Source organism: Eptatretus burgeri, chromosome 10 (genome assembly GCF_056783735.1).
Source record: "Eptatretus burgeri isolate ZD-2024b chromosome 10, Ebu_testis_v1, whole genome shotgun sequence".
Classification (NCBI taxonomy): Eukaryota; Metazoa; Chordata; class Myxini; order Myxiniformes; family Myxinidae; genus Eptatretus; species Eptatretus burgeri.
The window spans coordinates 46,279,250-46,406,134 of NC_140970.1; the positions used below are offsets into that span (position 1 = coordinate 46,279,250).

Sequence of the window (126,885 nt, forward strand, 5' to 3'; positions counted from 1 at the left end):
CTGACCTTTGACCCCTGACCGGTAACAAGAGTATGGGCGTCATTGTGTCATATTGCATATCACAAGATGAGGCGTTGAATTCTGAACATTTTGGCATTAGTTGCATGCAAATTGAATAAAAATTGACCGTGTTATCGTAAAAAGACGATTTTGACCTTTTCGTGACCTTGACCTTGACCTTTGACCCGAACGATCCCAAAATCTAATTGAATGCTTCCTGGCTAATAACCAATCATCCCACCAAATTTCATGCAATTCGGTTTAATACTTTTTGAGTTATACGAATCACAAGATTACAAATAAATAAATAAATAAATAAATACACGCCGACCAAAACATAACCTTTCGCAGAATGCGAAGGTAACAAAGTTATGCGTCAGAAGAATGTGGAGCGTGCCTGGAACAAGACCACCCGTAGGGTGCTTACATCATAAGGGGGGGGGGGACTAACCAGTCCTTTCGGACGGATTCTTTGCTGGTACAGTGCTCATAAATTCAAGAAAGCCACAAAATATTTTGGCCAATCAGCCTTGTTGGAGGATCTGCATTATATCACATAACTTGTAACAAGCATGTGGAGTTTTAAGCTTTTCAGTGACGTGGTCTCTGGGAATAATGCGACACAGTATGAGGCAGAAAAATCATTCCAACCCCAACAAGAACAAGGTTGGAATCATACTGGCTTGGAAGCCTAATCTTACTTCTTTATCGGCCCCAATTATTCCCGCATTCTTGTGGGATCGGCCGGGGAAAGTTTTTTTTGCACGTCTTTCGCAAACTTGCTCGGCAGGCCTGGCATTCGACTGAAGGCGATTTGGATGGGAATTTGTAATTCGTTAAGAGTGTCGGTGATAACTCATCTACTCTTTGCGAAAGAAACCATGCATTTAAACATTAACCAATGACCAGTGAGGAGGACAGACTTGTCTTCTGACTAAACGTCTTTCCGAGGGACAACGCACTGTGATGCAACGCCCTGCTTGCGGAGCACCAAAGCTTATAATTAGGTCAGGAATCAAACCCAGATGAGACAGCACAAATGTAACTGTGCTGTCACGACACCATACTATCATCGTCTCTTATGGAAGCCAAATGAGATGTGGCAAATGAAATAGTGCGAAGTCAAGTTTGAAGTTTGTGGTGGATATTGGAACCGTTTTAAGGTAGTTTTAGCAGTTTTGGTGTATTGAGTAAAATTAACACCTGATAATGTAAAACGTTATTTTTTAGCAGCGTCTCGCATGGCGAACGCTGCTCATAGAGAGCTCGGCGTTGTTCTTCTTCTTCTTGTGAAGACAAAACTTTAACCTCTAGGACTCGGCTCTTGTATAATACAAGATCCGGATCTCGTTACATACTAAGCACTTGTACACATCCTCGCATTGACGGTGCCTTTTGAGAGCGTCTATCATGAACTTTTAAATATATTCGGACATTTGCTTTAAAGTTTCGAAAAGTTCACGTTACTATTTAAAGATTATTCCATTTATCGTATTGTAGTTTCGTCAATACACGATATGTCGTAAATACATGAGAGATCGTAAATACGTAAATACATTATGACGGGTTTCGCTATTGGCTTAATCAAGGCACGTGACGAAATATCGGAAGTTGTTGTTTTTTTTGTTTTTTTTTTTTAGCCGACAAAACCTTTAGGATGCTGCTCTTGGACACATTTGTCCTCGTTTCTTTATGTTTAGCATAATTGTAAAGATTTCATGATGAAGAATCATGGCAAAGACACAAAGCAGTGAGAAAGTTATCCACAAATCTTTACCTCCAAAACAATCTTGATATTCGCTTTTATTTTTGCTGAATCCTTGGTGAGCACATCACTGCACCTGGAAAAAGAAAGACATGTTGAGATCAACACAACGAGCAAACGAACATCAGAGGCAGTGAAGAAAGTCAAACCCCGTATGGTGAAAGAAAAAGCTTCACCGCAAACTTTCGATTCGATTCACACAGCAAACTATCTGGAGTGCACCTCAATGATGAACCAATCTACCGGCGTTGTGGCAACGCCCTCAAACCAATATGTCCCATTCCCCTGCATGTTGCTCTCAAACCGTGGCTGTGAAGAGGAAGTTTAGGAATTTACTCTGTAAGTCGTTTCACTTTCTTGTCGATGAATCTCAGTGCCTCCTCATGGGTGAATTCGACGAAGAAGCCGTAACCCACTGCAACGAAGATCCTGCTGGCGTCTGGCCTGGCATACACACAAGGATGGACGGTTGGGTAAAGGATGGAGGACAATCCAGTTTATCATTTTATCAACTCAAAATTAATGTGTGTTATCAGAGCCTTCTTTGATCTGACGAAGTGCTAATTGTCGAAACGTCAGCCGTGCTCCAAAGAGCGTGCTCCAAACACGCTCTTCACCTCAGGTTGATAAAGTCCATTTACCTAATCTACCAATGCTGACACCAGCCTTCACAGACTGGTATTCCATTGTAACATAGGTAAATACTGACAGTGAAGAAGGAGGTGAGTATGTGAAATCAGAAAGAACCAACTTGGTTTTGCACCTTAACAAAAAGATAGAAAAAATAATAATACACCCAGGTCCTTGCTTTTCCATCAGGTCAGGTGAGATCTGTGACCTGCTACAGGTACCATGTAAACCTGTACTAACCTGTTCCATGGTCAGGTTGTCGGCGCCGAAACCATCTCCCCCACCAGGTTTTCTGGTGAGGATGGTGTTTAGATATGGACACCCAGCAGGATTAAAAACAAAACCTGTCAAAGGGCGGAGGAGCTCCTTGTGAGCCAACGGCCATCCATATCTCGTGCCCAACTGTGTCTGCGGACGTCCTCCTGCAGTTGGGTTACTTCTTATTAGGAGGTTGGTGGCAGGATTTGCACTCCGGCCACCGTAAAACCCTTCATTCCGCAAAACATAAAAACGCAAAAAAAATCTGAAAACCCACTCCGTGGGAGTACCTCCTATGCAGCTTCCTTTCGCAGGGCAGCTCACCGGATGACGGGATTGGGGCAAAGCCTTCGGGACCCCCAATCTTTGATGATAGGAGGGAAACTACGGGGTAACCTCCCTGGGTCAGATTGCGGGAGAGTGTGTCGGAGTGGTGCTGAGGTGTCGTCCACCAGACGGCGGTCTCCTTGGGTTAACCTGAGGCGGTCCCTTCGGGTGGGTGCCTGGAATGTCCTATCCCTAAGAGAGGATGATCACCTGTCTCTGTTATCATCTGAGCTCAAGCGTTTGGACATCGGGATTGCAGCTCTCTCTGAGGTTCGGAGACCGGATTGCGGCGAGATAATGGTGGGTGGTTACACCTACTATTGGTCTGGTCGCTCTGATGGTTACCATACCCAAGGAGTTGCTGTAGCTGTGTCCAATAAGCTAACCCCAATGATAATTGAGGTAACACCGGTCAACGAGCGTATTATGACATTAAGGATTCGTCACTCCTTAGGTGTCATTTCCCTGGTCTCTGTTTATGCTCCGACTGAGGCGAGTGATCTCACCGTAAAGGATGCATTCTACGCCACACTTGAGTCTGTGGTTAATCAGTAACCCAGACGAGATACACTTCTAGTCTTGGGGGATTTCAATGTATCGACTGGAACTGATATGGGGACCAACACACATCTCATAACCATCCCTGGGTCAGGAACTATGAACCAGAATAGCACTAAGTTCCTTGACTTTGCAAGAAGTCATGGGCTTCGGGTGGCTGGTTCATGGTTTCAGCGCCCACAAGCTCATCGCTGGACTTGGTATTCCAACATTGGTGAGTTGGCAAAGGAGATTGACCATATCCTCATTGACGGTCGCTGGAGGATGATCCAGAACTGCAGGGTCTACCGGAGTGCTCAGTTCCTCATACTGACCACAGGCTTGTTGTAGCAACTCTAAAGCTGCACCTTAAATCCTGGAGAATGGTACCATCCCAGCCGAGGCTGGATGTTGGCAAGCTCAGGGATGAGAGAGTCGCTGAGGAGTTTGCGAACAGGCTGAGTGGACACTTGGGGGGGTCTGGGTGCTTTGGGGGGTCCTGAAGAGTTGTGGAGTGCCTTCAAGACCACCGTCCTTGATATTGCCGGTGGATGTCTTGGAACCCACCGCAGGGCAAAGAAGAATTTTGTCTCTCAAAGGACACTGGATACCATTGACCAGAGTCGCAGGGCCAGGCTGAATGGCAGAGCTGAGCTGTTCAGGGAGCTGAGGCGTAAAACTGTACGTGTACTGAGGGTGGACAAGGAGGCCTATGTGCGAGGAATCTGTGAGGGGGTAGAGCATCACCTGTGGACAGGTGATTCTCGTCCCGCTTACAGGGGAATTCGCGCATTCCGTTCATCCAAGCCCATCCCTCGGAGCACTGCAGTTAGAGCAGAGAGTGGTAGGCTCTTGACAGAGGAGTCTGGAGTGAAGGCCCGCTGGGCCGGTTACTTTGAGCGGTTGTACCAGGCTGATCCCCCAGCTGTCGAGTTGGACGTCAAGGGTGTTACAATCCCTGTTGCTGACCCTCGAATCAACTGTGGTCCACCTTCGCTTGTGGAAACACGGGGCTGTGGTGAACCGGTTGAAATGGGGCAAAGCTCCAGGGATCTGTGGCATCCATGCTGAACTTCTCAAGGCTGGTGGAAATGCTGCACTCGTGTCGTTGCATGCAGTTTTGTGCTCTGCCTGGAACACAGGCATCATCCCAACTGACTGGAAGAGGGGCCTTGTTGTTCCTCTCTGGAAAGGGAAGGGTGATCGCCAAGACTGCAACAACTACCGAGGGGTGACGCTGCTCTCAGTACCGGGCAAGGTCTTTGCTCGGATAATTCTTGATAGCGTTCGCCACCATCTGCTTGAGCACCAGCGTCCAGAGCAGTCAGGCTTTACACCAAAGAGGTCAGCGATTGACCATATCCTTGCTCTTAGTGTCCTCACCGAACGCAGGCGAGAGTTTCGGCAGGGGCTGCTTGCAGCCTCTGTTGATCTCTGTAAAGCGTTCGATTCAGTGAATCGGGATGTCCTCTGGAGGATTCTTGGTCTTCGTGGGGTGCCACCAAAACTGATCGATCTGATGTCTGAACTCTACTCTGGTACTGAGAGTGCTGTGAATGTGGTGGTACCATCTCTGACTGATTTCCAGTTGTTACTGGAGTTCGTCAGGAGTGTGTACTGGCCCCCACACTTTTCAGCACTTGTATGAACTGGATTTTAGGGAGGATGTCGGAGAGATCAAGTTGCGATGCATCGTTTGGGAATGTCACGATCTCGGACCTTGATTTCGCAGATGATGCAGTCATCTTTGCGGAGACTTTAGACATCCTCTTGGGGGCCCTCAAGGTGCTGAATGAGGAGTCGGAGCCGCTGGGATTACGGGTTTCTTGGGTCAAAACTAAGATCCAGGCTTTCGGTGACATCTTGGATGCTGCTATCCTGTCTGTGTCTGTTTGTGGTGAGGATGTTGAGGTCGTGGAGAGATTCACTTTCCTTGGCAGTGATATTCATGTCTCTGCTGGCTGTGAGTCAGAGCTCAATAGACGTCTGGGTTGGGCCTGGGGAGTCATGGATTCACTGGATCATGGGGTGTGGGGCTGCCGGTACCTGTGCGGGAGGACGAAAGTCCGAGTCTTCAGGTCCTTGGTACTTCCAGTCTTGCTCTATGGATGCGAGACCTGGACTCTGACCAAGGATCTGAGACGGAGACTTAATTCCTTTGGTACCAGGTCTCTTCAGAGAATCCTTGGCTATCGCTGGTCGGATTTTGTGTCCAACGAGCGGTTTCTGAGAGAGACTCGGATGAGATTTGTTACCTGCATAGTCCGTGAGCGTCAGTTGCGGCTGTATGGACATGTGGCTCGTTTTCCTGACACTGATCCTGCTCACCAGATTCTCTCAGCGGGGGAGTCTCGTAAGTGGAGGAGGCCAGTGGGCCGACCACGTGCCTCGTGGTTGCAGTAGGTTGACCATCATCTCAAGGAGATGGGGATGGGCCTGGCATCTGCCTGGGGGATGGCCAGACGGAGGCCCCTGGAGTACCGGCGGAAAGTGGACGCAGCGACGCGCTGTTCTGGCACATGCTCCCATACCTGACCTGACCAGGTCCTTGCTTTCATATTACATGTGTACAAGCCCCTCGATGAACCAGCTTAGCCAAAGCTCATCACCATCATACCACTGCATTTGTTAATCTTTGATCCAAGCACTGCTACTGTCATGGCCAAAAATATTGACACCCTTGCACTTTTTTTTCAAATAATGCACCATTTCTTCCAGAATATTGTTGAAAGTAAAAATATTTTGGTGTCCACATATGTATTTATTTGGTTTACAGTGAAATAAAACGAAAAAAAAAAGCAGAAAAAAATTACTAAATTTTTGCTTATTCCACACACAAATCCTAAAATGGCCAGGACAATATTATTGGCACCTTTTAGAAATTGTTACAAAGAATTAGATTTCAAGCAGGTGATTCGCCTTTACTTTGGAATTGAACTCACCTGTGGTGAGTTGCAGGTGCCTGGAATATAAAAATCACTCATTCAACCAGTTTGAGCAGAGAAAAGGGGTCATTTGGCTGTTTTGAGTCAATGTGTGTACCACAATGAGCATGGAGAAAAGAATGAAAACCAGAGAATTGTCTGAGGAGGTCAGACACAAGATTGTAGCCAAGCAAGGGCAATCTCAAGGCTACAAGTCCATCTCGAGAGATCGTGATGTTCCAATGTCCACCATACGTAATGTTATCAGGAATTTTAAGGTCCATGGCACTGTAGCCAACCTCCCTGGACGTGGCCGCAAGAGAAAACTTGATGGAAGATTGCAGCGAAGGATTGTTCGAATGGTGGAGAAAGCACCTCGATCAACTGCCAAACAGATTCAAGCTGACCTTCAGACACAAGGTATGACAGTTTGAACTCGCACCATCCATTGCCAACTCAATGAAAGGGGTTCTAGAGTAGGAGACCCAGGAGGACCCCACTGCTGAGAGAGACACATCAGAAAGCCCGACTGGAGTTTGCCAAAACACACCTAAACAAGCTAACATCCTTCTGGAAGAATGTCCTGTGGACAGATGAGACCATATTAGAGCTAAATAGTAAAGCACATCATCTCTACGCTTACAGAAAAAAAAATGAAGCTTTCAAAGAAAAAGAATAACTTCCCTACAGTCAATCATGGTGGAGGTTCAGTGATGTTTTTGGGTTGCTGTGCTGCCTCTGGCACTGGGTGCCTTGAATGTGTGCATGGCATCATGAAATCAGGAGATTACCAAGGCATTTTAGAGCGCAACGTTCAACCCAGTGTCAGAAAGCTGGTTCTACGTCAAAGGTCATGGGTCTTGCAGCAGGACAATGACCCCAAACACTTCAAAAAGCACCCAGGAATGGTTCAAACCAAAACACTGGACTGTTCTAAAGTGGCCAGCAACGAGTCCAGATCTAAATCCCATTGAATACCTGTGGTGAGATCTGAAAACAGCAGTTGGGAGAAGGCACCCTTCAAATCTGGGAGAACTGGAGCAGTTTACTTACACAAGAAGAGTGAGCCAAACTGCTAGTAGAGAGGTGGAGGAAGCTCATTCATGGCTACAGGAAGTGCTTGACTGCAGATATTTTGTCCAAACCCTGTGCTACCAAATATTAAGTCGAGGGTGTCAATAATTTTATCAATGCCATTAATATTTATTTTCTGATTTAAAAGGATATATCAAGTTCCGAATCAAAAACAAAGGTTCTGTAATATTAACGATGAAATATTTAATTGTGGAGACCAAACACTTTCGTCAATTTCAACTTATTTTTGGAGAAAATTGTTAGTTATTTGAAAAAAAGTACAAGGGTGCCAATATTTTTGGCCACGACTGTACATACAACGGCTTTATTCGCTTCAGGAAAATGCTGCGACTGTATTTTGGGGTAGTGCAACAGATTCTTCTTCATTTTCACATCACGATAAGACAGTGTGGTTGCTTCATTTGAAGCAATGTTACAACAAACAGTGTTACATCCTGCTGCTGTGTGGACTATACTTCCCTTCTGATGGACCTCTGGTAGCTTGTTCCTGTTGCAGCATTTGATTGAACCGTGACAAGTCAATACTCAAATCCAAGTTCTATGTCCAGGTTATTCCAGTCAACTGATTTTTTCACATCTCTCTTCAGTCTTTCACACTTCTTTCAACTTTTTCACATTTCCCTTTATTTGTGATAATTCTTGCTTTTTCTTTTCACTCTTTTATCTATCTGTCTCCAGAGAAGTTAATTCCTACAAATTATTTTTGTGGAGTATAAAGTTGGGCATTGTGTTACCTCGTCGATGAACCTCAGTGTTCAACCACAGCAACTATAAAAGTCATGCAAGTCTTACTCAAGGAGACAAAGGTGAAACTTTTCTGTAGGTTCACGGTCATTCCATGAGGGTAGAGCAGATACGAGAGCAGCAGCTGAAACCCGTGTCCTATCCAGGTACCTCCTGATGACTCCAATGCAGTATTTGGTCTTTCATTTGATTTTAAACTTTAAAGTGACGAACCTTTCTCTGGCTGGAAAAATAAGGATAAATTGTAGTGGTGTTGCAAAATACCGTGGTGGTGTGTTTCTTTTGTCATCTTTCCAGAGATGGAAGCATTTTCTTTCATTACCTCCACCACCTAAGGTGGACCGAGGTTATGTTTTCACCCCTGTCTGTTTGTCTGTGAACAGGATATCTCAAAAAGTTACGCACAAATTCGGACGAAATTTGGTGGAGAGGTTGGGTGTGTGACAAGAGCAAATTTATTAGATTTTGTGAACATCTGAATGTGGATCCGGATCTGAGGAATTTTTGATTTTTAAGCGATTCTTCACCGTTGAAAGATAGGGCCAAAAGCAATATATGGCATGATATCTCAAAAAGTTGTGGACGGATTATGACAAAATGAGGTGGATGAGTTGGGTAGGTCACAAGAGCAAGCCAATTCGATTTTGGTTAAGGTCCGGATCCAGATCCAGGTGATCAATGGGATACAAAACATAAAGTGTTCAGCCTGGTGGAGGTATGTGCTCTACCGAATGGCGTTGTAGTTTTCTCAAGTGTTAAAACCAAGGTCTGAGTGAAGTTGCTACAATCTCCTCTCATCTGCTATGATGATGCAGTTGAGCAGTGCTCCATCGTGAAACAACGCATTATGCCAGGCCGACATTCCCTGAGTACTTGTCAATTTCCATACAGACATCAGCTAAGAAGTGGTCATAGTTGGGAAGGCTCATATCAGCGTCTCGCGTAGCGAACGCTGCTCATAGAGAGCTCGGCGTTGTTCTTCTTCTTCTTCTTCTTCTTCTTCTGAAGACAAAACCTTAATCTCTAGGACTCAGCTCTTGTATAAACAAGATCCGGATCTCCTTAAATACTGAGCACATGTACACATCCTCACATAGACGGTGCCTTTTGAGAGCGTCCATCATGAACTTTTAAATATATTCGGACATTTGCTTTAAAGTTTCGAAAAGTTCACGTTACTATTTAAAGATTATTCCATTTATCGTATTGTAATTTCGTAAATACACGATATATCGTAAATACATTATGACGCGTTTCGCTATTGGCTTAATCAAGGCACGTGACGAAATATCGGAAGTTGTTTTTTTTTTGTTTTTTTTTTATCCGACAAAACCTTTAGGACGCTGCTCGTGGACACATTTGTCCTTGTTTTTTAAAGCAGCAGCAGTAAGTAACCAACCAACTAACCAAAACGCAAACAACAGCGCATAAAAGGGGTAGAGGGAGCAACACCAGATAGGAGGCAGTGGGATATGGATAGGCCACCAACCTGGCTTCGATGTGGGAGCAACAGGCCCAGCTATTCCAAAGAAATTTCTTTCAAACTCATTTTCCAGACACAAGGATAAAACAACTCGAATGAGCACCGATTCCACAACCACTCTACATTCCACGTATTTGTAATAAAGGCAAGCAGATACAAAATCTCACGGAAGTTTTTCCTCATCCTGCATGCACTTCCTTGAGCCTAACATAGTTCTTTAAAATCCTTCACATTCTTATCAACATTGTGCAATCCCAGTTAAGTTATTCATTAAAACAAATAGTCCACATAATGAGTTCATTAATCATGAGGAGAGTCAACTGTGCTTACACTCTGGCCTCGACATAAAAATTGCATCCCAGGTCCACTTGCATCTTCATCTCTTTATCCGAGCTCGCTTCCTTCAATATATGCAAACACAAAAATGCATGTTAGACAAATGCAAGACAGCTATTTACCCATCGCAATCTTATAGTGTCACCAATACCTACCTCCTGAGTTTCCCGACACAATACCTTTTACTCCCTGCCACTCCCCATTGCATACTGTCTTACATCGATGCATTTTGTCAGCCTGTTCCCCTCTTTGCAGTGTCTGTCTATCTGTCAACCTTCCACAGTTGTTTAACCGTTCCATGAGTCTCGACTTATGTAGAGGGGGGAAAAAAGGCACATTCTCTCAAATAGATCTCCTACATCACCTCTAACCTTGCAACCACAGCAACTATAAAAGTCATGCAAATCTGACTCAAACAGACAAAAGGTGAAAATTTTCTATAGAAACAAAAAATGTCATATCAGAGCTAAATGGTAGAGGATGGAAGGAAGGTGAATGTACTGGCATTGTAATCAGGGATGGATCCATGAGGGGAATTCTGGGAAACAACAACATTTGCTACCTGCAGCCTTTCGATAATGTTCTGGAGTTGAAGATAATGAGACATTTGCTCGTACATCTCATCACGCTGATCCAGCACCTTCCTAGTCAGAAATGGGTTCGCGGTAATCATTGTACCAAATGTAATGTGCAGGAGCATTTAATCATTGACAATACATTAATATTAAACAAAACTGAAAGACATTGTGTCTTTGTAAATCACAGTAACCTTTGCTTGACTGCACCCACATTAAAACAGCCCAACAACACCAAGTATGTAAAAATCAATCATTATTATAGATCATTACAAAAGTACTACAATACTGTACAAAGCACGATGGTGAATTTCACTTTGGCAAGCACAAAGCGGAATGATTGTTACGTGTAGAACAAAAAAAAAACACACAAAAGTATGACTCATGCGATAACAAATGAGCGATGCACTGAAGGAGAATGATAGCAAAGAAATTACAAAATATGTGAGCAAAGGAAAAATTATTAGCGAAATAATAATTTTTGAAAATAGGACCACCTGTCCTGAAGCTCACCTGGATGAGGACCAACAGTCACTCAAACCCCCCTAGTCCTTGAATGTTTTAATGCCATGAACAAACTTTGGTACATCAAAGGTGAAGAATGTTGTGGTAAAGTTTCATCAAAATTCTGTGTGTAGTATTGTAGAACACAGCAAATATCTATTTTGCGGTCAACCCCACCCATTCCCCCCTCCCCAGTAGACCCCCTTGATGAGTGAAGATTTTTGGGCAGACGATAACCTTTGGTACATCATGGGTGATGAAGGTTGTGGTCAAGTTTCATCCAAATTGTGCCTGTAGTTTTGGAGAAGAGAGCCCGGACACGTCTGGAGACAAACATCATCCATCCATTGGGACCATACTCTGCGGTCCCTCTCTGACACAGTATACCAGCAAGCTGGCACTCATTTTGCCGACCTCAGAGGGATGGGCAGGCAGTCAACCCCAGCAGGTATTAATTCAACAGAGGGTGGGATTTGAACTCAGGATCCTAGGATCCCAAGACCACCACCCTAACCATGAAGCCAACACCAGGCAGACAAACACCGTCCAGACATAATCACCGCCAGGACACGTTCAGAGAGAGAGAGAGGGAGAGGGTTGCTCTATTATGTGGGGGTGCAGCGAGGATGGGACAGAGAGATGGGTGGGATGAGGGGAGTTGGCAAGGAGAAAATGTTATGCTTTCAAAACACACACGCACGCACGCACGCACACACACTAAAAGTGCTTGACCAACATTGGCAATTCTTCAGGAAACGGCATGTTGGAGTGTCAGTGTGATTACCGAATATACGCAATGTATACAACCAAAAAAACCTTGATTAGCTTTCACCTTTCGCCAAACATCACGTGACAGGTGGAAAAAAAATTGGCTCTGTAATTTAGAAAACGCATTCATAAGGCAAGTGACTCAAAAATCGGGTGTTATCAAAAATATTTTGCTTTGAACCTCACAAAATGAGAAATATTTAACCTTTGTAAATCATATACCTCCACCCTGTAGCAATTGCCGACAGTACATCCCGATCGGAACACGAACTGCAACGCTATCGATTGTTGGGCGCTCAACAAGTGGCTTAAGCACTCAAGCAAGCACTCTAATTAAATGGTTGAGAAGGAATAGCTGGTCAGGCTGTGGCTACATAACATATAGGATCCCTTCAACTTTAAAGCTGGTCTTCACTGCACCCACAGCAGTTAATGAAATAAAATGAATTTGTTCAAATAATGATTTTATCCACAAAAGAGTTGCTGTTTAATGTACAACAACCCTGGAGACATCGCAAAGTTTAATCGCCTATGAAATGAACATTGCAGATAATCCGCCACGTTGCCTGCTCGTCTCTATACATGCGTCACGTGGTACATCGGTTCGCAGTATACGCAAACATTATAACTATTTTAAAACGTCTGTTTTTCACCAGATTTGCTTTGATTCCCTGAAGAGCACCTTACGAAACCTCCGAAAATATACAGTGCATACACATCTGGCAGATGCTATGGGTAAGCAATCCCTCGAGGGGACAGGGTATGATGTGAAGCAGTGAATGCATTAAATCATATAGCTGGTTAATTTTCCTAAAATTTTTGTTCACGCAATACAATTCTGCAAACAGTAGAAAAAGATACGTTTAATGCGTCGGAAATTTCACATTTTCTTGTGTGCATAGGTAGGAGGGACTGATAAACGTCTACATAGGTAGAAGCCCTGCTTGCTTAAAGTAAATAGGTACATCGGCTTAGTTATGAGACTGGTTATTTCTTTAAATTATCAGATTTCACAACAGATTTTGACATTTATTTAATCCTGACGAAATCCGATCCTCAAAACCGAAATTAATATTTCGATGATATCCTGTAAATAGTCCGTGAGAGTAGATCGTGGAAAATCGGATCACATATTGTATGAAACGTGCTCCAAGCTCAAAATTTGAAAAACTAAAGCACTTACAAAAGCGATGTAAACAGAGATTCAGAGCTATGACGAACAGGCATTTGATAATATGAGAGAGGAAAGTGAAAAAAAAAACTTTATCGTGAGGAAATCGTTGTGGCCTGTTGTAAGTCAAGGCATGGTTTAGCAGGACAAAAAAAACATTGCAACTTCAGACCCCAGTGAGGTTACCTCGGATATGCCTTAAGACCCCATGGAGAGCGGTGACCACTAACCAAGGATGCGCCTGATATAGGATATAATTAAATAAGGCAACCAATCATCTTCAAAAGGCGTCTTTTAATTAACCCAAACACCCAATTTTGTTTTGCACTTCCTTGGAGTTTACTTTGTAGGCATGCAAAGTTTCAGGCTGCTAAGTTTCATGGTTTTGGAGTTATGGAGGACACACACACACACACACACACACACACACACACACACACACACACACACACACACACACACACACACACACACACACACACACACACATACACACACACACACACACACACACACACATGCACAGCAGCAGTACATGTTTTTGCTTCATATACATAACCCATGTTATCTTTATTTTCGGTGAACGATTGAGGCAGGAGTCTGTTGCCGATACGGTACATCGCCAAAATAAGGGATGTGTCAGAAGTTGCTCACTTTGAACGAGATAGCCCGTAGGATGTGTACTCTACTCTGGTATTAATAATCATAAAGATAATAACATCACCCCCAGCACCCCTCCCCTTCCCCTTGTTTGCTCCCGTAAGGATTGGGTCCTTCTCGTAATGCCAATAGACGTTGATCATTAATCAATGATATGTCTGTCTGCATGGTAAATTCATAAGCAGGTAACATATCACTCTGGATGTCTGAAATAATGTTGAGACATATATCATTTATATTAAAAAATGAGAGATCTTTCTGGCATTGATCGCAACAGCATAATCAACTGCCTTGTGTCATTAAGGTGCTGCAGACGAAGCCATGGAAGAAGAGAAAGCAGCAATGATTGAAGCAGAAGCAAGAGGAGTATAAATAAGGTAAGAAGCAACAAGCGAAACAGCAGCAAAAGCTGCCAAGGCTGTTGCTTCTATCAATGGTGCTGTTCGATGAAAGAAGCATCAGCAGTGTGAAAGGGAGGGAGAAGAGAGCAGAATCAGCAGCAGCAGTGGTGGTGGTGAGAGAAGCAGCAGCAGTGGCAAGGGAAGAAGCAGCATCAGGAGCAGTGAAAGAAGAGATAGCAGCAGGGAAGAAGCATCTTGAGGAGTAACAGCAGCAGCAGCAGCAACAGCGCCGGCAAATGGCAGCAACAGAATCAGCATCAGCAGCAGGATCAGAAGCAGAAGTGAAAGAAACAGTAGCTGCTGCAGCATCCATATGGAGCAGGCAAGTCAGGAAATCCTGACTCCACCATCCTGCTTGCTACATTTCCACATTGTACAAACAAGCATGATTTTATAAACTTGTATGATTAACTCGGTGGCATAATGGTTGGAGCGTTCATTCTTGAGTGTGGCAGGTCAGTGGTTCAAACCCCGGCTAAGTCATCGACCAAAGACTTTTAAAATGGTATGTGCTGCTTCCTTGCTTGATGCTCAGAATTATAAAAAGCCTGGTGTTGGCTTAACGGTCAAAGTGACGGCTTAAGATCTTAGGGTCTTGGGTTTGAGCCCTTGTCGTGCCTTTGAATTAACACCAAGTGGGTTGACTCAACCTGACATCCTTCTGAGGTCAGCAAAATGAGTCCCAGCTTACTGGAACCAAGGGGCACTGCATCAGCGGCACAGCTGCGCTTCCAGAAAACAGTGCAACAGCAGCCAAAGGTTGCATACGAAACAATAAACAAAGCATTTTTGTTAAAATGAGAGAGTACAGATAAACCATAAGTTGCCAACCATTGCTTCCAAGCACGTTTGATGGGCCGAAATGCCTCGTATGTTTTTACTTCCCGACATAATTGCAAGCGAACCTTTTCCTATTTATTGCTGTGGGAATGGTTTTGAGAAACAACTGTTCGACGATGAGCAGATACAAGAAAGACATAAAATTATAATCAATAAATAACTGCGATGGGTAGTTCACCATTTGAAATCGATCTGTGGTTTCATTTGATGCCGGTCCTTCAGGTGATGCCGATCCTTCATTCATTCGATGTCTGTAGGTCCTTCATTTGATGCTGGTCCTTCAGGTGATGCCGATCCTTCATTCATTCGATGTCTGTAGGTCCTTCATTTGATGCTGGTCCTTCAGGTGATGCCGATCCTTCATTCATTCGATGTCTGTAGGTCCTTCATTTGATGCTGGTCCTTCAGGTGATGCCGATCCTTCATTCATTCGATTTCTGTAGGTCCTTCATTTGATGCTGGTCCTTCATGTGATGCCGGTCCTTCATTCATTCGATGTCTGTAGGTCCTTCATTTGATGCTGGTCCTTCAGGTGATGCCGATCCTTCATTCATTCGATTTCTGTAGGTCCTTCATTTGATGCTGGTCCTTCATGTGATGCCGGTCCTTCATTCATTCGATGTCTGTAGGTCCTTCATTTGATGCTGGTCCTTCACCTGATGCCGATCCTTCATTCATTCGATGTCTATAGGTCCTTCATTTGATGCTGGTCCTTCATGTGATGCCGGTCCTTCATTCATTCGATGTCTGTAGGTCCTTCATTTGATGCCGGTCCTTCACGTGATGACGGTCCTTCACTCATTCGATGTCTGCAGGTCCTTCATGTGATGCCGGTCCTTCACGTGATGCCGGTCCTTCATTCATTCGATGTCTGTAGGTCCTTCATTTGATGCCGGTCCTTCACGTTCTGATGGTTCTTCACGTTATGGTGGTCCTTCACATGATGACGGTCCTTCATTCATTCAATGTCTGCAGGTCCTTCATTTGATGCCGGTCCTTCACGTGATGATGGTTCTTAATGTGGTGACAGTCCTTCACGTGATGACGGTCCTTCATTCATTCAATGTCTGCAGGTCCTTCATTTGATGCCGGTCCTTCACGTGGTGACAGTCCTTCACGTGATGACGGTCCTTCATTCATTCGATGTCTGCAGGTCCTTCATGTGATGCCAGTCCTTCACGTGATGACGGTCCTTCATTCATTCGATGTCTGTAGGTCCTTCATTTGATGCTGGTCCTTCACGTGATGCCGGTCCTTCACGTTATGGTGGTCCTTCACATGATGATGGTCCTTCATTCATTCAATGTCTACAGGTCCTTCATTTGATGCCGGTCCTTCACATGATTACGGTCCTTCACTCATTCGAGTCTGCAGGTCCTTCATTTGATGCCGGTCCTTCACGTGCTGACGGTCCTTCATTCATTCGGTCTGCAGGTCCTTCATTTGATGCCGGTCCTTGACGTGATGATGGTTCTTCATGTGGTGACGGTCCTTCGTTCATTCGATGTCTGCAGGTCCTTCATGTGATGCCACTCCTTCACGTGATGACGGTCCTTCACTCATTTGATGTCTGCCGGTCTTTCATGTGATGCCGGTCCTTCATTCATTCGATGTCTGCAGGTCCTTCATTTGATGCTGGTCCTTCACGTGATGCCGGTTCTTCATGTAATGGTGGTCCTTCACGTGATGACGGTCCTTGATTCATTCAATGTCTACAGGTCCTTCATTCATTCGATGTCTGTCGGTCCTTCATTTGATGCTGGTCCTTCACGTGATGCCAGTCCTTCACGTGATTCCGGTCCTTCACCTAATGCCGGTCCTTCATTCATTTGATGTCTGTCAGTCCTTCACGTGATGCCGGTCCTTCATGTGATGCCGGTCCTTCACGTGATGCCGGTCCTTCATTCATTCGATGTCTGTAGGTCCTTCATGTGATGCCGGTCCTTCACGTGATGATGGTTCTTAATGTGGTGACAGTCCTTCACGTGATGACGGTCCTTCATTCATTCGATGTCTGCAGGTCCTTCATTTGATGCCGGTCCTTCACGTGATGATGGTTCTTCATGTGGTGACAGTCCTTCACGTGATGACGGTCCTTCATTCATTCGATGTCTGCAGGTCCTTCATGTGATGCCGGTCCTTCACGTGATGATGGTTCTTAATGTGGTGACAGTCCTTCACGTGATGACGGTCCTTCATTCATTCGATGTCTGCAGGTCCTTCATTTGATGCCGGTCCTTCACGTGATGATGGTTCTTCATGTGGTGACAGTCCTTCACGTGATGACGGTCCTTCATTCATTCGATGTCTGCAGGTCCTTCATGTGATGCCGGTCCTTCACGTGATGATGGTTCTTAATGTGGTGACAGTCCTTCACGTGATGACGGTCCTTCATTCATTCGATGTCTGCAGGTCCTTCATTTGATGCCGGTCCTTCACGTGATGATGGTTCTTCATGTGGTGACAGTCCTTCACGTGATGACGGTCCTTCATTCATTCGATGTCTGCAGGTCCTTCATGTGATGCCGGTCCTTCACGTGATGATGGTTCTTAATGTGGTGACAGTCCTTCACGTGATGACGGTCCTTCATTCATTCGATGTCTGCAGGTCCTTCATTTGATGCCGGTCCTTCACGTGATGATGGTTCTTCATGTGGTGACAGTCCTTCACGTGATGACGGTCCTTCATTCATTCGATGTCTGCAGGTCCTTCATGTGATGCCGGTCCTTCACGTGATGATGGTTCTTAATGTGGTGACAGTCCTTCACGTGATGACGGTCCTTCATTCATTCGATGTCTGCAGGTCCTTCATTTGATGCCGGTCCTTCACGTGATGATGGTTCTTCATGTGGTGACAGTCCTTCACGTGATGACGGTCCTTCATTCATTCGATGTCTGCAGGTCCTTCATGTGATGCCGGTCCTTCACGTGATGATGGTTCTTAATGTGGTGACAGTCCTTCACGTGATGACGGTCCTTCATTCATTCGATGTCTGCAGGTCCTTCATTTGATGCCGGTCCTTCACGTGATGATGGTTCTTCATGTGGTGACAGTCCTTCACGTGATGACGGTCCTTCATTCATTCGATGTCTGCAGGTCCTTCATGTGATGCCGGTCCTTCACGTGATGATGGTTCTTAATGTGGTGACAGTCCTTCACGTGATGACGGTCCTTCATTCATTCGATGTCTGCAGGTCCTTCATTTGATGCCGGTCCTTCACGTGATGATGGTTCTTCATGTGGTGACAGTCCTTCACGTGATGACGGTCCTTCATTCATTCGATGTCTGCAGGTCCTTCATGTGATGCCGGTCCTTCACGTGATGATGGTTCTTAATGTGGTGACAGTCCTTCACGTGATGACGGTCCTTCATTCATTCGATGTCTGCAGGTCCTTCATTTGATGCCGGTCCTTCACGTGATGATGGTTCTTCATGTGGTGACAGTCCTTCACGTGATGACGGTCCTTCATTCATTCGATGTCTGCAGGTCCTTCATGTGATGCCGGTCCTTCACGTGATGATGGTTCTTAATGTGGTGACAGTCCTTCACGTGATGACGGTCCTTCATTCATTCGATGTCTGCAGGTCCTTCATTTGATGCCGGTCCTTCACGTGATGATGGTTCTTCATGTGGTGACAGTCCTTCACGTGATGACGGTCCTTCATTCATTCGATGTCTGCAGGTCCTTCATGTGATGCCAGTCCTTCACGTGATGATGGTCCTTCACTCATTCGATGTCTGTAGGTCCTTCATTTGATGCTGGTCCTTCAAGTGATGCCGGTCCTTCACGTTATGGTGGTCCTTCACATGATGACGGTCCTTCATGTGATTCCGGTCCTTCACGTGATGACGGTCCTTCACGTTATGGTGGTCCTTCACGTGATGACGGTCCTTCATGTGATTCCGGTCCTTCACGTGATGACGGTCCTTCACGTGATGCCGGTCCTTCATTCATTCGATGTCTGTAGGTCCTTCATTTGATGCTCGTCCTTCACGTGATGCCGGTTCTTCACGTTATGATGGTTCTTCATGTGATGGTGGTCCTTCACATGATGACGGTCCTTCATTCATTCGATGTCTGTAGGCCCTTCACGTGATGCCGGTCCTTCACGTGATGCCGGTCCTTCACGCGATTCCAGTCCTTCACCTAATGCCGGTCCTTCATTCATTCGATGTCCGTAGGTCTTTCACGTGATGACGGTCCTTCACCTGATGGCGGTCCTTCACATGATGTTGGTCCTTCACATGATGTTGGTCCTTCATTTGATGTCGGTCCTTCATTCATTCGATGTCTGTAGGTCCTTCATTTGATGTCGGTCCTTCATTCATTTGATGTCGGTCCTTCATTCGATGTAGGTCCACCGTACAGTACTTTGAAGAGTTTAGACTTTGGAATGGTTGGTGCTGCCGAAGAAGCTTCTTGGCAAGGGGTTATCCTGGGTGGTTTGCCATTGCCTTCCCAGAGTTTTGTCCGTGCTCTGTCCTTGTCAACGCTGAACGTTGAGCAAGGAAGCAGAATGCACCATTTTTTTATTTTTTAATCTTTGGCAAGACTCGACCCTGCTTTGAACCACCGACCTCCCACCCTCAGAGCGGACCCTCGAAGCACTACACCGCTGAGTCTGGTACCTGTCCAAAACCGTACTCTTTCTTCCAAACACCGTGAGACGTTTTACCTCCTCACCCCTACAACAACAAGCCCCTACAACAAGTCAGCCGTATCGAGGGGTAGGAATGGAACCCACACCGGTCAGGTAAACATAACGGGATTACCAAACACTTGCGGTGAAAACACTTACTGCAGGTCTTGTTTGAGCACATCGTTTGCGAAATGTTCGTAGCTTCGCACTTTGGCTTCCACCGATCCGGGAAAGGCCATAGCACGCAGCGGCGAATCACGTGGTCTGCTTCGTTTCGGGCACGTGAACACTTCCGGCTTTGGTGCGCTGCGCTCGCGCCGTGCTACTTTATGAGGCACGAGGACGCGGACCGCTCGCGCCGTGCTACTTTATGAGGCACGAGGACGCGGACCGCTCGCGCCGTGCTACTTCATGAGGCACGAGGACGCGGACCGCTCGCGCCGTGCTACTTTATGAGGCACGAGGACGCGGACCGCTCGCACCGTGCTACTTTATGAGGCACGAGGACGCGGACCGCTCGCACCGTGCTACTTCATGAGGCACGAGGACGCGGACCGCTCGCGCCGTGCTACTTCATGAGGCACGAGGACGCGGACCGCTCGCGCCGTGCTACTTCATGAGGCACGAGGACGCGGACCGCTCGTGCCGTGCTACTTTATGAGGCACGAGGACGCGGACCGCTCGCACCGTGCTACTTTATGAGGCACGAGGACGCGGACCGCTCGCGCCGTGCTACTTCATGAGGCACGAGGACGCGGACCGCTCGCGCCGTGCTACTTTATGAGGCACGAGGACGCGGACCGCTCGCGCCGTGCTACTTCATGAGGCACGAGGACGCGGACCGCTCGCGCCGTGCTACTTTATGAGGCACGAGGACGCGGACCGCTCGCGCCGTGCTACTTTATGAGGCACGAGGACGCGGACCGCTCGCGCCGTGCTACTTCATGAGGCACGAGGACGCGGACCGCTCGCGCCGTGCTACTTTATGAGGCACGAGGACGCGGACCGCTCACGCCGTGCTACTTCATGAGGCACGAGGACGCGGACCGCTCGCGCCGTGCTACTTTATGAGGCACGAGGACGCGGACCGCTCGCACCGTGCTACTTTATGAGGCACGAGGACGCGGACCGCTCGCGCCGTGCTACTTCATGAGACACGAGGACGCGGACCGCTCGCGCCGTGCTACTTTATGAGGCACGAGGACGCGGACCGCTCGCGCCGTGATACTTTATGAGGCACGAGGGTGCGGACCGCTCGCGCCGTGATACTTTATGAGGCACGAGGGTGCGGACCGCTCGCGCCGTGATACTTTATGAGGCACGACGGTGTGCGAGTGGGACTGTGACTCTTGGCACCGTGGTACGTACGGTGATTACACCTGAAATAGCACGGGGTACTTCGCATCGGGGTACGTACATACGGTACGGATGGATACACCATGTTGGACTGGAATACAGACAAACAGCACAACATGCATGTGCCACGTACGTACACCGTTGTTGTTGTTGTTGTTGTTGTTGTTGTTGTTGTTGTTGTTGTTGTTGTTGTTTCGTGTGCAGCCTGTGACTACTGGTTGCATCATTTTCTGGAAGCGCAGCTGTGCCGCTGATGCAGTGCCCCTGTTACCAGTAAGCTGGTGCAGTGCTCATTTTGCCGACCTCGGAAGAATGACAGATGCAGTCAACCCCACCTGATGTTATTTAATGGTAAATGAGCTTGAAGTCAAGACCCTAAGATCTTAAGCCAGCCATCTTAACCGTTAAGACAACATCAAGCTCGACGTACACCCTGTAAAACTCGCACAGCACGTTATTGCGTTATTGCAGTCCCATACTGCAATAACGCAATGAAGGGACAATGCAGATCGGTAACTATAATCTATCTATAATTCCAGCTGTGTGTGTGTGTGTGTGTGTGTGTGTGTGTGTGTGTGTGTGTGTGTGTGTGTGTGTGTGTGTGTGTGTGTGTGTGTGTGTGTGTGTGTGTGTGTGTGTGTGTGTCCGCTGTTTCTCGACAACCCCTGGTCCGATCTAATTGAAACTTGCCAGCTATATTGCTAGGGCCCTGAGGATGTGCCTTTTCAAGGTTTGATATTAATCGGACAAGTGCTTCCCAAGTTATGGCCATTTATTTACCAACCAATGAAAGGACACGCTGCTGCAAGGCCGGTGCGCGGCCAGCCGACGGTGACGTCACGTGCCTGCCGGTTACGATGGGGATCGGTGCCTTAGTTCCCGTGGCGTAGGAGTGGCAATGGTCAATGGCAGCGAATGTCATGGCAAGCAAAGACAGGGAGGTAAACTTGATTTTAATTTGGATTTTAATTAACTCTGTGTGTGGATCCGGGCGTAGTGGCGTGCGCCTGTAATCCGGCGACTCAGAGGCTTGGGTTGGAGGATCGCTTGAGGACGGGGGCTCTGCACTGGGCAGGGTGTAAAGCAGCCCGGAATCATGGCGAAACCCAAATCCTGATCCCTGTGTCGTAAGAGGCGACCAGGGTTGCGTCAGGAAGGGCATCCGGCGTAAAACCTATGCCAAATCAGTATGCTGATCATAACGGATGATCCGCTGTGGCGACCCCTAACGGGAGCAGACGAAAGATGAACAACAACACATTAACTCTGTGTGTGGAAGTATCACAGCAGTTGTTACTTCAATACAAGCGATAATTCGTGGAATGCATGTGAACATTCCGTACGGGCACGCACCACTTCCAGATAGTGATGACTTAGTGTATTCCAATAATTTATCGATTTCTTATCCGCATTTATATATAAACACAATGCCTCAATCCAGTCGTCGTTTACGAGAGCGAAGGAACAGCCTGTGAGTTTGTTTGAAAGTTTTTTTTTTGTTTTTTTGTGGGTTTTTTTTTCTCTCTTCTCTTCTCTTTGTGTTTTTCCTTGTGATGACATTGCGAAAAGGCAAAATACGTTGGTGCTAATTGAATAATTGGCCATTAAAACTAAATTGCGAATAATCGTTACTGCGATATGCGAACTTCCAGGCCACGCACGTACGGGCACGCAAGAGCGAAGGAACGGCCTGTGTGTTTGTTTCTGGCTCATGGTTGAGTTTATTTTTTATTTTTTTTTATTTTTTTTTTGCACATACAGCCACGCACGTACTAGTGTGCTCGCAATCGACAATCGATTATTCTGTGATCGAATGCCAGGCAAATTAATCGGCTTTGACTACAATTTCCCACCATTCTGTTTCAGAGCCTGCAGGGGTGCCACATCCTGGAGAATGCTTTTCCTCATAAACAGATGTTCTACAGGTCCTCTCGTCTGAGAATTACATCCCCAGATGAAAAACGATGAAAGACGCAATGTGATCCTTCATGGCCAGGTGTGGTTTGCTTAGAGCACAACTTCCAGCAATGCCAAGTCATTTTAATCAGGTCAGGTATGGGAGCATGCGCCGGAGAAGCACGTCACTGCGTCCACTTTCCGCCGGTACTCCAGGGGCCTCCGTCTGGCCATCCCCCAGGCAGATGCCTGGCCCATCCCCATCTCCTTGAGATTCCGCTCAACCTGCTGCAACCACGAGGCACGTGGTCGGCCCATTGGCCTCCTCCACTCACGAGACTCCCTCGCTGAGAGAATCTGGTGAGTAGGATCAGCGTCAGGAAAACGAGCCACATGTCCATACAGCCGCAGCTGATGCTCACAGACTATGCAGGTAACAAGTCTCATTTGAGTCTCTGTCAGAAACTGCTCATTGGACACAAAGTCCGACCAACGACAGCCAAGGATTCTCCGAAGAGACGTGGTACCAAAGGAATTAAGTCTCCCTCTCAGATCCCTGGTCAGAGTCCAAGTCTCACATCCATAGAGCAAGACTGGAAGCACTAAGGACCTGAAGACTCGGACTTTCGTCCTCCCGCACAGGTACCGGCAGCGCCACACCCCATTATCCATTGAATCCATGACTCCCCAGGCCCGACCCAGACATCTATTGACCTCTGGCTCACAGCCAGCAGAGACATGAATATCCCTGCCAAGGTCAGTGAATCTCTCTGTGACCTCAACATCCTTGCTACAAACAGGTACAGATAAGATAGCAGCATCCAAGATGTCATTGAAAGCCTGGATCTTAGTTTTGATCCGGAAAACCCGTAATCCCAGCGGCTCCGACTACTCATTCAGCACCGCGAGGGCCCCCAAAATGATATCCAAAGTCTCCAAAAAGATGACTGCATCATCTGCGAAATCGAGGTCAGTGATCTTGACATTCTCAAACGATGCACCGCAGCTTGATCTCTCCAACATCCTCCCTAGAATCAAGTCCATACAAGTGCTGAAAAGTGTGGGGGCCAGTACACACCCCTGACGAACTCCAGTAATAACTGGAAATAAGTCAGAGATGGTATCACCACATCTCACAGCACTCTCAGTACCAGAGTAGAGTTCATACATCAGATCGATCAGTTTTGGTGACACCCCACGAAGGCCAACAATCCTCCAGAGGGCATCCCGATTCACTGAATCAAACGCTTTACAGAGATCAACATAAGCTGCAAGCAGCCCCTGCCAAAATTCTCGTCTGCGTTTGGTGAGGACCCGAAGAGCAAGGATACGTTCAATCGTTGACCTCTTTGGTATAAAGCCTGACTGCTCTGGATACTGGTGCTCAGATGGTGGTGAATGCTATCAATCATTATTGAGCAAAGACCTTGCCCGGCACTGAGAGCAGCGTCACCCCTCGGTAGTTGTTTCAGTCCTGGCGATCACTCTTCCCTTTCCAGAGAGGGACAACAAGGCCCCTCTTCCAGTCAGTCAGGATGATACCTGTGTTCCAGGCAGAGCACAGAACTGCATGCAATTACACGAGTGCAGTCTTAACACCAACCTTGAGAAGTTCAGCATGGATGCCACATATCCCAGGGTCTTTATCCCATTTCAACGTGTTCACTGTGGCCTGTTTCTCCGCAAATGAAGGTGGACCACAGTTTATTGGAGGGTCAGCAATAGGGATAGTGACACCCCTGACAGCCAACTCAACAGCTGGCGGTTCTGCCTGGTACAGCCGCACAAAGTAACCGGCCCAGCGGCCCTTCACTTCGGACTCCTCTGTCAATGCCACATCACCCACCGCTCAAACTACAGTACAACGAGGGATGGGCTTGGAGGAACACAATGCGTGAATTCCCCTGTAAGCATGATGCAAATCACAGGGGATTCCCTACCCCATCACAGATGCCTCGCACATAGGCCTCCTTGTCCACCCTGAGCGCACGTAAAGTTTTACGCCTTGGCTCCCTGAACAGCTCAGCTCAGCCATTCAGTCTGGCCCTGTGATTCTGGTCAATGATATCCAGTGTCCCTTGAGAGACAAAATTCTTATTCGCCCTCCGGTGAGTTCCAACACATCCACCAGCAACATCAAGGATGGTGGTGTTAAAGGAACTCCACAACTCTTCAGGATTCCCCAAAACACCCAGACCCCCCAAATCCTCACTCAGCATGTTTACAAACTCCTCAGCTACCCTCTCATCTTTGACCTTGCTAATATCCAGCCTAGGCTGGGATGGTACCCTTCTCCTGGATTTAAGCTGCATCTTCAGAGTTGCCACAACAAGCCTGCGGTCGGTTTTGAGGAACTGAGCACTCCGGTGGACCCTGCAGTTCTGGATCATCCTTCAGCGACCATCAATGAGCCATGTCTCCATCTCATCCTTGCTCTTCCCCCTCCCAATGCAGTACAGTTCTCTCTCTCTCTCTCTCTGTCTCTGTCTCTGTCTCTGTCTCTGTCTCTGTCTCTGTCTCTGTCTCTGTCTCTGTCTCTCTCTCTCTCTCTCTCTCTCTCTCTCTCTCTCTCTCTCTCTCTCTCTCTCTCTCATGGTCTCTCTCTCTCTCTCATGGTCTCTCTCTCATGGTCTCTCTCTCTCTCTCTCTCTCTCTCTCTCTCTCTCTCTCTCTCTCCAGTACTTATGTCTGGATGGGAGTTTGTCTCCGGACCATGTTTATCATCTGACCGGTAGAAAATGGATTTCAGACATTATTTTGTTTCCATCTTCACTGTTATTCTATGCAGCATCATTTTGTTGAGACGGTATGAATCGTAATGAACACTCCACCACACGTCTGCCTTCCCTTCCTCTCACCTCAAACTGTCTTCCCTTCCCCCATCCTTCCTCTCTCCTTTCCCTCCACCTCTTCACTCTCTCTGCTCTCTCTTCTGCACCCCTATCTCCCTCTTCCCCCTATTTTCTCCCTCCCCCTTTCGTATTACCGTCAGCGAAGTGACGGGTGTTATTTGCTTGTGTATAATAAAGTCGTTCCATCATGGCTGCTCACTGAATGGGTGTGTGTGTGTGAATCATTCCGGGCATTCGGAGACTGTGACAAACGGCACTCGGTTGGATGCATACCTCAGCCAGGCTGAACAGTTGACGTTTTGTCACCCCTTGATAGACTGGATCTGCATCCAGGGGTATGTTCAGTTTCCAAGTTTCTTGGAGTGCTTTGGCCAAGTGGCTTAAGCATTCAAGCAAGCACTCCATTCAAAACCACTGATACGGAACTGAACAGCAGAGCTGGTGCTAGCTACTTCATAACAGAACACACCCCTCGTTTTTATAATCACTAAAAAGTTAGAGTACTGAGTCCGTGTCTTGACCAAAATCTAATGAATTTGTCCTTGTCACCATAGGCGTGGTGATGGGAGGCAGACGGGCCACCGCCCCGAGTACGAACGTCGATTGGGCGACAAATGACACCTCCCAAAAACGTTTTCATGCTCCATTATATATACATATATATATATATATATATATATATATATATATATATATATATATATATATATATATATATATATATATATATATATATATATATATAGATTTTGTTACGGTTGTGGAAATTCACAAATCATCATTCAGGTTCCCCGAAGATCATTTATGTCAATAAGTGTGTGTCCAGGTTAGATTTCCCCACCGATGTATAACGGGGTTTATTCGTGTGCCGGGCTGTGAACCTTTGAGGTAGTGTTATTCTTTTCTATCTTTATTTTAAACAACATCTCCTCACCACCTTCTCCACAACCGCCAACATCTCCTCACTACCTCCACCACAACGCCAACAAACTCCACAACCACACCACCTCCACCACAACGCCACAAAGTTTACAACCACAGCATCTCCACAAACAAAAAGAACAACTCAGCAACTCCCGCCCCGATATTCTGGGACGAAAACAGGATTGACGGTTGGGGCGGGTCCCTCAGAACGGGTAAACAAAAGTGACGGTTACAAAAAGTATGCTCCGAAGAAAAACAACTCCATCACTCCTAGGATTTTTCCCCCGTGCACCGAGAAGGGAGGGGCGGACGCCCCGGACCCGATAAAAGGGCCGCGTTGGAACGCCGGGAGTAGAGTGGGTGAGTGGAGTAGAGTGGGTGAGTGGAGTCGAGTTGGTGAGTCCAGTCGAGTGCAGAGTTGGTGGAATCAAGTGGAGTTCGGGTCTGGAGCCCAGAGTCGGGAGACGAGAGTCAGAGTCGGGAGACGGCCATGGAAAGTCGGGCACGCTGCTAAGCCCTGGACCAACCAAGCCGCCATTACAACAGCTGCCGCTTTGACAACAGAGACGTACGGAGGGTCGCCGACCAAAAGACTCATCGAGTCGCCTCAAGGGCGACAAAGGTAACCTGCCCGGCCTCGCGGAGCTCCTTCGGTCATCCCAGCTCCGAGGAACATTAAAGGCTTACAAGCCCAGTTCTATTTTTCTTTTCTTGGGTTTTTGCATGGAAGTCTGTAAGTAGAATTGTTGTTAGTGCATGTACATATTAAATAGATATCGGCTGTAGGTTTTTGCTCGTGTCATGTCCCATCCCCCCATTCATTGCATACGTGTGAAAATAAATGTCCCCATTGTTGAAATGTCACCTGCTCGTTGCGTCCTTTCCTGCCATTGACTGCCATAATTGCGTTCGGAATAAATAGCTGGCTGATTAATAGCGGATAAAATGTACATCTGGTCCGACGGGGCTTGGCGATATAAAACCGCTCGGCAATCGCAAACGGAACGAACTGCTTAAAGTGGCTCGTTTTCGTGCAGGCCCCGTTGAGGTGTAAATCCCCGGCATTTCTGTCTGCGCGAATAATTAGGTACATCGACAATTCGGCGATCGACCCTGTAGCGCGTACAGAAGAGTTGGCTGGTTTATGGTGTGGTTAACAACACCCGTAGCTGGGTTTCGGCGTTGAACCGAAATGCTGCGACTAGATTGCTCGTTCGGTGGGCGCGCACGGCCGCAATTTAGCTGAAGGCGGTCGCCCGCACGCCGAACGGGTGAAAATCCACAACAATTTTTATATGCTTACTACAATTCATGGACCTATGTTTGTGTGTTTGTTTGTCGCACTACTCCTCCTTCAGTTCTGGGTGGATTACATGCAGACTTTCTCCATATGATCAGCATGACCCCAATTCATGTACAAGGGTGTTTTATTAACAGCATGACCCCAATTAATGTACATGGGTGTTTTTTAACAGCATGACCCCAATTAATGTACAAGGGTGTTTTTTAACAACATGACCCCAATTAATGTACAAGGGTGTTATTTAACAGCATGACCCCAATTAATGTACAAGGGTGTTTTTACAGCATGACCCCAATTAATGTACATGGGTGTTGTTGTTTTTAACAGCATGACCCCAATTAATAATGTACAAGGGTATTTTTTACAGCATGACCCCAATTAATGTACATGGGTGTTGTTGTTTTTAACAGCATGACCCCAATTAATGTACAAGGGTGTTTTTTACAGCATGACCCCAATTAATGTACATGGGTGTTTTTTAACAGCATGACCCCAATTAATGTACAAGGGTGTTTTTTAACAGCATGACCCCAATTAATGTACAAGGGTGTTTTATTAACAGCATGACCCCAATTAATGTACACGGGTGTTTTTTAACAGCATGACCCCAATTAATGTACAAGGGTGTTTTTTAACAACATGACCCCAATTAATGTACAAGGGTGTTTTTTAACAGCATGACCCCAATTAATGTACAAGGGTGTTTTTTACAGCATGACCCCAATTAATGTACATGGGTGTTTTTTAACAGCATGACCCCAATTAATGTACAAGGGTGTTTTTTAACAGCATGACCCCAATTAATGTACAAGGGTGTTTTTTACAGCATGACCCCAATTAATGTACATGGGTGTTGTTGTTTTTAACAGCTTGACCCCAATTAATGCACAAGGGTGTTTTTCCAGCATGACCCCAATTAATGCACAAGGGTGTTTTTTTTCACAGCATGACCCCAATGAATGTACAAGGGTGTTTTATTAACAGCATGACCCCAATTAATGTACATGGGTGTTTTTTAACAGCATGACCCCAATTAATGTACAAGGGTGTTTTATTAACAGCATGACCGCAATTAATGTACGAGGGTGTTTTATTAACAGCATGACCCCAATTAATGTACATGGGTGTTTTTTAACAGCATGACCCCAATTAATGTACAAGGGTGTTTTTTTTAACAGCATGACCCCGATTCGTGTACAAGGGTGTTTTTAACAGCATGACCCCAATGAGTGTACAAGGGTGTTTTTTTTTTTAACAGCATGACCCCAATTAATGTACAAGGGTATTTTTAACAGCATGACCCCAATTAATGTACAAGGGTGTTTTTTAACAGCATGACCCCAATTAATGTACAAAGGTGTTTTTAACAGCATGACCCCAATTAATGTACAAGGGTATTTTTAACAGCATGACCCCAATTAATGTACAAGGGTGTTTTTAACAGCATTATCCCAATTAGTGTACAAGGGTATTTTTAACAGCATGACCCCAATTAGTGTACAAGGGTATTTTTAACAGCATGACCCCAATTAATGTACAAGGGTGTTTTTTAACAGCATGACCCCAATTAATGTACAAGGGTATTTTTAACAGTATGACCCCAATTAATGTACAAGGGTGTTTTTTTACAGCATGACCCCAATTAATGTACAAGGTTGTTTTATTTACAGCATGACCCCAATCAATGTACAAGGGTGTTTAACAGCATGACCCCAATTAGTGTACAAGGGTGTTTTTTACAGCATGACCCCAATTAATGTACAAGGGTGTTTTTTTAACAGCATGACCCCAATTAATGCACAAGGGTGTTTTATTAACAGCATGACCCCAATTAATGTACATGGGTGTTTTTTAACAGCATGACCCCAATTAATGTACAAGGGTGTTTTATTAACAGCATGACCCCAATTAATGTACATGGGTGTTTTATTAACAGCATGACCCCAATTAATGTACATGGGTGTTTTATTAACAGCATGACCCCAATTAATGTACAAGGGTGTTTTATTAACAGCATGACCTCAATTAATGTACATGGGTGTTTTTTAACAGCATGACCCCAATTAATGTACAAGGGTGTTTTTTAACAGCATGACCCCAATTAATGTACATGGGTGTTTTATTAACAGCATGACCCCAATTAATGTACATGGGTGTTTTTTAACAGCATGACCCCAATTAATGTACAAGGGTGTTTTTAACAGCATGACCCCAATTCGTGTACAAGGGTGTTTTTAACAGCATGACCCCAATTCGTGTACAAGGGTGTTTTTTAACAGCATGACCCCAATTCGTGTACAAGGGTGTTTTTAACAGCATGACCCCAATTCGTGTACAAGGGTGTTTTTAACAGCATGACCCCAATTCGTGTACAAGGGTGTTTTTAACAGCATGACCCCAATTCGTGTACAAGGGTGTTTTTAACAGCATGACCCCAATTAGTGTACAAGGTTGTTTTTTTTTAACAGCATGACCCCAATTCGTGTACAAGGGTGTTTTTAACAGCATGACCCCAATTAATGTACAAGGGTATTTTTAACAGCATGACCCCAATTAATGTACAAGGGTGTTTTTTTTTTAACAGCATGACCCCAATTCGTGTACAAGGGTGTTTTTTTTTAACAGCATGACCCCAATTAATGTACAAGGGTATTTTTTAACAGCATGACCCCAATTCGTGTACAAGGGTGTTTTTAACAGCATGACCCCAATTAGTGGACAAGGGTGTTTTTTAACAGTATGACCCCAATTAGTGTACAAGGGTATTTTTTACAGCATGACCCCAATTAATGTACAAGGGTGTTTTTAACAGCATGACCCCAATTAATGTACAAGGTTGTTTTTTAACAGCATGACCCCAATTAATGTACAAGGGTGTTTTTTACAGCATGACCCCAATTAATGTACAAGGGTGTTTTTTTCCAGCATGACCCCAATTAATGTACAAGGGTGTTTTTTTCCAGCATGACCCCAATTAATGTACAAGGGTGTTTTTAACAGTATGACCCCAATTAGTGGACAAGGGTGTTTTTTAACAGTATGACCCCAATTAGTGTACAAGGGTATTTTTTACAGCATGACCCCAATTAATGTACAAGGGTGTTTTTAACAGCATGACCCCAATTAATGTACAAGGTTGTTTTTTAACAGCATGACCCCAATTAATGTACAAGGGTGTTTTTTACAGCATGACCCCAATTAATGTACAAGGGTGTTTTTTTCCAGCATGACCCCAATTAGTGTACAAGGGTGTTTTTATCTTTGTTGGTGGTCTTTGGAGGGGTGGGGGGAAGCAAATTCTCGATGTAAATGTGTATCGTGTGGCGCCGCTTCGAGATGGGGGAGGGTATTCCAAGTCTCCACCATTTACAGTAGAGTATTCCTGTCCCCACTTTTTCCAGTATAGTGAGGTGTTTTGAATTGTTAGTAGTAGGTGAGCTTTTGCTTCATGCATGTAACACGCGTTACTTTTGTTTTTTGCATATACACCACCCAAATAAACGTATGCGTCAGAGGAACATGTTACATGCTTGGAACCAGATCGCCCAATAGGGTGGGTACTCTGCTAGTCAATTACAATACAACGGACTCATGAGGACGAGACGTGGCTTTCAGAACGCCGTTTTACATTTTAAACTCCGTGGTACGTGCCAACATGTCAGGTCGATGTTTCGGAACTCTTTCCATCCTTTATAACATTTTTCGGAATTACTAATCACCTCCGCACTGTAAATAAATCCGTGTTGGTATAAGCACAATAGTTGATTATTATTATTATTGATAAGCAAATGCTGGTAGCAAGCGGTTATTTGAATTTACGGCTTTTCCTTGCGTCACTTCCGTCGTTGGTTTTGGCCACAACAAGGACACAGATGTGTGGCCTTTGTGGTGTTTGTGACTTGTGGCATGTGCTGTTCACGCTTTGAGTGCTCGTTACGCTGTTTGGTTCGGCATGGAGGAATATGCTGCCTGTAAAATACTCAGGACTCCATGTTGGGCCAGACCGGAAGTGACGTTTATTCGCGATCACGGAGCACAACGAACCACAACCAGAAATCAACATACGTTACATCTCCCCCTTCAGGATGGCAAAATCAGTGACCAAAGTTATACAATTTCGTGTGGAACACAAAGCGATTCAGCAAGATGAATATATACTGTACTTGATAACTTACTAGCCAACCGAGTCAAGACCAATTCAACTCAGTGCTGACAAAGATCCAAACTTGGTAAAGGCAAACTTACAATTCAACACAAATCAAGTTTATCTGGTCGACGACTGATATGACCACTTCTAGTACGAGTTACACAAGGGGAGACTGTAGGCCTCGGCGGGGTGACTGCCCTGTGTGGCTCAGGCAGCTCGACAGAACGCGCAGCGTCGGTATCTGGAGGCTTCAGGTTTGACAAACCGCTTGGGCAGTCACTGACCTCACAGGTAGCATTATCACCTTCAATGAAAGGCCGATAGAGGTTAGCACCCTCGTTGGCTACACTGGTGCTCTTACATAAATGTCGACGATTACGGCGATAAGTATCACCCGTGTCTCGGGACCGAACCACGTACGAACGTAGCTCCGAGTGCTGCTTCACAATCACAGCTGGTATCCACCGTTTGGAACCCGGAGAAGGTTCCATTCTAACTTCGTAATTTGGATGTAATGGTGGAAGATCTTTGTGTGTGTGACGATCATTGTAGAACCTCTGTTTAGCTTTCTCCAGGTCGAAGTGTCTTTTCACAGCAACATGGTCATAATCCATAGGTACTAGAAGACTACGGGCAGTGGGCAGGGTATTCCTCGGACGTCTTCCCATCAGTAGTTGAGCAGGCGAAAGGTGGATGCCTTCCAATGGCGTTGTGCGATAATCCAGCAAGGCCAGGTGCTTGTCCGAACATTTTCTCCAGAGTCGTTTGATGGTTTGTACAGCCCTTTCAACTTCTCCATTTGAATGTGGATACCTGGGACTAGATGTTCTAACACAGATGCCGTGATCTTTGCAGAAATTTTTCAAAAGTTGTGAGTTGTACATTGTCCCATTATCATGCCGTAGAGTCTCTGGTAGACCGTGGCGACTGAACTGTGCTTTCAGTCGCTCAAGCGTTGTGCTGCAGCATAAATCCTTCACTTCGTCCACTTCGATGAATTTGGAATAATAGTCAACCGTTATCAGGTATGTCTTACCATCAAATTGGAACAGGTCTGTCCCAATTTCACTCCAAGGTAGATCCGGTGTAGGAGTCGGTTTCAGGGGCTCAGCAGGCAAGCAGTTTTGATAGCTTGCACACTTGGAGCAGTTCTGAACAGTTTGCTCAATGTCCGCATTCATGGAGGGCCAGTATAGAACTTCCCCAGCTCGTTGTTTGCACTTTTTTTTTCACTTTTTTTTTTATTTTTTATTTTTTTGTATACCTTGGTCGAGGCTCGTATGAGAGCTCACACACAACTCACAGCAAGGAGGCATGAGACAAGAGGGGCGGGAGTGGAAGGGACAAAACAGTGGGGAACAGACACATTAGGTGAACTGTGGAAGAGAGAGGGATGGGGATGGGACGGGGAACGTGGCGAAGAGAAGATGGACATTTCAGGGACTTTCAGGAAGGAAAGTAGGAGAAATGAAGGAAGTGGGCTTGGGTGGATTATCGGGGGTAGAAAAGATCGAGGATTTGGATGGGGGAAGATAAGAGGTGGTGGTGAACAGCTGTTTTGAAAGCCTGGAGGGAAGAATGGGAAAGAATAGAGTGAGGAAGTTTATTCCAAAGGCGGGAAAAAGAGGAATGAAAGAGTGAAGATGAGCAGTGATTCGTGATTTTGGTAGTTTTACCAGAAGGGGGTTGTTGGCGGACCTTGAGCGCACTGTGGAAATGTGGTTGGGACAAATCGCAGAGAGAGCAGGGGGGGCAAGGCTGGAGAGGAGTCGGTAGAAGACAGAAAGACCACCGACCAACCTGCGGTGATTGAGTGAGAGGCCCAAAGACTCAGCTTCATTGCAGGAGATGCCAATGATCTTAAATGCCCTGGTTTCGACAGCGTGAAGCCAAGAAAGGTGGGAGGCAGGAGCACCAGCCCAGAGGGGAGAGCAGTACTCCATCAGGCTACGGACAAAAGCTTTGTAAGTGGTCAGGAGCTCAAGAGGGCCGAGGAAGGACTTAGCACGACGGAGGATTCCCAGTCGGCGACTGGCTTTTGAGGCGAGGTTGGAAATGTGACTTTCCCAGGAAAGGTCATGGCAGATAGTGAGACCTAGAAGCTTGAAAGAAAAGACTTCTTCCAGAGGATTGTTGAGAAAGTGGATGGGGGGGTTTTGTAAACGGTCCTTTCGAAGAGACATAGTGAGAGTGTGAGATTTGTCTGGATTGAAAGACATGTTCCACGTGTTGGACCAGTTTGTGATTTTATCCAGATCTGCAGTGAGCGAAGAAGCTGCTGATTGCCGGTCTGAGGGATGACAGATGGTACGGCAGAGGGTGGAGTCGTCGACAAAGAGAAATAGAGGATTTTCCAGAGAGTCCGAGAAATCATTGATGAAAACCAGAAAAAGAACAGGGCCCAGAATGCTACCTTGAGGAACTCCAGCCTGCACAGGAAGAGGGGATGAAAGAACTCCATTTAGGGCCACACGTTGACTGCGAAAGGAGAGGAAGTCTGCGAGCCATGAGTGGAGATGGCTTTGAATACCATAGGAAGAGAGTTTGGTGAGTAGGGCAGGGTGCCAGACTGTGTCAAAAGCACGTGATATGTCCAGGGATACGGCTCGGATTTCCTGTCTGGCATTGAGGACCTCCATCCATTGATGGGAGATCAGAAGCAGCATATCCAGGGTAGAGTGACCTGGTCTGAAACCAAATTGATGATTGGAAATCAAGCCATTGGAGAAGAGGAAGGATTTCATATCTGAGGCGATGATGGATTCCATCACCTTGCTGATGATTGGGAGAAGGCTGATTGGTCTGTAGTTACAGGGATCTGTTTTTGCACCTTTTTTATGCAGGACAGTGATGTTAGCAGATTTCCAAGCAGATGGCAGATGACCTTGGGCAAATGAGAGGGTGAATAGAACAGAGAGAGGGTGAGCAAGAGCAGAAGAGCAGGCTTTGAGGACACGTGGGCTGATGCCGTCTGGACCGGTTGCAGAATCTGACTCGAGGTTTGAAAGCAAGCTCTCCACCTTGTCAGGAGAAAAGGATACAGAGTCCAGGGACAGTTGGGTGCGACTGGGTAAAGTGGGTAGAGATAGTGATGGGTTTAGGACACAAGATTTAGCTGCAAACACCGAGTTTAGACATTCAGCTTTATCACGTGTGGAATCAGCAGTGCGGCCATTTGAGGTAAGGGAGGGATGGAGGGGGAACATACACCAGAAACAGATTTGATTAAACGCCACCAGGATTTTGAGGAGGGAGAGAGGTATGAGAGTTCAGACTTGAGATGAGAAAGATGTTGTTTTCTGGCTCTCCTGAGGGTAGATACACACTTGTTCCGAGCTTTGTGGAAAGAACTGAGATTGCCCTCAGTTGGGTTTGCTTTCCATGAGGCAAAGGCAAGTTGTTTCAGGACGACTGCCTCGCCACAAGCTTCAGTAAACCAAGGGCGGGAGGAAGGGTAGGACAACTGAACACGAGAGGGGATAAATCTGTGCATGAGGGAGAGCAAGTTTCTTTGAAAGAATTCCCAGGATGAGTTGATGTTTGAGAAAGTAGTGATAGGAGACCAGTCTGTAAGTTTGATGGCTGCTCGGAGACCCTGCCAGTCGGCTTGAGTGAAATGCCAGACTCGACGGCGGTGAGGTGGTTCTCTGATAACAGCCAGAGAGATGTCCACTTTAACAAGGACGTGGTCAGAAGAACCAATTGGAGCGAAGGAAGAGCAGCAGATATTGTCAGGGAAATTTGTCAAAATCTTGACTAATCCGAGATGCGATTCGTGAATCAGGTTCAGCATGCGTGGTCTCAGAGTAGGTGGTACAACGATTCGCATGCCTTTGTATAGGATGCCATCCATAACGGAAAGTTCACTCCGGGAATCCCAGTATGGTCGAAGATCAAATGATACACCTTGTCTGGCATCTGGCCATCCATCAAGAATCATTGACTGTAATTGACTGAGTTCTAACTCAGTTGCTCTTTGAAGATCAGCATACCTCTCGTCAGAGACAGATAAAAAGTCCAACATTGAAATGTGCTCTAAGTTGTCCATTTCCGAACCAGTATCTGGCAGGTAGGCTCGAGAAAGCGTGTCCGGAAGCTGCATATCTTCCCCTTTTCTGTACCGAATATTGAGGTCATACCATTGCAATCTTAGTAGCATGCTCTGTAGTCTCATTGGAGCAGACAGCAAAGGCTTTTTGACAATTATTTCCAGAGGTTTGTGGTCATTGTAGATGGTGACTGTTTTCCCAAAGACATAACAATGAAACTTTTTGCAGGCATGGACTATGGAAAGCATCTCCTTCTCTATTTGTGCGTACCGTGTCTCAGTCTCCGTGAGAGCCCTGGAGCTGTATGCAATGGGGCGGTCCTCCTGGACAAGAACTGCACCAAGTCCGCTTCGGCAAGCATCACAGTGAATCTCGACTGGCTTGTTGACATCGAAGTATGCAAGAACAGGCAGATGACAGCAAAGTTCCTTCAGTCTCTCAAATGCTCTGGCTTGAGCCGGTTGCCATTGATTAACAACCTCAGATTTCAGCAGTTCTCGGAGTGGAGCTAACTCTTCACTCAACCGAGGGATGAATTTTGACAAATACGTGATGAATCCGACGAAGCGCCTCACTGATTCCTTATCGGTTGGAGCTGGCATGCGAACTGCGAACTGCCTCAACTTTTACAGGATCAGGAGATAGTCCATCCTCAGACAGTATATGTCCTACATACTGTACCGACGACTGGCGGATTTTACATTTCTGCAGGTTCAACTTAAGATTGTAGTTTGTTGCTCGATCGATGACTTGTTTCAGAATTCGATCATGTACTTCCACATTTGGACCGGCGATGAGAATGTCATCCATTATCGCGACTGCTCCATCTATGCCTTCAATCATTTGGTCCATAATCCTCTGAAAATTTTGGGTGCACATTTCAGTCCAAAGGGAAGACGAAGCCACCTATACCTACCGAAAGGTGTATTGAAACATGTCAGATAGGATGATTCCTCATCTAGTTTGATTTGTAGGAATCCTGACTTTGGCTTTCCTGACTTTCCAGTCAGGTCAGGTTCGATCTGTGACCTGCTACAGGTACCATGTAAACCTGTACTAACCTGTTCCATGGTCGGGTTGTCGGCGACTAAACCGTCTCCCCCACCAGGTTTTCTGGTGAGGAGGGTGTTTGGATATGGACACCCAGCAGGATTAAAAACAAAACCTGTTAAAGGGCGGAGGAGCTCCTTGGGAGCCAACGGCCATCCATATCTAGTACCCAACTGTGTCTGCGGACGTCGTCCTGCAGTTGGGTTACTTCTTATTAGGAGGTTGGTGGCAGGATTTGCACTCCGGCCACCGTAAAACCCTTCATTCCGCAAAACACAAAAACGCAAAAGAAATCTGAAAACCCACTCCGTGGGAGTACCTCCTGTGCAGTTTCCCTTCGCAGGGCAGCTCACCGGATAACGGGATTGGGGCAAAGTCTTTGGGACCCCCAATCTTTGATGATAGGAGGGAAACGACGGGGTAACATCCCTGGGTCAGATTGCGGGAGAGTGTGTCGGAGTGGTGCTGAGGTGTCGTCCACCAGACGGCGGTCTCCTTGGGTTAACCTGAGGCGGTCCCTTCGGGTGGGTGCCTGGAATGTCCTATCCCTAAGAGAGGATGATCACCTGTCTCTGTTATCATCTGAGCTCAAGCGTTTGGACATCGGGATTGCAGCTCTCTCTGAGGTTCGGAGACCGGATTGCGGCGAGATAATGGTGAGTGGTTACACCTACTATTGGTCTGGTCGCTCTGATGGTTACCATACCCAAGGAGTTGCTGTAGCTGTGTCCAATAAGCTGACCCCAATGATAATAGAGGTAACACCGGTCAACGAGCGTATTATGAGATTAAGGATTCGTCACTCATTAGGTATCATTTCCCTGGTCTCTGTTTATGCTCCGACTGAGGCAAGTGATCTCACCGTGAAGGATGCATTCTACGCCACACTCGAGTCTGTGGTTGATCAGTGCCCCAGACGAGATACACTTCTAGTCTTGGGGGATTTCAATGCATCGACTGGAACTGATAGGGATGGTTATGAGGTGTGTGTTGGTCCCCATGGGTCAGGACCTATGAACCAGAATAGCACTAAGTTCCTTGACTTTGCAAGAAGTCATGGACTTAGGGTGGCTGGTTCATGGTTTCAGCACCCACAAGCTCATCGCTGGACTTGGTATTCCAACGCTGGCGGTGTGGCAAAGGAGATTGACCATGTCCTCATTGACTGTCGTTGGAGGATGATCCAGAACTGCGGGGTCTACCGGAGTGCTCAGTTCCTCAATACTGACCACAGGCTTGTTGTAGCAACTCGAAAGCTGCACCTTAAATCCTGGAGAATGGTACCATCCCAGCCTAGGCTGGATGTTGCCAAGCTCAGGGAAGTGAGAGTAGCTGAGGAGTTTGCGAACAGGCTGAGTGGACACTTGGGGGGTCTGTGTGATTTGGGGGGTCCTGAAGAGTTGTGGAGCGCCTTCAAGACCACCGTCCTTGATGTTGCCGGCGGATGCCTTGGAGCTCACCGCAGGGCAAAGAAGAATTGTGACTCTCAAGGGACACTGGATACCATTGACCAGAGTCGCAGGGCCAGGCTGAATGGCAGAGCTGAGCTGTTCAGGGAACTGAGGCATAAAACTGTACGTGCACTGAGGGTGGACAAGGAGGCCTATGTGCGAGGAATCTGTGAGGGGGTAGAGCATCACCTGTGGACAGGTGATTCTCGTCCCGCTTACAGGGGAATTCGCGCATTGCGTTCATCCAAGCCCATCCCTCGGAGCACTGCAGTTAGAGCAGAGAGTGGTAGGCTCTTGACAGAGGAGTCTGAAGTGAAGGCCCGCTGGGCCGGTTACTTTGAGCGGTTGTACCAGGCTGATCCCCCAGCTGTCGAGTTGGACGTCAAGGGTGTTACAATCCCTGTTGCTGACCCTCGAATCAACTGTGGTCCACCTTCGCTTGTGGAAACATGGGCTGCGGTGAACCAGTTGAAACGGGGCAAAGCTCCAGGGATCTGTGGCATCCATGCCGAACTTCTCAAGGCTGGTGGAAATGCTGCACTCATGTCGTTGCATGCAGTTTTGTGCTCTGCCTGGAACACAGGCATCATCCCAACTGACTGGAAGAGGGGCCTTGTTGTTCCTCTCTGGAAAGGGAAGGGTGATCGCCAAGACTGCAACAACTACCGGGGGGTGACGCTGCTCTCAGTGCCGGGCAAGATCTTTGCTCGGATAATTCTTGATAGGGTTCGCCACCATCTGCTTGAGCACCAGCGTCCAGAGCAGTCAGGCTTTACACCAAAGAAGTCACCGATTGACCGTATCCTTGCACTTCGTGTCCTCATCGAACGCAGATGAGAGTTTCGGCAGGGGCTGCTTGCAGCCTATGTTGATCTCTGTAAAGCGTTCGATTCAGTGAATCGGGATGTCCTCTGGAGGATTCTTGGTCTTCGTGGGGTGTCACCAAAACTGATCGATCTGATGTCTGAACTCTACTCTGGTACTGAGAGTGCTGTAAAGTGTGGTGGTACCATCTCTGACTTATTTCCAGTTGTTACCGGAGTTCGTCAGGGGTGTGTACTGGCCCCCACACTTTTCAGCACTTGTATGGACTGGCTTTTAGGGAGGATGTCGGAAAGATCAAACTGCGGTGCATCGTTTGGGAATGTCAAGATCTTGGACCTTGATTTTGCAGATGATGCAGTCATCTTTGCGAAGACTTTAGACATCCTCTTGGGGGCCCTCGAGGTGCTGAATGAGGAGTCGGAGCCGTTGGGATTACGGGTTTCTTGGGTCAAAACTAAGATCCAGGCTTTTGGTGACATCTTGGATGCTGCTGTCCTGTCTGTGTCTGTTTGTGGTGAGGATGTTGAGGTCGTGGAGAGATTCACTTACCTTGGCAGTGATATTCATGTCTCTGCTGGCTGCGAGTCAGAGGTCAATAGATGTCTAGGTCGGGCCTGGGGAGTCATGGATTCACTGGATCATGGGGTGTGGCGCTGCCGGTACCTGTGCGGGAGGACGAAAGTCCGAGTCTTCAGGTCCTTGGTACTTCCAGTCTTGCTCTATGGGTGCGAGACTTGGACTCTGACCAAGGATCTGAGACGGAGACTTAATTCCTTTGGTACCAGGTCTCTTCGGAGAATCCTTGGCTATCGCTGGTCGGATTTTGTGTCCAACGAGCGGTTGCTGAGAGAGACTCGGATGAGATTTGTTACCTGCATAGTCCGTGAGCATCAGTTGCGGCTGTATGGACATGTGGCTCGTTTTCCTGACGCTGATCCTGCTCATCAGATTCTCTCAGCGAGGGAGTCTCATGAGTGGAGGAGGCCAGTGGGCCGACCACATACCTCATGGTTGCAACAGATTGACCATCATCTCAAGGAGATGGGGATGGGCCTGGCATCTGCCTGGGGGATGGCCAGACGGAGGCCCCTGGAGTACCGGCGGAAAGTGGACGCAGCGACGCGCTGTTCTGGCACATGCTCCCATACCTGACCTGACCTGACTTTGTGTCGAGCACTGAGAACACCTTGGCGTGAGGTATATTTGCAACGACTTCCTCAACAGTACGCATGGGATGGTGCTCCCTCTTGATGACTTCGTTCAGATGGGATGCATCCAAACAAATTCTCAGTTTATCATTTCTGAGAGATACGACTATTGAACTGACCCATTCTGTAGGTTTGTTCACTTTGGCAATGTATCCGTCCGATTCCATCTCCCCCAGTCGGGTTTTAATACGCAGCAAGAGGGAAGCGAGTTGTCGCCGAGAAGCATGTACAACTCCCTTTGCACCAGATTTCAATTTAATTGTATACATGCCTGGCAGAGTTCCTGTGGTTCGCACGAGATCAGGATATTCCTTCAGTTCAGTAAGAACACCACAGGTATCCACTTCCGTTGCAACGGAATCAAGTCTGATGATCAGGCCCAGAGCTTCTGCAATATTACCAGAAATTATGTTTTCCTGTTGGAGAGCAACCACTTCAAATGTTGTGGTGACTAACTTGCCACGATACTGAACAGGAAGATTCACGGCTGCGACGGGTTTTAACTTGTGATTTAAGTAAGTGCACAATACCTTTGTCGATTGACGGAGTTCACCAGTGTGATCAAGACGCTGGTAATCAGATAGTGTCATTGTGTTGCAGCGAGCTCCGGTATCAATCCTGAAGGTCACTTGCTTTCCTGATACCAAGAGAGCCTGTCTCCATTTGTCACAAGGTAATGAAAGCGTTGTCTGCAATGCGCTGATCCGCAGAATGTTTCCATTAGTTTCATCTGCATACTCGGTTGTATCAGCAGGAGCACCGTCCGACTGGGTTTCCACCGAGTGCACGCTAGCGCGTCGACGGCAAACTGCAAGCCAATGGTTTGGCTTCTTGCAGTAAGAGCAGGTGGATCCAATTGCTGGACATACACCATGATTCCATGAATGGTCAGGATCCTTACCACAGCGATAGCAACTGTCCTTATGCTGCTGTATATTCGGGGTAGATCTCCTGTGTGATGGCTGTAATGGTCCTGGGTTAGATTGTGGTTTTGGCCTTGCTCGTTTGTAATGTACAGTGGCCACACTCATATCCTCATCACGGACAATGCGAATCTGAGTCCTTGAAAGTTCAAACTGCTGACCCACTTCAAGAGCTTTGGCCAGCGTTAAGTTCTTCAGCTTAGTCTAGTAGGCGTTCCTGAACTTTCTCCTCATAAACCCCTTGTATGATGGCATCCACGAGCACATCTTCAGGCTGCACATATTCACAGTCCAAGAAAATGAGCCGCAAGTCCTTGACAAAGTTGTCAAACGATTCACTGGGGCTTTGTTTCCTCCTGAGCAGTCGATGTCTCGCGATGCGCTTGTTTTTCCTCGGACGGATATACAATTCGAATTTGTCCAAAACTATGTTGGGGTCATTCTTCTCACCTTCAATCCACTCAAAGGTCTTGTATATCTCTCGTCCTTGTTCTCCGATCCAAGTTCCAAGCCACCCTGCCTTGTGTTTGTCAGGCAGCCCAGGCAACGGACCGTCAAAAAGGAAACCAACGTGGTTTCAGAATCGGACAAATTCCTGATACAGCGAAGTCGAATCCCAGTCAATAGTTGGGTGTTCAAAGTTTACGGATGCCATAGTTTATATGTTTCAAATACCAGTATCAGATGGCGTGGATGTACGGAGATCTTTGCAAATTCTTCTGACACCATGTAAGATGCGAGACTGGAAGTGACGTTTATTCGCGATCACGGAGCACAACGAACCACAACCGGAAATCAACATACGTTCCACTGCCTTTGGAAGAAACCCATCTCCTGGTCCTCTGGTTATTCTGTTAAACATCAGATGTAACACTCGCCAACGTAAATCGGGTGTTTTATTCGTAATTATATACTTTAATTAGTCCGTGAGAGTCGATCGTGTTTCCAAATCGAGGCATGTTTGAATAGGCCGAACAAAATGGCGGCTGAAGACTCCAGCAAGCACAGAGGGCTGACCAAGATGGCGGCACGCCGGCGTGCCGCCATCTTGGGAAGGCGTTTTTGGGGTTTTTTGTTAGATCCTCATGGAGGATCTCCAAGTCTTTCTCACGTTGTTGTTCTTCATCTTCTTCTTGTGGACTTTTTTTGTTTCACAGCCTACAGTTTTCATCGAAACTTCCTGAAACTTGCTATATATATGTAAAAATACCCTGCACAGACAGTAACCATCTCTGATTTTGTAAATTCCTCCCAGAAAGAAAGTTATGACGTCAAAATATCTCCGCTAATGGAAATCGCCTAAAAAATTATCTCCGAAACTAGGCAAGCTTTTTGAATTCTGTTTGTGGGAATCGAACAAGGCATTAGCAGAGATGAATGACCGCACATACGATACATCACTATGACGTCATATCAATTTTTATGACGTCATTCCTATTTTTGACAACCCAGAGTTTTCATCGGATCTTCGTGAAACTTGCCATGTATATGCAGAAAGCCCACGCGCGGGCAGTAACCATCTCCGATTTTGGAAATTCTTCTGAGAAAAAAAAGTTGACATCATAATATCGCCGCTAATGGAAATCGCCTCGACCATTATCTCCGAAACTAGGAAAGCTGTTTGAATTTTGCTTGCGGGAATCAAGCGGGCATTAGCACAGATAATTTATCGCAGACCTGATACGTCACAATGACATCATATTCGTTTTATGACGTTATCATTAAGAGGAAGAGGATCTTAGCTCATTTGAGCTCGTTGTGATTAGCACCCCTTAAATCATCTTCAAAAGGGTTTTTTTAATTAACCTAAACACCCAATTTTCACTCTTGCATTTCTTTGGAGTTTTCTTAGTATGCATTCAAAGTTTCAGGCTGCTTGGTTTTATGGTTTTGGAGTTATGGAGGAGACACATGTACTGACACACACACACACACACACACACACACACACACACACACACACACACACACACACACACACACACACACACACACACACACACACACACTGCCTTTAATTATTAGTAATTATGGGGCTGCCCAGCGGCATAAGTCTCTAATCTTGTCTGATTGTCTTGTGAATCTTGGAACAGATGAGGTTATGCAGTCTGTAATGCGGAAATCGTCCACAGGCCAAAGGGATGGAGCCTGGAAGGGTTGTAATTGTTGGATAGTTATTTCGTAATTACAGTGGATGTCGATCAGATCCAGATGTCTCGGCCCAATTAGCGACCACCAGGATCACACGTCACGTTCTTTAGCTTGCTTGGCTGCACCTCTCTTTTTTCCTTTCAACATCTTGGATTGGAATCTCCACCTCGGCTTCAGCGGATCGTGAAGCGGCCATACATTGAAACCTTACTCAACCTCTCCATCGCATTGCGTATTCTGCAAACAATTTGTGTTTTCATTAGGCAGGTGCGAGCGCAGTTTTTTCCCAAGCTAAAAGTGATCAGGAATTACCTCTGGTCAACCATGAGTCAAACAAGGCTCAGCAACTTGGCAGCATCATCCATTGCCCATCAAATTAACTTTGATGAAATCCTGAATGATTTTGCCGCGCGTGAAAGAGCACGGAGAGCGATGCAGTGCTCGGTGGGTAACTGAGAGACTAAATCAACGCGTCCAATCTACACCACTGTCCATCAATCTACCAGGTAGGTAAACGAGCGTGATTCAGTGCATGTGTGCGTCGGTGGATGTGAAAACCAAGACGGTGCTGTTCCTGCTCGGTTGCCTGAGCAACAATTATTAACCGGAAGTGACGTGTGTTGAAGAAGAACAAGATTGACGTGTGGTGAAGAAGAAGAAGTGACGTGTTGTGAAGAAGATGTGACGTCAAGGCGACCATTCGGGCCTCCCCCGCTGACAAGAAATTACGAGACTTGAATCGACGGTGAAAAAAAAAAAAAAAACGAATTGCAAATTAAAGGTTCCAGCGGATAAATGACCTATCCATAAGGATGTCTTCTTTGTCAGTAGAATAATCAATGTTAGCTGTTTATCACGTGACGCAGTCACGTGCCAGAATGAGGTTATCATGTGCTTGATATATTTGCAGGTTTAAACAGCTGGCCGAGGTTTTAAACTCCAATATTGATGGTTTTTTTTTTTATTTAGCTGCTTTAAAGCTTTATGTAGTAATAGCCGAGCTGGCTGTCCTGGACTTGTGGTGTTTAAACCCCGTGGGCGCAAGGTTGCAGCACACGGTACGGTATAACTCGCACCTGCACAAGGACGGTGAAAATTTCCGCCATATTTGCGTACGTAATAAACAGACGGGTCTGAATGAACGAGTCGTCGGCTTTTTAAGAATCCACGACAGGCTAATTTACGGTGAAACTCGATTCGTGCGGTTCCCGTCGGTGTGATGAATGAGTACTCGTCGCCGTCGGGCGAAGCGTGTCGGTGTTTTCGCGGCCTCGTATCGATCCTGCTCGCGAGTAAATATGTACCGACGTCGATGAATGAACGAACAACCTCGTGTCGTCGTTCCCCGTTTTTTCCTTCACCCACGTGTCCCTGGGTGGGCTGGTGACTCGGAAGCCCCGGCCAGGCCGATACCAGCCCGAGCAGCAGCTTGCCGACGACATGCAGGACGGAGAGACGTGCTGGAGGTACCTGGGCGAAGGGAACCGCAGCGTGGTGTTGGCGCACAGTCGGGTAAGGATGGTGTAGTTCCCTGGTGGTTGTAGTCGGCGAGGCCTCCGAGTTCACCAGCACTCGACTAGACGCACTCTCTCTCACTCTCTCACTCGTTTCATGATTATTTACCCCCATCTGGGGTCGATCGCGCAATCTTGGGACTGGGAGCTCCCCCTCCCTCCGTTAATTGTTTCATTGGTATCTTTAGTTAAGCTAGTCTATTGGTAAGGTTTGATGTAGCACACACCTTACACTGTACTTTTCTGACCACGTGTTCCAGTCGGCCCCATTCGTTTGCCAACGTTTATAATATCAGACTCGGATATAACATTTAATGGTCGGAGTGGCTGCGCTCTGAGTCGGGGAGGTCGGCGGATTCAATTCCCGGTGCAGTCTCGTTCCTTCAAGACTCCCTTGCTTGACGCTCTCCGGTGTTTATGAAGATTGGAACACTGGCAAAACAACCGTACGTGGTCGTATGGCAGCTTCGCTGCCGGGGTAGCTATCATTTCTTGAATCTTGAAGCGCGACTGTGTCGCTGATGCAGTGCCCCTCTACTAGTACACACGCTGGAACTGGTACTCATTTCACCGACCTCGGAAGGATGACTGGCTGAGTCAACCCCCCTGGTGTATTAATTCAGCGGCCGACGGGGCTTGAACTCAAGACCCTTGGATCCCAAGCCGCCACCCTAACCACTGAGCCAACACCAGGCTAACCATAGGTTGTCTACCATTGCACACGGTTGATGTGCTGAATGGCATGCTGCTTTGAAGTTCCTTGTGAGGGAATTCGTATTCGACTCGCACGACGCCGGTCTCGCTTCGTGCGCTTATTCGGATCAATAACCACCGTCGTTTATGACCGAACAGACTATTGTTATGGCCTACATGCCCGTATCGTCAATGTACCCTCTATGACGTCACATGCATCACCATTATCTGTGGCTTTATTTATTACTGATAAATTATTAGGATATTTGACGACCGCTTTTGTGCAAATTGAGGCTCGATTGCATCAATGAGGGTGAATATGATGAATTTTAAACTATATTCCCCCACGTGGCGAGTCAATCGTATGAAGTTTCACATCAATCTGTTCGGCGGTTCTGAAGAAGAAGATTTTTTTTTTTATTAATGTTTTTATCTTCAATCCAATAGGGCCACCAGACCAAAATGATGATGACATAAATTTGATTCTTCACTCGCATTGGGTCGTCGATCGGATAGGTTGAAGTTTCAGATTTTTCGGATAAGGATTTCGATTCAACCGATTACGGCTGGAATACCACTTCATCGATGGCATCGTCGTTATCGCACTATACACCGTGTGGGGAGTTGACGACACTTGCCAAGTTTCAATTTTCTTCAATGAGCAGTTTTGGAGATGTCCACATTTTTCCCCCTTTAATCCAACTTGGCTGCCATACCATGTGACCAATGACGTCGGTTATCAATAGGATATTCACCATGGGGAGTCCCAATCATCGATCAGACTATCAGTTGCAGAGAAAAAATAAATTTTTAATTGAAAATATGTTTATGTGGACACGCACGCACACACTGTAATTGTCTCTCAACCCCATCCATCCATCCATCCATCCATCCATTGGGATCATCCTCTGTGCAAAGCGTTGGTGCTTCCTAAGCAGTCTCCTTGGCGACCCATCCTGGATGGGTCGCCACTCTGCCACAGACAACCCCATCAGGGCGAGACTAATCATGAGTAGTAGTGACTGTAGAGAACATATTAACAGGATTGTGCGTAAAGGCAACCAGATTGAAGGTATAATTTTAAAAATCCTTCAGGTATTTGGATAGATCTTGAGCTGATATTGCAGAGCCCACAGGTTCGGAGAACCAGACGGTGGTCTATATCTCTGTACAATATCTCTCGGATCCATGAAAGAGTGAGAGGACTTTCTCTATCTCTTACAACATCCCACAGGTTCAGCACAGAACCAGATGTCATACATCGTATATCCCTGTAAAAGAGTCGTTATGTTCAGCAGTACTCGAGGATGTAGTCCATCCCTGCACGAGCAAAGGTTTAGACTTCACCAAAAAGGAAATTCCTTTTCCATAAGATTGAGCAATGATTCGAGATAGATACCAAGGTCTGTTGTAATGGCTGTCAGTAAATGCTTTGACAACCACATTGCACAAGCACTGCGAAAGAACGGACAAAGAAATATTTTTCTACATGGATGGGAGAACAAGGAGGGGGGTTACAATGTCATTGGACTTTGTACTCAAGATATAATGAAAATTCTAACAACTATATTTTGAGTGAATAGTAGATCTTTGCAGAAAAATGTTCTAAATATTATAGCTGTATCTCCTAAAGTCCTATTTGGGAACTTTCTGAATCTTTTGGTCATCACCTTTAATTCGATGCCTTCTAACCTCATGTTCGATACGCACGATTTTGATGAAACTTGGCCACAAGTTTCATAGCTGATGCTTACCGAAGGTGTATTGACCGCCTCAAAATCTGCGCTCATTACGGGGGTCTATGGGAGGGGGGGTGTTTGACCCTCCCCAAAATAGGTATTTGCTCTCTTCTCTGAAATTACACACAGTTTTGTTGAAACTTCAACACAACCATCATCACACGTATTGTGCCAAAGTATATCGACTGCATAAAAATCTGCACTCCATAAGCGGGTCTACGGGGCAGAATTTGACCTCACAAAATATGTTTTTGCTGTCTCCTCCGAAACTACACAAACAATTTCGATGAAACTTGATCACAACTTTCATCACCCTTGATGTACCAAAGTGTATCAATCACATGAAAGTCTGCACTCATCAAGGGGCTCTACGAGGAGGGGGAGGTTTGACCCCCTCCCCAACCCCCCCCCCCAAAATAAAATAGGTATTTGCTCTCTTCTCTGAAACTACACACATGATTTTGATGAAAGTTGACCACAACCTTCATCACCCATGATGTACCAAAGTTTATCAACCGCATCAAAACCTGCACTCATTAAGGGGGTCTACGGCAGGGTTTTAACCCCCCCAAGATAGGTATTTGCTCTCTCGTGCATTTACTGCATCAAAATCTGTGCTCATTAAGGGAGTCTACAGGGGCATGGGGGAGGGATTGACCCCCCCCCACCCCCAATAGATATTTGCTCTCTTTTTCCAAACTACACACACAATTTCAAAAAAACTTGACCATAACCTTCATCACCCGTGATGTACCAAAGTTTGTTCACGGCATTATGAAAACCAGGGTCTAGGGGGGTTTGAGTCACTATTGCTCCTGATCCAGGTTATCTTCAAGACAGGCGGTCCTATTTTTGTTTCAAATTGTGATTTCTAAACAGTGCAAACTTGTCCTTCTCAAAACAATTGCAATACTGGGTAATTGATTGCTTTGTGAGTTGATTAACTTTTATCTTTTTTTGTGCCAGAATGTGTGAGAGTGCATTGTGAGGAAATGTGTGAAACAGTGTTGTGGGTTTCCTTTTTTCGCAGCAGCATTTCCTCTTTTGTGGCCTCAATTTGACAATGCTGCATCCTTTTTTCTTCTTTTTTTTTGGGGGGGTTAAAGGGCCATCAATATACGTACTACCAGGTTGTTCGTGTCACCTCCCAAATTCTTCCACCATGTTTTGTCATCCATCCATAACTTTTTGTAATGTCGTGCTAAACTCTATATGTTTTTTGGTCCCATCTCTCAATTATGAAGAATCACTTAAACAATCAAAAAAATTCTCAGATCCAGAGCTTTGCCAAAATCCAATTGATTCGTCATTGTCACGTACCAAACCTGCCCACCACGTTTCATCCGAATCCGTCCATAACTTTTTGAGATATCCTGCACACAGACAATCGGACAGCCAAACATATAGGGGTGAAAACATAACCTCCGTCCACCTTCGGTGGTAAAGTTTAAACGGTATTTAGAAGGGGAGAGGATTTAATCAATCTAATCTGATTTAAAATTAATGATCTGATTAACAAATTGATTTTAAAAATAATAATCCAATGTGATTTTAAAATAATGGATTTAATAAATAATCAAAGGGATGGGGTCACAGTAGCAATAAATCGATATGAATGAAAGTGAGCGTGTGTAAATGAGATTGAGAACAGGAGGTTGGAGAACGTTTGTATGGAACGCTTTAAACGAGGCGGTGAACACCTCTGACTCCATATGATATACGAATGAAAACTTTTATAATTTCATTACTTACAAAATCTAAAGATTTCGTAAGTATATTGATGACTTCCGTCCTCTGTTTGTGTGTGTTTTGTGTGTGTTTTGTGTGTTTGTTTGTAGGCACGATAACTCGAGAACGGAAGAAGCTACCAATGTCAAATTACACCACGTGATTCAGGAGGGTGATGATTAGCGCTGATTAGATTTTGGTCAAAATCGGTCACAGTGAGGTCAAACATTAGATTTTTGATGGTTTGGTACAGAATCATCATAGAAACTTTTGGTTTGCGTCGCTACGTTCTCTCGAGACAGCTTTTATTAGACAAGGTCAGAGGTCAAGTTGACGATTTCGTAAGTACCAGTCTACTGCAGCACGCTCGAGCAGAGGCGTCGTTGATCACGTAAAGGTTTTCCATGTGCGCGCTGACTGTGTTTTTGATAAAGATGGTGTTTAAAAGTCATTTTTTTATCCCAATAAAGGTTATCGTCGCATGCCTGACTCGCTAAGCCGTCGGATTATGTAAAGATTGTTGGTGGATGGCCGAATATTACGGTTTTGTGACTTTGATAAAATAATATTAAATAATTGCGTGGAGAAATGGAGATTTTTGCTTCGGTCGATGTTACGATTTTTGATGGTTTGGTACAGAATCATCGTAGAAACTTCTGGTTTGCGTCGCTACCTTCTCTAGAGAGAGCTTTTATTAGACAAGGTCAGAGGTCAAGTTGACGATTTCGTAAGTACCAGTCTATGACTGCTTGTTTTTTATTTTTTGATTTACAAGTTCAATACAGATTCAGTAGAATAACTCGATCATGCAGTAACATTCCACGGGACTGTGTGATTGGTTGAAACGTGATGTAGATTAAATGGATTAACCATTAGGAATAACAGGGTTTGATTCCACACATTTTGAAATTGTTTCGTAAACATATTTACTGTACTTGGTGTTTTATTTTTTACTATAATACTCGTACATATAATCTCAATAGATACAGCAGTAAAATCAGTCATTCTTTTTCTTCTTCCTTCTCTTTCCTTTATAAGTGGTGCGGTCCAAAACTACCAGGCTTCTGTCCTGCTTTGCGCATGATATTCCTCCACTTCCCCCTGTCCTCAGCCATCTCTCTCCACTCTTCAACCACGGTCTTCCTATTTTCATACTACCTTGCTCCTTCGACCGATCCGCTTTCCTTGCCATTTTCTCCTTCCCCATCTGCATCAGGTGTCCAGCCTAATTCAGCCAGCTTTTTACAAATCTCCCTGTCAAACTCATCTGCATACCAATATCCTTCCTCAGTTAATTCTTCCTCCTTCTATACACCCTCTTAACTCTCTCAATCCTCCTGACCTAGTTGCTCTTGCAGTCCTGCAACCTCTGTTGCGTCTCTGTTTGTGCCACCGTTTAGAGACCAAAAGTAATGCTCCAAATTGTCAATAAACATTGGTTGAATCTTTCAGTTCCGATGAAAGAAGAAGTTCCGATAAGCAGTTCCACAAATATTTAAAAGAAAGGGTTCAATTTTCAAAATTTTACAAATAGGGTTTAATTATTCTCGTATAAAGGGTGTGTGTTGTGTTGTGTTGTGTTGTGTTGTGTGTCATCACGATTCATGTGCATGAACAATCACAGCCGTGCATGTGTATGTATGATTACGATTCATGTAAAGTGTACGTGCCATTGGCCCCAGTCTTCATCTCCACTCATGAGTCTCTAAGACTGAACGGAGCCTTCCCTGGTCCCAAAGCATCCATCTTCACCCCAGCAAGGAGCCATGACTCACCTCACCCATGCTCCCTCTCCCTTACACGACCTGGCGTGTGACCTCTGGGGTATACCCTTCCTCAGTGTCATCCTTCCTCGAAGGGATGGAGTCGGCAAAGACCCAATAAGCCGCAAGGCCAGGGTGTGTGTGCGCGTGCGTGTGTGCCTGTGGTTTTTTTTTTTTTCCAATCTATTATAAAAGTTTGATTTATAGCTGAATGCATATTGGGTATTGTGATGGTCCATGGAGTGGTGAAATGCAGTTTTATTTGGGCTTAATGGGTAACGGTTGGTTGCTTTGTATTTTTTTTAATTTTAATTATTATTCATTTATTGCATTGTACTTTCCAAATATATCTTTAACTTATTCAATGTCTTTTTGGCCTTTTATTATTTTAAATCTTTTATTGGTACACTTTCATCTTTATGTGATTTGTTGCAAACAAATGGTAGCAAAAGGAAATTTAGTTCTTTGTATCATTTGGAGTTTGTCTTCCCTCTGATTGTTGAACCATAGGAGAACATTGTCCTCAAGTTTTTGAAGTTTCCAGTGGACACAAGGCAAGATGATAAGGTTTGTGTGAAGGGATTTGGATTTGGAAGAGGGTATCAAGTTAATAATGAGAGGAGTCATCTCTTGTGTAATTCCTTATTCCCGAATTTTTTTTTTCTACAATGAACGTCTCTGGCCTCACTTTTGTTTCTTCTCTCGGTGCTTTGGAAGGGAAACGCTTTTCAATCCCATTGTAATGTTGTTCTCGATCGAGATGTCACCTTACTCGAAGTGACTTTTGGGACAGGATTTTGAGTTTCAATGTTTTTGGGCCCTTTTGTTCTCTGCTACCGAAGGTGGACGAAGGTTGTGTTCACCCCTGTTTGTTTGTTTTTCGGGGGTTTTTCCATACATAGTCCAGGCTCGTGGAAGAGCTAGTGCTAATGCACTGAACGGATCTGGAATCAACAGGACAAAAGGAACATTTGAGAGAGAGGGAACCAACAGCAGAGTTGAAAGCCAAGATAGAGGGGGACTTGGACAAGCAATGGGGTGGACAAGATGGATACAGAAGGAAACTCTCAGGAGGGAAAACTGGAAATTTTGAAGGAGGGATTGGGTGGGGTGGTCGTTAACGAGGATTGAAAAAGATCATGGTTTTGGATTGGAGATGATCTGAGATGGTGGTGAGCAGCTAGCTATCTTGAAGACCTGGAGGGAAGAATGAGATTGAAGAGAATGTGGAAGTTGGTTCCACAGCTGGGGAAAAAGAGGAACGAATGAGGAGGTGAGCAGTGATCTTGGATTTAGGTAGTTTCATCAGAAGGGGGGGTTGATGTTGAACCATGTGTGCCCTGCAGAAACCTGAAGGGGACAAATCACGGAAAGAGCAGAGGATACAAGACCAGAAAGGAGGCAATAGTAGACAGAGAGACCACCAACCTGTCTGTGATGGTGAAATAATAGGACCATAGACTCAGCTTCATCATGGGAGATTCCAATAATCTTGGAGGCCTTGGTTTCTGCAGTGTCAAGCTGAGCAAGATGTGAGGCAGGGGAGCCAGCCCAGAGGGGAGAGCAGGACTCAATCAAACTGTGGATGAAAACCTTGTAGGTGGATATGAGTTTGGGTGTGCCAAGGAAGTACTTTGTACGACGGAGGATGCCCAGTCGGTGGCTGGTTTTGGAGGCCAACTTAGATATGTGGTTTTCCCAAGAATGTTCATGGCTGATAGTGAGAGCCAGGAGTTTTAATGACTGAATTTCCTCAAGAGGATTGTTAAGAAAGTAGATAGTGTTTGCCAGACAGTCCTTTTGGAAAGGGATCGTGAGAGTGTGCGATTTGTTAGGTTTGATAGTCATAATCCAAGTAGGCTGTTTGTCTTTAAGCAGGATATCTCAAAACTATGGACGGATGGCACGCTATCAGTGATTTTTCACCATTGAGAGATGGGGCCAAAAACGATATACTGCATAGCACGATATCTCAAGACGTTATGGACGGATTATGACAAAACGAGGTGGATGAGTTGGGTAGGTGACAAGAAGAAGCCGATTAGATTGTGGTTCAGGTCCGGATGCAGATCCGGCCTATCAGTGGGACACAAAACGTGAACTGTTCAGCCTGGAGGAGGTTTGTGCTCGACCGAGTGCTGTTCGTGTTTTTTTTGTTTTTGCTTTTGCAGCCATTTTTCATTTTGGAGAGAGACATGCTCGTGGGAGAAAGGTGTTTGTTTAGCATTGATTATCTTCATTACAGCGAACAATAAACCTCAAGGTTTTTAATTGGATGAATAAATGAATTAACTTTGCATCCTTGATGTCTGGGATGATGTCACCTATCAATGAAGTTGGTTGTGTATCCTCGAGTGGCTTCACAGTCCCATGTGAGGATAAGACCAGTCATTACCAAGTACAGCATTGTGTCATCTGTCATTACTTTCTCCAGGTGTTGGATCTCTCCTTTTCAGACTTAATTACACCACTTTTGATTCAGTGTCACCATGTGGGACACTCATTTGCATCAGTTTCAAAGGATCCAACACAGATGATTGTTTTTTTAATTTATTGTCCATCAAAATATCCTTGAAGCATGTGTCACCTGGCCTCCTAGTTTGCATTAGTAGTCCAGGAGCCCAGACGATTTATTCAAGTGAAAAGCGCCGGAACGTTTGACCTCATGGGCTGATAGGGTCATCCACCGACATCACAAGAATGCATTGCTGCCGGGTCTGACCCGTAGCTTTCCCCCGAAATCACTCAATCGGTGACGCCATTACCGAAAAACCTAATTTCCTCAATATCTCGCAAACTATGCATGATAATATCACAAATAAGGTGTCCAAACCTATGTTTTCATGGTCAGTCATTACCCTGATGCAATGCATATTGCTAGAAAATGTATAGTTTACCACGTAAATGCATGGTTCATCCACTAAATTAGTGACGCCATTACCGAAACCTCACTATCTGTAAAACTGTGTGTGATAATATCACAAATAAGGTGTCTATACCGATATTTTTATGGTCAATCATTACTCTGACACCTGTGTTATTACTGGGAAATGTTTAGTTTACCATGTAAACGTGTGGCCCACCCGCTCATTAAGCGACGCAATTTCCGAACAACGATATATGGAAAACTTGCAAATGTGCAGTTCACATAATTAACTTGATGTCCTCTTGGCATTACAAGTCTTCTCTATCACTTTCGTCACTCTCATCACTGTCCTCACTCCAAGCATTATCTGACTCTTCCTCATATACTGAATTATCTTCTACGCCATCCCCATCATCCTCATGTGGGCCTGTGAGGGACTCTGGACCTGAACTTCCTGGATACCAGTGTGGTTCAAAGCAGTTTTGAGACGGCTTCCATCCATAGTATGTCGGACTCGCCCCACCAGTTGGATCTGTCTGATCAGCTCTCTTCCAGATTCTTGCCACATAGTGCACCCTTTTCATATGATTACCAAGTGTCTTGGCGCATGGGGGAAGAGGGGCAGAGTTTATCTTCTTTGTTCTGGCAAGGGGCTCCTTTTCATCACCGCCACCCATTCGCATGAACGCCTTATATCTGGCTTCATTAATGTCAGAGGTTTTGAAGCCATACAGCACACAGACAAAGGATGTAACAGCTTGGACGTCTAACTCCTCGGCTGTTCGAGATCACAATGCCATCACATGAGCTGCATCTGACTCCATCCGTTGGAAGGGCTTCGCTTTGCCCTTTCTGTAGAGACACTATGTGAAATCACAACCAGTCGAGGCATGAAGGCCGATTAGTGCTTCAGTGATACCAGACTGTTTCTTCTCAAGAATGTCAGCTAGTTTAGTGACATCAATGTACCTTCGGTGGTTGCCAGATCCATAGTCCATGATGATGTTGATCCCTTCCGACCTTCCAGAAAGCCCAAGCAGAATGATGAAGACGTCCGTATCAGTGGACCTTATTAGAATATTACCAGTGGAAATGTTTGCGTGAAAGGCAATTAGTGTGTCAGCTTCTTCTTGTTGACATTGGAGATGATTCGGTTCCTCTATTTGCAACATATCATCATCCTTGTTGTTCTTCATCTCCGTACACACACCACCATGTGAAACGTAGTGTTTTTCTTCCAAGAATTGAAACATATTGGAGCTTCTTCCATTCCTCAATTACAAACCGGGCAAACTCTTCCTTGAATGATCAACTTTTGAGTAACTCTGTGCCACTGTGTCGCTGAGCCTGGTCAGGTCCAGTAATGATTGAGGAGTAGTTGAATGACGCAGGTTTCGCTCAGTATCTTTTATTGATGGTGACTGGTACTTGTCGAGCACTAAATGGATTTGCTCCCCACGATAAAAACATACTTTTGCCAAAAGATCCTGTGCCATGGTTGCATATGTGGACTTGCTGTGCTGCAGCACGGTTTCATGGAGGATAATACCGCCATCAATCACTATGGCTGTTATTGGGGGAAGACTGTTGTCATCGAGAAACACTTCCTGTCTGCTTTCAAGTTTCTTTGTGAGAGATGCCTTGTCTGTCTTCAGGGCACATTTCTTTTCTTCTCTTTCTTTGCAAATTGTACAAACAGGTGCGTCATTTGCCATGATCTGTAAATAACAAAAAGGGACAGAGACCAAAGCATTATTTGCCACATTGTAACAAAAGACAGAGATTGTACAACTCCAGTTGGCAACTTTCAGGGTGAACTCAACATTTTCAAGCACTTGAGTTGGCATGATAATGTTTCACCATAAAAACATGGGTATAGACACCTAATTTGTGATATTATCATGCAATGTTTTTCAGATATTAATGAAAATTGTTTTTTCCGCAATGGCGTTGCTAACTGAGTGGGTGAACTAAACATTAACACGGTAAACTATACTTTTTCTAGCAATAATGCGGGCGTCAGTGTAGTGATTGACCATGAAAACATATGTGTAGACACCTTATTTGTTGTATTATCATGCATATTTTTTCCAGATATTGAGCAAAATAGGTTTATCGGTAATGGCGTCACTAATTAAGTGATTTCGGGGGGGAAAGCTATGGGTCAGACCCGGCAGCAATGCATTTTTGTGATGTCGGTGGATAACCCCATCAGCCCATGAGGTCAAACGTTCCAGCGCTTTTCACTTGAATAAACCTTTTGGGCTCCTGGACGATAGCCAGCTGAAAGCTGACAATACAGTACCTTCTGAGGTATGCATTAATCTGACATCCGGATGATGTGTCCAACCCCTCTCAGCTCAGATCGAATCAGACTTGATTTGGTGCTTTCAGACGCTGCTCTTTCAAGAACCTCATAGTTGGTCACCTTCTGGTGCCATCTAATACTGCACCAAAAAGTTGTCATAGGTGTTGTTGAAGAAATCTTTCTAGTTTCTTAAAATTCCGATCATCAGTTTGGTTTAAGACCAGGTCACTCCACCCTGGATACGCTGCTTCTGCTCTCCCAACAATGGATGGAGGTACTTGATGCCAGACATGAAATCAGAGACGTAGACATATCGCGTGCTTTTGACACGGTCTGGCACCCTGCCCTGCTCACGAAACTCTCTTCCTATGGTATTCAAGGCCATCTCCACTCATGGCTCACAGACTGCCTCTCATGTTGCAGCCAACCTGTGGCCCTAAATGGAGTTCTCTCATCCCCTCTTCCTGTCCTGGCTGGGGTTCCTCAACGCAGCGTTCTGGGCCCTGTTCTTTTTCTGGTTTTCATCAATGATCTCTCCGACTCTGGAAAATCCTCTTTGTCTCTTTGTTGATGACTCCTCCCTCTGCCGTACCATCTGTCATCCCTCAGACCAACAAGCAGCAGCTTCTTCGCTCTCTGCAGATCTGGGTCAAATCACAAACCGGTCCAACACGTGGAACATGTCTTTCAATCCTGACAAATCTTATACTCTCACGATGTCTCTCTGAAAGGACCATTTAACCCCCTCCCCCCCCCCGCATCTACTTTCTCAACAATCCTCTGGAAGAAGTCTTCATTCAAGCTTCTGAGTCTCAGTATCTGCCATGATATTTCCTGGGAAAGCCACATCTCCGACCTGGCCTCCAAAGCCAGTCGCCGACTGGGAATCCTCCATTGTGCAAAGCCCTTCCTCGGTCCACTTGAGCCCCTGACCACATACAAAGCTTTCGTCTGTAGCCTGATGGAGTACTGCTCTCCCCTCTGGGCTGGTGCTCCTGGCTCTCACCTTTCTCGGCTTCACGCTGTAGAAACGAAGGCATTTAGGATCATTAGCATCTCCCGCGGTGAGGCTGAGTCTTTGGGCCTCTCACTCTCTCACCGCAGACAGATCGGTGGTCTTTCTGTCTTTTACCGTCTCCTCTCCAGTCTCGCCCCCCTGCTCTGTTTGCGATGTGCCCCCCCCCCCCCGCCCCCATATTTCCGCAGGGCACTCAAGTTACACCAACAACCCCCCTCTGGTAAAACTACCAAAATCACTGCTCACCTTCACTCTTTTATTCCTCTTTTTTTCCTGCCTTTGGAATACACTCCCACACTCTCTTCAATCCCATTCTTCCCTCCAGGTCTTCAAAATATCTGTTCACCACCACCTCTTGTCATCCTCCATCCAAAACCTCGATCTTTTCTACCCCCGTTAATCCACCCCAAACCCACCTCCTTCAAATTCCCTGCTTTCCTTCCTGAAAGTCCCTGTAATGTCCATCTTGTATACCCCATGTTCCCCACCCATCCCTCTCCCTTCCACAGATCTCCTAATGTCTCTGTTCCCCAATGTTTTATCCTTCCCTCTCCCACCTGTCTTGTCTCATGCCACCCTTGCTGTGCATTGTGGGTTAGCTCTCATATGAACCTCGAATATACAAAAATAAAATAAAAAATATAAGAAAAGTACCTTCAGAGCAGATCCACATTTCATAGCCACTCGCACATCACCCATGATGTGATTTACACAAGAAATTCTCACATGTGAAAAAATATCACCATTACATTCCTTTTCCTTTGATATACATCATGGAATGAGGCACATGTATTGAATAACATGCATTACATATTCATCAGAGCAACAGATATTGACGATTGCACATGTATGCAATCGGACAATCGATCAAACGCTCACTTCCTACGATATTGGAGTTACGAGGCAACACAACTCCAATTTAGAGGCAACGATACGTTGTTATATCAGTGCTATTTTGAAGCCCGAAAGATATGCTGTTAATCTTATTTCTGATGTGTGGTCGACATCGCTATAGGGGCATTCCATGTCAACTGTACACACCCTCCCGACACTAATACCTCATTTTCTCCCCATATGTTGGTCATTTATTCACTTGGGTGAAAAAACTCAAAATACCAACTTTGAGACCTGTGGGCCCATTTTAGCCCCCCCCCCCAATTTGGTTGCCCCCAGCTGCCCCACAATCTTCCAGAGGCCATATCACATGTTGTAGTGGTCCGATTTGGCTGAGCTTGGTATCAAAATACTCGTAAAAGCGAGATCTTTCAAATCGCGAAAAGTAAAATCACTCAAACAGTAATTCAAAAAGTTATAGTTTGGGGTGCCCTTTGACCTTGGGCCCCCGCTCCCCAGCCAAACCGAGGGTCCCGATTTTTTTCGTGTGAGAATACCCCTTCATATACTCCAACACCTCAGCATAAATGAAAATGGGATCTCAATGGGTTCAAGTGTGATGATGGTTTTATTGTTCGGGGACTCAGGTGCTGGACACACAATACGCCACAATACATAGCACAATATTTGAACACAAGATTTCCAATACACTATATCAGTACGTTGTACATAAATTTTCCACATGCAGGAACTGGAAGCGATACTAGTAGGAGTAAGAGTTTTTCCTGGCATATTACAGTCAGGATTCTTTGCCAACCAATGTTTTATTTGACAGCTGTGTTTCTTTTTTACTGATTGAGTAGGTTCTACCTGTAGCAGCTTTTGGTTCTACAGAAAGAAGTATATCAGAAATGTCTAAAATGCAGTGATCTTCCATGTCAGGAAAAAATAAACTATTTGCGGGCCCGTTTGGATGAAGAAAATTCACTTTAACTTCATGAGTGTCCTGAAAGGCTTCCATGATGCAGGCAAGCCACCATTTTCCATCATAGTGCACTATGACATAACCTGAGAGTTTCCCGTTAAAAGTTGGTGTAGATTTTGAAATAGCTGACTCGATACGGTGTTCCTCGCTAAGGCTGAATTCACGTACTTGAAGAGCAGTTTCAGAAATAGGGATGAAAGCATGAAGTTTTTGAGTTCCAGCTATGGTTTTGGCCATTTTTAACCTTTCTTCCAGATTTCGTTCTTCCTCGTCATACGCCTCTTGGATTCCGTAACTGAACTTCATTTCATTCAAACCATTTTCAGCAAAGCCGAAAAGATCTTTTGGAGAAATAATTTGACTGTCGTAAGGTCTACGCAGGCTCTCACGTGTTGCTTCTCGTTTGACTGTACCTCCCATGCCATCTGAAGGGCCCTTGCCATGACTTGTGGCAAAAAATGCCATTCTAAGTCAATACCATACTCTGATTTGTGACGACATAGGTTTATGAAGGCTTTGCAATTCTTATATTGGCCAGCGCAACCGTCTGAGAAATAGTAAAGTTTCTTTACATTTCCAAAGGTAGATTTCAAGTGTTCAATGAGCATTCTTTGGAAGGGGTGGACTGAGACAACGTCGTGAGTATTGCATTCTGATATAATCGTGAACGAATCGTGGTTTAATTTGCCATCGTCCGATTTGAAATAGTAAATCCAGGGGTGAATTGTCGCTTGAGAGCAGTTCCAATGGAATCCTTGGGCCGCATCCTGTACGACAAATGAATAATTCTCTGAGAAGTCTCCAATAATGACAAATTCTCCTTCACCGATTTCGTCTTTCTTATTTTTCAGAAACTGTGATTGGGCCTTGGCAATGAAGTCGTGTCTCACTAATTTCACCGCGCGTTCACAGAATTGACACAGAATTCTTCCAAAGGCAGGACCATGGAGCTCAGTTCAGATCTGTCGGTGGACGTGCACCGTTTAAACTGAATTTCATTAATATCCTCTAGTTCATAAGCACTCAGTAGCTCGGTTTTGAAGTCTTCAATTGATGGGCAACTTTCACAAGTTCTGAAATAACATGCCGGTTGTGCTGGGTTACAAACTATGCATGCGATTACATGATGATAGCGAGGAACTTCGGCTATCTGTGGCATTTTGGAACCAAACATCATGAGTTTCACATTTTGATGTATCGTACATGCACATACACTGTGTGTACCGCCTGAACCGGCCAGGACACACTCCGAGGGACGGAGCATGGCGAACTTCGCGAATCCAACTTTCAAGCCAGGGTTCTTCTCTTTGAATTTCTGAAACGGTTCCTTGAGATTGTTTAGTACCAGGCGCTTTTGAATTTTGTCTTTTACATGTTCATTCCTGACCACCACACAGTCCTTTTTCCCCGGCATTATTCGGCTGAGTTCATAACTTCGGTAAAATTCGGTTACGGCGGATATCACTTCGTCAGGCAATATTTTACCCTGTTTGGGATTTGGAGACGATAGCATACCATTTTCTGTCTCTAAATTTTTGGCTTGCGCAGCCATTCTTTGGGAGCAACTGAATTCACTCATCATCCCTCTGATGCTCATATTCCGAGCAAATATTGTCAGTATACGAATTTACTCTGAACGGCTCGAAACAACGTATTTTTCTTTCAGGCTTTTGATCACCTCTGGCATGCAGTTTTCATCACATTTTGACGCTGTATTTTGTGTTTTCTCCACAGTGAAATTTTGTGTTTTCTCCGCATCACTTTACTTCGCTTTTCAGGAACGTACCCTGGGTTCCTTTCCGCCTTTTGTTTGTCAAATGTGCCTTTGCCTATCATCGATAACGACTGGTTTAATCGGTCAATTTCTGCTTCTCACTCAAAAACCTCCTCGTCCTAATCTGTCGAAATAGAATCTGCAATGCCTTCGATAGTACCTCCTGATGATAATTTTGAACTGGTCGAAGATGATTCTTCAATACGCTCTGATGACAACTGAGTTTTTTTTTTTCTGCACGAAGTACAAAGTCTGTCATCTTTTTTCACCTTTGAAGAAAATTTCATCAACATATCATTTGACACATTGCGAAGATCTTTTCGTTGTTTCGTTTTATGGCAGCTGAACGGATCGCAACAGTATTTTCAGAACTCCTTTCGATCTTCAGTCGCCATGCTTGCTGCAAAATATGCAAAAACTGAGATCTGATTTGCCCATTTATAACTTAATTCGATGATTGTTATACAAAAAATGTACACTTAAAATCAATAGACACATTAAGCGGAATAATTTTTTGCAAATGATGCAATATATCATACATATATATATATATATATATATATATATATATATATATATATATATATATATATATATATATATATATATATATATATATATATATATATATATATACACACATCCTTCCGAGGTCGGCGAAATGAGCACCAGTTGTACTGGGCCCGGTGTATGCCCCGGTTAGAATAGGTGTACCATATCCCTGTGTGTTGTAAGAGGCGACCAGGGTTGCGTCAGGAAGGGCATACGGCGTAAAAACCTATGCCAAATCATTATGCGGACAACAAAACGAATTTCCATACCGGATCAGTCGAGGCCCGGGTTACCAACGACCGCCACCGGTACCGGTGGTCAGCAGGGTACCAGTGGAAATTGTGCTACTGCTGGGCGAAGGAGGAGAAGGAGACGGGGAAGGCGAGTCCGGAGGCAGTGGGAGAGGGGGAAGGGTAGAAGTGTGGAGGTGAGAGTTGGAACTCTGAATGTTGGGACGATGACTGGCAAAGGGCGAGAGTTGGCTGATATGATGGAGAGAAGAAAGGTGGACATACTGTGTGTACAATAGACCAAGTGGATGGGGAGTAAGGCGAGGAGCATTGGAGGTGGTTTCAAACTGTTCTACCATGGTGTGGATGGGAGGAGAAATGGTGTCGGGATAATCCTGAAGGAAGATCATGTCAAGAGGGTATTGGAGGTGAGGAGGGTGTCTGACCGAGTGATGAGTGTGAAGTTGGAAATTGAAGGGGTGATGATGAATGTCATCAGTGCATATGCCCCACATATGGGGTGTGAGATTGAATATAAAGAAGATTTCTGGAGTGAGTTAGATGAAGTGGTGGAGAGTGTATCCAAGGATGAAAGAGTGGTGATTGGAGCAGATTTCAATGGACATGTTGGGGAAGGGAATAAAGAGGATGAGGAGGTGATGGGGAGGTACGGTCTCAACAAGAGAAATGTGGAAGGGCAAATGGTGGTAGAGTTTGCAAAAAGAATGGAAATGGCAGTGGTAAACACGTATTTCAAGAAGAAGGAGGAACACAGGGTGACATACAAGAGTGGAGGAAAGTGCACACAGGTGGATTACATCTTAAGTAGGAGATGCAACCTGAAAGAGATTAGTGACTGTAAGGTTGTGGCAGGGGAGAGTGTAGCTCGACAGCATCGATTGGTGGTCTGTAGGATGACTTTAGAGGTGAGGTTGAGGAAGAGAGTGAGGGCTGAACCAAGGACCAGATGGTGGAAGCTGAAGGAGAAAGACCGTTGCGTGAAATTTAGGGAGGAGGTGAGACAGGCGTTGGATGGTGGTAAAAATGGGTGGGATGATTGGGCAATGACAGCAGAAGTTGTGAGGGAGATAGCTAGGAAGGTACTTGGTGTGACATCTGGACAGAGGAAGGAAGATAAGGAGACTTGGTGGTGGAATGAGGAAGTACAGGAAAGTATAAGGAAGAAGGGGTTGGCGAAAAAGAAGTGGGATAGTCAGAGAGATGAAGAAAGTTGGCAGGAGTACAAGGAGTGGCGTCGAAAAGCAAAAAGAGAGGTGGCAAAGGCCAAGGAAAAGGCATATGACGAGCTGTATGAGAAGTTGGATACAAAAGAAGGGGAAAAGGATTTATACCGATTGGCAAGACAGAGGGACCGAGCTGGGAAGGATATGTTGCAGGTTCGGGTGATAAAGGACGCAAATGGGAATGTGCTGACGAGCGAGGAGAGTGTGTTGAGAAGGTGGATGGAGTACTTTGAGGAGCTGATGAATGAAGAAAATGAGAGAGAGAGAGAGAAGGTTGGAAGAGGTGGAGATAGTGAATCTGGAAGTGGGGTGGATCAGTAAGGATGAAGTGAGGACTGCTATGAAGAAGATGAAAAGTGGAAAGGCGGTTGGCCCAGATGGTATACCAGTGGAGGCATGGAAGTGCTTAGGAGAGATGGCAGTGGGGTTGTTAACCAAATTGTTTAATAAAGTCTTGGAAAGTGGGAGGATGCCGGAGGAGTGGAGATTAAGTGTACTGGTTCCGATTTTCAAGAATAAGGGTGATGTGCAGAGCTGTGGAAATTACAGAGGGATAAAGTTGTTAAGCCACACCATTAAGTTGTGGGAAAGAGTCGTGGAAGCTAGGTTGAGAGGAGAGGTGACGATCTGTGAGCAGCAATATGGGTTTATGCCAGGAAAGAGCACCACTGATGCGATGTTTGCTTTGAGAATGTTGATGGAGAAGTATAGGGAAGACCAGAAAGAGTTACATTGTGTGTTTGTGGATTTAGAGAAAGCTTATGATAGGGTGCCAAGAGAGGAGTTGTGGTATTGTATGAGGAAGTCGGGAGTGGTGGAGAAGTATGTGAGGATCGTGCAGGATATGTATGAGGACAGTGTGACAGCGGTGAGGTGTGCGGTAGGAATGACAGACCGGTTTAAGGTTAAAGTGGGATTGCACCAAGGATCGACTCTGAGCCCTTTCCTGTTTGCAATGGTGATGGACAGGTTGACGGACGAGATCAGACTGGAGTCTCCATGGACTATGATGTTCGCGGATGACATCATGATCTGTAGGGAGAGTAGGGAGCAGGCTGAATCGAGCCTTGAGAGGTGGAGGTATGCACTGGAGAGAAGGGGAATGTTAGTCAGTAGGAGTAAGACGGAGTACATGTGCGTAAATGAGAGGGAGGGTGGTGGTATGGTGCAGTTGCAAGGAGTTGAGGTGGGGAAGGTGGATTGGTTTAAATACTTGGGATCAACTGTCCAAAGTAACAGAGTGTGGGAGAGAAGTGAAAAAGAGAGTGCAGGCAGGATGGAGTGGGTGGAGAAGAGTTGCAGGAGTGATTTGTGACAGAAAGGTATCTGCAAGAGTGAAGGGGAAAGTATACAAGACGGTAGTGAGACCAGCTATGTTGTATGGTTTGGAGGCGGTGGCGCTAACAAAAAGACAGGAAGCAGAGCTGGAGGTGGCAGAGTTAAAGATGCTGCGATTCTCGTTGGGAGTGACGAGGATGGATAGGATAAGAAATGAGTATATTAGAGGGACAGCGCAGGTAGGACGGTTTGGAGACAAAGTGAGAGAGGTGAGATTGAGATGGTTTGGACATGTGCACAGGAGGGAAACGGAGTATATCGGGAGAAGGATGTTGAAGATGGAGCCGCCAGGCAGGAGGAGAAGAGGAAGGCCAAAGAAGAGGTTCATGGATGCGGTGAGGGCGGACATGCGGGTGGTTGGAGTGTCAATGGAAGATGTGGAGGATAGAGCGAAATGGAGACGGTTGGTCCGCTGTGGCGACCCCTAACGGGAGCAAGCCGAAAGAGGAAGAAGAAGAGGAGAAGATATACACACACACACACACACACACACACACACACACACACACACACACACACACACACACACACACACACACACACACACACACACACACACACACACACACACAACAGTCCAGAGATGATGATTGTCAATTTCAGACAGAAAGTCGCCTGCCAGCAGGTGACGTCATTGGAACGATGACTGCAAACATCGCCCAATGTCGAATCAAGAATTAGTGATACTAGTCCGTGCCCGTTAAAAATAAAAAAATTCAAACCGCGACCAAGAAACAACAACCACACAGGCCGTTCCATCGCTCTGGCGTGTCCGTATGTGCGTGACCCGGAAGTTCGCATATCGCAGTCACGATTATTCACAATTTAGTTTTAATGGCCAATTATTCAATTAGCGCCAACGTATTTTGCCTTTTCACAATGTCATCACAAGGAAAAACACAAAGAGAAGAGAAGAGAAAAAAAAATTCTTCCTGCTTCGGAGCATACCAGCTCACTCTGATGTTACCGAAATTTATGCACCGTCTAATATGAAAACGATCATAACTTGGGGCATTGTGTTTATCTATAAATGCGCATAAGAAATCGAGAAATTATTAGAATGCACAAAGTCATCACTCTCCGGAAGTCCGTACGTTGTAACCTGTAATGGGGAATGCAGCTGAGGTTCCCTTCCCCCTTCGGCCACGCCCACGCAGCAACGTGTCTTGTCATTGGTTGGTAAATAAATAGCCATAACTTGGGAAGCACTTGTCCGATTAATATCAAACCTTGAAAAGGCACATCGTCAGGTCCCCAGCAATATATCTGGCAAGTTTCAATTAGATCGGACCAGTGGTTGTCGAGAAACGGCGGTCACACACACACACACACACACACACACACACACACACACACACACACACACACACACACACACACACACACACACACACACACACATTGCTGGAATTATAGATAGATGTGGACCCCGAACAATAAAACCATCATCACACTTGAACCCATTGAGATCCCATTTTCATTTATGCTGAGGTGTTGGAGTATATGAAGGGGTATTCTCACACGAAAAAATCGGAATCATCGGTTTGGCTGGGGGCCCAAGGTCAAAGGGCGCCCCAAACTATAACTTTTTGAATTACTGTTTCAGAGTGATTTTACTTTACGCGATTCGAAAGATCTCGCTTTTACGAGCATTTTGATACCAAGATCATCCAAATTGGACCACTACAACCTGTGATATGACCACTGGAAGATTGTGGGTCAACCGGGGGGCGCCCAAATTTGGGGGGGGGGCTAAAATGGGCCCAGATGGGCCCCCAGGTCTGAAAATTGACACATAATGTTTTACCGTGGATACAAACACTTGCACAAAAAAGAGTGAAATCTGAGACGATGTGTCAAAATTTCGCTGAAAAATGTGTACACTTGACATGGAACACCCCTATCGTGCACACATAATGAGGTCTGTGTAGTCTGGCACAATGAAGACAGTGTGAATGTTTACAATATGTGCATTTTATAAAGTATTTCTCTGCTGTTTAATATGTAGTTCTGTGATTTATTTTAAATGGAACAGATTCCAGTGAAGAATCGATAAGGAAAGAGAAGGTGATATCCTGGGTAAAATGGAACAGGAACAGGGACACTTGGAAATTCCACATTATGTCGAATATGACTTCAGGACCTCATCTCTCTCCTTTCCAACCCCCACCGACCCCTCCCTCCCCTCACTTTGTACCCCCTCCCTCCCCTCACTCTGTCTAATTTATTAATCATGGTCTAATTTGAAGGGGGAAAAATTTGAATTTTTTTTTTTTTTGCCAATCACAAAGTGCTGAAAAAAGCCCTAAAGTGTTGATTTTTTTTTACCAGTGACATCGCACTCAGAACCCACCGTGATCTAAATGGCGGCTTACTTCGAGAAACTGTATTTAGAGCTTGGATTCCGATACTGATTCCACCGTCATGAGCAACTCTGAAGGTTCTCAGTATTCTGAAACTAATCAGTAGGATTTTAAGGAAAATATTGGAGACACAATTCATGATGGAAACGCTTTTGGGGGAATTCTGGAGCTGTATCATTTCAAGTCTTATGCGAGCGATTCAGACGAAGATGGTGACGATGGAGTTGTTGGTGGAGATGAAAACGCCGGTCGCATATTCAGGACAGATTGGTAGGTTTTGTTTTTCCGTTCAATGGACACTTTATACGGGCTTGTATTAATTGAGAAATCACTTGTATTACTCCAGCAGAAATACCCATCATCGCCCGACAGCCGACACCGCCCGGGCACACTTGGACACTGCCGACAAAATGGGCGACGAATGCTTTGTCCCACATTCGCAGGCTGACCAGATGTCTTGTATGTTACGTGATCGTCCCATTTCATACTTTCCCAGGACATCATTTGTGTCTGTGGACGTGTCCATGCCGTGCCGTGCCCTATTGTGTCCCACAGCCGTGTCCATGTCTGTGTCAATGGCCTGCCCCAAGTGGTGCTGTGGGTGTGGAGTCATGTGGAGTAGTGGTGAGTATCTTTGGGTAATGGTTGGTGGGGGAGCCAGCACATCTCGAGAGAAGCTGGGGGTGTGGGATGGTGGTGGATGTTTTAGGGTGATGGCACATCTCGCGAGGTGAGATCAGTCGCCAGCAGGCCAACAGATGTTTAATTCACCACTCAAATCACCTGTGTACATGTGCTGGGAGCTGGGTAATGATGGTCTTACAGTTTCAAGCGTCGGCAGTTTCTTCCACTTAATCGTGATATGGCATCCTCTCTCAAACGTGGCGGATAACCACAAGATCTCGCCATCTCTGTTGTTTCATAACAGTTCTCTGTAAAATGTTCTGAGCATAAAAGTGTGCATTTTGTTGGCCCGATCCACACTCAGTTATTTCGGACACACCTTGTCCAATTTCTGGCAAACTTAGGGTCTTTTAGCCATCGGTGTAGCATGAAACCATCTGAGTTTGCATTGTTACAACCACCAAGGACACATCGACTCGGCATACTTGTGGAAAATCGAAAATTATTCGCCTTTTGAGTTAAATCGTACTGCGATGACGATACAAATATGGCCGCCAAGTTCTGAGTGTGACTGCAAGGCTGAGCTTGAAGAAGAAGAAGAAGATTTCAACTTTTAATCGCAAATCAGAAAAAAAGACAAAAGACATATTTATTTTATAGGGTATGAAGGGTTAGGTTAGCATTGAGGTGGTCTGAGTGTTTGGGTTCCCCTTTAAGGTGACTGGCTTAAGATCTTAGGGTCTTGAGTTTGAGTCGTGTCATTCCATTGAAATATCACCAGGTGGGTTGACTCAGCCTGTCATCCTTCCTGGGTCGTCAAAATGTGTACCAGAGTTCTGGTGATGGGTACTGCATCAGCAGCACAGCCTCATCTTTGGAAAATGATGCAACCAGCAGCCACAGGCTGTGTACGAAACAACAACTCTGTCCACCCCCCTCCCTCCTCCTCACTCTGTCCATCTCCCTCCTCCCATCATGCCCAATGTCTTAAATGTCTTATGTCTCAGAAATGTCTTAAAATGCGTTTTGCCTTTTAAAACATTGATATCCGTGGAATTTTCTTCCCGTTTTTTGAAACCGAGTATGAAACCATCTCAGCCGTGTTGAAAAATGAAATTCGAGTTGAGATAGAGCTAAGAGAGTCAGAAAGCACAAGCCTTATAAAAGATTCCTCTTCAACCTCATACTTGTATGGAGTACAGTAAAGAAATATGGCTGTGGTGGTATAGAAATTGTGGGTGGTCATGCAAACTGAACAAGCAATGGGTGTAGCATGGATGGACGCACACACACGCACACGCACGCACGCTGCATGGAGAAGTATTGTGAGCACAATGCCATTGCAGACCTTTAGTTTTATATTGAGGTGGATGCCATGCTCCTTTTATATGGATCGATTTTCTATTTGTCTGGACTCATTGGTCGAGTCAATTATTATACGCAGCATTGTCAAAAAGCTTCTGAAGATCTATTTCCGAATGTTCCATTAGCGTACAGGAGTCTGCATCCAACAACTCCTGAATCAGTGCTGCTGTGATTTTGGTGTTTGCTTCCAGGCATGCAAAATTGAGAACTGTATTGGTCTGGAATCAAATGGCAACTCCTTCAGTGCAGTCTTGCAAGACCTCTTGTAACATGGCTGCAAAGAACAGTTCAAATGGGCTCGGTGCCATTACGCAGCCTTGCTTAACCTTACTTGTATGGAAATAGGGAAGGTCGCTGACTGCTCTCCTTCCGTGTTAACTATTATGACCATTTCATCATTGAACTGCCAAAGGTGGAAGGGCAGCCAAATTCCTGGGGACTTTCCAGAGTGCAAGCCAGTTGACTGTCAAATTCCTGGTTAGATCAACAAATGCTGTGTACATACAATGGCTGAGGCTGTTCCCTGCATTTTTCTTACATTTGGCGAGCAGTAAATATCATGTCTGTTGTACTGAACTACGTTCAAGGATGGAAACCACTCTGTTTGAAGAAGTACATTTTAACTATTTTTGATAAACAAGGATAACAAGGGAACGATAATCCGTGCAATAATCTTCCCAGCGACTAAGAGCAGGGAAATTCTTTGTTAATTTCCACAGTCGCTCTTGGATCCTTTCCATTTGTAGACCTTTATAATGTTGGTATCTTTGAGCTGCTGTGGGATTGTCTTCTGTGCCAAAATATGTTGAACAGCAGGTGCACATGATTTAAAACGAGAATAGTCGGTAGAGCACATAGCTCCGCCACGTGATGCCTGATCCACGAGAACATATCAGGCCCAATACATTTTTAAAATATCATGCTATGTAATCGTTTTTGAGCCCTATCTCTCAATAGTGAAGAATCACTTTAAATATTAAATAAGTCTCGTATCCAGATCTGGATCCGGATCTTCACCAAAATCGAAACGATTTGTTGTGGTCACACACCCAACCTGTCCAAGTTTCATCCTAATCCGTCCACAACTTTTTGAGATATCGTGGTGTGTGTGTGTGTGTGTGTGTGTGTGTGTGTGTGTGTGTGTGTGTGTGTGTGTGTGTGTGTGTGTGTGTGTGTGTGTGTGTGTGTGTGTGTGTGTGTGTTACGGCTGTGGAAATTAGCAAATCACCATAAAGGGTCCTTAGATCAGTTATGACGCTAAGTTCATGTGTCGTTAGTCCACACCTCTTGTTTAGGGGGAATATGTGTGATTCATCCGGGCTGCGACGCTTTGAGTTAGCCATTTTTCTTTTCTCTATCGTTATTTTGGATCCAACAACCTCAAACCAACCAACGGCAAAAAAGAAACCTGCGCTAGGGTGCGGGTTTGCGCGCCCCTCTGCGGTGCCAAGGCTGGCACGTGAGGGGGGGCAGGGCAGCTCCCTCCCCATTGGTGGAGGCCTGGGGTGAGGCGGTCGGAGTGGGGGCACGCCCCCCTTCGAGAGCCTTCTGGAAACGCCTCGAAGGGAGGTGGAGCTGCGAACGGGGCGGAGCCCCACGCGGCGAAGGGCGGAGCCCCGCCTTACAAAAGGCAAACGGATGCGAGGCTCACTCTCTCTCTGATCGTGGCTCATGTTGGCTGTAGCTCTCTGATCGTGGCTCATGTTGGCTGTAGCTCTCTCTGATCATGGCTCATGTTTGCTATAGCTCTCTCCGAAAAAGGCACCAGCTCTCTCTCCAAAAAGGCTCGATCTCTCTCTTTGGGTCTCGCTCTCCAAAGCACTCCCTTCCTCCTCTCTCATTCCTGCGTGGCCTGTTGGTGGAGACACGGACGGGAGACGCCGCAGTGCGGCCTGTGGTGGACCTGTGCATCCGGACGAATGGTGCCGGAGAGGGTTCGCCGGCCGCGTGGGAGGCCGGAACCAGGCGCGACCGCGCTGACGGTAGTAGGAGAGGAGGACTCGACGGTCCATGAGGGAAGTCACTTCTTTTCTTTTCTTTTCGGGCTTTTGTATGTGTGTTTGTGGTGCCAGTCTTGCAAAGTAGAACCTGTATGTGACTGTGCTGTAAATAATTGCCTTTTATTCGGTCGTAGTGCTTTCCTTTGTTCCGATTTGCCTGCTTGCGTGTGTGAAATAAAAGTGCTTGCTTGTTGAACTGTTTCCCGTTTCGTTTCGTCCTTTCCTTTGTTGCATCACTTAAGGGATAGATTGATTAACTTTGACATATCCTTCACACAAACAAACAAACAGACAGAGGGGTGAAAACATAAGCTCCTTCACCCAAGGTGGTGGAGGTAATAAGAGCATTTCCACCACTTTTAATTGCCTCATCTAGACTATTTCATTTTAGTTTTTTTAATTTCGTTTTTTCCCTCCATCTCACCAACTGCTTTATAAACCTCTTCCTGAGTGGGAGAATCGCCAATGACACAGCGGAAGCTTGGCTATCAGGGTGAGTAATACATCAGAAACTGTCGATGGTCTGTACAGTATATGAGAATAGTGTTCCATCGGTTGTGGATTGCTACTTTCTCTTAAATGAGAGCATTTCCATCTTCGCTAGTTATCGGCATTCTTGTGGGTCGTATTGGACCATAAAATACCCTTGTCACTTCACAGAAATGCTTGGTGTCATGAGGATCTGTTGACACCTGCGATCATTCTTTTTGATAAAACCGTCATGTTTTTTTTTTTGTTTTGTTTTTTTCAACAAATTTGCTCGAACTGGTTGCACCACTTTATAGTGAACTTTCTTCGAGTAAGAAGTAGTGGTGCTAGCTCAAGAAACATTCCATGCTTTCTGTTTGAGATCTGTCACTTTCATCAAACTGGTCCACATGGTATTGTTTTGTATAGCCTACGCAATCAACTCGAGAGTTGCGGATCATATCATGAAGTGCTTTCCTCTCTACAGTGACATCATCTATATTGTTCAGGAGTGTCGGAAGTTGGATTGACAGAAGAATGGAGAACTGTTCTGCTGTGTTTAGATTTTCAGATCTGGAACATTAAGTCGCTGTGAAGCAATTGTTTTGTGCATTATGGAGTGAACAAGAAGGTTAGCTTTGATTGCATGAGACCATGATCTGACCAGCAATCGGCTCCTTGAAGAATTTGTGTTCAGTGAACATCTTGCACATAGGCATAGTTTAACATCTTTCTTTTGGGGAGTAGGGACAGGGGCTTTATATTAATAATGGGTAGCATAATTATTTGACATGTTTACCAGCAAACACCAACATTAGCAGAACGACAAACAAGTTATTGAATAAACAAAATCGTGCACTTTATGACTTGTCTCTCCCTGGTGTTACACATCCATAAACATTATATTGGTATCAAGAACAACAAGACAAGACAGGAAGAAGAGCTTGGCAAATGGGAGGGTGCTTGCATTGAAGCCGACACCAGTCCAGCCCGGTGGATGGAGTGTGCTCCAGCATGCACACGTGTACCGTCATCAAGCTACTGCCGGAAAACTGCCACGTGGAATGCACGAATGCACTGTGGTGATTGCCAACACTGAAGAAAAGCTGCAGCACATGATTGACAACATAAACCTGGCTTTCAAAGAGCATGGGATGGCATTAAGTGCCGAAAAGACGAAAGTTGTGGTCTTTGAGAAAGCACGATGGACAAAAGTTGCTGTCAGTTCCCAAGGACAAGTTCTGAAACAAGTTTCAAGTTGCACATTTCTTGGAACTCATGTAACAGAGGATAGAAAGTGTCGAACAGAAATCAAAAAGAGAATCGGAATGGCAAAGAGTGCTTTCTGGGACGTGAAAGAATTCTTGAAAATGAATTTGGATATTCATACAAAGAAAAGATTGTTATAGACCTATGTAATATTGTTGTGGCGTCGGTTGCGAGCACGACCGCTAGGTGGAGCAGTAGGGTCGACTCTACCGAACACCCGGAATCTAGATCGTACCTTTCGGAAAACTCCGAAAGGTACGGGTCCCTTACAGGACCGTGAATCGTCAATAAATCAACCACGTGGGACAGGGTTATCTGCCAAACTTCAAAATACCGAGAGGCCCACGTGGCGAGCTACCGAGGATTCACACCCTCAACAGCACTCGTACGGGACGAGCTGCATGCGTGTTCGACCCGTGCGGAACCCGAGCAGATGGTTACCGAGGTCCGGTCGGTCCAAATGTACAATTTGCCGCTTCCCAAATTTCCCAACACGCACCGTGCTAAGCCAATGACAGAAACACAGAAACGAGCTGAAACATTTAACAGGGGATTTATTTACAATGGGGACCAGGGGGGAGCACGCAAGGATCAGAGTTATCCGATTATAAGAAATGCAATGTAGAAGCAAAAGCACTTATCCAGTTTCTACTTAAAGACGGGGCCCCACGGACACACACACAGATACCCTGAAAGAAAAATGGACCTTCACGCCTCGTGCGGTTTGGCCGAGACGAGCGAACCAGACCGGCGTCGAGATGCGACCAGCCCAACGCCAGCGAGATGCGACCAGCACTCCAGCAGACCAGAGCCATTCAACATCTGCGACGAGACGAGAGCAGAAGCGCCAGCGAGATGCGACCAGCATCGAGAGATGCGTTCAGCGCTCGAGTGGACCAAACGCAATTATCCTTGTTCTCCTCTCGGTTGTCCTGACGACCACGCTCTCCCCTGTCTGATCGCGCCGCAACCTTATTCCCCCTTGGCCGGGGGAGGATGGGGCGCCTCCTCGCTACCCGCTCTCTCTCACTGGACGGTTTGGGCACGTAATTCGCTCATTGCCCCTGTGAATGGCCGAAAGGGGCGCAAAGTCCGCTGATTGCACCGGAGGGGCGTGACGGCCGTCGAGGCGGACTGCCCTTCAAACAAGGGAGGAGTCCCATTGGCGGAAGGACGGCAACCTCGCTCGCATCACTCCGATTGGGCGAGAGCCGCCGTGAGGTCCCGCCTTGGACTCCGCTCACCGCGGGCGCTTTGGCGTTGCGTTGAAGCGAGGTGAAGGCGTGTTATTGTTGTTATAAGGGGTGTAAAAATAAAAGAAAACCCTGACTATCAAAATAACTTCGCAGCGCATGTATGTAATTCCCATTAGACAGGTAGAGGTCCCTAACTAGAAACACACTTATCGAAATAACTAAGCTACGGGGACGGCTGTCTGTCTGTGTGCACAAGGCTTCCAGATTCGTAACAATATGTCTGTAGTGATGTATGGCGGTGAAGCCTGGACAATAGGAAAAGCAGTGAGGATAAAACTAAACACCTTTGTGATGTGGTGCTACAGTACAGTATAGGTGGACATTAAAGAATAACTAGCAGAGTAGAGTTAGCCACAAAGAGGTCTTATAAAGGGTCGGAGAGAAACCAACTTTGATGAGTAGCATAGCAAAGAGAAAGGGAGCTTTATTACCTTCGCCACCGAAGGTGAAGGAGGTTATGTTTTCACCCCCTTTCTGTCTTTGTTTGTTTGTTTGTTTGTGTGCACGATATCTCAAAAAGTTGTGGACAGATCCAGATGAATTTTTGTGGACAGGTTGGGTGTGTGACAAGGACGAACTGATTAGATTTTGGTGAAGATCCGGATCCGACTACTAGAATTTTAAGTGATTCTTCACCATTTAGAGATCGGGCCAAAAATGATATCATCCTGTCCAGCATAATATTTCAAAAATGTATTGGGCTCGATATTTTCTCGTGGATCAGGCATTACGTGGCGGAGGTTTGGGCAAGTTTGGACATGTAACAGGATGATCCTGTGCCAACATGTTTGTTAACATCATGGAAGGCAACATTGAAGGAAAACGAGCACCGGGAAGACCAATAAGAATGTGGATGGATGATGGAAAGGAATGGTCGGACATCAACGAATATGGGGAATTGAAAAGGAAGTGCAATACAGAGAAGAATGGAAATCCATGGTTTTGTTAGCAGATGTAAGAAATACTGTTCTTACCTTACTGTAGGTGCAATTGTCTTTCCCTTCAGTTTGCGTAAACGTCCACAATGTTCTCTGGAATCAGCTTCACAGTTACATCGCCTTCTCTGCGAAGAAGAGCCAATGAAGAAAATATTTCGTCAACCATGGTTGAGCACACCCTATTTGTAATCCGTCTTGTTGCAGGAAAGCTTTGTTCTGAAGTGGCAGCCCTGACTGGCAATGTGAGAGTTAACTGAACGAGTTTGTAATCGTTTGGGTACATTCTCGAGATCTTTTTTTTTTTCTTGAAGTCCCTGAATAGTAACAGATTCCGTACAAGTAAGAGGTCCATTCCTGCAGTTGCTAGTTGAGGATTTATTTTGAGTGGCTCTGCTTATATCTGCAAGAGTGGATGTGGATGAATGCCATTTTTGTGGCATCTTAACCGCGATTCACACGCTTCATCAATTCCCATTGATTGGTTTGAGCATGGTCTCTTTCTCGAATGGCATCCAAAGCAGGAAGGTACAATTACTGATGTCACCTGTGTTTTTTTTTTTTTGGGGGGGGGGTTCAAGTTCAGTTTCAGTTGCAGGTGTTTCATATGCATTTCTCTTCTTCATGCTGTTTTTTACCCAAAAGTTGTTGTGACAGTGAAGCCCGTAAGAGCTGAGAGTTTCACTGCTCTTTTTAGGTCATCTCTAACGAGATGAAATAATAAAACCAGTCTCTATGTACGTACGTCCCCATTTTTTCTTCCGATTTTCTTGATATTTGGTATGTGGGTAGATGTCGATGAGGGATGCATGACGGTATGACCTGTGACCCGATTGAAGGTCAAGGTCACTCCAAAGTTGCAAAATTGTCCATTTTCAAAATCTATCTCCTCCGCCGTTTGTGATCCGATCTTCGAAATTTCTTTGGATTCTGATAATATGGAACAATATCTAAATTTGGTCAGGCCGATTTTTTTTTTTTTTTTTTTTTTTTTTTTTTTTTTTTTTTTTTTTTTTGAAATTCGTCCTGGTTATTGTCTTCAAAGTTGGAAAAATCGTCGATGTGATACGGTCAAAAAAAATTCGCCCGATCTTGATGAAACTTGGTATGTTGGTAGGGGTCGATGAGTGATGCACGACGGTATGACTTTAGACCCGATTCAAGGTCAATGTCAAGGTCACCGATGCTGTAAACTTGTGAAATCATCCATTGTCAAAATATCATCCGCCATGTATGACTCAGAAATGCGGTTTGATTTCTGAGGTCCGGTTTCTATCCTTTTGAAGACGCATTAATCATAAATGTTCCAAATCAACCATTTTCAAAATCTATCTCCAGATAACTCAGAAATGTAGTTTGATTTCTGAGGTTTTCTATCCTTTTTACTCCCGGGCTTTCGTCTGTACGTTGAACCAAAAGACGAGACGACATCGAAGCCATTCTAAGCCGATCAGAGATCCACATCTACAGAGTTTCGAAGATGACCGTCACCCCCAACCGGGGGTAATTTTTCTTTTTGGCGATTGACGTGTGTCTTCGTCTGTCACTGCAATGTCATGGTCTTTACAAAATTCTACAATTTATTTCCACATTTCATTCCAGCCTTCTTCACTTCTGAGTTTTTCAAAGTACACTTTCATTTTCTCAATGTTGGTGGCAACATTTGTAAGCATGGTGTCGATGCTTTGAGGTCCTTTGTAAGCAACATGAATAACTTTCAGTATATTCTGAAACATAATCAAGCGGGCAACGAATGAAACTCCAGTCATGAAGTGAAAAAGGCCGTTTGCTTCCACTGACCACTTTTTGCATTGTTCACTTCGATCTCGGAGATGCTGCATAATGGTAGTGTCATTAGTTTTTACTGCAAATATACTTCTCCACTTGTATGCCTAATGTGTATCACCTGGCTGCACAATCTCTTTTTGCTTTAGACCCAAAGCTGTCCACATGTCGATAAAGAACCAATGATTGGTTCTCTCTGCAAACACTGAATACAATTTCTTAACTCTATTTATAAAGTCCACAGCACTTCAACTCACTCCACACAGCACTCCACAAGGAAGAGGTTGAGTTTGTGTGCCATGCAAATGTATGGTCATCTTTAATTCACTGCTTAACCCCAGTCATGTGTCCTGACATAACCGCAGCACCATCATAAGATTGGGCAACTATCGGGACATTTGACATTACATTTGTCTCAAAAACTTTCGTTATGGCAGTATGCTGTGGAAGCAGAGAGGGGAGGCTTGACGCTTGGGTAAGCAGTGAGGTGGGGAAAGGGGGATTGTTCACTTCGGCAAGCAGAAGGAGGTTTCGTTGGCAAGGAGTGAATAAAGCAAAGACAGGGACTGGCATGGAGTAAACAAAGAGGTGGGAGAGGCATGGGTGGAGGGATAAGGAATTGGGGGTGGGGGACACATTTTATCAGGGGTGGGGTAGCCTGGAGCGGGCGTCGTGGAACCCTGGTATGAATATGATGTCGGAAAGGATACTGATGTGAGGGAGTTTGTCACCGAAGTCCCACACGCATTACAAAAAGGGTTGGATATCTTGAATGAGCACGAAAAATACACGGCAGTTTGCATGCAATACGAACACAAAATCGACAGCAGCACAGACAAATCCAGAATAATTGTTTACCTTCTCTGGAAGCAGATCACTTGGAGGACCAAGAAAAGCAACCATGACCAGGACACCGGAAGTCATTTGTCAGCTAGAAGTCCTTTGTAGACAACCATGCTGAGGTTGTCGTCCAAGAGCTTTCAAATTTTTTTTATTTTTTTATTTTTTTTTTGGCACACACATTTTGTGCTCATTTTATAATCATGTCTGGATTTTTTATTTTTGGATGTGTGTGGTAATAGACCAGCAGTAAACGTGGACTAATGAACCCCCTTCCTTGTTTGTAATTTATTGGAGTCCAAGGGAAATATTTATTTTTATTTATTCTCTGCTCTCCATTATTTACTTTTTCTTTTCATTTGTTGCAGGCTCTTAGCAATGTGGCAGAACGCCTGAGGAACATGATTGATTACACACAACAGGTCATGAAGTCTCTTATTGGTCCAGCCTATGTCCACTGTGGGGTGAGATTCAACACTTGTGCGAGAAATATGAAATTATTTTGGGAAGACAAGCCATCGAAGACGATAGTTTTGAATTGATCTAGATTTGGGAAGTGAGCCGTTGAGGGATAGGGTGGGGAGGAGTGGTTGGGGTTAAAAAAAAAGGCACATGGGTTTCATTATAATTGACATTTGAAGAAGATTATTGTATTTTAATGTTTTCTGCTCCTACAATGCGGTGCTTGCTTTCATGCGTGGAAAAAAGACTAATTTTAAAGTATTGTAATACTTCCTCCTACCTTTTCAGTAGTTGAATGACTTGCATAGAGCAGGAGTTATTTCGATCGATTTTGCTCTGGGGCAGTGGTCTGCTCCAAATGTTGGACATGTTGCGTGTGCTGGTACTTTAATGAAGCACTTTCTGTTTAACGTCATCAAAAATTGGATGATCACTGGTGCAAAGCTGCAGGAGAGGTTGGTGCAAAAGGACAGGGCAATGATGTGGTTGTCAACGATGAATTCAACACAGGCCCTCAGTGCCAGACATTGGATATAGGTGTATTGCCTGCCTCAATGACTGGAGAGAGGTTTTGTTTTTAATCCCTGCTGTTTTTCTTTGTCAGGAACTTGCAGAAATGCCCACCGATCTTGCAAAGCGTATCTCGGCCCAAATTCATCATTTTCGACCAGGTTAGCAGCAGTTTTCTGAAGCTTTATCTTTGCACATTAATATTGGCAGCTGTTGTCTGTACGGTGCTGTATTTTTGTTCCACTGACCAAATTTTCTGGTCATGCAGCATCAAGGCACGGCAAAACCATGGATGTTTGGAGCGGTTTCGCAACGCGTTTGCCCAATCTTACTCGTTTGCAGCCTCCAGAAGGCCTAGAACCCCATGCTGACGTGCTGTGTATTGAAATCAAGGTTAGCTTTGGCCAAGCTCACCTGGTGATCACCAGAACTATTGATGCTTTTTCCAAAATTTTGTTGTGGATAATCTTAAATACAAAATTCAATGTTAGCCAACTATATAGAAGCATAATACCATCCTAATTTTTGTTCGACTTGAGGTCATGGTACCAAACATTATTGTTTCTACATCTGCATGTATTTTTTTTAATTAATTCGAATTATTTTTAAATGACAATTGTATGTTGAAAAAATATTATGACCATTTGTCAAAATGCTTGCCATTTTTTCTTCTTTTTTTTACAGCCCAAATGCGGCTTTTTGCCCACCCCTTGCCGGGTACGCAGCATGCTGAAACAGCGGGTGTGTCGTTACTGTATGCACCAGTACCTTAAGGTGCGTTATTCTCGCACAATTGCAGGAGGTTCAAACAAAGAAAACTGTGTTGTTTGCTGATGGGTTTTTTTTCGATTTATTTTTTGATTCATTTTGTTTTGTTTTTTCCCTCCCTTCCAAAATCAAGGCTCACAGAAGTCTGTTGACAGGATAAAAGGGCAACAATTGGACTAAATATGCAAGGGAATGAACAACCAAAAAACGAAGATAGAGAAAAGGGGAGGAAACTGTGTAACCTGTAAGTAATATGGTTAAGTTGGGTTAATGAGAGTAGAAAATATTGAAGTTGGGAATAAGATTATGGTTCACCACCTGTTTTAAGCCCTGGACAGAAGAGTGCAATTTAATTGTCTCTGGAAGGCATTTCCACAAAATAGAAACGAGAAAGAGCAATCAGATTGTGGACCCTCATCAGGACTTTTTTTTGTGTGGTGTTTGTGTAATTTTCATAGTACGTATTTTATCGATGTACTTGCTTTCTAATTGTACATACTTTGTAGAGGTACTTGGTTGAAAAAGATAACGTGTAAAAATTGTGGTCCACGTTGGCACATTATATGCGGATAGATAGACAGACAGACAAACGAACCGAAATGCAATACCCTCTCATCTGACGAGGGTAATGAGAGAAACAAAAGAGTGGAAGTGGGTGTAAAAGCTAGAATTTGCAGAGTTGAACCAGAAGGTGGTTACTGGAAGAACACATACATATTGGAGGCACTGGGGAGGATAGAGATGAGAGAGCAGAAGGAGCCAGCCCGGTGGAGAGGTGCTTTAAAAAAAAAAAATAATAATAATAACAGGCCACCGACGAGTCTATAATGCGAGAGCAACAGTCCTTGCTCTTCGGCCTCGTTGGATAAAATACCAATAATGTTATGAGCTTTAAATTTCACAGAATCCAGGAGATGTGATATTTTGTCCCCAGCCCGTAGGGGAGAGCATTACTCCATGGATCTATGGACAAAGACATCATAGGCTGAGTCGTTTTGGTGTTTCAAGGAATGCTTAGGAACGATGATGGATTTCCAGTCTGCGACTGGCTTTGGTTGTGGCTAGCCGTGAAATGCAGTAGATAGGTGCATTCGTTCGATTAATTATCTTTCTGGAGTATCACAAAGAATCTAAATGCAGGAGGAGGCCATTTGACCCATCGTGCCTGCGCCTCATCAACACCAGACCAATTTATATCAAAAATAAAAATGCAAAATGTTTTTTTTTTTGTCGTGGTTTTTTTTTTTTCCACCGAGAGGGGGATGGGGGGGGGGAGAGGGCGAAGGCAGTTATTGAGTGAGAAACGCATCAACCACACACCACCCCTTGATGAGACCCCCACAGATAACACTCCGCACAAATGCACACAATCACCCATCGATGCTCAAGCTACCCAAAAGTCTTGCCAACATCCCCTTACCCTTCTATCTCCACAACTTCTAGGTACCAATCTAATTCCAATTTAAACTTATCTACTGTTTCTGCTGCCACTACCTTTCCAGGGAGATGATTCCGTGCATTAACTACTCTCAGAGTAAAAGTCCCCTGCATTACTACCATTTTAACTCTCCTCTTCTTGACTCAGGTTATGGCCCCTGGTCCTTTCACTGTCTACTGTGCTGAATAATTCTTCTGCACTTATTTTTTCTGTCCATCCATCCATTGATTTGGGCCATACTCTGTACAGAGCGTCTGTGCTGCCAAAGCAGTCTCCTGGCCTCTTGGGCACAATGCTAGATGGGTTACCACTCTGACGCAGGATACTCGAATGGCTCAATCATCCCAGCAAGCTGGTACTCATTTTGCCAACCTCGGAAGGATGGCAGGCTGAGTCAACGCCACCTGGTATTAATGCAATGGCCAAGTGGGATTTTAACTCAGGACCCGAGGATCCCAAGCCCACCACTCTAACCATTAAGCCGAAACCAGGCATTTTTTCTATACCCTACGTAATCCTCACTTCCGGTTGTTTGCATGCGGATGTGTAAGTTCCTAGGCCAGATTAAGATGAGCGTTTTTTTGTGTTGTTTTGTGCATTTTGTTATCGACATTTGTATCAGGGTTGTGGGTTTTGTATCTATAAAGGTTGGAGTTGTGTTCATAACAGTTTAGTGGATATTTGTATTCGTTTATTGAAAGAAACAGGGTGAGGCCTCGTGTTTAGCGTTTAAGTCGATTTGGGGCCTTGGGAATATGGTGGTGAAAAAGGGTACAAATAGAAAGCGAAAGCAAAGGAGAAAGGAAAAGGAGTACATAAAATGTGATAGATGCTCAAATGGGTCACATCAAGAATAGGGGAAGCAGAGGGGACTTACTGTTGTAGGAAGTGTAAGGAAATAGCTCAGTTGGGGAGAGTTAATATGAGGTTGAAGGAACGGATGGATAATTTGCAGCAAGTATCAGAATATGAGAAATTTGTAGATAATAGTTGGTTATGGTTGTGGAGTAAGGTTGCAACGGGAGTGGGCAGTGGTGATGGTGCAACGGGAGTGGGCAGTGGTGGTGAGGGCTCAGTCGGAGTGGGCAGTGGTGAGGATTCGGCGGGAGCGGGCAGTGGTGAGGTCTCAGTGGGTGCGGGCAGTGGTGAGGTCTCAGCAGGTGCGGGCAGTGGTGAGGTCTCAGCGGGTGCGGGCAGTGGTGAGGTCTCAGCGGGTGCGGGCAGTGGTGAGGGCTCAGCGGGTGCGGGCAGTGGTGAGGGCTCAGCGGGTGCAGGCAGTGGTGAGGGCTCAGCGGGTGCAGGCAGTGGTGAGGGCTCAGCGGGTGCGGGCAGTGGTGAGGGCTCAGCGAGTGCGGGCAGTGGTGAGGGCTTGGCAAGGGCTCAGCACGTGCGGGCCGTGGTGAGGGCTCAGCGAGTGCTGGCAGTGGTGAGGGCTCAGCGAGTGCTGGCAGTGGTGAGGGCTCAGCGAGTGCGGGCAGTGGTGATAGCTCGGTGAGGTTTCAGCGAATGTGGGCAGTGATGAGGGCTCAACGAGTGCGGGCAGTGGTGAGGGCTCAGCGAGTGAGGCCTCGGGGAGTGCGGGCGCTGGTGAGGCCTCGGGGAGTGTGGGCGCTGGTGAGGCCTCGGGGAGTGCGGGCGCTGGTGAGGCCTCGGGGAGTGCGGGCGCTGGTGAGGCCTCGGCGAGTGCGGGCGCTGGTGAGGCCTCGGCGAGTGCGGGCGCTGGTGAGGCCTCGGCGAGTGCGGGCGCTGGTGAGGGTTCGTAGTAATGGAGATTGGTCGGCATGAGTTCTGGCAGACAGTTTTTGTTATTGATGAGACCATTAAATGTGTTGTCTTCTTTTTTGTTTGTTTGTGTTTTTCCATTCTGCAGGAGGGATAGTAGCAATAAGTTATGTGCAGTTTTGGAGGAGCAGGAGTTCGGGACATTGAAGGAAGGGTAAATGATGTATCGGGTCCTGGTAGGAAGATGTTGATTGTGGTTCGCCTCGGAGCATATTATTTCAGGAAAGTTTACTCAGAGGTTTTGAAAAATAGATACAGGATATTGGGTAAGCGGCTGAAAGCAAAGGGTTGTGGTGTAATGTTTTCTCGGATTCTCCCAAGATTAGGAAATGAAATAGAAATTATGAGCAGAGTAATAGATGTCAACCAATGGCTGGAAAAATGGTGTCAGGAGGAAGTTTTTACATTTACGAAGCAGTGGGAATCATTGAGGGGACAAAGGGAGTGTTTTCAAAATGATGGCCGTATATTAAATAGAAAGGGGACAGCAAGGTTTGCAGTGGGCATTGAGGAAGGAATTCAGGCTTTTTTAGGTCAACAGAGGGTGGGGAAACTATTAAGGAAGGAACTGATGATGTAATTGTGATGCGTCAGGCCAGGCAAAAAAATAGAATTTGAGGAAGAGTAAAGTTAAACATATTGTTGCGGTTCTCAGAACCACATGCATCCAACATAAAGTGGACCCAAGACAGTTATTCCAATAATATACGTGCTGATAGTCCCCCTAAACAAAATGGAAGGGACTAACAGGGGCGTGTGTTGCGAGGATCTCATAGCTAGGTTTACTTATATCATAACTTGGTTAAATCTGAGCCACGTTCGCCCTTTGCGGTGAGATAGGTCCTCAGCAAAGGCCAAGCAGGCATTACACCCCCACCCCCCGTAGAAAACACAGCTTGCCAAATGCACGCGCAGCGGTAATTTCCACCCAATGGACAGGAAACACACCCAACACGACGCCCACGCTGCACGGAACACGTACCGAGGAGACGGAAGAAACAGCACCTTAGAAAGGGGCGCTCAAACACCACATGAGCATCGACAGCACAGAGCTCCCATCCTCAAGCAATCCTTGAACCTGACATTTGCGGCGAGTTATACAGTATGCTCGGCAGCTCGATATTGTCGACTCGAGCTTCCAATGATCTGGGGAAGATGGCTGGTTGCATTGAAAAGGCATACGAATTAATAACTCTTAAAAAGACTGCACGGATGGTGTTTTTCACAACACAGGAAACACAACCAGCACGACGCCCATGCTGCACGGAACGAGTACCGAGGCCGCTAATAGAAAGGCAACCCCACGCCACGTTGCGCGGAATGCAAGTGTGCAAGGTGCAAGCGGCGCGCTCCTTTCAACCCATTTCTGGACTAATTATATTGATCGGGTTTTGCCTCGCACATACGATAGCAGAATCAGGCGAGCACTGGCCATGTGCGTAATGCGGATCGGAACGGAAGATATTGTACGGAACATGCTCTCAAAGGCAGACTCGTGCGCCGCTCGCGACACTTTGTTATCGTACATAGCCGGGCACGAATAGACACATCTTACTATACTGTGTCTGTGCATGGGTTCACCATAACGTCGTACCTTCGGTCCTCGCTGGCGGCCGCGGATGTTCCCCGCGGACGGCGAGCGTCTTCTCGCCTCTGCGGCCAGCGGGGCTATGATTGGACGGAGGCATGTTGTACAGCTCGGGCCAGATGGCGCACACGGGGCAAGCGCGTTGACCAGCACTTGTCGGGGCGCCCGAGCGGGCATGCAGGGCTGGCGCCGCTCTCAGCCGGTCGTCAAGGCATGGCCTGGGGGTTCTTGCAGGGTGATTCATGGCACGGAGTTCAGTGTGGGCAATTCGTATCATGTCATGAGGTCAGAGCAAGACATTTTTGCAGCGTGTGATCATCTTGCCGGAAATGGAATGTTGCGGTTTCCGGCCATCACGGCTGAGCCGCGCAGGGGTTTGGGGCCAATCGGAGCGCCCGATTCGGCTGACGACACAACGCTTTGGGGTGGCCCCCCGCACCGTGCCGCGGGGCCTATAAAGGTCCGGGCAGAGCCATTCTCTCTCTCTGTCTCTCTGTCTCTCTGTCTCTCTGTCTCTCTGTCTCTCTGTCTCTCTGTCTCTCTGTCTCTCTGTCTCTCTGTCTCTCCCGCTCAAGCTGAACTTCGACTCCGCCTACTGTCGTCATCACTTTGACTCCTCCTCTTCTCCGCCCACACGACGCTGACTCCACCCACCCACCTGGTCCCGCCTACCACTCCGTACACTCGCTCTGGACTCCACCTTCCCAACTCAAGCCCCTCCTTCACGCCCACGGTCTCGATGCGAGCTGCCCAAAGCAAGAGACGACGTGCCAGCTGTCGGGGTACCGCACCATGGAGCATTCCCCCCAAATGTATTGGTGGCGTGTTCGGACAAGCGTGCAAAGGTACAGAGAGACCGTAGCCTCAACTCCTCTCCTGTCTTGCTTCAATTCCTCTTCATCAGGTTTTCTGTGTATGCGTGTGTGTGTTCCCTGGCACTTGTCTATTTGTCCAGTTCACTATGTCCAGAAATATGAGTTCCTTATATATTTTTTTGGAGATGAGGAAAACTATACATTTTTGGAAACTTCATAGAATAACGAATCAGAAAATGCATGATTCCATTTTCCCAGAAGCCAATATGGTGGCCATCTTGGATTTTTAAAATGGCGATCTTCCAATACTATTTTTTAAATATCTTGACTTCAACATTACCTAGGATCATGATTCCAGTGGCTAAATCTACATTTTTGGGGGAAATAAATCCATTGGTGATAATTAGAAATCAATACAGATGATCATTGGCACAGGTTTTGGTCACCAACTTGGATTTTTAATGCGCATAACTGAAGTTTACGCTTATCTCCTTATCCTGGCTCCTAGGTGACATAGGAACCTGATCCAAGTGGGTATCTGAACAAAAGTGCACTTCGTGCAACAATAGAGAATTCAGGCATAGATGACGCCTGGATAGAAGCTGACGTCTATAGTGCAGCAACAACGAGGCAGATCCTCAAGTGCACACACTACAAGCGTTCTCTCCGGGCCCACATCTACTCATATGTTGCTCTGTATGAACTGGTACTGGAGGAATTCTTCATAGAAAACCCACAGCTGAAAGACGTTTTCTGGCAGGCAACAGAACAAGTCGAAGCCGCCTGCTCTGAGGAGGACAAATCTGCAAAGGCTGAATCTGCCAAGCAATCCAACGCTACCCTCCTCGAAGCCTTGGTCACTGCTGAGGTGATGAAAGCATTCAAGGAGTGGGAAGCACAGAAAGCCCAAAACGCCATGTTCAGGTCCATCATGAACTACCTGCACCGAGTGGAGATGGTCCTGTTCTTTGTGGCTGCATCTCGCAGTGCTCATCTGGCACTCCATTTGCAAGCTGCAGAAGCACTCAGCAAGTTGTTCTTTGCTTTTGACCGGATCAAATACAAGCGACTCTGGCCCAGATACATTGCTGATATGCATGACCTCAGAACCAATCATCCTGAGACCTGGAAGGAACTCGAAGCAAGTAATCTGTCAGTCACCAGAAATGACATTCCATTTGTGTCCATAGGTGCAGACCACGCATGCGAACATCTCAACAAGCAGATGAAGGTCCACTATGGACTGATTGGAATCTCCAACAATGCCAATGCTAGACAGAGATTCTTCATGGCTACACCTGAACTGTCATGCCTGTCCAGAGAGTTCAAGAGTCAGTTTGGCATTAGAACAGTTGGCAAGAACATAAAGCATCCTGGAATAGGATCGAGTGCCATCAGAAGAGATCATGAAGCAATTGACAAAATTAAGGCTGTCATACTGAGTCATGGAAACCTAGTTACCGCTGAGGGTGACAAGTTGTACAACATGATCGCACATGCCTACGTCCCACAGGAGTATGTCCCACAGATCTTGAACATCAATGACACTGGGAAGAAACTGTACAAAGACTCTGTGTCAGAGAGAATCAATGAAGAAATCAGCCTCTGGGCACCAGTCAAGAAGGAAAACAACAAAATGTTCATGTCTGGCAACAAGAAGTCCACTGTGAAAATCTAAGACAAAACTGAAGCTCTCAAGGAGACCAAAGATCTGTATGGCAGACTGCTGGTACTTGCCAGGTCTAACAGACAGGTCAGGTCAGGTATGGGAGCATGTGTCAGAACAGCGCGTCGCTGCGTCCACTTTCCGCCGGTACTCGAGGGGCCTCCGTCTGGCCTTCCCCCAGGCAGATGCCAGGCCCATCCCCATCTCCATGAGATGCTGGTCAACCTGCTGCAACCACGAGGAGCATGGTTGGCCCATCGGCCTCCTCCACTCACGAGACTCCCTCGCTGAGAGAATCTGGTGAGCAGGATCAGCGTCAGGAAAACGAGCCACATGTCCATACAGCCGCAACTGACGCTCACGGACCATGCAGGTAACAAATCTCATCCGAGTCTCTCTCAGCAACCGCTCGTTGGACACAAAATCTGACCAGCGATAGCAAAGGATTTTAAGAAGAGACCTGGTACCAAAGGAATTAAGTCTCCGTCTCAGATCCTTGGTCAGAGTCCGTCTCGCACCCATAGAGCAAGACTGGAAGCACCAAGGACCTGAAGACTCGGACTTTCGTCGTCCCGCACAGGTACCGGCAGCGCCACACCCCATGATCCAGTGAATCCATGACTCCCCAGGCCCGACCCAGACGTCTATTGACCTCTGACTCACAGCCAGCAGAGACATGAATATCACTGCCAAGGTAAGTGAATCTCTCCACGACCTCAACATCCTCACCACAAACAGACACAGACAGGACAGTAGCATCCAAGATGTCATTGGAAGCCTGGATCTTAGTTTTGACCCAAGAAACCCGCAATCCCAGCGGCTCCGACTCCTCATTCAGTACCACGAGGGCCCCCAAAGGGATATCTAAAGTCTCCGCAAAGATGACTGCATCATCTGCGAAATCAAGGTCCGAGATCTTGACATTCCCAAACGATGCACCGCAGTTTGATCTTTCCGACATCCTCCCTAAAATCCAGTCCATACAAGTGCTGAAAAGTGTGGGTGCCAGTACACACCCCTGACGAACTCCGGTAACAACTGGAAATAAGTCAGAGATGGTACCACCACACTTTACAGCACTCTCAGTACCAGAGTAGAGTTCAGACATCAGATCGATCAGTTTTGGTGGCACCCCACTAAGACCAAGAATCCTCCAGAGGGCATCCCGATTCACTGAATCGAACACTTTACAGAGATCAACATAGGCTGCAAGCAGCCCTGCCGAAACTCTCGTCTGCGTTCGGTGAGGACACGAAGAGCAAGGATACAGTCAATCGTTGACCTCTTTGGTGTAAAGCCTGACTGCTCTGGACGCTGGTGCTCAAGCAGATGGTGGCGAACCCTATCAAGAATTATCCGAGCAAAGACCTTGCCCAGCACTGAGAGCAGCGTCACCCCTCGGTAGTTGTTGCAGTCTTGGCGATCACCCTTCCCTTTCCAGAGAGGGACAACAAGGTCCCTCTTCCAATCAGTTGGGATGATGCCTGTGTTCCAGGCAGAGCACAAAACTGCATGCAACGACACAAGTGCAGCATTTCCACCAGCCTTGAGAAGTTCAGCATGGATGGCACAGGTCCCTGGAGCTTTACCCTGTTTCAACCGGTTCACCGCAGCCCATGTTTCCACAAGCGAAGGTGGACCACAATTGATTGGAGGGTCAGCAACAGGGATTGTAACACCATTGACGTCCAACTCGACAGCTGGTGGATCAGCCTGTTACAACCGCTCAAAGTAACCGGCCCAGCGGGCCTTCACTTCAGACTCCTCTGTTAAGAGCCTACCACTCTCTGCTCGAACTGTAGTGCTCCGAGGGATGGGCTTGGATGAATGCAATGCGCAAATTCCCCTGTAAGCGGGACGAGAATCACCTGTCCACAGGTGATGCTCTACCCCCTCACAGATTCCTCGCACATCGGCCTCCTTGTCCACCCTGAGTGCACGTACAGTTTTACGCCTCAGCTCCCCGAACAGCTCAGCTCTGCTATTCAGCCTGGCCCTGCGACTCTGGTCAATGGTATCCAGTGTCCCTTGAGAGACAAAATTCTTCTTTGCCCTGCATTAAGTTCCAAGACATCCACCGGCAACATCAAGGACGGTGGTCTTGAAGGTAATCCATAACTCTTCAGGAACCCCCAAAGCACCCAGACACCCCAAATGTCCACTCAGCCTGTTCGCAAGCTCCTCAGCTACTCTCTCATCCTTGAGCTTGCCAACATCCAGCCTAGGCTGGGATGGTACCATTCTCCAGGATTTAAGGTGCAGCTTTAGAGTTGCTACAAGAAGCCGGTGGTCAGTATTGAGGAACTGAGCACTCCGATAGAGCCTGCAGTTCTGGATCATCCTCCAGCGACCGTCAACGAGGACATGGTCAATCTCCTTTGCCACACCGCCAGCGTTGCAATACCAAGTCCAGCGATGAGCTTGTGGGCGCTGAAACCATGAACCGGCCACCCTAAGTCCATGACTTCTTGCAAAGTCAAGGAACTGAGTGCTATTCTGATTCATAGTTCCTGACCCATGGGGACCAACACACGTCTCATAACCATCCCTATCAGTTCCAGTCGATGCATTGAAATCCCCCAAGACTAGAAGTGTATCTCGTCTGGGGCACTGATCAACAACAGACTCGAGCGTGGCGTATAATTTGTCCTTCACGATGAGGTCACTCGCCTCAGTCGAAGCATAGATAGAGACCAGGGAAATGACACCGAAGGAGTGACGAATCCTTAGTCTCATAATACACTCGTTAACCGGTGTTACCTCAATTATCATTGGGGTCAGCTTATTGGACACAGCTACAGCAACTCCTTGAATATGGTAACCATCAGAGCGACCAGACCAATAGTAGGTGTAACCACCCACCATTATCTCGCCGCAATCCGGTCTCCGAACCTCAGAGAGTCCTGCAATACCGATGTCCAAACGCTTGAGCTCAGATGATAACAGAGACAGGTGATCATCCTCTCTTAGGGATAGGACATTCCAGGCACCCACCCGAAGGGACCGCCTCAGGTTAACCCAAGGAGACGCCGTCTGGTGGACGACACCTCAGCACCACTCCGACACACTCTCCCTCAATCTGACCCAGGGAGGTTACCCCGTGGTTTCCCTCCTTTCATCAAAGATTGGGGGTCCCGAAGGTTTTGCCCCAATCCCGTCATCCGGTGAGCTGCCCTGCGAAGGGAAGCTGCACAGGAGGTACTCCCACGGAGTGGGTTTTCAGATTTTTTTTGCGTTTTTGTGTTTTGCGGAATGAAGGGTTTTACGTTGGCCGGAGTGCAAATCCTGCCACCAACCTCCTAATAAAAAAGTAATCCAACTGCAGGAAGACGCCCGCAGACACAGTTGGGCACTAGATATGGATGGCCGTTGGTTCACAAAGAGCTCCTCCGCCCTTTCACAGGTTTTGTTTTTAACAAACCCTTTAACAGACAGATTGACCAGAAACAGGCTGTTGGCAACTATGAGTTCACACAGACACCAAGAGCACTCTTTGCCCCCAATAGGGATATACTGCCATGCACTGACAAGTCAAAGTTGATCCACCTCCTAGAAAAGCTGGCAAAGGAAGACACAGCAGATCGGGATCAACCACAAGCTGCAGGTGAAGCTCCAATGGACACTGAAACTCTGGGCTCCAGTCAAGATGGTCATCCTAGTCGCAAAATTGTACTCGTGGATAGCATGGTTGTTGTCCAAAATCTGACAAAGAAGCCAGCAACAGTAGTCACGGTCAAAAATTTAAGTGAATGGTTCTACGGCAGACTGATGTCTCTAACCAGAGACTACGATGAGGTGATTCTGGTGTTTGATACCTACAAGGCAGAGAAATTCTTTGAAGCACATCACAAGGGAGAAAAGAAGACAAGTAAAGGATCCAATCCAATACCAAATCGGAGATGACACAAACATCAAGAACATTCCAATGAGCCGCTTACTTTCTCATGACCAAACAAAAGCTGATCTGATGGAGTATCTGGCATCAAAGACAGTTGAATACAGCAAAGAATCCCCCAAGCTTGTCATTGCTTCTGCTGCAGGACACACCGAGAGCAACAGTCAATTGGACTTTGAAGGCAACAACCATGAAGAAGCAGACACCTTATTGATCCACCATGCAGTTCTGGCTTCACGTCGCAACTCATCCGATGCACAGCTCATGTTCTTCTCCCCAGACACAGATGTACTGGTGCTGGTTGAAGCAAACTATGAAATCCTGTTGAAAAATACTTGTGTTTCAATGGCATCTGGGATTTTGGAAGTGAAACCAATATGGAAAGCTCTGGGTGCAGATCGAGCAAAGGCTTTGCCAGCCTTTCATGCATTTACAGGAGCAGACAACTCTGGGTGGTTTTCTAGAATAGGCAAAGCTACCTGGCTGAACATCTACCTAAAAGCAGATGATCATGTTGTCATGGCTCTGCAAATGCTGTCTCAAACCAGTGAAGTGACAGAGGATCTACTATCTACTTTGGCTGAGTTTGTATGCACTGTATACTTACCTAAGGGGATCCAAATCGACAACATCCCTGAACTGAGATGGTATCTTTTCTGCAAGCACATGGCAGAAAGTGACAAGCTTCCACCCACACTTGGTGCTCTCAAGCAGCATGTCCTATGAGCCCATATCCAGGCCAGAGTGTGGGGTCAGGCAGACATCACCCAGCAGGAGTTCCTTGACTCAATACAGAATGGCTACTACAAGGACGAGGATGGCCAGCTGAAACCAATGACAACTGAGTCCCTCCCAGCACCAGAGGCCATCATTGAGATGGTCAGATGTCAATGCAAAGCAGACTGTTCTTCACACAGATGTTCGTGCAATTCAGTGGAGCTACCCTGCACGGAGCTATGTCAGTGTCGCACTGACTGCCAGAATGATGAACACTCTCGGGATATCACATTTGCTAATGACAGTGATGATAGTGAGGACGATGGAGATGTGTAGACAGACATGACAGTTTGCTTGTGTGTAAACTTTGGGTTTCAAATTCCGAATATCTTTTTTCTTTTTCTGTTCTGTTCAGCTCTGCATATTAAAATGCAAGATAGACACCCAAACATGTGTCATTGACATTTGTAATTATCACCATTGGATTCCTTGCCCCAAAAAATGTAGATTTGGCCACTGGAATCTTGTTTCTAGGACATCTCGGAGGCGAGATATTGAGAAACTAGTGTTTGAGGGTCACCAGTTTTAAAAATCCATTAAAAGATAGCCACCATAATGACGTCTGAGAAAATGGAATCAAACATTTTCTGATTTGTTAGGCTATAAGGTTTTCAAAAATAAATAGTTTTCATAATCTCCCAAAAATTAAAACGAAATTACATAAGGAACCTGACGATATATAAGTAAGCCTGAAGAAGACTATTATTATTTTCGGGTTAGGTCTGCTCTGCGTCCGCGTTCATAAGTTGCTTGTTATTGCCGCACCACACCTTTCTTCCCTATCTCTGCACAACACACCCCAATAAACATATTCCCTGTACCACATACTTTTCCTCACCCCATTGTAAATAAATTATCATTAGAAATGTTCGCTGCTCGTTTTTATATTTTCCTTCATTGATCCAGCATGGTCCGAATCCTAGCATAGCCGGGACTTTATTCCCAATGATCTGTTCCTTTTAGCCGGTACGTCCTTGGCAGTGTCGCTCGGCTGCATCCGATCTGGTAAAGTGATCCGGTCCGGTAGAGTGATCCGGTTCGGAGAAGGCGTACCGAGGGAGGTGTCCCCAGTAATTAAATCACGTGGTTATTTTTAGGTAACCGGATTAACTAGACGGAGGGCCCTAAGTCACGTAGTTGAGTTATTGGCGTCCACGGTCAGTTAAGCAACCCACCGCGTCACGGAATTATCTGTGTGCGACAGCCTACAATTCCAGGGAGTCTGGTGGGAGCCGAGATAGCTCCCCCCCCGCCCCCCAAGTGGACTTCTCACCCGACCCCTGGCCCGCAACAATATTCTCTCCCAATGCCAGGAGTTTAAATAATAAGATGGAAGAGCTTGAGGCCAAAGTAGATTACGAGAAGTATGATGTAGTTGCAGTAAGTGAGACATGATTTAAGGAGGAGAGTTACTGGAGGACAGGATTAGAAGGCTACAATGTCTGTCAGTGTGATAGGAAGGAGAGAATTGAAGGAAGAGGAGGAAGGTGGAGTACATGAAGAATTCAAAAGGGTATGTGGTGAAGGAAGAGTATTGATGATGGGGGATTTTATCTTGCCAGGGATAGATTGGATTCAGGAACAGGAAAAGGGCAGAGCAGATGAGGATTTCCTCGTTTTAGTCCAGGATTGCTTTTGAACCCAGTTTGTAGATAAGCCCACGAGGGGAGTGCAGTAGTAGACCTCCGTTTCAGTATTGATCCCAATATGTTGGAGGAGGTGGAGTTCGGGAGCATTTTGGAGCAAGTGACCATAACATTGTGTGTGCAAAGATTCTGTTAAGGGTTAGAGTTCAGGATAGTAGAGTGGGGCTTAGATTTGAGGGTACAAGGAGAGAGTTGGGTGATGTAGATTGGGAGAAGCTAACAATAAGACAATCAGCATCAGAGAAATGGGAAACCTTCAAGGAGCCAATGTGTAGAGTGCAGAGTAAGTACATTCCAATGAGGTGTAAAACTAGAAGCAGAAAGAGACCAGGGTGGTTGAGTAGTGAGATGAGGAACGCTATTAAGGAGAAGCAGAAAGTATTTATTAGGTTTTAAAATAACAGGACTGGAGCTAGATTTATATCACTTCCGGAGTAAACAGAGGCAAGTTAAGAAAATAACTCGGCAAGCCAAAATATAGTATGAAAAGGACATGGCTAAGAACATTAAGCATAATTGAAAGGCTTTCTTTAAGTATATCGGGGAAAAGAACAGGTTCGGACCAGTGTGGGCCCATTGAGGAATAACACCGGGAGAGTGGCTAGTGAGGAAAGTGAGATAGCAGGCTTATTAAACAGGTATTTTGCTTCAACTTTTGCACAAGAACAGTCAGGAGAATTGCAAATAGCTGAGAGTATTTATCAAGGAGGTGAGAAAGGGCTTTTACAGAAGATCCAGGTTGGAGTGGAGGAAGTAAAGGAACAGCTGGGAAATATAAGAGCAGATAATATGCACCCGAGAGTATTGATGGAGGTGGCTGAGCAGGTAAGCGAGATGTAACGGATATTTTCAATAGCTTACTGGAGTCAGGACGGGTACCGGAGGATTGGAGAGTAGCAAATGTAATACCATTATTTAAGAAAGGATCCAGAGAATAATTGGGAAACTATAGACCCATAAGTTTGACTTCAGTTGTGGGGAAGGTGTTGGAGACATTATTTTGGGACCAGATGAGGAACCATTCAAACAAATACAAACTAATTAAAAGTCGTCAGCATGAATTTACCAAAGCCTTTCATATTTAACAAATCTTTTAGAGTTCTATGAAGCAGTGTCTGATTGGGTGGATGAAAGAAAGGCAGTGGACATAGTATATGTAGACTTTAAGAAGCATTCGATAAGGTACCACATAGGAGGTTGTTAGTCAAGGTGAGGGCTTGTGGAGTGGCTTGTCAGGTATCTAATGAGATTGGAAATTGGCTTGGTTATGGGAAGCATAGAGTGGCTGTGAGTGGGAGGATGTCTTGCTGGGAGGATGTAAGTAGTGAGATAAAGCCTTGTTTTGGCTTTGCGGCTTGGGTGGCTGGCTTGGGATCTTAGGGTCCTGAGTTTGAGTCCCGCTGGCTGCTGAATTAACACTAGGTGGAGTTGACTCAGCCTGTCATTCTTCCGAGGTCGGCGAAATGAGTACCAATGTACTGGTATGGGGCACAGCTTCAGCGGCACTGCCGTGCCCCAACAGAATGATAGCTACCCGTTAGCCAAGCTGCCAAACGCAAGAAGAAGAATAAGTAGTTGGGTCCCTCAGGGATCAGTACTCGGACCATTACTATTCATGATTTACATCAACGATTTGTCTAGTGGGGTAAAGAGTAAGCTTTCTAAATTTGCAGATGACACAAAGCTTGGAGGTAAGATGGATAGCAGAGGGGGTGGTGATCAGATTCAGGAAATGATTAATATTGCATAGATTGGGCAAAAGATTGGCAGATGCGATTTAACCTGAGCAAGTGTGTGCTTTACAACATAGGCTGCTCGTGTGTGATATAAACTTAAGTTGGAGTAGGGAAAAGAGGAAACCTTACATCCCAAGGAGCAGCGTGTGGAAACTAAGAGATCAGAATGTAAAGGAACATTTTTATGGGGAACTTTTGGAAATTGATCTTGGAAACTCAATGGCAGGAGGGGATGTATAGAGTTGTTGGGACTCTTTAAAAGATGAGCTGCTGCGTGCTACTGAAAAAGGCATGTGGCCAGTCAAAGGGCCCAGCTTGACAGACAGTAGGCTACATGATGGTGGAATCATGAGGTGGATATGGTGATTCAAGAAAAAAGAAAAACAAGACTGTTTGGGATTTGGAAAAAGGGAGGGGTTTACGGAGGAAATAGTGGCTCAATGTATGATAAGAAGGGAAGTTTATAAGACTAAAATAATTAGTGCAGGATTCACTTTCAGATGTGATAAATAATGCAGGTCAGAGAGAGGAGATATTTACGATTGCAAAGAAAATGATCGGTCAAAATAAAGGTCTCATAGGAGAACGATGTGTGAAGGATGACCATGGGGAGATTAGAAATGCTTGGAGGAGTTGATATGAGCATATGCTAAATGAGGAGTTCCCTTGGAATAGGGATATTCTGGAGGTAGTGGAACCGGTGCATGGCCCACCACCTGAGATAAAGAATGAATGGGTGAAGAAAGCCATCGATTAAATGAAGAATCGTAAAGCGGCAGACAGCACTGGTATTGTCGCAGAGATGCTGAAGGCATCTGATGACATTGGAGTGAATTTAATCACTCAATTAATAAATGCAATTATAAGGGAGATATCTGTCCCAGATGACTGGTTGAAGAATTTATTCGGTAATATTTATAAAGGGAAGGGTGGTGCCTTAGTTCAGAGCAACTACAGGGGTCTGAAGCTGCTGGACCATGGAATGAAAGTGGTAGAGAGAGCCATGGATAAATTGATAAGACAGAGTGTTAATATACATGAAATGCAATTTGGTTTCATGCCAGGAAGGGGCACGATGGAGGCATTTGCAGGAAAATATACGGGGAAGAAGAAACAACTGTACTTTATTTCGTGGATTTGGAGAAGTCATTCGATCGGGTGTCCCAGGAAGTGGAGCAATGGTCCATGAGAAAGTTACGTGTGGAGGATTTGTTAGTTCAGGTAGTCACGGCAATGTATGATGGTTCACAAACCTCTGTGAGGGTAAAGGGAGTGCAGAGTGAGAACTTTGAAGTGAAAGTGGGTGTTCATCAGGGGTCAGTCTTGAGCCCAATCCTGTTCATTATGGTTCTTGAGGCTATATCACAGCAATTTAGAGGAGGCTCACCGTGGGAACTCCTGTATGCTGATGATCTAGTGCTGATAGCCGACAGTGTGGCAGAGGTAATGGGTAAATATGCAGTATGGCGGCCAGAGGACTGAAAGTGAATACAGGGAAAACGAAAGTACTGATTAGTTGTGTGGGAAAAAAAGAGGGAGGTGGCCCTGTGCTGTCTGTAGAAAAGGTGTTGGTAACAATTCAGTTTGTGTAAATCCTGCAACTACTGGGTGCACAAGAGGTGTACTGGCATCAGGGGTAGACTGCAGGTGGTTCCTGACTTCAAATGTGCTGTTTGTGCAGGTAAACAAGTGGCTCCAGTTAGAGCGGAAAGGTTAGTTTATGGGGATATATCCCTGGAACGTGTAGATACATTCTGTTACCTTGGTGATGTGATTAGTGCAGGTCGTGGTGTTGAAGCAGCAGTGAATGCAAGAATGAGAAATAGCTGGAGGAAGTCTAGGGAGTTGTTACCCATATTGGCATCAAAAGGGACCTCTCTCCGATTTAAGGCAAAACTTTATGCAGCTTGTGTTCGAAGCGTGTTGTTGAATGGCAGTGAAACATGGGTGATCCAAGAGGATAAACAGAGGTGTGAATGAAATAAAATGAGAATGGTAAGGTGTATGTGTGATGTGACACTTCAGGAGAGGAAATCAAATGTGGAATTAAGAGATAAGTTCGGTATCAAAAGCATTAGTGAGGTTATGAATTGGAGTAGGTTGAGATGGTTCGGATGTGTGGAAAGGATGGGGGTGTGCGGCTGTGTGAAGAGGTGTGTAAATATGAATGTGAATGGAAGGAGAGCTGGAGGCCATCTGAAGAAAACATGGGATGTGTTGCTGAGAGATGATCATAGAGTTAAAGGCGAAACAAGAGGGTGAGCGAGGGCTCATGCAGCTTGGACAGCAGCCATTAGGTGAACTACGGCTTACACATACAAGCATGGAAACGGCCGTAAAATAATGATGATGATGATGATGATGTGTAATGTGTTGGGGATAGGTAAAAATAATGAAAATGGAGATTCTATGATGCAAGGAGCAATCTTGGAGTGTGTCACACAGGAGAAGGATCTGGGGTTTGTAATAAATATTGGAGGTAAGCAGGCAGCACAGTGCCAGGCAGCTATAGGTAAAGCAAATAGGGTTTTCGGTTGTATTCGGAGGGGTATCATTTATAAATCGAGAGGTGGTGTTAACATTGTATGTTTTATTTATGGGAATTTAGTGAGGCCACATCTAGAATATTGTGTGATGTTTTGGTCACCTCAACTTAGGAAGGCCAAGGCTGCCAAAGAGAGGGTCTCGTGTGAACAACCAGAAGTGATGTTGCTTCCTCCCCCCCCCCACCCAAAAACAAAGTTCATTTCTATTTCATGAACTGCAATAAGATTTATTTAATAGGGTTTTCCAGAGCAGTAACAGGGTGAGATGGTGAGATTTGCCAGGATTGAAAGACGTGTTCCAGTTATGATACCAGCATGTAATCTATTTCAGATCAACAGAGAATGATGGCGCTGCTGTTCACCTGTCATTGGGATGGGGGTACTGTACATCACCATTTGAGGTAATGTGGAATATTTCCATTCCATGAAATAAAGAAATAGGTTTTTCCAGAACATCGATGAAATCGTACAGTCATAAAGGCACATGAAGAAGACTGGGTTGAAGATACTGCCTTGGGCATTCCAGCCTGCACTGCAGAAAGAGAAGACAAGAGGATAGGGTTCCATTGATAGTGTGAGTGGAGGAAGTTGGAAAGCCTTGTATGAAGGTGGCTTTGTATGTCACAGGCTTGGCAAGTGGAGCAAAATGGCAGACTGTTGAATATTTCTACTTGAGAAATATTTGGTGACACTGTCCTAACTTCTCTTTTTTAGGGGGGAGAGATTTAGGGCCTCCCTCCATTACTGAGAGAAGCATCAGCATGTCTAGAGTTTCGTGACCAGGATGGAATCAAAACTGATGGTGAGACATCAAGCTGTTGAAAAAAAATAATAATAAATAAAGACGACATCAGCAGCAATGATGGATTCAATGACTTCACTTGCACACTTTTACTCCGTGTGTACACGAAGCGAAAAGCGGGTTTAAGCAATTGATTCACTTTGTCTGTCGACAGACGTCAGTCTGTGATCGAGGAACTACTTCATTTCAGTTGAATTTTATATTTTGAACACTCGAGAACACAAATCAGAACATGAATCTGAACACAAACCTGTAGTTTAGCAGTACTTTGGTTCTTAATTTCCCAAATTGTATGGAATGTCATTCTGATTGTGCATGTACAGAGAGGAACAAGGTAATTTTTTTGTTTGTTTGTTTTTTTTTTAAACTCTGCCTGTCTGGCAGTCAAACAAAATTTTTAACCATTCCAAACAGAAAATTTGCTGTTTTTAGGGACATCGTGAAGGACACAAACAGGCACAAAGAACTTATTTAGCGTGTTAAATCAGGTGGCGTCAAAGGCTGTGCATCAACGGTGGTAAACTTTTGAGAAAAGTTTTTCTCTTTTTCTACAGCCTTTAAACTGTTTATTTTATTTCAATTGAATTATATACTTGATCACTGCAGAGCACAAGTCGCCTTTTTGGCACTTTCAAAAACCTTCCGTTTAGCAGTACTTGGATAAAATATTATGCCAACTTGACTAATCAAATTTGCCCCTCGCTCCCTCAGTGTTGTGGAATGTCCAAATTCAGACAAAATTGCTGCTCATAGGAAATATAGACCATGCTTGGAAGTGCAAAGAAAGACTTCAAAAAACCTTTTTCTTAAGATTACGCTGGGTTAGGTGTTCTACAAGCTCTTGAGTTGTGTATTTGGTAGAGTATCACACCTTTGAGTATCACAGGAGATTAATGTCTCCTGTGATACTCTGTGCACAGCTTTCTGCACACTTGATGCGAAATGCGAAATGGCAGACACGAGCTCAGTTTGGTGCCATTTATTTGATGGGTATACTTGGTGGGGGGGGGGGGTTGGGGCATGATTGAAATTAACAAAAATTGAAATGGAGAAAAGGAAGGAAGGAGTATTTTAAAGAGAAAGGAAAGGAGGATGCAAGGAGAGGGAGAGAAGTATGTATGAGCTGAAATGGAGAGAATGTGGGGATGAGTGGGGAAGTGAGAATTCACCATTCCAGCATAATATTAAATCGATTGTTCCTATTATCTATTTATCAGATGAAACTATTCAGATACTATTTCTATTGGATTCACTATATATGCTAGATATCCCTTATTGTGTGTGTGCGTGCGTGCGTGCGTGCGTGCGTGCGCGCGCGCCTGCAATTCGAGGCTCCACAGCACGAACCAGCGAACCAATTTCAATGAAACTTTGCCAACATGTGGAATATATACTGGGAATGTGCGCGTTTGAATTTCGTTGCCTAGCAACCACCCGTTGCTGTGCAGCGGCCGAAAAACCGCGTACAGTATTTTCAATACTTGTCCTTCAGTTTTGAATGTAGAGAAACGAGACTTTGGAATTAAACACTTCGAGATATTTAGAAAATTTTACTCGAGCCGATTTTTGATTGAGGTTTTATTTTTCAAATGGTAGTCCTTCAAAAATCGGGTGTCTATTTACCGTCATTTTTTATGAGGGGCTTAGGAAAGTGGGCGGAGCTTAGGGAAAGTGGACGTGGTCGATGAAAAGTGGGAGTGGCATAGGAAAGTGGGAGTGGCGTAGGAAAGTGGGAGTGGCATAGGAAAGTGGGCGTGGCTTATGAAAAATATTGTGTGGCTCAGGAGGTGTGGTCAAACAAGAGCATTGAGAGGTTTATCGGGGTGTGTGTGTGTGTGTGTGTGTGTGTGTGTGTGTGTGTGTGTGTGTGTGTGTGTGTGTGTGTGTGTGTGTGCGTGTGTGTGTGTGTGTGTGTGTGTGTGTGTGTGTGTGTGTGTGTGTGTGTGTGTGTGCGCGCGCGTGTGTGTGTCTGCAACGTGAGGCTCCACAGCACAAACCAGCAAACCGATTATTTTTCAAATGGTAGTCCTTCAAAAATAGGGTGTCTATTTACCGTCATTTTTAATGAGGAGTGCCAGTTGGCAAAATACGCAATAGAAAAATCTTGCCAGGCAGAGGAACAATTGTATGTGAACAAATACGTCTTGGCAATGAATCTTCGTCGGTGGATCGGTCAGAATGAAAAGCATAGTATCCAGCGCTTCGATCCGAGCGAATCCCTCGTCGCCTACCGGCTTGTTTACTTTTTTTTTTGTTCCGACAGGTTACCAATGGAAAATGCAAGAAGGTCAATAGGTACTGCCCACTGGACCTATATTCAGGGTAAGAGTTATTTTTAATAGTCTCATTTGATCTTGTCATTGACATTTTGGTCAGAAGTTTACAAAAAAGGTTTCTGAACCTCTCGTTGCATATTATTTTGGTTACGGTTGTTGGCTTAAGTGTGACGATGGTAGTTGCTTTTAGCGGCTGCCAAAATTGCGCTGTGTCATCGTCCATCTGTGCACAGCTTTCTGCACAATTGATGCTATTTTGGGACTTTAACATCTGAGTTTGCTTCGGTGGTCACCCATAAACCTTTGGGTGAAGGGTAAAAGGGCCCTGTAAACCTCATCCCTCTCGGTTGTGCTGGATGTTAATCTTTGTTCAATCTCACCAATTCCACCTTTTTTCTCGCCAACCATGTGTGGCACCTGTGTATGCCCACTGCTCCTCATCTCCGTTCACCTCAGCTCAATTTACAGAGCAGCTTCATCCGTCGTCATCCATTTGCTGCGCTCCATCCATCAGCAACTTTGCACTTCCTCTGCCTGTATATGTGAAGCTTTTCTTCCTTTTCCTCCTCGTTTCTTTTTTTGCACATTTTAATATTCCTTTTTGTGTTTTTAATTTCCATATAATCGTCATCTCTCATTTTATTTTACTTCTTGTTTGCTATTCTTTTGTATCTATCATTTTATTTCCTGCTCATGCCATTCATTTCAATCCATATTTACCTCTGCCACCGAAGGTGGGCCGAGGTTATGTTTTCACCCCTTTTGTCTGTCTGTCTGCCTGTCTGTCTGTCTCTGTGAACAGGATATCTCAAAAAGTGTGGACGGATTCGGACAAAATTTGGTGAACAGGTTGGGTGTGACAAAAACAGGGTTTGGTGAAAATCAGAATCTGGATACGAGAATTTTTTGAAATGATTCTTCACCATTGAGAGATGGGTCCAAAAATGATATATATTGCATGATATCTCAAAAAGTTGTGACTGATTTGGACAAAACTTGGTGGACAGGTTGGGTGTGTGACAAGGACGAATCTATTTGATTTTGGTGAAGATCCGGATCTGGATTTTTTTTAAGTGATTCTTCACCATTGAGGGATGGGGCCAAAAACGATGCACAGCGCAGTATCTAAAAAAGTTATGGACGGATTCAGACAAAACCTGGTGTACGAGTTCATTAGGTGACGAGAACAAGCCGATTTATATTTTGGAGGTCCAGATCTAGATCCGTCCTATCAGCGGGATACAAAACGTGAACTGCTCAGCCTGGCAGAGGTATGCTCTCTCCCAAGTGCCATTCTGGATAAGCCTCCTTTTATTATTACTGTTCAGATTGTTTTGTTATGTTTTTGACTGATCATGACAAAATTGCCGTTTTAATTTGTCCTGTCTCCTACAACACCCATAACCTCTTTAAATCACTCGTACCACCGCCTGAAGTCTCCACAACCCCTACTACCAATAAATTTACTCTCAAGCAATACAACCCCTGCCATTAATACAACCTCTACCACAAATCAATACAACTCTAACCAACCAACACAACCCCGACCACCAAAAAAACTTCCAGAAAACAATGCAAACTCTACCACAAATCAACACAACCATAAATCAACACAACCCCAACCACAAATCTCCCAAAAATAAATACAACCCCTGCCATCAATACAACTCCTACCATCAATACAACTTCCAGCACAAATCAATACAACCCCAACCACAAATCTACCACAAATAAATACAACCCCTGCCATCAATACAACTCTGACCATCAATATAACCTCTACCACAAATAAATACAACCCCTGCCATCAATACAACCTCTTCCACAAATTTACCATAAATCAATACAACCCCGACCACTAATACAACCCCAACGTGTCAGGTCAGGTTAGATCTGTGACCTGCTACAGGTACCATGTAAACCTGTACTAACCTGTTCCATGGTCGGGTTGTCGGCGACGAAACCGTCTCCCCCACCAGGTTTTCTGGTGAGGAGGGTGTTTGGATATGGACACCCAGCAGGATTAAAAACAAAACCTGTCAAAGGGCGGAGGAGCTCCTTGTGAGCCAACGGCCATCCATATCTAGTGCCCAACTGTGTCTGTGGACGTCCTCCTGCAGTTGGGTTACTTTTTTATTTGGAGGTTGGTGGCAGGATTTGCACTCCGGCCACCGTAAAACCCTTCATTCCGCAAAACACAAAAACGCAAAAAGATCTGAAAACCCACTCCGTGGGAGTACCTCCTGTGCAGCTTCCCTTCGCAGGGTAGCTCACTGGATGATGGGATTGGGGCAAAGCCTTCGGGACCCCCAATCTTTGATGATAGGAGGGAAACCACGGGGTAACATCCCTGGGTCAAATTGCGGGAGAGCGTGTCGCAGTGGTGCTGAGGTGTCGTCCACCAAACGGCGGTCTCCTTGGGTTAACCTGAGGCGGTCCCTTCGGGTGGGTGCCTGGAATGTCCTATCCCTAAGAGAGGATGATCACCTGTCTCTGTTATCATCTGAGCTCAAGCGCTTGGACATCAGGATTGCAGCTCTCTCTGAGGTTCGGAGACCGGATTGCGGCGAGATAATGGTGGGTGGTTACACCTACTATTGGTCTGGTCGCTCTGATGGTTACCATACCCAAGGAGTTGCTGTAGCTGTGTCCAATAATTTGACCCCAATGATAATTGAGGTAACACCGGTCAACGAGCGTATTATGAGATTAAGGATTCGTCACTCCTTAGGTGTCATTTCCCTGGTCTCTGTTTATGCTCCGACTGAGGCGAGTGATCTCACCGTGAAGGACACATTCTACGCCACACTCGAGTCTGTGGTTGATCAGTGCCCCAGACGAGATACACTTCAAGTCTTGGGGGATTTCAATGCATCGACTGGAACTGATAGAGATGGTTATGAGATGTGTGTTGGTCCCCATGGGTCAGGAACTATGAACCAGAATAGCACTAATTCCTTGACTTTGCAAGAAGTCATGGACTTAGGGTGGCTGGTTCATGGTTTCAGCGCCCACAAGCTCGTCGCTGGACTTGGTATTCCAACGCTGGCGGTGTGGCAAAGGAGATTGACCATGTCCTCATTGACGGTCGCTGGAGGATGATCCAGAACTGCAGGGTCTCCCGGAGTGCTCAGTTCCTCAATACTGACCACAGGCTTGTTGCAACTCTAAAGCTGCACCTTAAATCCTGGAGAATGGAACCATCCCAGCCTAGACTGGATGTTGGCATGCTCAGGGATGAGAGAGTAGCTGAGGAGTTTGCGAACAGGCTGAGTGGATACTTGGGGGGGGTCTGGGTGCTTTGGGGGGTCCTGAAGAGTTGTGGAGTGCCTTCAAGACCACCATCCTTGATGTTGCCGGTGGATGTCTTGGAACTCACCGCAAGGCAAAGAAGAATTTTGTCTCTCAAGGGACACTGGATACCATTGACCAGAGTCGCAGGGCCAGGCTGAATGGCAGAGCTGAGCTGTTCGGGGAGCTGAGGCGTAAAACTGTACGTGCACTGAGGGTGGACAAGGAGGCCTATGTGCGAGGAATCTGTGAGGGGGTAGAGCATCACCTGTGGACAGGTGATTCTCGTCCCGCTTACAGGGGAATTCGCGCATTGCGTTCATCCAAGCCCATCCCTCGGAGCACTGCAGTTAGAGCAGAGAGTGGTAGGCTCTTGACAGAGGAGTCTGAAGTGAAGGCCCGCTGGGCCGGTTACTTTGAGCGGTTGTACCAGGCTGATCCCCCAACTGTCGAGTTGGACGTCAAGGGTGTTACAATCCCTGTTGCTGACCCTCGACTCAACTGTGGTCCACCTTCGCTTGTGGAAACACGGGCTGCGGCGAACCGGTTGAAACGGGGCAAAGCTCCAGGGATCTGTGGCATCCATGCTGAACTTCTCAAGGCTGGTGGAAATGCTGCACTCGTGTCGTTGCATGCAGTTTTGTGCCATCAACCAAAACCACCAATCTGCAATCATTCAATACAACCCCCCCCCCGACCATAAATACATCCCTCCCCCACCTCTTTACCACTGCCAGAAATCAATATATCAGTGCCCCTGCCTTCTCTTGTCCTAATGACTATCATAATGTGGTCTTTATTGCAGAGACGTGCAGAGAATGGAGTTTGCTATTCGTGGTTTGCTGGAAAACCCACAAAATAATCTTCGTGTCTTCAAAGTAAGCTAACCAACTTGAAAGTGGGTAACATGATTAAATGATGGAGGCCAACATTCAGATACTCCTCTGATTGTCCAATGAAGTTAAAAATTTCTGAAGTATTGCTACATATAAAAATATATCTATAATTTTGAATTATTATTATTTTGCTTTTTTTTGGGGGGGGGGGGGTTTGGGGAGTGCTTTTTCTCATCTCTGATCCAGGTTTCACATCCCACTTATCTCTCTCTGTAGTTTGCCCCCACCCTCAGTAAAAAAAATTTCAATGAATCACACTAGTATGAAATTAATTACTATTTGCTTTTGTCATTTAAGTTTGTTTCTCTTTGTATATGGAGAGAAATGCATTTCATGTACTTGTTTAAAGTGAGGAATGACTGACCACAGAATGGTGAGCTCATCTTTGGATGTCGGGATGAACGTGCTTGTCCTACGGATCTCCCTGCATTGGCTGCTCACCTTCGCCCATTTTTCGCTTCCGGTAAGCTGCTCCTTGTTGTTGCCCTTCCCTCAGTCTTCCAACCTTAAAGCTTTGCTTCTGCATTGCTTTATAATTTGGTGAACATATAGGGAAAACTTTAATGCTGATCACATTTACCACTACCCATTGTTTGTGACCTTTAAAGCATCTTTTGTTTATTTGTTTATTTTTGGGGGGCTTCACTTGAAAATTTAATTCTCTTGATCCATTTTTTTGTTCATGCTCTATGGAAAGAAATTTTTATTTCTTGTACACTCTCCTTTTTGTAACTCACTTTTAACTCTTAAGTTCCCTCCACATGTGGACATTAAATGTACTCATCATATAATTGACACTAAATTAGGCTGGCCGCATGCGTTACATGGCGCTTATAACCGTTGCACTGTTGCTGGGCTTTCCCAGGACCTGACGAGGTGAATGAAGGTGGGGAGAATGTGATCGGGATGTTGGTGGCGTTCCTTGTTCATGCCCTGTTGCATGAGCCCAATGAGCAGGGTGACGACATCTGGCAAGATGACGCGTTGAACAGTTCTGGCTACTTCAAATCCACGACCATATGTACTGCCAGTCAGTTTGGTCATAATGGGTCTCGCAACGGTATGCATTTGTTTTGTGAATACTGTGGACCTTTGGCAATGAAAGTTTGAGCTTGAGATTTTGAGGCTTCAGAAGTGTGGTTGAGTGAATTTGGCAGACTGGAGTTTAAGGGCAGAGGATATTGCCAAAGTATCATTGGTCTTAAAGGGAAATACATGTCATAGCTTCACTTTTGTTTAATATTTCACCATGTTGTGCTACTGTTACCGCTACTTGTACTTGCTGCCCTTATTGTTCTTTGAAATAAATTCCATAGGTTGTAGTCTTTCGCAAGATTCTGACAGACTGCCACCCTCCTGTGTATTGGCAAGAGTGCGCCGTGCACAATGTCTGGATCTGCTCGACATTGAGGGTGTGCACCCCCTGTATCTGCGTCTTCAGCAGCACATACTCAAACAGCCCCCCCAATCCAGGTGAAGAATATTGATGCATAAAGAGTTGCCATATTACTATTAAATGTCCGAATACTCATTAGTGGTTGCGAAAGAAGAACAAGCATTTGTGAGTGACGGGTAATAAATTATTATTCATCCATTCATGCTCTTGATCAGCGTTTCTCAACCTTTTTACCCTTGTGGAACCCTTGAAATAGTTTTCATGTCTCACGGAACCCCTGCATAAAAATTACAAGTCTGAAGACAATGATAGTTCATGAGCGGTATTTGACGATGTAGATTGTTTCAGAAGTCAAGGATGAAACAATGTGATAATGTTTGACCAAGTTATAAAAATTATCAACATGATGTGGTACGAGTGACAGGTTATTAGCTGCAAAATGTCGAAAACCCGGTTTCGTTCAACAACTTTAAAAATTTGACATTTGCATAACCTGTAAAGGTCCCAAAACAATGTTGTGGACATTAAAATAAGGAAACATGATACGTGCTATAGCTTAATGGAGTTAGTTCGTCAAAGAAGGTCGAAAACCTGGTTCGATTCCCACAAGTTTGAAAATTTGATCTTTGTGAACTTTAAAGGTCAAAGGTCAAGGATTATGACCTTTGGTGCAAAACTTCCTCTGGAACATTCCAGGAACAATATAACGTCATATAGGCTATATGGCATTTCACACTCCTCGGATTATCCATACTTTGATGAAATCAGCGTAAAAACAAAGTTGAAGGGGGCGCCACGGGCAAGGTGTTCGAGATAGAGAAAAATGGTTTCAAGACTTTAGGTGGGAAATGACCTCAAGATTATGCATAAAAAATATTGTCATCCCAGCTCTCAATGTTTGGGCGGTCGTCTGATTTTTATGTCAAAATTCGAAATTTTCTAAGTTTGTGACCTTGACCTTGGGACTAAAATGAAAAATCGAGCTCCGTGGGGCTATGCAGGTGCCATTGGGCTAACCAAATACCGAAACCCCTGCCAGATTCGACAAACACACCGAGGAGAAGATGCAAATTGAAATCGGCTACCCCCTAAAAACACAATTCGCAATTTTCTAAGTTCGTGACCTTGTGGCCTTGACCTTGGGACGAAAATGAAAAATCGAGGTCCGTGGGGCTATGCAGGTGCCATTGGGCTCAGCAAATACCGAAACCCCTGCCAGATTCGATAAACCCCTCGGAGAAGAAATTTTTTATGTCAAAATCGCAATTTTCTAAGTTCGTGACCTTGACCTTGGGACGAAAATGAAAAATCGAGCTCCGTGGGGCTATGCAGGTGCCATTGGGCTCAGCAAATACCGAAACCCCTGTCAGATTCGACAAAACCCCAAGGAGAAGATGCAAATTGAAATCGGCTACCCCCTAAAAGCACCTGTTTTTTGGGCGTGGCTCCACCCACAATGGGCGGACCATGCCCATTTTCAGGAAAACACAACTGGATCATGATATAAACCTCCCACCAAAATTCCATCAGGATCGGATCAAAACCCACGGAGCTATGCTCGGGACAGACAGACAGACAGACAGACAGACACACACAATAACGAATATAGTGGTCACATATTTTTCGTGAAAATATTTTTTCGTGAACCAATTATATGCCATTATTAATATCTAGCTCTTTTATATTTTTGTTGTAGTTCACGTGGTAAATATAATATTTTTTTCGGATACCTGGTTTAAGGAAAAAATGACCCCCTTTTGTCAAATTTATTGGCAATGAAAAAAAAAACATACTGCTCGTTTATGAGACCTCACACCAAGGTTTTAATTCACCAAAAAAAATTTTTTTGTTTTTTTTTTTTTGCTTGAAAACGTCATTTTTGAAAGTGTTTGTCAACCCAAGTCTGTTTGACAATTAAAAAACACACCTCATGCAACTTGAGCAACAAAACTTAAACAAACTAGAGGGGGAGCATTCGGTAGATTGCAAAACCTCTGCCGCCAATACTGCTGGGTCACTTAAGTGAACCTGATATCCTATTAATTGTAGGTCAAAACGGATCAGACTCTACTGAACCACGATTGAATAAACTAAACTAGATCGACGCGCATGTAGAAATGCCCAAAAAAAATCGAAATCTTTTTGAAAAAAAAGTTGCAAATTTTTTTTTTTCTCGACCAAATTTTTTTTGGGGAGGTTGGAAATCACTTAAAACATGTAGAAATGCAAAAAAAAAATCAAATATTTTTCAAATAAAATCGAAATTTTTTTGAAAAAAAGTTGCAAAATTTTCTAAGTTTTTTTTTATTTTTTTTTGGGACCAAGTCCAAAATCTAATGGCATGATCCTTGTACCATACCTAATCCCCCCACCATGTTTCGTCGAAATCCGTCCAGGAGTTTTTCCGTAATACTGTTCACAAACAGACAGGGGTGAAAACAGTAACCTCCATCCATCTTCGATGGCGGAGGTTAATAAAGCTGAAGCAATAAAGGTAAACAGAAGAACTAGCAGAGAGAGAGAGAGAGAGAGAGAGAGAGAGAGAGAGAGAGAGAGAGAGACACAGAGAGACACAGAGAGACACAGAGAGACACAGAGAGACACAGAGAGACACAGAGAGACACAGAGAGACACAGACAGACACAGACAGACAGACAGACACACTTTGCGCTAGGAAGCACAGAGAAGATAGATGGACACCGTGCATGCTTCCCGTACTTGAGTCAGTCACTCAATGATACATGAATCCGCCGCGTACAGACGTCCACTAACCAGTGAGGGCGGTTTCACACTGGCGCCATTTAGACATCGTTAAATACATTCCCTATGGTTGTGATAATTGTAAATAATATGAGGTTGAAGCCTCTATTATAATAACCAAGGAGTTTCCAACAATATGCCGTACGTGTATAGTAAAATTACGAATATTAAATCAAATAAAAACTACTCAAAAATACATTAGCCTATTTATTAATGTTTCTTGCGGAACCCCTAGCGACCTCTTGCAGAACCCCAGTTGAGAAACACTGCTCTAGATGTTAATAATATGCAAATACTTTGTCTTGACTTTTTTTTATGCCTCCACAGCCAAAGGCCGGAAGGATAATGTTTTTGGGTTGTCTGTCCGTTATCGGTTCATGATAGCTTGTGAACCACTGAAGAGATTTCAATAAACTTGACACCAATACAGTATAGACTGTAATACAAAAATGGATTCGATTTTTGGTTCAAAAGGTCAAAGGTCTAAGGTCGTGTCCTTTTATTGAACATCTTTGTTACTGCAAAAACTTGTGAACCACAAACGATTTCAAACCAAACTTGGCAGAAGTATGGACTGCAACACAAACATGAACCAATTCAATTTTGTTGAACAGGCCAAAGGTTTTATGTCTCTTGTAAAATGCTTTTTCAGATCATAACTCAAGTTAGAAGCACCTGATGTTGTCTCGATTCTCCTTGTGTCTTTTCTCTCTCGTGCTTTTTTCATGTGACCTTTAATTTAGATGAAAGTTGTGACATCTTTAATTTAGATGTGACCGGATGGACGTTGAGCTGCGGACCTGTCTGCCAGCATGTGGAGGTTAAAGATCCCACATTGTCTTGACGAAGACTTAGCTCATTATCACCGGTACTCTGAACAAATTCTAAATTTATACCCTCACTGCTACGAAGGCAATGGCAAGCGTACCAGCATAATTTTTGCCAATAAACTGCCCTCTGTCCTCTCTTTCTCCGACGAAGGCTTCATGACTCAAACGTTAGATTCTCCTCGGTTCCGATGGCAGTTACGATACTTCAATCAACGTTCTGTTGATTCTATCAGTCATGATACCTGTCTGCGGGCACAGAACAAAACTAGCCTTCACGGTTAAGACTAATTTTCCATTCTACTTTGGTGAATGCACCAGTGCAATAAACTTTTTATACCTCCACTGTCAAAGTCGCCGGTGGCATTATGTTTTCGGGTTGTCCATACGTACATAGGTACATCCGTACATGCTCATTTTCTCTGTTTTCTCTGCAACCCCTTCTCCGATTGACAAATTTTCACCAAAGATGCGACTACTCATGTAGAATGTTTGTTTTGATGATAATTATGATGTCGGCCACATGGTGCGGCAGCCATGTTGGAAAAAAGGAAAAACTTTGGACCTCTGTTTCTCCAAATCCTCTCCATGGAAAAAAATTTAAACTTTGCACATGTGAAGTACTCCGCGTGGGAAACAGGTGATTTTTTTTTGATGATGTCATAGTTATGACATCATAATTGCATATGTCAAATGCTTTATCCGATCAGTCTGAAATTTTTTGAGGCTCATTTAGGGCTAAATTGTATGGGGGGAAAATATTGATATCGGTCACGTGGTTCGGCAGCCATATTTTTTTTTAAACATAAAAGCCTCAAAAATCTTCTCCAAAACTGCTAAACAGATCGAGGCAAAACTTTTTCAGGTATGATCGTCTTTCCATGAGGAACAAAAAGTTCTCCACCTATTACTTCATAGGTCACATGGTTTGGCAGCTATGATTTTTCGAAGGATGAACCTTTTTAAAAAACCTCTCCAGAATGGCTTGAATGATCGAGGAAAAACTTCACCCACATGTTCCTCAAGCCTTGGGGATCCCAGGGTGTTCACAAATAATTAATAGGTCACATTGTCTGGCAGCCATATTGGATTCAATGGAAAATTTTAAAATATATATTTCTCTTGAACCGCTTCATCAATCAACATGAAACTTCACAATTATGATCTCGTATCCATGGGGAATATACGTTTTAAATTTCAACCTGATCGGACACATGGTCTGGCAGCCAGAATTATTATCCCGCCCCCCAGAGGGAGGGAGCGGGATATTGTAATCGTCCGGTTTGTTTGTCTGTTTGTTACTGACGAAATCTAAAGATTTCGTAAGTATATTGATGACTTCCATCGTGTGTGTGTGTGTGTGTGTGTGTGTGTGTGTGTGTGTGTGTGTGTGTGTGTGTGTGTGTGTGTGTGTGTGTGTGTGTGTGTGTGTGTGTGTGTGTGTGTGTGTGTGTGTGTGTGTGTGTGTAGGCATGATAACTCGAGAACGGAATAAGCTACCAATGTCAAATTACACCACGTGATTCAGGAGGGTGATGGCTGGCGCTGATTAGATTTTGGTCAAAATCGGTCAAAGATCAAGGTCACAGTGAGGTCAAACATTCGATTTTTGATGGTTTGGTACAGAATCATCGTAGACACTTCTGGTTTGCGTCGCTACCTTCTCTAGAGACAACTTTTGTTAGACAAGGTCAGAGGTCAAGTTGACTATTTCGTAAGTACCAGTCTATGACTGCTTGTTTGTCTGTCTGTTTGTTTGTTTGTTTGTCTGTCTGTCTGTAAGCAACTTTATGGCAAAACGGCTTTAGCAAACACTGTCAAATTTAATCCACAGGTGGGCAATGAACCTTGGACGACCCCATTAACTTTTGGGTCCAATTGGATCAAAGGTCAAGGTCATGAAAAGATCGAAATCGTTTTTCGCTCATACCTTCGTCAAAAATGATCTCATTTACTTCAAACTAAGCTTATAGTGAACCGTATTCTATTTGTCACTTATAATCCTACCCATTCCTATCGTGAAAAATGCATATTTGTGAAGATCGGTGGGGTCCGAAGTTTTGGGGCTCATGGTCATCAGTCAAAATTACATCTTTTCCATTGTAAATCAAAAAAGGTTCTAAGGAATATGCGTGTTTACTATGGAAAACATACATCAAGTCCTTTTTTGGCTTTCATTTGACACCATGACCTTTGACCTTACGTGGCATTGAAAGGTCAAAATCATTTTACAGTCATAACTTCGTCAAAAATGGTTTAATTGACTTCAAACTAAGACTAAAATGTTCCTTATTCTACTCCTTATAATCAACATTCAGGTTAAGGATATATCAAATTTAAATTTGATCCCCAAAATAACTTTATGCCTTCAATGGGTGGGATTTGTTGTGCCTGGCACCACTTGTTTGATTTGTTTTTTTAATGTGGATTCAGGGATTTAAATCAAACTTGATACAAGTATGTATAATGATGTAATCATGTGGGCGGAGGCATATCTATCGACTTATTGACCTTTGAAGACTGCCATTGTAGTTATTCTTGTTTTTATGCTGCAAATGATCATATCATCTGAATGTTTGTTCACTTGTGTCTTGTATACAGGTTTAGCCTCAGGTTGGACCAGCCTTATGACGGGGAATTTTTGCAAGTCCTGCAGGATAAGTCAACTTTTGATGATGGAAGTTTACAATTTGCTGTCCGCAAGGTGGGGTTTTCATGTGCTCACCAAGCCATGTGGTGCCTATCACCAGTTTGGTGCTTGTAAGAATTTCCAGTGTGTTCTGGTGGGGGAGGTGGGAGGGGTTTTCAAAAATAAAACTAATTGTTCATTCTCATCATTAACTTGGAAATAATCCATTTGGTAAATTGCTGTATTTGGAAACACCAGATTTTGGTATAGTTCTTGAAATGCAGTGTCGGTATATTAACCATTAAAATTGACAAATACCATGGCAGTTTCCCAAAATTGAATTGCTCATACTGAAATGAATTGTTATTAAACAGCCATCAATTAAGACTTTTAACATTGGCCCCACTTTTAATAATGCACACCAGTCTCTCCCACAACAAATGGGCAGGTCACATGATCAAGTATGGAGACATACCATAACAATATTAGCCTAATTATTACTGTGTCACGGTAAAACTTGTGCTTGCTAATTTTCATATTCATTTGCGGTGTCTGCATGCTCAAAATACAGTGCTCAAGCTATGTTTTCACCCTGCCCCTCCCCTCCCCAACCTCTAACAAGTACCCCTTCTGAATTTTAATTGCACCCTGACCCTTTTTGCTTCAAGGAAACTGTACAGCTGCATGATACTATATTGATGAGGAATGAAAGACGTGACAGAGGTTTTGATCACATATTGGGAGAAAAACATGTCGGACAATGAAATTAGAAGGCGTGTTATCGCTCACTGTTAAGGCCTTCCCCATCTTCCACAGATCCAGCAGTACCTCGTGTCCATGACTGCAAAGGATGTTTCCATCATGATTGCATGTGCTGCACATGGCAACTTCAGGTTGGCATCGGATTTGTTTTTGTATGCATTTGGTGCATTTCTGTATTTCCACTGATAAGTCGCGGGAGGCACTATGTTTCGGGTTGTCCGTCCGTACGTCCATGCTCATTTTATCTGTTTTTTCTGCAACCACTAATCTGATTGACACAATTGTCACTATCGGTGCAACTACTCATGTAGAACGTTTTAATGATAGTTATGACGTCATAGGTCACGTGTGTGGCAACCATCTTAGAAAAATGGAAAAACGTTGGACCTCTGTTGCTCCGAAACCACTCCATAGAAAAAATTGAAACTTGGCACATGTCAAGTACTCCCCGTGAGAAATGTGATTTTTTTTTTGATGATGTCATCGGTGGCTTCATTATGACGTAATTGCATACGTCAAATGCTTTATCCGATCACTATGAAAAATTTTGCGGGTCATTTATGGCTTTATTGTATAGGGGAAAACTGATTACGTTATCAGTCATGTGGTTCGGCAGCCACATGTTTTTTTCTGTTTTGTGTTTTTTAAACATACATACTTTCAAAAAAAATTCTCCAGAACGGCTTGACAGATCGAGGTCATCGGTCTGTCATCGAGGGGAAACTTCACCCACATGTTCCCCAAGCCTTGGGGGATACCAGGGTGTTCACGAATAATTAATAGGTCACATGGTATGGCAGCCATAATTATGAATTAAACGGAAGTATTTTAAAAATTATTTCTCTTTAACCGTTTCATTAATCGACGTGAAACGTCACAATTATGATCTAGTAGTCATAGGGAATATATGTTTTATATTTTAACCTGATCAGACACATGGTCTGGCAGCCAGAATTATTTAATATTTTGAATCTGGGTTCAGGGATTTAAATCAAACTTGGTACAGTTGTGTGTAATGATTTAATAATGTGGGCAGAGGCATATTTGTTGATGTTGCACCATCAGAGAGTGCTGTTCTAGTTTTAATTTAATTTTTTGTTGTTGTTCTAATATTAAGAAACTTCAACTGCTGCTGTTTTTCTTGTACACCTTTGGCCATTTAAAAAAAATATTATGACAATTATTATTATGACGATTATTGTTCTTATTTTTAGGGAGAAAACTTTAACTACAACCACATGCCAGACAAGCAGCAAGTTTTGGCCACCAGCAACGCTTTCTGTGCTGCCATCTCTTCCAACATCCACTGCAAAGCTGTCACTTCCTCGACTCCGTTTTTCGGTGTCTGTTCTGGACTTGGATCCCAAGCCTTTGGAGAAGGTTGCTCACCATTGGCGACAAGACCGGCAGATCTTGGAATGTTACAATGCTTGGCACAACAAACGTTTGCGGTCTGGTGTCATCAGTAATGCTGGTCAGCATGCTGAGATGGTCTAGGCCTTGTCCTGAATTTTTTGTGAATTGCTTCCTGGTTCATTTATGTTTGTGGAAGAAATGCATTGCCACTGTTTTCCTCTTTTTTTTTCTCTGTCTAATGAAGTGTAATTGTTTGTTTGTCAAGATGACTCATTCCGGTGGCTGGCCAGGTAAAATATGTTACACACAGACAAAATATTTTGCAAGGTAGTACATTGGCCATGGGGCATTGGTACCTTTTACGAATCTCCGAATTATGAGCTGTACTAACCAACAGGTTAAGGTTTTGCAATTGTCCTTTTGTAAGAGCATTTTATATGAGGTTATTTTGAGAAAGACTGACTCTTTTCCTGTGCTTTGAGTTGCTTCTATCCAGTGTTGCCGTGCTGGTTTAAAATATTTTTTGAGTGAAATGCCAATGAAGTTTCCAAAACTCCAAATCACTAGAACAGATCACTTTCATGCTTTATTTAATTCTTACTTCTTTACAATTTGCAGAAATGCCATTGAGCATCTAAATGCAACCTTGGTGAATTTTAGGTGTTTGCTCATGCCACATTAGCTTTCCCCACAATTGACTGGGTGATTATGTTTTTGTTTCCTTCAGTGCTATCAGGTTTTTACAGTTAAAGTATAAAAGTGTTGAAGTGCATTTTCCCATACGTTGTCATTTTCCCATGGCAGAGTTGAAGGTCAACATTAAATGGGCAGAGTTGAACGTTGTTAATTTTGTAAATTTAAAGTATGTGAAAGAAACATCCGAATGTTTGCCTAACAAACACTGAAGTGACCAGACTCGTACATATCTTGAAACTGATAATCGACTACCATTTTGATCTGTCGCAATGTTAGCGTGAGGGTTGGACATGAACGCAACGTTCATGTCTAACTCTAACCCTAACCAGATCCCTATCATTTGATGGTATCCATTATAGGGAGTTTTAAACTTTCAGATGAAATATGAGCAATGAATGAATAATTGGAATGACCAATTATCCATTGGTTTTGAGGAACGCAAGAAGTATCACACCAACTGATCCACGCGAAGAATGTGATGCAACCTGCAAAACTAATCTGGACAAAATTTGTTGAGATTTGAGTTGCCTGCATTTCCACAGACAAGAATGCCAACCGAGGTGACAACAATCAGGTCGAGCCATTTATTTATTTTGAAGCTATTGTCGGTGTTTCATGATGATGTGTTTTTGCTGAACCATAATATTACAATCATGTGCAATTGTTAATGAAACAGATCAAGTTGTTGTTGTTGTTTTGCTGTAAACACTGTACAGACTTCCCCAGCTAAACCTCTTGTTTTCATTTATGCCGTTCAACATTGTCATGCAGTTTTTTGAAGTATACAGTCGTATAGAAAACCAACTTATTTTACCACTGCCACTTTTCTGCTGGCGGTTGTGGCATCCCTGCATTCTCATCATTTTTAATGCTTATGTACCGATTGCTGATGCCCATGATGGTTTGAGGTCTTGGGCGAATGCTTGCTCCTCTTCATTACGTTAACATATGGCTTTGTTGTTGCCCTTGCAGTAGAAACAGCTTATCTTTTCAGAGAAGCAAATTGCTGCTACGGATGTTCATTGTTCAATTCCACACCTTAGAGCTGATTTTCAACACAGGGATTTGCTGCTTTACTATTTATTTTGCGAGTTTCTTTTTCATAAACGTGTTGTTTGGTTTTTTTTTTTTGGTTACATTTTTAAGCAATTGGTACTCTGAAGTGGGTTTGTATTATCATTGATCATTGTACAGCTTTTCACTTTCTGCACTAGTCATTCATTGTTTCATGCATTTGTCTGTGAACACGTTTTTTTTTGTTTGTTTTTTTTCCCTGTCCCATTTTTTGATACTCGTATTGGGTGTAGCTGAGCAAAATATACAATTTTGTTTTACCAGCGTGTTAATAAGTTGCTATTTTGAGGTTTTCAACTGATTGCCCCTTATTATATCAACCTGGGTATTCTTTTTATTCTGTTTTTTTTCTCTCTTCTCTTCTTCGATATATATCTCTCTTCCCTCCTCTCTCTTCCCAATTCTCTATTCCTTCCCCTCTTCTCTCCCTTCTTTCCTCTTTTCACTCCTCTCTCTCTCTCTCTCTCTCTCTCTCTCTCTCTCTCTCTCTCTCTCTCTCTCTCTCTCTCTCTCTCTCTCTCTCTCTCTCTCTCTCTCTCTCTCTCTCTCTCTCTCTCCTCTCTCTCTCTCTCCCTCCCCCTCTTCTCCTCTCCCCCCATTTTTGATCTGTTCAAGAGCACCTTTTCTATTTGAGTTATGAAAAGTATGCCCACTATCAGTCTTACAACCTACCTGTTGTTTTACCACCACCCATTTTCTTGTCATTCTTGGAGTCACAGCCTCAGAAAAATGCCAATTGTGATTTGCCAAGTGCATGTTGCACCTCATCAATGTTGCACAAACCACAAGCTTTTCTTGGTTTTGCCACCATGTGTTACCACACCACCACACATTTTGTACCAACCTGCACTTGTGTCAAGCACAATGCTACTAATGCAGTCAGTCACATGTTTTGGTGTCCGTAGGGCTGGGATGAGAACCTGGGCAGTGAAGCTCCGAGTGCTTGATGCAGAGTTAACCAAAAATAAATCCTGCAAATGTGAAGCACACTTTTTGGGGTAATGGTGAGCAACTGCGGTCTTGGGTGTTTCGGCTCTCTGTAACCAGCATTTTTTGAGCTTGGACAGAGCTTAGTTTTTGCGAGCTCAACGTGTTTATTTCCGTAGTGGGCATATGGGTTTGGTAAATGATATTTTTGTATTGTGGGAATGTCAGAATTTCTAACTGTTGGTATACATAAAAAATGATGGACCTAATGCTGTTATTTTTAGGCAATAAAATGTGGCAACTGAAAGTCTTGGTTATTCTTTTGTGTGCTTTCCCACATGTTGTTTGAGATGCTTGAGGCAGTGAGTTTGAGTGGTGAGTTTCTTGTTAGCTTTAAGGTAGCTTTGCTTTGAAGGAGTATTTTGCTGTTTGTGTTTAACAGCTTTCCTTTCTCGAAAGGATTTTTTTTCGTGAACTTGCAAATAATACAATTTTATTGTATAAAAAAAATTTTGTATACAAAATACAATTTTTTTTTTCTGGCCAACATTGTTTCATAGTTCATCTATCAAGGTTGCTTCCAACTTTTGTTTTATACAACACCGTTTGCATACATTGGCAGTCTTTGCAAAGATCTCTCTTCCCCTTGATGTCTCACTCAGCTGAGCTCCACACCATCTACTTTTACCATTTAACGGATGGAGTTTATTCTTGGCTGAGGCATGGACAGGTAGAATCCATCCATCAGGATCATACTCTGTGCAGAGCATTGTTGCTGCCTAAGCAGACTCCTTGGCTGTCGGGCATAATCCTGGACGGGTCGCCACTCCGACACAGGATACCAGCAAGCTGGCACTCATTTTGCCGACCTCGGAAGGATGACAGGCAAAGTCAACCCCACCTGGTATTAATTCAACATCTGAGTGGGATTTGAACTCAGGGTCCTCAGATCCCAAGCCCACCACCATAACCATTAAGCCAACACCAGGCTTACAGGTAGAACAGAACACTGATTGTCATCGCCCACCTCCATGACACAAGGCACGTATTGCATGATGCATGGGATGGCGTCCGCTAGCCAACTTTGATCCACTTAACATTTCTCACAAATTGGGTAAAAGTTGGACAATGTTTGCCCAACCTTGATTGCAAATTCTAAATTCTAATCACCAATATTTTTTTATTTATTATACATTGACAAGCTTTTGTACTTTGACAAGCATTAACAAGCACATTGTTTTGAACAAGAGAAAAGTAATTGTACAATGAAAATCTATTTCTACCAAGTAAGTTTTGTAGTCATTTTCTTGCCTAATAATTTACCAATGTCTGAACTTTCTCACTCGTAAATTGTTGTTTTAAAGTCTACATTTGTATAACTATTCTGGTGTGGTCAGAGCTTATAATAGCCAAGATGCAAATTAAATATTTTGAACATTTGCTTTTGTTTCATTCTACTTTTTATATTTATTTAGTTTTGGGTAATCACAGTGATTTAATACTTGATTGCAAAGCAACATTAATTTTTGAGAAATCACAACTTCAAGGGTTTTGCTGCTATTGTGTTGTGTTTTGTTCTGTTGGAGATTGTTACTTCTTACATACATACTGTGTTGTGCTAATACTTGTACAACATTGTAAAATGAAGTTCACCTTCTTGTTTTGTATAAAAAGAAAAATTCTTACCTTCTTGTACCTTTTCAATGACCACTGTTTCTGCAGCATCTTTTCAGCTTGTACACTGCATGCACACACCCATGATGATTGAAGCTGTAACAGCACCGATGAGGGCATTTAAAAATCTTGTAACTCAAGTATAATATATGTAAAGAGGATAAGTTTTCATCTTTGTTTCTCAATACAATTGCCCTTCATCCCGATGCACTTGGCCCATTTCTCCTTCAAACTGCCAATGCTGTGATAGTTCAAATATTCTGAAAGATTCAATAATCACTTGTTAATGGTGGACTTCAACAAATCCTTGTCTTGCAGCTCGGACTTCACATGTTGGAAAAAATTATAATTACTCAGGGCTAAGTTTGACATAACTGTAGTAGTTGATTCAACTGTTAGAACTAACTGAAAAATTGACAGCCTATGTAACTCTGGCCCAGTGAACGAGCACATTGTCATGAAGCTGGTAAAAGAAATGTCTCATCCCTTCACAGTTTTGCCTCTACCACTGAAGGTGGATGGAGGTTATGTTTTCACCCCTGTTTATCTGTCTGTTTGGCTGTGAGCAGGATATCTCAGAGGGTTGTGGATGCATTCAGCCAAAATTTGGTGGACAGGTTGGGCATATGACCCGGACGAATTGATTGGAATTTGGTGAAGATCCAGATCTGGATACTGTAATTTTTTAAAGTGATTCTTCACCATTGACAGATGGGGCATATATATATATATATATATATATATATATATATATATATATATATATATATATATATATATATATATATATATATATATATATATTGTTACAGCTGTGGAATTTCGCAATACACCATAAAGGGTCCTCAGGTGAGATATATCGATAAGTTCATGTGTAGTTCGCCCACACCTGTTGTTTAGAGGGAATATGTGTGATTCATCCGGACTGCGACGCTTTGAGTTAGCCATTTTTCTTTCTCTATTGTTATTTTTGACCATTAAGCCACCAACAACTCAAACACCACCACCCTTGCCTCTTTACCTCCACAACTCCATCCCGCAAACATCGCTTCACCACTATTCCCAAACGATGCCCGCCAACCACCAAACCACCACAGCAAACCCCCCACCACCTTCGCCTTTCTCCTTCCACAACCATCGACCACACCACCAGTCAACACCAAACGTCGTGCTGTCCAGGGCCCGTTCGGTAATTGATGCCGAACGCGTCAAGCCGCGGGTACGAATGCGTTCCTCTCAGGGAGAAATTCGGATCAGGAAGGCTTCACGCCCCTTTTTCTCCGTCCAATGGGCGAGCGTCGGGCGGTATGGCCCCGCCTCCAAGCACGATGAATGTGGATTCTTTACAGGAGAGAATTTGGATCAAAAGAGGCTCACGCCCCTTTTTGCCACACCAATGGCTGCACAGAGGGTGGTGTGGCCCCGCCTCCAATCGCGTTTTGATCCTAAAATCTGCATACAGGCTCCTCCTCCGTTCTATAAAGACGCGAGCACAAGGCAACTCACGCGGTTCGGGTCGAGTGAAGACAGAGATCGTCAGAGTAGTAGTGTTGTGTCATCTCGTCGCTGGTTGCTGGGCTCGTCTCGTCGCTGGGCTCGTCTCGTCCTTGGAATCGACCCACCTTCGCTCTCACAAGCGACCAAGCCAGCCAGCCATTCCCCTCGCTCGACCCTCAGCATCGACAATTCCCCCCCCCCCACCCAATCCGCGCTGAGATAGTGCCGGTGGCCCCTTTTATTCCCCACCCTAACCGTGGTGCCGACCCAACCGTGCTGGCGCGGAGCACGCTGGAGAGGGCTCACCAACCACGCCAGGGGCACGGAGTCGGGCGCAGCTGCGCGGACATTGCGGCTTGCCCGCCATCGCGTCACGAGGACGCGAGTAAGACCTTGTCAGTCTCGTGGACCTGGCTGCTCCTCCAGGTTCCGCACATATTTGGTCCATGGACCCCGTCTACCTCCCTGCCTATGGGGAGGTCTTTTCTTTGCTTTTGAATGAATGCTGTGGCGCCGTCCGACAAGTATAATTGTTTAAGTGTTGTAAATAATTATAGTCGGTAGTAGTGCTTTTGTTTTGTTGCATTTTATGTCATTGCATTACTGCCTTACGTGCTTATGTGTGTGTGAAATAAATGTGCATTGTGTGAACTGTTTCCCGTTTGTTGCGTCCTTTTTTTTCCCCCTTCTTGAAAGCTCCATCTTTCATCACGTAAGGGATTGATAGTGGGTTTAAAACACCCGGTAAATAATCTGAACCGTCGAGGTTGACGATACTCCGCTCGGTTATCCCTGCAGCACGGAACAAGCCGCGTAAGCGGTTCGTCTCCGGAGTCTACCTGTGGCCTGGTACAACTCCTCGGTACGCTACTCGCGCGGGTACTTAGGTATATCGACATTCGGCGATTCACCCTATTTCGCGCGGGTAGAATGCGGACTGGGTTGTGGTGAGGTTAAACCCCCACCCGTGGCTAGCTCCTTGGCGGTAGTTCCAAGAGGGTCACGACTGAATTGCACGTCGGTGGGCGAAGCGGCCGCTATTGGTTACACGCGGCCGTTCGCACGCCGGCAGGGCGCGAATTCCCAACAATATATGTATATATATATGTATATATGTATATATATATATATATATATATATATATATATATATATATATATATATATATATATATATATATATCTCCAAAAGTTGTGGATGGATTCAGAAGAAACTTAGTGGACAGGAGGATGGGTGTGTGACAAGGAAGAATTGATTCAATTTTGGTGAAGATCTGGATACAATATTTTTTTTTAAGCGATTCTTCACCATTGAAAGAGATTGGGCCAAAAACAATATATGGCATGATATCTCAAAAAGTAGTGGGCAAGTTGTGACAAAACGAGGTGGATGATTTGGGTACGTGATAAGAACAAGTGGAATAGATCTTGGTTCAGGTCTGGATCCAGATCTGGCCTCTCTATGATACAAAACGTAAATTGTTCAGCCAGGTGGAAGTATGCCCTCTACCGAATGCCGTTCTAGTCCATGGATGTTTCATGCAGCTCAGTGAGAGTCACCACAATATTGACCAGTGATCATCGTTTTGTGCAGCATGTAATCGATTGGCGGCACCTCCTTTTTGAATCTGAGGTGATGTTGGCCTTAATCTTGTTGATTGAGGTCTTGGTGTGGGACTTTGGGGGTTGACGATGCCCGGGATTTCCACTACGTTGATTCAGTCTTGGTTTCACACTCCCATGGACTGTGACACCATCACTAGCGGGAACACACATGCAGTTTAACTAAAACGAACACTATTGGATGCGACACTCAGTTTAACGTTCATTTGTGGGACGGAATATTTTTGCAACCCTCTGCCTGTAAAACACCAGTGGCAGTTTACAGCTTGTGTCGCGATTAAAACCCAGGCGAGACAGCTCAAAGGTGAGTGTGCATACCTCTTGGCTATCCTGTAAGCCAAGAATACATGGTTTAAAATGTAAATGTTTGTAATGCAGCTGTCCATTAATTTGAAGAGTTACAGGTCGTCTTATCCTGGTGTTGTCTTAGTGGTTAGGGCGGCTGGCTTAGGACCTTAGGGTCCTGAGTTCGAGCCCTGTTGGCTCCTGAATTAACACCAGGTGGGGTTGGCTCAGCCTGTCATCCTGAGGTTGGCGAAATGAGTACCAGTCTACTGGTAGAGGGGCACAGCATCAGCGGCACAGCCACGCTTCCATGAAATGATAGCTACTTGGCAGCCAGGCTGCTTTACACAAGAAGAAGACAGATTGTCGAGTGGAATTTGGTTGACGTACTTTTGTACTGCATGCTGTATAAAAAAACGTGTAGAAAATGACCAAAAAAACACAAGTGGACAGTCCAGTACATAGAAGAAGGCAAAGTATATTGAAAGTTCAAGAGTAATACACAAAAGTTAAAAATGCTATGCCGGTTGTCCAAATTTGACCCAAAGGCTGGGGAGGGGCAATAATGTTTTTGGATGATTATTTGGTGGATAAGATAGTAAAGTAAGTGTTCTGTAATGTGATCACTGAAAACTTTCTGCTTCAATCTCTTTCATGCCTGGGAACTTTGCATTATGTCTGTCCTTGGTCTTTGCTTTATGGCAATGCAGATGTGAGGAAAGCGCATTTTTCGTGTTCCAATACCGTGCGGCTTGTGGTGTTGGATCCAGAGGCGATGACGAATTTTGGCGCTTTATTAAAGGCGACCATCCGCCTTGTGTCTGCACTGAATTATACTTTGGTTCCCTGTATGAACTGTTGAGCTCTCTTACAATGCTGTTGGCAACACAATACCTACTCTCTCTCTCTCTCTCTCTCTCTGCTTTTAACTGAATGCATATTGTGTTTGTGGCATTGAAACTGCTGCTGGTGCAGAATTTCTTCTTATTGTCCATTAAACTTCAGAAAACTGCAAGAAAAGATGCAATATACTTGCAGGGCAGAATTAGGAGTGGCAATACACCCCAAAAATTTCGGAAGAAACTGTCGTGCTGATGTCAAGAAGGATGTGCCTATTCCTTCATGAAAAAAAATGTCTGGTTGCCCTTGTGTTCCGTTTGTTTAAAGTCAGATGGTGCCAATGTGAGATGGCTCTCTCATTTTGCTTTGACTTTTGTTTGCATAGTAAAGCACAAATTCGTTTTTTGCATCACAATAGCAGGAGCAGATGCAATCGTCTTAACTTTAGTCCTCAGTCCTCAGTCCTCACCACTTCATGTTCAAAATGAGCCGTTGCCCAATATGGCTACAAATGGTATAGCAATCGTTGGTGAATGTTGTGTCTAAAATAAACCGTTTTTCATGAGCAGGTATGCCAGCCCAATCAGACATTGAATTTGCATGTCAGTAATGTCGTGCGTGATCTTCATCAAAATCTAATCAGTTCGTCCTTGTTTCACACCCAACCTGTCCTCAACATTTCATCTGGATCCGTCCACAACTTTTTGAGATATCCTGTACACAAACAAACAAACAGACAGAAAGGGGTGAAAACATAACCTCCTTCACCTTCGGTGGCAGAGGTAAAAGTTAGGTGTCGGTGACCTGTTGTCATGTCTATTCCTCTTACAATGTTGAGTGTTACAGAATTCTTTGTATATATCTTAAACTCTAAATCGCATGTTTGTGGTATTCCTATATCTGATCCCAAAGTTCATGATTCTGGAATCCCAGGTCCAAACACTGTGCGGATTTTGTCCAATGATCTACCGATGTCCTTGTGATTCATGTAAAAGTATACTGTTGTCTATTAATGTCCTCTACATTGTATGTATTAATGTATGAGATATGTCAACATGAATCTTTTCTAACTGTTACAGTATATACAACCGTGGAAAAGCCTTTTTCTGTTTTAGATTTTCAGTTTATTCGTTTAATTTCCTGTTTTCAACAATTCCTTCTCAATCTTGGCTGGGTATTTTGAAGCTCATATGTAAGAGATGAATATAAACTCTGAAGAGCCAAACAATTATCAACATTTGATCGTTCAATAAAACCATGATGCCTGGTGTTGGCTTAATGGTTCGGGCGGCGGACTTTGGATCCAAGGGTCCTGAGTTCAAATCCCGCTCAGCTGTTGAATGAATACCAGGTGGGGTTAACTCGGCCTGTCATCCTTCGGAGGTCGGCAAAATGAGTGCCAGCATGCTGGTATACTGTGTCGGAGTGGCGACCCGTCCAGGATTGTACCTAATAGCCAAGGAGACTGCTTAAGCAGCACCAATGCTCTGCACAGAGTATGATCCCAATCTCCTCCTCTCCTGGTGTTGGGTAAATGGTTCGGGTGGCAGGCTTGGGATCCTCTGGTCCTGGGTTCAAATCCTGCTTGGCTATTTAATTAATACCAGGTGCGGTTGATTCAGCCTGTCATCTTTCTGAAGTTGGCAAAGTGAGTACCAGCTTGCTGGTATCTTGTGTCAGAGTGGTGACCTGTCCAGTAGCCCAGGAGACTGCTTTGGTGGCACCAACGCTCTGCACACAATCTGGTCCCAATGGATTGGATGGATGGATAAAACCACATCTCTTTAGCTTGAGCAAAGGAAGCACAAGAAAAAGGGCAATCAGAAATTGCAGACCTTCACCAGGACTTCTTTTGAGTGGTGTATTTTGGCTGCCAAACAAATCAAATATGGCTGCCAAACCATGTGACCTATGACATCATATGTGTGAACCTTTTGTTCCTCATGGACAGGTGGTCATGTGTGTTAGGTTTCGTCTCGATCTGTTCAGTCATGTCAGAGATTTTTGAAGGTTTAAAAAAAAAATACAAGGCTGCCGAATCACGTGACCAATGACATCATCAAACTTTTTCCTGTGGACCATTTTATCCCAAGATGACTCAAAAATTTTCATACTGATCGGATGTGGCATTCTACAAATGCAATTATGACATCTTGACGAAGGCGCACCTATGATGACATGAAAAAAGTCACACTCATTCCCCATGAGGAGTACTTGCTATGTGTCAAGTTTTTATTTTTTCCTTGGTGTGGTTTCAGAGATGGAGGTCCAAAGTTTTTTACAATATGGCTGCCGCACTACGTGACCTATGACGTCATAAACGTCTTTACAACAATCCACAAGAGTAGTCGCACCAATGGTGAAAATTTCGTCCCAATCCGACAAGCAGTTGCGGAGGAAAACACATATGCAACACCCTCTCCTTTAGCGAGTGTAATAATCTGGTTGATTCCCTTCGAACTCAGATTTTCTTTGTGGTTGTACCACATGTATGTTGTCACGTCTACAACCATGAACGCACCAGTACTCTTGAGTACTTCGGAGAGTAAGGGGGAAATTGCATGCAAACAGAACAACTTGCTTTGCCATCCGAGCTTGCAGACACATTCTGCATTCTATAAAGCTGGAGATTAAAGGAGGACATCAGAGTACCTCCACCAGGAGTGATGGAAAGTATTATTTTTACTTGGCTAGGCTGACAAACACGGTTGTTAACATTCACTAGAATGAATCATACGTCATTTGAGATATTAACTGTCACGGTTTTGGGGCTGGAAGGATACCCGAGAGATATGCACACTCGCTTTTAAAATTGCCTGTCCTGGGTTTGAATGTTGACCCTGCCCCAGGTCATCCTGATGTTTCTCATGCAGGGTGATGCGTCAATGTTTGTGCCATCCACCGGAAGGACGTTAAACTTGAGAAGCCGTCTGCCAGCACTCATCATTGGTGCATGTTTAACATCCCACAGTGTCTTTCGCAAAGAAAAGGTGAGTTATCAGTTATCACTCGCACCCTAAATGAATTGCAAATTCCTGCCACAGTCGAATGTCAGGCCAGGCCAGCCAGTGCCTGAAAGATGGGCCAGAATCACTCCCGTGGTCGACCACCTCTCACCACAATGTGAGAACAAACGGGACCTTTAAAGAAAACCTTTCACCGTTTTGGAGCGAACCATATTATCAGGATATATTGACCCTTTATATCGTCCCGTGTCCATGTGCTGGAGGGTTACAAAGTTCCAGTTTTACGCATCAGACAAACCTTTCAACCACCATACGAGGCCATTTTGGTGCAAGCTTGAACAATTTCAGTCTTAAAGTGTCTCCAGTTTTTCGAGACGCCCTCGACTCCCCCTATTCGGTGCTATTGCACTCAGTTTGTGCCAAAAAGCATGTACATGTGCCTTTGGTAGCATTTTCTATAATGATTACTGGGTAATGCGGGTTGGCAAGAGGTTTATGATGATTCATGCAGTATAACGTTAAGTGGTAACCCAATGATCTTTTTCTAGATTAGTTTGTGCCAATTTGATCATCACAAGTTCCTTGCAAGTAAGAATTCCATGCTGTATTTGGACGAATTAAAATATTTTTAAAGCAGGTCTGTGTGAGATGGGGTGCATGAGCAGAGGTTGTACAACAACAAAAAAAAAATCTCCCAGTCAACCTTACTGAATTTTTCTGGGACTTTGACAGGTACATGAGTATAAACCCCAATTTTCCATCTCCAGTACCTTTGTTCTTCCTCCGCACTCAATCCATACCCCCATCCCATCCACGCCCCACGAAACAGTCATCCATCCACGTTCTTAGCATGTGGTCTCCAGACTTTCCACTGGTTGCCACATCGACACATCTTCCCGGTGGTTCGTACTTGCTTTGCCTGCGCTCCCACTTTCTGCAGAGCACCCTTGCTGCCGAACGGCAACAAACGACGGTGAGTGTCTGAATGCCGCTTCCTTGCTGCCGAAATTGAAGGACTATGTGATCTTACTTTTTTCTTTATTGTTCTTTTGTCTTGCAGTGCACCTTTTTTTGTCTTTTTTTGTCTTTTTTTTGTCTTTTATAATGTGCGGTGGATCTTCCAAGTTCCCAGTTTTTGTCTTTGCTCATTTTTAAACATCAGATATTCCAGAAATTATCGATACATATAGCAAAAAAACATTTTTTCCCCATCAAAAACAAAATTGCACTCGAAGCTTTCGGTTGATGCTTGATATGTGTATATATGTATATATATATATATATATATATATATATATATATATATATATATATATATATATATATATATATATATATATATATATATATATACATGTATGTGTATATATGTATATATATATATATATATA

The 126,885-nt window shown here is 44.9% G+C and overlaps 2 protein-coding genes across 10 annotated transcripts in view; one reads left to right on the plus strand and one right to left on the minus strand.

Annotated features, from left to right (window-relative positions):
• The window catches only part of UXT (ubiquitously expressed prefoldin like chaperone), a 27,924-nt gene extending 7,837 nt beyond the window's left edge, over window positions 1–20,087 (minus strand). Inside the window, exons 1-5 of one of the 5 annotated variants that reach the window (XM_085898107.1) lie at window positions 19,822–20,071; window positions 10,662–10,743; window positions 10,094–10,164; window positions 2,102–2,209; window positions 1,778–1,841 (exon numbers count right to left, since the gene is read on the minus strand). In XM_085898107.1, the coding sequence (XP_085754233.1) occupies window positions 1,778–1,841; window positions 2,102–2,209; window positions 10,094–10,164; window positions 10,662–10,743; window positions 19,822–19,901 (405 nt within the window). In that variant the 5' untranslated portion in view covers window positions 19,902–20,071. Of the gene's footprint in view, window positions 1–1,777; window positions 1,842–2,097; window positions 2,210–10,093; window positions 10,165–10,661; window positions 10,744–15,196; window positions 15,360–19,821 lie in introns of those variants that run through there. The other 4 variants (XM_085898108.1, XM_085898111.1, XM_085898109.1 and 1 more) reach the window with 4 other exon arrangements.
• Window positions 20,088–44,686: 24,599 nt separating this feature from the next.
• IPPK (inositol-pentakisphosphate 2-kinase) lies at window positions 44,687–116,916 on the plus strand. Of its 5 annotated transcripts, none has more exons than XM_085898127.1 (15): window positions 44,725–44,855; window positions 51,745–51,801; window positions 77,322–77,410; window positions 77,657–77,752; window positions 78,355–78,421; window positions 78,529–78,653; window positions 78,945–79,034; window positions 99,983–100,041; window positions 104,092–104,164; window positions 104,552–104,645; window positions 105,048–105,242; window positions 105,499–105,655; window positions 111,767–111,869; window positions 112,611–112,687; window positions 113,771–116,916. In XM_085898127.1, the coding sequence occupies exons 4-15, from the start codon at window positions 77,690–77,692 to the stop codon at window positions 114,051–114,053; spliced, it is 1,386 nt and encodes a 461-aa protein (XP_085754253.1). In that variant the 5' UTR covers window positions 44,725–44,855; window positions 51,745–51,801; window positions 77,322–77,410; window positions 77,657–77,689; the 3' UTR covers window positions 114,054–116,916. The 5 variants fall into 5 exon arrangements, with proteins under 5 accessions (XP_085754250.1, XP_085754253.1, XP_085754249.1 ...); XM_085898125.1 differs by lacking the exon at window positions 44,725–44,855 and adding an exon at window positions 44,986–45,309; XM_085898124.1 differs by lacking the exon at window positions 77,322–77,410 and having other exon boundaries at window positions 44,687–44,855.
• The last annotated feature ends 9,969 nt before the right edge of the window (window positions 116,917–126,885 follow it).

Excerpts from the sequence above, each read along its gene's own strand:
- IPPK (XM_085898122.1), top strand. The coding sequence starts at position 45,238 with ATGCAGGACGGAGAGACGTGCTGGAGGTACCTGGGCGAAGGGAACCGC. Across the intron at positions 79,035-99,982 it reads GTATGCACCAGTACCTTAAG|GTTACCAATGGAAAATGCAA; the intron begins GTGCGTTATTCT and ends TTGTTCCGACAG. Across the intron at positions 111,870-112,610 it reads TACAATTTGCTGTCCGCAAG|ATCCAGCAGTACCTCGTGTC; the intron begins GTGGGGTTTTCA and ends CATCTTCCACAG.